General features: G+C 38.0%; 3 protein-coding genes across 12 annotated transcripts; 2 read left to right on the plus strand and 1 right to left on the minus strand.

Moving 5' to 3' along the window:
- Window positions 1–6,365: 6,365 nt before the first annotated feature.
- LOC129780515 (uncharacterized) lies at window positions 6,366–96,647 on the minus strand. 10 transcript variants are annotated; one of them, XM_055788839.1, is made up of 6 exons: window positions 96,589–96,647; window positions 76,145–76,462; window positions 54,441–54,553; window positions 31,945–32,237; window positions 7,358–7,555; window positions 6,366–7,131 (listed from the first exon to the last, which is right to left on the minus strand). In XM_055788839.1, the coding sequence occupies exons 2-6, from the start codon at window positions 76,237–76,239 to the stop codon at window positions 6,793–6,795; spliced, it is 1,038 nt and encodes a 345-aa protein (XP_055644814.1). In that variant the 5' UTR covers window positions 76,240–76,462; window positions 96,589–96,647; the 3' UTR covers window positions 6,366–6,792. The 10 variants fall into 10 exon arrangements, with proteins under 10 accessions (XP_055644814.1, XP_055644810.1, XP_055644809.1 ...); XM_055788835.1 differs by having other exon boundaries at window positions 96,453–96,647; XM_055788834.1 differs by having other exon boundaries at window positions 96,438–96,647.
- A 6,334-nt stretch (window positions 96,648–102,981) lies between these two features.
- LOC129773182 (uncharacterized) lies at window positions 102,982–106,993 on the plus strand. Its single transcript, XM_055776758.1, has 3 exons — window positions 102,982–103,090; window positions 103,674–105,006; window positions 105,206–106,993. Exons 1-3 carry the CDS (start codon window positions 103,044–103,046, stop codon window positions 106,991–106,993), a joined length of 3,168 nt encoding a protein of 1,055 aa, XP_055632733.1. The 5' UTR covers window positions 102,982–103,043.
- A 5-nt stretch (window positions 106,994–106,998) lies between these two features.
- On the plus strand, window positions 106,999–108,489 carry LOC129773183 (uncharacterized protein K02A2.6-like). The gene has a single exon (XM_055776760.1). It carries the CDS (start codon window positions 106,999–107,001, stop codon window positions 108,487–108,489), a length of 1,491 nt encoding a protein of 496 aa, XP_055632735.1.
- The last annotated feature ends 35,690 nt before the right edge of the window (window positions 108,490–144,179 follow it).

The raw sequence follows: 144,179 nt of genomic DNA on the forward strand, positions 1-144,179 counted from the left end.
TTTCAAGTGGTTTTAGAAATGCTGTAACTTCGCGGAAAACCAACGCATGAAAATGGAATATATGTCATTTTAAAGCTTCAAATTCTTGAGATGTAATACTTGATTGTTTCTATCTTGTCGTGTGTAGGTGTAGCGGATAACAATATTGAAAAGAATGCCACATCGATTTTATCTATTTTTTCAACTTTTTGTGGATTAACATAGTATTTTATTAACCAAGTCAATAGTAAATCCAATTAACCTTATCAATAAGCATTCATTTGATTCCAAGAACGCTTCTGTAGGTCATTCTATTACTGGAAAATGTTTTGATAGAATGAAAATTTTCCCTTTTCTAATGAATTCTCGTGTAACTTTTGAAAAGGTCCTATGTAACATTTAAGTTAACTCGAGGAAAACGAAGCTGAAGATCGGAACATTGGTCCGCGAATTGTTTTAAAAGTTTTTTTCTTTATCACTACTTTCACCACTAACAGTCAATAATAACTCTGAAAAACCAATAGCAACTGTTGTTTCGTGATTTAAGTTTAAAGCTGATGCCTCAGAGCAAAAAATGGTACATTGGTCGTTTTGAGTGACTGCGTTTGAACATTGGACAAATTACGTTGCATGATATGAACATGAAAATAACTACTGATCAAAGATTTAAATACCTGTACTTGCTAAAGGCTAAAGGCAGTGTATTATTGTTAACATTCGTTGAATTGCGCTAAAAGTGATAAGAACTCTCGAAAAAAAAACAAAAACTCTAAATGACCGAAGTACAATTTTGCCTTGTTTGGTACTTCGGACATTTCGAGCCACGGAGGAAAGTGGCGTCCGAACTAACAGTCGAATGTTCAATATCCGGTGGCAGTGAAAATGGTCATGTCAACTTTCAAAACCCGACCATGTACATTTTGTTTATTGGCCCAACAAAATGACCTGTGCAAAGTTTCAGCTCAATCGGACATGATTTAGGGGTGCCTCAAAGCGCTCAAAGTTTTGATTTTTTGATCCTCGAAAATCTTCGTAGGGAGGGAAATTTGGAAAATCGAAATTTTGTTTTCGATGCCAAATGTCTTAAAAATGCATAAAACGTCGAGATCTGGTGTTATCTCGAAAAAAATTTTTTGACCGAAAATCGACTTTTTGGGACTTAGCCTGAGACTGAGCCTGAGTACAATCAACTTCTTCGCAGGTTCTGCGTCTTTATTCAACATATCCCAGGACTCGCTTGTGGCCACTGCAGGAGTAACGTGAAGCTTACTTTTACCGTGAGTTGATGAGTTGCAAGAACACACGTCAATAAAGGGAGGAATCAACGTTTCCTCTGTTAAAAGTTCATCTAGTTGCACATTGTCTACTAATTTTCCAGAGTCCCTCATGTCTATCTGCTGGTCTGTAGATGAAAAACATGTGCATTATTTATGCAAGATTTCTAAATATTAATAATAATAAGCCTGGAAACTAACATTGTAGTATCACCAATTTCAAGTGTCCGAAATATGAACCGTAGGGAAAAAGTTCGATTCAAATTTCGGACATTTTATTTTGTATTTTTTTGAAGAAAAACTTCACTCTGCTTGATTATTTTTAATAGTCAACTGCTCAACTCTTACCAAGCAATAATAGTAAACTGACGACGATGATGAGAACTGATGAAACACGAGAGAAATTTAAATATTAATGAACAGTTAAATTATACATGCTCACGCTGAGCGAACGTCAAACACAAACGATATTGAGTAGTGCTATTAGATTTTTACCTACTATGTTATAATTCAAATGTAATTCTCATATAAAATAATAATGAAACCAAGGGGTTGCTCTAAATAATCAAGTGGAATATGAATTCTATATTTATAGGAGGAGTGTGTAATACGCACCCCCTAAGCGAGAATGGATATATCTTGACCGTGCTCTTCAAATTTAAGATAACAACTACGTCAGTACGTAGATTAGTTAACCCTCAGTCATCTGTAATCGTTCTGTATGTTAGAAACTAAATAACAAAAGTGCTACGAATTTTATTTTGCAAGGCGCCCAAATTCTAAATTTCCAATCTTACGGTGTTAAATGGCCCAGCAGAAGTATAATATATTTTCACAAAATTAAATGTCTTCAAAACTTTATAGTCGCTGAGAGAAACAACTCAAACAACAACTATATTTCAAAATATGTGAAAACAATTGTTTGTGTGATTTATCGAACATTATTTAGAAATATTGTGATGGTTTGCTCATTTTTATTCATTATGATTACATTTGAAGACGTTTATTCGTGCCATGCAAACATATTTGAAAAAATCATCAGGCATCCCTCACATACAAGTTATTTCTCTCGTGAGAACGTTATCTGGCCGAAAGCGAGCAAATTGCTCCGATCGAGGGTATGCCATACTGCCCGATGGTAAACTGATGCGGAAAATATTAAAATGAAAAAGAAATTAATCCTTCCTTACCATTTTCTTCATCTGAGATATTTACTGAGATATGTCCAATAGAATTGGACAACTCATGATCAGAATTGAGTTCATCAAAATGCGTTAATTTAATGGTTTAGCTATGTAAATCCGATACAAATGGTGAGCAAGCATGATGTTTACAATATTTATAAGTGTTGTAATCCAGAAAAGGTCTGAATACGTGCCAAATAATCATCTGGTGATCGATTAAAAGTTAGCTCGAATGAGGGGCGCATTGACACAAATAGAAGGTGTATTTTATAATCCTTTAAAACATGTGGTTTCGTAAAAATATACTATCAAACTACTATAAATCATGTAAAAGGCAATTTCATTTATATGTTTCGAAACATTCGAAGGCCTTAAATGACACAGGAGCGCTGAATTAGAGCATTCAAAAAAGTGGGCAAACCATGATCATATTTTCGACTGGACAAACCAAGATCATTTACCCTATATGCTTTTCAGACAATTTATAGTTAGTTGGAAAGTTGATCGAATATATTGGGTTGGGGAAACAGAAATGTCGTATATTGTCAATATATGGCAACACTGAAACATATCTTGTGTTGTACTTATCGCATCGGGTCATACTATACGGCTATTTAAAGACGACAATCTGTGCTACAAGTGTCGTTTTTACAGTGTTGTGAATGTTCTTTTCAGTCTCAAGTTATAGCGCGTCAAAGATGGAGTCCACCAAGCAAGAAATTCGCCATATTTTACGTTTTTACTATCTGCGAGGTAAAACCGCAACGAAGGCGACCGAAAAAATTCGTGTAGTTTATGGACCCGATACTGTAACGATTCGCACAGCACAGCGTTGGTTTGATCGATTTCGTTCTGGTGTAGTGGCTGTCGAAGATACATCCCGTACTGGTAGGCCAATCGTCGTGGAAACCTATAAAATCGTTGAAATCATCCAAGTAGACCGGCATGTGAGCACTCGCTCGATTGGCCAGGAACTGGGTATAGACCATAAAACCGTTTGGAACCATTTGCAGAAGATTGGATTCCAAAAAAAAAAAGCTGGATGTATGCCACACGAGTTAACGAAAAAGATCTTTTAGACCGAAGTTGCCTTCTAAATGGCAACAAGTTTGCGAACAAAACGGCGCATATTTGACTTAAATTGGATCATTTTAAGTATGTTAAATAAAGCGTCAAATTTCGATCAGAAATACGACATTTCCTTTTCCCCTATAAAGGGTGTGTCACATCAAATTGCATCACGGAAAAAACGCTGTAGAAATTTAATTTTTAGGAATTATATCTTCAGCTTTCGCTTATAATCAGATAAGAGTGTATAGATCACATTGGCCATGCTTCACTGTCAATTTTTCGTAAATTTTGAAAAATGTCGTCGAACGAAAAAGAGCGTCGTGAATTAATCCTGTGCACTCATTTCGAGAATCCGGAGTTGTCACATCGGAACATCGGTTAGTGCTGGGAATCGTCCAATCCACGGTCAGCAGAGTACTAAAACGATACTTCGAGAACCCAACCATCGACCGGAAGGTGAAGAACGGCAAAAATGGATGCTCCGTCAGTGAAAAAGATCACAAGCGCGTAGTTAAGCAGTTTAGACGTGATCCGAGAAGTTCGGTCCGGGATGTCGCCAATAAGCTGAATTTGTCAAGTTCATTCGTCCAGCGGACCAAGCAGCGGGAGGGCCTGCGTACATACAAGGTTCAGAAGGCTCCTCACCGCGACGAAAGGCAAAACATAGTGGGGAAGACGCGAGCCCGGAAGCTGTGCACCGAAATGCTGACGAAGCCGCATTGCCTGGTAATGGACGACGAAACCTACGTCAAAGCGGACTTTCGTCAGCTGCCGGGCCTGTTGTTCTTCTCCGCAGAGGACAAATTCAGCGTTCCGGAGGAGATTCGCAAGCAGAAACTATCCAAGTTTGCCAAAAAGTACATGGTGTGGCAGGCGATCTGCTCTTGCGGAAAGCGGAGCGCCCCCTTCGTGATGACCGGCACGGTAAACGGGCAAGTTTACCTTAAGGAGTGCCTACAGAAGCGCTTACTACCACTATTGAAGCAGCACGAGGGCCCGACCATCTTCTGGCCGGATCTCGCTTCGTGCCACTATGCAAAGGACGTGTTGGAGTGGTACGAAGCCAACGGGGTCACCTTCGTGCCAAAGGAAATGAACCCGCCCAACGCGCCGGAGCTTCGCCCAATAGAGAAATATTGGGCGATTATGAAGCAGGCCCTCCGGAAGAACCCAAAAGTTGTCAAATCGGAGGCGGACTTCAAGAGAAAATGGATTTCTGTTCAAAAAAAACTACAACCTGACGTTGTACAGAACCTTATGGACGGGGTAAAGAGGAAGGTGCGAGCATACGGGCTTGGGCTCGAAGTATGAATAAAAAGAAAATGCCAAAAGTTGTTTAATAGTTTTTATTTTACTGTCTAAAATTTTCAAAAGGATCGGTCTACTGGGCGAATTTCTACAGCGTTTTTTCCGTGATGCAATTTGATGTGACACACCCTTTATTATTATATCTTGTTCAGACAGAGTGGATCAAGTTTCAGAGAGTAAGAAATCGTAATTACTAAACTTTTCATGATCGATTCCTAATCTAACCGTGGTCTTTCATTGACTGCAAGTATTCTTCTTCAATATCACGCTAACACTTTGTCATTGAACCATATTACACACCATATTACACATTTTCAAGTACATACTAATCGATTATTTTCTGTAAGTAAAATACTGTTTCAAGAATGTTTTATACGAGGGTCACTATTTATATTTCGGGAATAGGAACAAAAACAAATAGTTAAGCTGCGAATATATTTTTATTGTTTTTCAAAGTACTCGCAACGATGATCGATTCACTTTTGCATGCGCTTAAACCAATTTTCAAAGCATTTATTCCAATCGACACGAGCCTTTTTTTTGAGCGATTGTCAAATTATGTGGGATCCAACGTGAACATAATTTTCGCACAACTAAGTGTTCATGTAAAATCGCATATATGCTGGTGGAACTAATGCTTAGGGATGCCTCAATATCACAATAGGTTACATGACGATCTTGCTTAATCATTTCGTGCACAGCATCGATGTTTTCTGGCACTACAGTCGATTTTGGACGACCTTCACGAAACTCGTCGGACAGCGAACTACGACCACGATTGAATTCACTATACCAGCGATACACAGTGGTTTTTGATGGAGCTTCATCGCCAAAAGTCAAATTAAGTTGATTGACGCACTCTTGTTGTGATAATCCACGTCGAAAGTCGCAAAAAATCATCGCACGAAAATGTTCACGATTCAGTTCCATTTTTTTGCCGAGACCAAACTTTCAACTAAATATAAAATAAACAAATAGCGTCCGTATGACAAAATGTTCTGAGTACGTATATCGTCAAAAATGTCAAACTTTACGATGGAACCGTCAGATGGACTCACATGACATCAGTGTTGCCAATTCCCGAAATATAAATAGTGACCCTCGTAGTATAATTTCATCATCAAATTGTTCAGTCAAGAGTGGACCAAATGCAAATGGTCAGTCGTAAAACCCTCTTGATTGACCTTAAACAGGTTTTTTTGTAATATTATAATTACACGGCCTTGTTAAAGAGTAACTAAGAACTGGAGAAAACCAATTGGGGAAAATGATTGAAAGCTACTAAAACTACACAGCTACACATGTGTCGTAAACAAGATAAAATAAACCGGTTTGTCTTGGACAATCTACATGGTAGCACTACCGAGACAGGTTTCAATAATTATTCAATATATTAAAAAATGAATAAATATTCTGACGTTGATATTGGGTAAACAAAACAATGATTAGCAAATAAACAACTTACCTGAGTTACTTCTGATGTACCAGATCACAATGTATTTATTTATTTTTTAATTAGATGTTTCGGATCAGTAAGTCTACAACAAACTTAAAAATACTATTTTTATTCGTATTATAAAAACATAATTTATACTGAGCAATTTCAGTCCATCGACAACCATTCTTTATTGTTGTAGCTTTGAGCTTATCTTACCAACATTTTCAATTCAAATTTATCTGTAGATTTTTTATCAAAAAAGCAAAAAAGCTATTAACTATATATCCCCTCCAGCTTCTTCACAATATCACTTCAAAAACAGTCTCGACCAAAATTTAAATTTCTCAGCTATGCTATTGTGCTGAGGAGTATCAAATACGTTTCATCTCCTCAAAATCATCTTACCTTTCTAATTTGATAATAATTTGCGATCACCTTCCGACGGACGCTTTGATGCCCGTTGCAGAATGCCTAAAACGGCAAGAATTCCCTCCACTGGCACTGGGAAGCGCACACTACAGCTCGCAATGACTGCTCCTCAAAAGCTCCTCGATGCCCGTTGATGGGCTTGAAGATGTGAGCTCACGATGACATCCACGGTTTTCCGCAGCATCCCAGCCAGGGCATCCGCTGTGGTGGCCAGCTTGGTACCAATCTGGTTGAACAGACCCACGATTGGGCTCTGGTTCGGGTTACCAACGGATCCGTTCTGTTGGCCGGGTGGAATAAAAAAGTGATCGATAACATTATTCGGTGTGGTGATCACACTGGTGCTCGGGGCTTGAGTTTGGGGCGGTTGTGCTACTACTTCAACTCTGTTGACCGGCACCGATTGGGGCTGAAGCGGTACAGCAGCTACGGGTGGTTCCGTTACCATCTGTAGGGAGTGCGGAGCGCGGTACGGAACAAGCGGGGTGGGTGAGAGGAAGAAAAAACGATTTGGTGTTGGTGTAAGCTCTGGTGAAGTGTGAAATGTGTTTGCGGAGTTATGTGTGAACTACTATACATGTGGTGTGTAATACATAATTCCATTACTGGATCAATATTATTATGATGCAGATGTAACTAAAAGCCATACAGTCTTTTTATGACCTCATACTCACCAATCTGGATGTCGTCGTCCTGGGTGTGATAATACGGGAAGTAGTCTGCCTGACCGCTGGCCTTGTGGTCGGTCGCACAGTTGGAGGCGGTGCAGTAGTTGGACGAGGGGTCGTCGTTGGGGGGCTCGTTGGTCTGCTTGTCGATTGCACATTGTCGACGTCTCCAAAACGGTTTGTTAGCACACCTACCGAGGGTAGCTAAAATTGACAGATTGTATTAATTTGAATCCATCGTGGAAGGCAATATCCTCTCTGATTTGAATCGAAAATCAGAATAAATGAGAAAGTCTAACAGAGGAAATCTATCGAAATAGAGACGGAAGGCGGTAAGCAACTTGGAGGGGTAAAATTTTGTATGTGCTTATGTTATTTTACAGCTATTTTCTACACAATTCAGGTATTCAAAAACATTTGCTAGCTAATTTTGCTGGTACATATACAACGTAGAATTAAGATTAGTGCATGCAGTTGTCTGATGTTTATCTCATCGGATTACGTGGGAGTTCTGAATGAACTCCGTCCACGAAAAATGCTATGCAATAGTAGCTACATTTCCCACACTTCTCAATTGCCAGTTTCTAATTAGACCATCCCTATGGGTCAACAATCGCACATGTTCCGAAAGCTTGCATATTTTAAATTCATAATTCTTGTTCGGTTCATTTTCCACTCGGTCGGTGAGCTTTATGTACACAGCAGACACTAGAAACCCCTGTGATGGACAGATGTAGGTTCTCAGCGCAAAAATAATTATTCGCCAACAAAGAGCAGCATCACCTCGTATTCGTATGTGCACAAAGGTAAACGAATATCTGGCACAATCCAGTTGTTATTGCGAATGCTGTCATCGAGGTGAATCACTCGTGTATACCCACTAATATCGCATTCTTTTATATGTTCAATTAACAGAAATAACAGAAAATCCCACTGCTAAATTATCTGACGCGCGTGCACCTTCATTGAGTTCAAAAACTCAATATGGAAGAGCAAAATCACCGGAATAATAGTGAGAAAAAAATTATAGGAGGTTGTGTCCAGGACACGACCACATTGTTGACGTAGAACTACGCTGTGATTTTATATATGTCGCTTGTTTATAACTTCGGATATTATTTCATAATGCTGTGAAATTTTGGAAATAACTGCTTAATAGAATGATTTGATTGCCCTGAAATGTTTTTTTTATTGTAGAATCAATTGTCGATATTTGACTGATGATTCATTCTCGCCCTCGCAGAACAATACACTAGCCTTATAGTATGTCGCAATTTGTTCCACGTCAATGCATTGAAAATTTACCTCGAACGCTATTTCGGTGGCCTTTCTCGCAATTGACATAGAATCGGCTACAGTCGATCATATACTTGTTGTACCAGTACCATTATTTCACAAAAATATATCTTTGGCACCGTATGGAAACAACAACAATGACAATATTTACAAGCATCAAATATTATGCTACCTGTTATTTAGTATTGCCTCAGTTAAAACCTCTAGACATCATTCGTACAACGTAAATCAAGCGCCAAACAAGCGTTTGCCATAGCATACATACAGAGCTATACATTGGTGGCTCAAAGCTACTAGAAATATAAACACTTCTCATCATTTTGCGCTATTTTCAAAAGAAACGCTTCTGTTAATATTACTGACCTCGAAAAAAGTTGCATTACTTTCTCATGTTCAAGAGCTGCTGTCATCCTTAGCGAAGAAAGTTTTGCTACTGGCGAGCGAACGTTCATGAACGCCCAGGTTGGTAGGGAAGCAATGTACAGACCGGTGATAGGCCCATGTAGTCTACACACCGACACGAACGACAACGGCCAGCGGTGCATCAACTTCGCAGCTTCCCGAGGCCTGGTGATCAGAAGCACGTTCTTCCCCCGCAAGGATATTCATAAGACCACTTGGAGACCACCTGACAAACATACAACAAACCAAATTGACCACGTCCTCATCGAAGGCCGATTTTTCTCAAACATCACTAATATACGCTCCCTGCGCGGTGCGGTATTGACTCGGACCACTACCTAGTAGGAGTACATGTGCAAAACTATCGAGAGCTTACAACTCACGGCAAAACCGTCCTCCTCGGTTTAACATTCGACAGTTAAAAGATCCGCAAGCTGCCGAGAATTAAGCGCGCCTGTTGGATGAGGCACTACCCTCCTCTGGGGAGCTAAATACTTCAAATCTCGAAGACGGCTGGAGAAAGATTAGCTCTGCCATCGAAGAGACTGCAACCGCGGCACTAGGTGAGGAAACTGCGAGCCCAAGAAACGACTGGTTCGACGGGGAGTGCCAGGAGGACAGGGATAGTGACGAATTAGAACAACTATTTCAGGCTAATGATACGCGCAAGTTCTATGAGAAGGTGAACCAATCTCGTAAGAGCTCCACACCGAATCCAGACATGTGTAGGGACGAACCTGATTACAAGCGAGCGCGAGGTGATCGATAGGTGTCAGCAGTTCCTCGATAAGCACCTCAATGGCGAGATAGCAGATGGAGGCGTAATGGAAACCTACCTGGGAGTGCCTTCAAACGATAATGATGGCCCAGCCCCCCACCTCCAGGAGATCCAGCGAGAAATCAGACTGCTGAAGGCAAATAGAGCCGCTGGAAAAGACCGACTTCCGGCTGAACTCTATAAACACGGTAAAAATATACTGACAACGGCACTTCGTTGGGTAATATCCAGGATTTGGGAGGAGGATAAATTGCCGGAAGAGGGTATTGTTTGCCCCATCTATAAAAAGGGCGATCGGTTCGAGTGCGGCAACTTCCGCGGCATAACGCTAACTAACGCCGCTTACAAGGTGCTCTCCCAGATTCTAACACGTCGTCTATCCCCGACAGCCAATGGCTTCGTAGGACAGTGCCAAGCGGGCTTCATGCAGAGGTTTAAGGCAAGGGGATGGACTATCCTGTATGCAATTTAATATAGCCCTTGAGGGTGTAATCCAACGTGCGGGCATCGAAACGAGGAGCACGATTTTCAACAAAAGTACCCAACTCCTGGGCTTCGCAGATGATATTGACTCAACAACAAGAAACTTTGCCACGGCTGAGACAAACTACGCCAGACTAAAAGCGGAGGCCAAGAGGGTGGGACTATTAAGTAATGCGTCAAAAATCAAGTACATGGTGGGAAGAGGCTCAAAGGAGAAAACAGTGTAGCTTCCCACGGACAGTGACAGTGGACGGCGATGAACTGGAACTGGTTGATGAATTCGTGTACTTGGGATCTCTAATCACCGCCGACAACAATACCACGAAAGAGATCCAACGACGCTGATTATGTATGTATGTATGAGCGAAACCAAATCACATACAAAATTCCAGAACCTCATTTAATTTCATGGTGACTAAAGAAACGAAATAATCTCTTTCTGTTAATCTCAACCACCTCGAAAAGAGTAGCATTGCTTCATTATGATCAAGATTAGTGCAGATGCTATCCTAGTTGAAGGCAGTCTGCGACTGGCACGCGAGCCCAAATAACTTTTAACATTCCAGCACGACATTTAAGATCCTTGGTATTCTCCAAATAATGTTTTGGCGCACAACCTTAACGCCTGCTTCGCCATAGCGTCCGTTCAATGCATTGAGGCAATGTCAAAGGCACCAACGAAGCCTTTATGATGACGGAAAACAAACAATGTTAACTGCTTGGAAAAGACTGAATTTTTGCCTCAGCAGAGATTCATTACAAATACCCTATCGCAAATGTTATCATTACGGCTGCATAGTTTCCACCACGAATGCACACGGGAGCAGATACAAATGGGGTTTCAGCGTAGCGAAGATGAACTATTTTTACGTACGGGTTATGAAGCACGCACGTACTTGGTGGAAAGAGTTTTGGTACCACCATGCGAAACCAAATCACATGCCAATTATTTTCTTGGTGAGCCGACGATAGCCTAGCTTGATGATTCCCCACACAATTGTGTAGCTCAAAACATTAATGCAATGGTGTCAGTTTGATGCAATGATTGCAATGCCAGAGATATCGGCGAGTGAGTAACTTGGTCGCGTCCACAGTCCAGAACGAAATAAATACATGTGATGGCGCAAAACAATGAAGAACAAGCAATGTTCATTGCTTCGTATCTAGAACGATACTGAACGTTTACCTTTTCTTTTCTTGTTGAATTAAAGAGACTTTAAACTTCTTTAGTTCATTCGTCTCTAGCCTTCAAAAAGGTCCTTGGAAAACTCTACTCTTTCCTCATGTTACTCCTCCACACCAATTGCCTTGAGAAAGGCACTCGATCCCTCGCCGTCCAGCACGCCCAGCAACGGTGTCGTCCAGTCGGTGTCCTCACGAAGAATGAACGTTTGCCTCAGCGAGCAAATATTCCCCTTCAAATCGCCAAATCGCCTTCAATGAGTTTTATTCTTTACCCCGTAAAAATACCTTCGCAAACTGGCAACGCAAATGGAATGAAGATGAATTGGACCGGTGGCTTCACTCAATTTCCCCTAAGGTTAGTCTCAAACCGTGGTTCAAAAGTCTGGACTTAAGTCGGGACTTCATTCTAACCTTCTCTCGACTCATGACCAATCACTGTTCGTTAGATGCACTACTCTTTCGTTTCAATCTTGCCAGCAGCAATCTCTGTGTTTGTGGCCAAAGTTACCACGACATCGAGCACGTTGTTTGGTCGTGCGAGGTGTATCTTGTTTTATAATAGTAATAATTACAATTCATTTTTAATAATTCATTAATCAGTGGGTTAACAGGAAACGGCCTTCGATTTCACCCTCAGTGAGATTACTCTCTATGAAGAGGGTGTTTGTTTACTTTATTGCGCTAGATCTTGGATTCAACATTTCTCGTTCGATTTTTATCAAATGTAGTTTTTTGAGTATGTTTCGCAAGAAGGACTTAAATAAAAAATAAGGGCCCTTGTGGCACTTCTACCCTAGTGTAACGAACGGAACTAATCGCACCGTTGACATCAGCGCATTGCGTTCTGCCTGTCAGATAACTTCTTATTATTATATTTCTCTTTCCGCAGAACAAGCTTTGCATTTGAATTTCGGGTCAGCGATCCACGCGCGTCCCATTCACAGTGGAATCGGGAATCGAATAAAAACCCCCACTGCCAGAAATTAGAAGGGTTGTATCAGAGATCTTAGCGCGTAGTTGACGTAGAATTACATTAAGCTGTCTGTCATGTCAATTGTGAATGTTTTTGAAAAAAAATTGTGCTGTCGCAGATGGCTGCTAGCAACAATGGCATGCGCTACTGACTTCTATTTACCCGTGGTGAGCTCTTTCATATTATCTCGCTCGGATACGAGACTTTTCTTTTTCCGCAACTTTTCTTCCCTCGTTTATATTAAAAAAGCTTTGAATTCATTTTTTTTAAATTTTAGATTGAATAACGATAAATTGAATATGAAATAATATTTATGAATTATATACGAAGAATTGGCAAATAAAAAAAACCCTTCATATTTCAAATTTAATGTTCTTGAATTTTTTTAAATGTTCGGTTTCTTTTAAAAATTTTATTAAGTTAGTTTCTGAGGTTCATCTTTACCGCATATGTTTGTTGGTTTCTGGTCAATGTTATTCTTAATTCTAGTATCCTTTGAATGTTGGCGATACGACAGAATATGTACTGTAGTACTAACAGAAATGGGAGCCTCATTGCACACCTTTTGGATTTTGGAGCCTCATTGGATATGTAAAAAAATCAACCTTCAAGAAAAAAATATAAAAAATATAGCGCCCTTGGTCACTAAACCATGTAAACTATAAAAAACAAATTCAATCAATAATTACGAAAACAAAATCCGTTTTGTATGTTTGTATGTTTGTATGTTTGTATGTTTGTATGTTTGTATGTTTGTATGTTTGTATGTTTGTATGTTTGTATGTTTGTATGTTTGTATGTTTGTATGTTTGTATGTTTGTATGTTTGTATGTTTGTATGTTTGTATGTTTGTATGTTTGTATGTTTGTATGTTTGTATGTTTGTATGTTTGTATGTTTGTATGTTTGTATGTTTGTATGTTTGTATGTTTGTATGTTTGTATGTTTGTATGTTTGTATGTTTGTATGTTTGTATGTTTGTATGTTTGTATGTTTGTATGTTTGTATGTTTGTATGTTTGTATGTTTGTATGTTTGTATGTTTGTATGTTTGTATGTTTGTATGTTTGTATGTTTGTATGGTTGTATGTTTGTATGTTTGTATGTTTGTATGTTTGTATGTTTGTATGTTTGTATGTTTGTATGTTTGTATGTTTGTATGTTTGTATGTTTGTATGTTTGTATGTTTGTATGTTTGTATGTTTGTATGTTTGTATGTTTGTATGTTTGTATGTTTGTATGTTTGTATGTTTGTATGTTTGTATGTTTGTATGTTTGTATGTTTGTATGTTTGTATGTTTGTATGTTTGTATGTTTGTATGTTTGTATGTTTGTATGTTTGTATGTTTGTATGTTTGTATGTTTGTATGTTTGTATGTTTGTATGTTTGTATGTTTGTATGTTTGTATGTTTGTATGTTTGTATGTTTGTATGTTTGTATGTTTGTATGTTTGTATGTTTGTATGTTTGTATGTTTGTATGTTTGTATGTTTGTATGTTTGTATGTTTGTATGTTTGTATGTTTGTATGTTTGTATGTTTGTATGTTTGTATGTTTGTATGTTTGTATGTTTGTATGTTTGTATGTTTGTATGTTTGTATGTTTGTATGTTTGTATGTTTGTATGTTTGTATGTTTGTATGTTTGTATGTTTGTATGTTTGTATGTTTGTATGTTTGTTGTTTTTTTTTTTTTTTTTTTTTTTTTGGCAAGGAGGTGGAGATCTTCATAGACTCTCCGTCGCCATGTTGACTGGGTAGTGTGAGATTTTTACTCACTAAAACCACCTCCTTGTACTTCATGCCTGGACCCCCCGGAACCACCATTTGGTATTACTTCGGGAGGGGGCTGTGCTCATGCACTCATCTCTCTAGATTTGCTATGCTGAATCTTTGCTCGTCCCTCCATCTTCGTTGGAGCGTCGTCAACATTTTTGTTATTGCACGATTCACTGCATTCCACGTACTTTCACTTTCGCACATCTTTTGGACGATGTTCTGAGCATTTAGGGTTGATCTGCTAGCGAGGAACATTTCTTCCCTTTCAATAGAAAAACGGGGGCAGTCGAAAACCACGTGTTCTGCTGTCTCCTCTATTGTGTTACACTCTGGGCAAAGCGGCGAACTTGCATGGCCGAATCTGTACAAGTACCATCTGAAACAACCATGACCGGATAGGAATTGCGTCAGGTGGAAGCTCACTTCTCCGTGTTTTCTTTCTACCCACGTAGTGATGTTCGGGATCAAGCTGTGGGTCCATCTACCGTTAGGCGTGTTGTTCCACTCCTGCTGCCACTTTCTCGTGGAGCCAGTCCTTGCTCTTACCCGCACTTTTCTGTTACTCTGCACGCTTTCTGTTCTCTGTTTGTAACACATGTCGTCTTCGGCCAGAGTGAGATCGATCGGGATCATTCCGGCTATGACACAAACCGCATCCGCAGATATAGTTCTATAAGCGCTCGCTACTCTCATCGCCATTATTCGGTATGTTCTAGTCAGCAGCTACTCTCATCGCCATTATTCGGTATGTTCTAGTCAGCAGCTTGCGATTTTGTTGGCATTCAAGCGCTGCTGTCCAAACTGGACCGCCATATCGGAGTATTGATGTTGCTACACTGGCCAGGAGGCGTCTCTTACAACTGCTAGGCCCCGCGTTATTCGGCATAACTCTAGCTAGCGCCGCGATGACTTTGGCCGCTTTCGTGCATGCGTATTTAACATGACTCTTGAAATTTAGTCGGTCGTCGATAATCACCCCAAGGTATTTCAGCTCACGTTTGGAGACGATAGTATGCGCCCCAACATTGATCTTCGCTTGCTTTACAACTCTGTGATTGCTGACCAACACCATTTCGGTTTTGTGATGTGCTATCTGCAACTTAGCCTCTTTCATCCAATTTTCCACTATCTTTATCGCCTCTGTAGCCAGCATCTCGATTTCCTCACGAGTCTCGCCTGTCACCGTCAGGGAAATATCATCGGCGAAGCCGGTAATCTTCACTCCTGTAGGAAGCTTCAACCTCAGCACACCATCGTACATCCCGTTCCACAGCGTTGGACCCAAGATGGAGCCCTGAGGGACACCCGCTGTTATATTCAATGCCTTCTGTCCCTTCTCTGTGTCGTAAGTCAGAACCCTGTTTTGAAAGTAGCTTTTGAGGATCTGGCACACATAATTCGGTACCTTCATTCGGTGCAGTGCTTCGGCAATAGCTTCCCAACTGGCGCTGTTGAAAGCATTTTTCACGTCAATCGTTATTATAGCGCAGTATCGATCGCCGCGTCTATTCTGTTTTAAGGCTTTTCTGGCTGCTTCGGCAACTAACAGGATGGCATCCACCGTGGATTTATATTTCCGGAACCCGAACTGCGTCTTCGAGAGTCCGTTGTCACTTTCTGTGTACTTCGTCAACCTGTTCAGAATTATCTTCTCCAGCAGTTTTCCGAGGGTATCCAGTAGACAGATGGGCCTATAGGAAGAGGGTTCCCCTGGCGGCTTTCCTGGTTTCGGCAACAGTACCAGTTTCTGCTTCTTCCAAATATCTGGAAAGCATCCTTCATCCAGACACTTTTGCATCGTTGCTCTGAAAAGATCTGGATACGCTTCAACCGCGGCTTTGAGGGCCACATTTGGGATTCCGTCGGGGCCAGGTGCTTTATTCACTTTCAGTTCTTTTGCCGCCGCCAGCAGCTCTTCTGTGGACACTCTCTCGACGTGTTCTTCATTTTCACTATATGGTGTTGCTGGCCAGCTCGTTGGATCATGCTGCGGGAAGAGCCCTTCTACAATATTCTTCAACCGCACCGGACAGCTTTCACTGGGTGTCGATGAACCTTTAATCTTTGCCATCACCACCCTATATGCATTGCCCCAAGGGTTCGCATCGGCATCGCGGCATAGTTCTCTGAAGCAGTTTATCTTACTACGTCTTATTTCATGCTTAAGGGCGGCTTTTGCTGTTTTGAGTTCTTCCCTGCGCTCTACTCTGTCGATAGCATTTCTGGCCCTTTGCATCCTCCTCCTGGCTCGGAGACAGTTCGACCGAAGGGAGTTAATCGTCTCGTTCCACCAATAAACTGGGCGACGTTCGCCTTTCGGTATTAGTTTTCGTGGCATGGTAACGTCGCATGCTCTCACTACCAAATTTGTTAGTTCGCCGGCACTAAGACTGGTGACTGTTCGCTCCTCTCGGAGTGCTTCAATGAATAAATTCTTGTCGAATTTCTTCGACTTCCACCTGCGACCTTTTGTTTTTATATTTCTTGTTTTAGATGAACTCTGACAGCGCACAGTGTAGCGGATTGCTTGATGGTCGCTGTGAGTGTAATCATCACATACTCTCCAATTTACTGCCAACATCGGACTGCAGAAGGTAACATCGATGATTGATTCTCGACCGTTTCTATGGAAAGTGCTGGTGTAGCCTTCGTTGACCAGTCTCACATTCAGCTTCGCCAGGGCTTCCAGTAGACTAAAACCCCTCGCGTTGGTAAATCTGCTCCCCCACTCCACTGCCCAGGCGTTGAAGTCTCCACCGATGACTATGGGACTCCGTCCGATGAGCTCTTCTGTTAGGTTATATAGCATCAGATCAAACTGTTCTATTGTCCATCTCGGGGGGGCATAGCAGCTACATACGAAGATTCCATTTATTTTGGCTATCACGAACCCTTCGTATGTATTGGATACCACTTCCTGGATGGGGTATCTTCCCATCGTCGATAGTGCAGCCATTCTAGCTTTATCGGTCAACCAGTTTCCGTTATCTGGAGGTACTTGATACGGCTCTGCTATGATCGCCACATCGCATTTGGTTTCTGATGCGGCTTGCGATAGCAATTGTTGCGCCGTGTCGCAGTGATTCAGGTTTATCTGGGTTACCTCCATTTGGTTATTGCTGCCATCGCCCTTTTATAGACCGGGCATCTCGATCCCCCTGTGGCGTGGTCTTTTTCTTCCTCCGTCGTGCAGAGCATGCACCTTGGGGGCTTAGTACAATTCTTTGCCAAATGCCCCTTGTCGCCGCATCTTATACAGAGCTCCGATCTGTCAGGTCCTTTACAGTACTTTGCTTGGTGGCCAAAGTCCATGCACTTGAAACACCTAGATACTTGCTGGATAGCTCTCAGGGAACACACCGTCCATCCGACTTTCATCTTACCAACCTCCAATAGCTTGCTAGCTGCGGTTCTTGGCAGTCTTAAGGTTGCTATTTGAGTATTTCCAAATGCTTTCCTCAGCCTGATTGATATGGCGACTTCTCCCAGCTCAAACTGTTCATTCAGGGCTACTCTCAATTCGGTATCTGTAGTGATCTCATCCAGGTTTCTACATTCTACAACTGTTTCTTGGGACAGAGCTCTCACTTTCGCTGTTTCGCCCAAAGATTTCTCGACAAGCTCTTTATAAGTTGAGCTTCTAATCGTTGGGTCCTTCTTCAATTCGAACAGCAATTGTCCATTTTGAGTTCGCCTTACTTTGGCCACGTTTTCTCCGAGATTTTTCAGGGACGGATCCTCTTTAACTTTTCGCAAAATCTCAGCATATGTTGCAGCGCCCGCTGTAGCCACAATCAGAGCGTCCGGCTTTGGCCTCTCCAGCCTAGGCTTTAATTTTTCTTTCTTCTTCTCTTCTTTTTTCTTTCTTTCAATCTTTTTCCACTCATTTATCTCTTCGTTGTTCTGTTTGCTTTCACCATTAGCCACTTCGCTACCATCTTTTTGTTTCTTTGCTGCCCTTTTCTCTTCAGGAGTTAGTCTTTTCCTTTTCGCGGTTAACGGGGTACTGTCACTCATTGGTGTCGAGATCGCTTCTATCGGCTTACTCTGCACATTCTCTTTCAGTGCGTTCTCCGCCTTTTCAGCTTTTGCTCTCCAGAATTGTTGCTCGCGTTCGGCTGCTGCAAGCGCCGATTTGATTTTAATCGTCAAGGTCCTTATGACGGCGTGAACGTTACTGCGAGGCTTAATGTACTCGTAGAGTTCATCAGATGCCCTTTTGGCCTCACCCAGCTTAGTTTTCTCGTGTTGCAGGTTTGGCTGCTCTCCGATGTATTTATCGCTTGTGGATTTTGGTGCTGGTGGTTGGCTCAGCGGCGGAGATCTCATCACCTGTCCCCTTCTGGCAAAGATGCCTACCTCTTCGATTTCGCTCTCGATTTCTGTTGAATTTGTTTGGAAACTCATTTTTGTTGTTGGGTCCCAACTCCGGGCCGCTATCTCCGCTCGTTGCACATAGTCGCTATCAGTGATCCCATGGTTATCTATGCAAGCAGTGAGGCCATGCAGGGGGTTGACACGGTCCTTCATGGGGACCGTGTTCAGAGCCAGATCAGCGCAAGTCAGGAATGTGACATCTGACGCCTAGTACCTAGTGCCTGAGCCTAGACGAGCATCGAACGTACCCGAAGACTTGCCAAGTTATTACCGGGACGGGGGCAACCGCGCTATTAGCCCACACGCCGTTTCAGGAAGGTGTCACCCTTCCTTACTCAGGGAACAGGATAGCACGATTGTCAGCCTTTAGCGTCGAAAGTAATTCTCATCCTTAACATGTCCGTTTTCCGTGTCGTACCAGTATATCGTAATCAGGATCTTACTGGCGTCAACCCTGATGTGCTCGGCACTCCCTACGTTGCTCCTGTACACTCCTGTTTGTATGTTTGTATGTTTGTATGTTTGTATGTTTGTATGTTTGTATGTTTGTATGTTTGTATGTTTGTATGTTTGTATGTTTGTATGTTTGTATGTTTGTATGTTTGTATGTTTGTATGTTTGTATGTTTGTATGTTTGTATGTTTGTATGTTTGTATGTTTGTATGTTTGTATGTTTGTATGTTTGTATGTTTGTATGTTTGTATGTTTGTATGTTTGTATGTTTGTATGTTTGTATGTTTGTATGTTTGTATGTTTGTATGTTTGTATGTTTGTATGTTTGTATGTTTGTATGTTTGTATGTTTGTATGTTTGTATGTTTGTATGTTTGTATGTTTGTATGTTTGTATGTTTGTATGTTTGTATGTTTGTATGTTTGTATGTTTGTATGTTTGTATGTTTGTATGTTTGTATGTTTGTATGTTTGTATGTTTGTATGTTTGTATGTTTGTATGTTTGTATGTTTGTATGTTTGTATGTTTGTATGTTTGTATGTTTGTATGTTTGTATGTTTGTATGTTTGTATGTTTGTATGTTTGTATGTTTGTATGTTTGTATGTTTGTATGTTTGTATGTTTGTATGTTTGTATGTTTGTATGTTTGTATGTTTGTATGTTTGTATGTTTGTATGTTTGTATGTTTGTATGTTTGTATGTTTGTATGTTTGTATGTTTGTATGTTTGTATGTTTGTATGTTTGTATGTTTGTATGTTTGTATGTTTGTATGTTTGTATGTTTGTATGTTTGTATGTTTGTATGTTTGTAACATGTTTGTTTGTAGCGCTGACCCACATTGATAGAAATTTGACCCCCTCTCAGTTGTCCGATCTGAAATTTGGAACACACCTTGATTTCTGTAGTCATTATAAAACTGCGTATTTCATGATCTTCAAAATCCAGAATGGCGGCCGCTAAAACAAGGCGGATCACATATTTTCTCAAAACCTCATCGATATGGGTTCTCCAAAACCAATATGGGTATCAAATGAAAGGGCTTGACTAGTAGAACACGGTAATTTATGAAAAATGCAAATCCAAGATGGCTGCAACTACAAAATGGCGGACTACATATTATGTTAAAACCCCGTTAATATGGGTACCAAACGAAAGGGCTTGACTAGTAGAACACAGTTATTCATGAAAAATGCAAGTCCAAGATGGCTGCCACCACAAAATGGCGACTACATATTTTCTCAAACCCTATTATTATGGGTATCAAATGAGAGGGCTTGAGCTTGAGCTTGTTTGAACTGTACAATTCGTAGTTGCTTTCCGTGATTGAGGCTATCAAATTGACAAGTAGAACACTAGTAGAACACAATAATTTATGAAAAATGCAAATGGCTTCCATTACAAAATCGCGGACTACATAATTTCCCAAAACCCCATTAATATGGGTATCAAATGAAAGGGCTTGACTAGTAGAACACAGTTATGCAAAAATGCAAATCCAAGATTGCGATTTTCTAAACGGCGATTTAAATCGGTACCAAAGAATCGACCTTTGCTGAATCGATCTTTGATAAATCGAATGCCAATGTGAACTTTTTTATTTACTTGTACTATATAAGTATTGTCTTTTTCTAAAACATGAAATAATCATTTCACATTTCTATTCTAACATCAAAGGCATTTCAGTTTGATTCTCAGAATATAAGTCACAAAAAACTTGAAAGCCTAGAAAAATGTATTTTCACAGCATTCAACTTGAACAGTTAAGGAATTATTTAATCAAATAAATTAATTGAAATTATCATCAGAAATTCAACAACTAATGTTCAACAACTGTTCTAGAAAAGAACGCTTCAGCTGGACCTGATGTCACCATCCCATCTCATAGCAATTTTCACTGTCAGCCTTGGGAATGTGATGCTGTAAATATAACTTGTGACCACTTGTTTTGTAATAACCAAACATACAAAACTGCTTCTCCTGAATTTACGACCACTGATTTGACAAACTTGCTAAGGATCCAATGTTTATGAAATTTGTGGATTTTGGTGAGAATCAATGTTCACAAAAAACAAATTTACAAAAAAAATTCTGCGGTCAAAAAGATTGGAAAAATAGCAAAGAAAGTAGGAAGTAGGAGTAGGAAGAATCAATCCGAAAAATCGTAAATCGGAGAAAAAAAGGCCGCCCAATCCTAGTTCCAACTGTCGTTTTTTCACTGAATCGGTTTCATTGAGCGCATATCTTCTGTTCCAACAGTTCATTATTTTGTCTTCTAAAGAGTGTCTATAAACAAACGATATTTGCAACGAATAGCTCGTTCAGCATTTTCCCAATTCCATTATCTGTAAATCATCTTCTCACGCCCTATTTTCAATTCGGGCGACGACATTGCAATGAATTCAAAATATACAATACCATCGCATCCAGGATGCAGCATCCAGTCAGTAGCAGCAATGCAGTGCACCGAGAGGATACTCCATACACGGATGCGAAACAAGAGAAGTGGGTTCGAGTTTATGCAACTCGGAAAACATGTCGCTTCCATACTTTCGCCGTCAAGTAGCGTACGGCGGTGGAATGCGTTTGTAGCGATTTTCTTCCGGTTGCGTTCACGATAGCGCGAACACAATGTAGTGATAGCGACAGTCGTGATTTCCCATTACGCTACTGCTGCTGCCCACGGTTCGGTTATGCGCGTTGTTTACCCGTTTAAATTGGTACGGTGCAAGCATCCACCCTGTTCAAATACGTTGTTTCTGAACCAACAATAGATAGTAGGAGTAGCTTGGCGGGGTGTGCTTTGCATTTCCGAAAGAAGATAGTTGCCAAAATCTGAACATAACCAAGTTGGGAGATTGTTCACAATGCTCTGGTTATCGGAGATGCAACTTTGTTTGGGCCTGTGGATAGCAGAAATGGAACGTTGCTAAATTTAAAATAACACCGATACAATTTGCTACTGTTTGGAATGAATTTTAAGGGTGCTTTTGATATAGAGCTATTCCACGCCAAAACGACTGAAAAACAGCGGAATTTGACCCGGCCCTTTCAATTTCTTTGAAACTTGGTAGGGGAGGTGGGGGTAAAACGGACATGTTAAGAAGAACTTCAATTATATCTTTGAAAACTCATGTTTCACAAAATTTAGATGCAGTTTCTTGCAATATAATATATTGTTTTTCCACCTGTTTGGCCAAATATTTTACAAAAAAGTGTTTTTCATTGTTTTTCACTGAAATTAAAACAGACCGGGAAGTACAACATTTTTTTCGATGCGGGTAATATGGACATATAGTGGGGGTAATACGGACTGGTTTGTAATATATGAAGCGTTTATCGATCACGAGAGGAATAATTTTATTCAACCAAGGTCTGAACTCATCACGAATGTCCATTAAATGATGAAAAAATCGAATTAATCTACCTAGATGTGATATCGTGCTTTTCAGCAGTATAAACGTACAGAGCCTCAACTATTTTGCTTTTGGTTCCAGTCAGCTTCTAAACAGTCCACATTTGGCGATTTGATTTCCATTTATACACGCAGGGCATTCCTTAGGAATATATTAAGCAGACTTTTCACAATCCATCTCATTCCCACTGGCAATTGTCCGTTTTACCCCACCAGTACAAATATTTCAAGAATTTAAAATTTACCACTCAAACATGAATTTACTTTTCCGTACATACCTCATATCGCTTCTTTGTTCTTTCACAAAACGAAATATAACCATCAGCTAATTGAATTTGATATTAAACCACTCAAAATGCTTAATATCGAAGCAGCTAAAATTACATCCACACGCGGAATCATGATTTTCGGTTTTTGTTCTCCTTTTCCATTTTTGATCAGTATTCATTGCCATAGGGTGGCTTAAATATTATAGAATAACATGTAGAAGTTATTTTCATTTACAGAAACCTGAAATTTAAAATGTAACTATACAAATCAACCACCTGTTCATATTACCCCCACTGTCCGTATTACCAGTGGTTCCCTTACTGATGATGGACACTACCCGAATCACAATTTTCGTTGTCATATGACCAATATTAATTACGGCTGATTTTTGAAAAGGGCGCATTCAAACTCGTTGATCTTTCTTCAAAAAATCGTAACTCAAAATTCAGATGTCTGATTGAAATATGATGTTCGACAAAGTTCTTGCAAAATCAATTAAATATTTAGGAAAAATAACACTTAAAATACATTGCTAAAAATCTTACTCAAAAATTGATTGCCATTGGCGATTTGACATGAAATTGCTCTATATTCCAATTATCAAATTCCACCCCAAATCAACCGAAAAAAGAGAGCAAATTTTGACGCTTCGATTCTATTGGAACTAGGTACAAATGATGAAGCTACCCAAAACTACAATTTTCATTATCATATCTGCCGTTCTACGCATAGATGTCCCATGTCCCAAAATCAGCAACTGAGAAAAACGCAATCACAGTTTTCTGCCTTATTGGTCTACCAGATGCTTTAAGCATTTCTGTTTAGCAATACACCGGTATAATTATAGGCTGTAAACTATTGTTTAACCCTCCTGTACTCGCGTGCAAAATCATAACACGTATACTCGCACACGGTGTCACAGACCGAAAATTGTACTTCTCTGTAATGTTTCCATTGTGTATTTTTCAGGCTTTATTGGCACTTATTTGAAGAATGTGATTGTGTGATTGTGATTGAATGAAAAAACTCCAAAGAATATGTTCATTACGTCTTCATTATGTTTTAATAGTCATCTAATTCAACCTCCTCAAAATAGAGTAATTTTAGATACTCGAACACAAATAACGAAATTCGAATTTTTCACTGTTATTAAATAAAAGCAAGCAACTGAATATAATTCATGGAAGTATAAAGAGCTATGAAATAACATAAAAACATATTAATCGATTGTGGTTTCATTGGAATAATAATCAGAACATAGCATAACTGCATGCTCGAAACAAACATGTTTTTTTACATTTCATGCAGTTGTTGCGTGTTTTTCGGGTCTTTTATCGAAGAGAAGGATGTACGACCTTCTAGATGATTACCAGACGATAAAGGTTCTGGAATATAAAGTTTGCATATTCTAATATTTTTTGTCTCTGTTTTCTTAGTAAACTTAGGATTACTGCCTTTTTTTAGATGGGTCATAAAAAAATGATAGAAAAGGATTTCTAGGAACTTCCTTTTCTTTTTCTTCTGGAAGAAATTGGATGGACAATTATAAAAAAAATATGCCCGAAACTGTAACTGTTAAAAATTACCATAAGCTACCGATTAGTTTATAGTTTACTGTTTACAATTCTTCCACAAGTGAAAATCTTTCTCAAGTGTGTATATGTATGACCATTATATTTAGCGAATAACTATACGAAAGTCAAACATTTATATTTTGCTTTTGAACGTAAGAATCTAACGACGAATATATCGATGAATAGTTAATATATGGATCCGTTCAATCCAGCTACAAAAGAGACTGAAATCAAATAAGAATAGTCCGGTATTGATCTCATGCATTATATTCAATAAATACTCCACGCCACTAACATTAATTTATACATTTCATTCAACAATATTCTAGAATATGAGAAAAGGCACTTGTCCAAAACAGTTACTCCTATACTCGCGTCGGTGTGTCAGACCGAAAGTGTTAAAAAAGTGGCATGCGTCCCCTTTGTACAAACAGATGCGACACGCTAAACGATGACGAACGACGAATAACGAAGCTAGAGTGAATCGCAAAGTCATAGTGTTGATATTTTCTGAGAAATGAACGAATTATTGATTTATCGGTCTGACAGACCAATGCGCGAGTATAGGAGTGTTAATGAAATGAGAAAATTCTCTTCACTTGAATCAATCTAGCTTGATAACGGGTTTAAAACTTCATGGTGGGACAGTTATGCATAGAGTATCAACAAGGGAAAATTGAACTTGATGTTGTTTTTTACAATACTGGGAACAAACAATATTTGTTTGCAATATTTGTTCACGTATCGTTTTATGACGAAAAATGAAATTTTCCAAAATGAAACATGTGAAAATTATGTGCAAAAACGGCAGTTTAACCCTTTGCAGTCGTCTGTCTGCTCTCAGCCACTACAACAAGGAATCATGATAAATACTTTATTTAAAGATGTAATAGTTTACATTTTTTCTGAACGAATTGCAATGTCTAGTGAACTTTTTCACGGATGTATACGGAATTTCGATGAACAATTGGTAACGGTACTCGATACAAACAAAATATTATGAGCGTGTAAAGATAAGAGGATCTATTTCAAGAGCAATTAATTCCAACCGCAAAGGGTTAAGAGCATTCGGTAACAAGTTGTACACGTGCTATGATAAACTTTTCATAAATAGTTCAATAAATTCGGACTCTTCAAAAATGAAATTTTAATAATTTATAAAATTGCAATACATCGTGAGATTGTATCTATTTGAGAAAAGTGTTATGAATAATGAAATATACATGTATTTTACATGAAATACAAAACATTTTACCCTAAGACTAAACATTCTCGAGATATAACCAATTTCGTATAACGTATTTAATGTTTGTGAAGTTTCTATAGTGTCGGAATCTTAGTCGAGATGTCCAGCAGCGGTACAGAATCTCTATTATTTCACGAACATAAACATGATGAACAAGAAAGTTGTTATTAGGAAAAATCTTTCCCTGTAGCAGTGACCTTCTTCCGATGGGTGGACAAAAACAATGGGTGTTTTACTATACTATACATCGTGACGTAACTTTTAATACAAATTGGCTATTGATTTACGATTTTCTGTGAATGAAAATAGTAAGTCTGTACTGATATACTAATATTTTATATGTTGGCTTTAATATTTTGCTTTTTGTTTACAGACAATGGGTCGTGGTAAACATTGCAGTTCCGATGAAAGACGGTTGATTAAAAAGCTGCGATATGAAGGTAAATCTTTTGAAGAAATAGTAGAAACCATCGGCTGCTCACAGAATATGCTTGCAAAAGCCTTGAAATACCGGATGAAATCAGAAACACATAGAACACGAACTAGTTCTATGGGGAGACCACCGAATACTGAAATTGGCGAAAAAAGATCCTTTCTTTACATCTTTGTATCGGAGAGAAATCGTAAAAAAGAATGGTATTCGTTAAATATCATCTAGAGAATCTCAAACAACATGGAGCCAGCTCTTCAGAAATGTGCTATGAAGGGACGGAACAAACGTAAATTTATTCGGTGCAGGTAGCCGATATTATTTCAGACATCCCAGAAATGACTGGATTCCTCGAGTCGAGAAAGACGCACCACGCTAGATATGGGGTACAGACTAGGGGGCGTTGCTGATTAATGGTCAGCTGCATCCCAATAGGAAGTATCCCGTGTCGGGCACACGTACAGAGCATCGAAGACTGCAACATACCAATTACGAGAACACTTGTAATACTAACCTCGCGCCAACCGCGAGTAATCGGTTACATATTACTAATATAGTTGTAAGACAAAAATTGTCAAAATATTGGACTCCCGGCCCCGTAAGGCTAACGCCACATGTGCCTTAATAAAATATATATTTTGGAAGAAAAAAATCTCAGAAAGGCGAGTTCTCTCCACAATACACGAAGAAGACCATCAAGCATAGCGGGGATTGCATTATGGTATGGGGATACTTTTCATGGACCTCTTTTTTTTTTGAATAAAATCTATTACAACACGGAATGAATATCTTGGCATCTTGAATGAAGTAATTCTACCTTATGCTGAGGAAGAAATGTCATTAAAATGGAGATTCCAATAGGATAACGACACTAAACACACCCCGAAAAGGGTAAAACAATGATTCGTTGAAAAAAAGATTTGACGTTTTGGACTGGCCAGCGCAGTTTCCGGACCTCAACCCAATAGAAAATCTTTGGAACGAGGTCAAAAGAAATATCGCGAATATAAAACACAAAAACAGGAAGTGGGTTATATATGTGATATAACCGCAAGGGTGACGTAGGACTATCGTTGATTTAGTGATCATTTGTTTTTAGTTGCATCTGAATCTATTCTGAATGAATGAATAAATGAATATTTGGGGGACTTCGAAAACGAGAGCATTACGTTGAAGGCACAATATTCAGCAAAAGAAGCAATCACACGAGAGTTGTATAATACATAATACATTTCTTGTATTGTGATATGATTTGTGATCCATTTCCAATAGAAAAAATATCTGTTGCATCATATCAGTTTACATAACTTTTGCGTTCGCTCATCTTTTTCACAACACCCATTTCTCGTTTGAGAAATTGTTGAGTAAACATCGTTTGCCAGTGCTCATAGAGCGGGAATTCCTTCTTAAGATTCATTGCACCTGTAATAAATTGCCGAAAGACGTGGTCTTACATTGATCGCACTTGATTGAAAAATCACAAAACCAAATGTATTTGGTCGCAGTATTATATAGATAGAAAACATAATAAACTCTTTCGCTTGACTGTTTTTTTCAATTCCCAGGAGAATTGGCAGATTATTTTCCAGCAACGAAAAAAAACATCTTTCCAGATTCTCCTCGATAATAGAAGCCCACCAGTGGTTAATGCTAACTCTTTGGCTCTCTTTGGATAAGTGGTTAATCTAAACTCTTTGGCATGAATGTATTTTTCAATTCCAAGGGGAACTGGTAGATTATTTTTCGGCAACGAAAACACGGGTTATTTCGTGATCCATCCGTAACAGACGGAACGCGAAACACAAGAAAACTCGTGAGCGGTCCGCAATGTGTTAATGTTATGATTTTTCAAAATCAACCGATGGTTCAAAAAATCATTGTTTGCCTTTCCTTCCAAAAATGCGTTTTTCAGAAATTCATTACTTTTGAAGTACTCAACCGATTCAGACAATCGACATATGAAATTGAGTCTTTTTTGGAAAAATATTACTCTTGCGAAAAAAATGGATTCTAGTCGCACAGATCTAGTCTATTTGCATAGGAATATTGAATGAAGACTAAAAACAAGTTAAATTTGAAAAATCATAGCTCAAAAACTAAAAAAAGACACATCTTTGATTTCGGGATATGTCATGTGCAAAAAAAAAACCTCAGCTTTCAAGAAAAAACATAAAAACATATAGCGCTCTCTATCCTCAACCGAGAAAACCATGAAAAACTAACACAATCAATAATTACTCAAACAAAGATCCAAATTTTTTGCAAATATGAGAAATAAAAAACACGGATCTAATATTTTGCGATAAATAACAAATCTACCACTTTTCACGAAAATCTGAGAACCACTATATCGATTTAACATGGAATGGCTGTATTGAAAAGTAATGAATTTCCAACTAAATACTAAAAGTTCTCTCAGTAGAACATATCTACTATTCATTAGAAACAATGAATATGTTTTCTTTCAAATTTATGATTCGCACTTTTTTTTAATATTCCTCCGAAAAATGTGAATATTGCGAAATATGTTAGTGTCTTTCTTTATTAATCTAATAATTTTGTAACCAATTGTGAAGTAACGTTTAAACAATGAAATTGATATGTTGAACTATAAAGTAAGCCGTTTATTTACCATTTATTATCAAATTTACGGAAAAGCATCCTTCGCACCTATTATTTTCTCCACCTCTGTAATCACCAATAAGTCACCCATCCATCGAAAGAAGGACCTGGCTAAAGAGAAAAAGGTTTTCTAACCACAACTCTTTCATGTTACTTGAAAAAATACTAGGGGTAGTGGGGGCAAAGTGGTCACCTGCTTGTTTGGTAGTATAACTATTTACTACAGATGCCGTATTGATAGTCTCCTTATGTTTGAAGAATTTAATGTCTTTTGAGGCACCCTGTACTTCAGTAGAGCTGTCGCATGTCAACATATAAATAAAAACAGAAATTGTTCTTTCGATAGCCATTAGGCCGTAGTTCTGTGCGCATGATATCTAAGGAATTTCTCGTGAAATTTAGTTTTTTTTAATTTGATATGCTGGACAAATCATCAGTTTGGACGACTGTTCACATATTCTAGGTGAGGTGAATAGATATTTTGTTTAATCTCAGCGATTAATTAGCTTATAAATTATTTTGATGTTTGAGGGCAAAGTGGTCATAGGTGAATAACAACTTACAATGTTCTGTTCACTAAAGTTTTTTGTCATTGGGGTACAATGTTACCTGTTGACCAAATAAACAAATAAACAATAAATAAACAATAAACAATAAAGCTGATATACCTCATCACATTCTGCTCTTGAAGAGGATCCTTTTGTGGTTTTGACCCTGGATAAATATGCCACTCCAACTAAATCAAGCCCCATTATGCAGAACGTTATGTGTTTCTTACTACGTTTTTGTTTGCATAAGAAAATTTAAATTGAGACTCTATGTGAATAGGCCAAGCTTATTTCATACATGTGCATACTATATCAAACATGATATGAACAAATTTGGGCGAATAAAATGCATGAATCTATCCAATTCAGCATGATCTGTGCGAATGACCACTTTGCCCTCACTAGGTGACTTTACCTCCAAGCAAAAATAATGTTCGATTTTTCACCTTTTTTTCTAATGATGAAAAATGTACTATTTTGATTTTTTATAATAAAAGCCGTTTGCTATCTAGAACAACAATGAGTTGAACTATAATATTCTTCGAGAAACGGGATATGAAGCGATATGTGGACGCCGGAAATGGGCATGTTCCTTATGGTAACCACTATGCCCCCACTTCCCCTATTAATGTTTAACTCGTAACATTTTTGTGTGTAAATTCTTGCGTGTGACATGTTCTTGACGTGTTGCTAAATAGGAAAAAGTTTGCAGAATATGTCAATCGCAAGAATTTATACACTAAAATATTACGTGTTAAACAATAATTTTTCATAGAAAACATGAAAAAGTTGTTGTTAGGAAAACTCTTTTTCCTGTAGCAATAACCTTTTCCGATGTATGACTTGTAGATAATTGTATGAGCTTTGTATATGTATATTTTATTCAAAATTTAAAAAAAAATATTTTTAAGAGAAATGGATTATACTTCTCAATACACAATGAAACTCAAATTTCTGCAAAACTCGAGAACTAATAAAAAAAAATTGGCATGTGGAGGTTCTATGGGGCAATAAATGTTTCTATGATGATTCAACACTCCTCCCTCCTCTGTAAGGGGGAGCTGTCATATAAATGAAACACAAATTTCTGCAATCGAGAACCAATTAAGCAAATGGAACCTATTTGGCATGTGGAAGTTTTTAGGAACGAAAAATGTTTCTATGATGGCTTGAAATACCTTCTTCCTCTAAAAGGGAAGTTCACATACAAATGAAACACAAATTTCAACGCCATGCCACACAAATGTTGAGTGTTCTACCATCACTTCTCTTCCAGTTAACCGAATCAGCTGTGAAGTTTTCTTATTTTACTCTAGAAATATTGATAAAAAAAAAACTAATCAAGTCGGGTAAGACAGACACTTCACCGAAGGGTAAAACAAACATTTTGTTTTGAAAATAATTTGGTTATCTCCTCCTTCTTTTTTAATAGATGCCCACTAACTACGTCTACAAGATGCCGGACACATTTAAAATTTTGCCTCAAAGACAAATTGTATTGTAAAAAGAGACCTAGACTATCAATTTGTGGTGAGATTGCTATATTTTTTTTTTGGTGAAATTCACGAAAAAAAATTAACGTTCACTTAAGGTGTCCGTCTTTACCACCCTCTCCCTATCAAACGTGTATTCCATGTAACGGAGGAAAATGTTATTTGCAATTGATTGAAGAATCTTGAACGAGAATTGTGAATATTATAATGACGAGTTTTGGTAGAAGTACTAGGAAATTTATAGTAGAAGGAAATTGTAAAGGATCAATTAGAACGTTGAAAGTTCGCTTATTAAGAAAACGTGAATGATTGAAAGTATTCATAACAAAAAATACATTCTAGGAAGGACGAAATTTGCCGGGTCAGCTAGTTAGTCATATAAAAATTGAAATCGTGATTTTTGGTTGTTACCATCATATGCAAAAGGTTTAAAAAAAATGGAGAGGGTCGCGTCAAAATCTACTATTTTTCGGGTGATTTGGCGATTTGTACAAAGTATATTTACAAACACGGATATTGAAGAAGGAACTTTTTTGATTTGATTTCGATTGATTACGAGCAAACAAGAAAACTTTTGCCGGATATACACAACAGAATATTATGAGCAAAACCAAAAAATAACCAGCATATAAAATCTAGTAAATTTTAACAATATTCTTTAAACATTATTGTGCGTTGTTTGCTTTTTTATGTTAAGCTATCAGACCGTGTAATAAAGCCATCCATATGTATACGTATAGATGCATTAAAAAAATGGGAACAGATAAAAATTTCAATGACCAATTTGTATACATGCAAAACTGAAAATTAATCCCTATAAATTACTATACAAATATATCGCTTCGTTAGTAATGCTGGTAGTTGGATAGGTTACCGTTTCCGTTGTTGGAGAAACCGCTGGTGTTGAGGGCGCTGAACTAGTAACATTAATCGGGACGCTAGCGGTCGCTGTTGCTGTTGCAGTATCAGGTGCTGTTGAGGTGCTACTGCTACCGCTGCTAGTGGTACCAAACCCAGGTATGCTAGTAGTGGGAATTATAGTAGCGGGAGTAGTAGTAGTAGTAGTTGTGGTAGTAGGGATAGTAGTAATAGCAACGTTAGCGGGAGTAGTACTAGTCATACTAGTGGTAGTGGCTGTGGTAGTAGAACTAATCAAAACGGGTGCTACCGGTTGGGTTAGCTGTGCTGCTGTAGCCAATTGGGGGCGCTGCTCGGAACCGCTGGGAGAAACATTGGGGGCAACCGGTGTCGCCGGTGTTGTTGTCGATAATATTACCGTCTGCAGCTGTATCTGGGACTGATCCCGGTCGATATCGTTTCTTACCGGACGATCGTTAGAGGCACCACTAGCACTATTGCCATTGTTGCTACTAATCTGATTGAACTGCAATCCCCGGAGGTACTCTTCAAAGCGGCGATGATACTCGCCCGATGGGTCCCAGCGCTCACGAAGCGCTTGATATTGAGCCGGGTAGTTGTTATACAGTGTTGTTATGATTTTCAATGCGTTTTCTTTCTGCGTCGCAGAACAGCGGCCGCACTTGGTTCGCAACGCTTCCGGGAGGATTCCTGAAAAAAAATAGAAATGATAAATAACATACCATTCGTACACACATCAAACGATTCATTCATGATGGCAAACGCTCATCATCGAACAGAGCGAATTTTGAATGTTTCGGTCGAAAATGATGTATTACAACTTCAGTCTTTCCTCACATTCCCACGGAAACAAAGAATCGGATTATTCATTTCTTATTATCCGCTGCTTTGGCGCGAACATGAAAGATGCCGAACGTATAATGAATCCACACAGACTGGCTTTTCACAAAATCCCAACGAAACAAGTGGTTTAATGGCTGAAACTCCAAGAAAAGCGAAATTCAAGTCATCGTGATTTAATTTCCGGGCCAAGAGCTCAACCAATTCAATATGTTTATTTTAGTCCGTCCTAAATAATCTAGTTGATTCCGAATCCAACGCAAAAAAAAACAAGAGAAGAAATGAAAGTCGTTATCGTTTTTAATTTGCTGTAATTGTTGCCATCGTGAGCGGTTTGGGTCCGCGTGGCTCAATAATTGCGAAAACCTAAACCCAAACCTAATTTTACTTTTGATAATTAAACTTCCACCTCGCCGTTTCTCGTCGCCATGCAATCAACATCTGATCAGGTTCACTTTATTTTCATTGCGAAGAATGGGAAGGTTATTTAATTCCCGGTCACGTCTCGTGAAACGCACAGCTGCGCTTTGCACGAACACGTTGTGGTAAAATGCACGTCTGTGGAATGCAGTATTAGTTCCTCGGCTAATTAAATCTACCACACACTGGAGATGCACCTTGCATTCGACATTGTGCTGATTTCTGACGTTAGAGCGCCGTTGATTTAGGATTGTGTACGGTTCGAGATGAAGCTTTTTGTTATTTTTCAATCCAACAGGGTGTGACGACTATTTTTATTATTACTATGGGATTCATCTCCTTCTAATCCTCAACGATTTGTTTTATTGAGGAGGATATGTGGAATAGTTTTACCCAATTTGTAATTTATTTAACGTTGGTGACTATAAAAACTAATATGTTGTCTTATTTTTCTCGAGCGACTATGAATGAATAATGAGAATGTAATTGCTTACGATGCAACTTTGGACTTGAATGATTTGATGTTTGTTATCACTGAATCTATCAAAACTACTTTTTAACCCACTCTCTGCCAAGCCTAAATTATATGAAATCATTCCCATTGCCATTTATATTTTGAGTGTTATTGTTTACCAAAACGCTGTTATTTATTGGTAAGAGTACATATATTATCATACATAATCATTTTCCGTGATGCAATTTGATTGACACACCCTTTATATGGCTAATTATTTTTTTCGATTTCTATCTCCCTTTTTTTTCTGAAAATCACATGTACACATTGTGTCTACCATATATGCCAATCGATTTGACTCGACTCGATTATATGTGATTTGATTATATACAATATTGGACTCGATTATATACAGTTTGGAAATTTCAAATATGGCTTATTTCAAGAATAAATGTAACCTTTCAAGGTAAAGGAATTGTTTATATTTTTTTTTTGACTCGATTATATACAGTGAAAAGAAATCAAAAACTGTATATATTCGAGTCCACACTGTATATAAATATTTGTAATGTTATTTGCTTTGAAAGACTGAGATTGCTACTAATTTTAATGTTTCACAACAAAAATACTATCCGATTGTTCTTCGGTACACTCTATATGCAGTTTGTTTTATACAGGATAGGGAGCATCGACCACTGGTCGCAAGTATTTTTTTTTTTCCAAAAAGACTTAGATGCATTTTTTAATGCACCTGGTGTATATAGAACAACAAATTAAACCGTTCCATATCCATGGAATAAGAAATGGGGTCCTGCATCTTCTGTCGGATAAATAAAAGAAATCGTTATGCGATTCATTCGTTTTGATACGAGCGAATCCATCGTTTGCGGACTGACAAATTCGCTCTAATATCGAAGATGTGGCATACGAAATAACCAAAAATTGCTAAAAACCAGTTGAAAATGTTATTGTTTATGATCAGCTATTTTCGTCAAAAGCAAGATGCAGGTCTACTCAATATAAGCAACGCAATTTGTATAAAAAATAACTTCATTAGTAGTTATTTTTTATACAAATTTGATTGAATGTAATTTCCCAAACCCGCAAAACAAAAGACAGACAAAATGTCACGATTTTCAATGCTGTTTTATACCGTTCTGAATCATATTTCGGACACTTTGTTCTAATATCTTGAAATGCTTAATGCACTGATGATATAACTATAAAATTAATATCACACTTGCTTCTTTAGAGTAATTTCTTGGTTTCACTATCACTTCATTAGAAAATTACATTTGAATTATTACATAGTAGGAAAGAAAATCATCCAAAATCCAAAATCCACTCATTATCGTTTGTGTTTGACGATTTTTTAGCGTGAGCACGTAGAATTTACCCCTTCATCAATATTTAAATTTCTCTCGTGTTTCATCAGTTCTCATCATCGTTACCAGGTTACTGTGATTGCTTGGTAAGTAAAGGGTGTGTCACATCAAATTGCATCACGGAAAAAACGCTGTAGAAATTCGCCCAGTAGACCGATCCTTTTGAAAATTTTAGACAGTAAAATAAAAACTATTAAACAACTTTTGGCATTTTCTTTTTATTCATACTTCGAGCCCAAGCCCGTATGCTCGCACCTTCCTCTTTACCCCGTCCATAAGGTTCTGTACAACGTCAGGTTGTAGTTTTTTTTTTTGAACAGAAATCCATTTTCTCTTGAAGTCCGCCTCCGATTTGACAACTTTTCGGTTCTTCCGGAGGGCCTGCTTCATAATCGCCCAATATTTCTCTATTGGGCGAAGCTCCGGCGCGTTGGGCGGGTTCATTTCTTTTGGCACGAAGGTGACCCCGTTGGCTTGACAGTGAAGCATGGCCACCGTGATCTATACACTCTTATATGATTATAAGCGAAAGCTGAAGATATAATTCCTAATAATTAAATTTCTACAGCGTTTTTTCCGTGATGCAATTTGATGTGACACACCCTTTATTTCGCAGTTGATTATAAAATATAATCGAGTGTAATATAATTTTCGTTCAAAAAATTACAAAATAAAGTGTCCGAAATTTGATTTCAATCTGTCCGAAATTTGCTTATCTTATAAATGGTGTCCGAAGTTTGATTTTTATTCGCTTGATTTGAAAAGCATTTTATTCGATGATTTTTTTATATTTTCAATCAAATAGGTACCAAAGTAAAAAGCTTAAAAGCATATTGAACTAATTTATCAAAAATATCAACCATTTAATACCTGTGCATAAAGTTGAGATCTGTTTTCTGCATCATATTCCTTAAGCGTCCGAAATATGATTCAGAACGGTATATCAGATAATTGTAGTTTCACATTTACCAAAAGCCGAAAAAGAAAAATCTCTTAGTGAGTTGGAAGCATGAATTTGTAAAAATAAAACCTATAACATGGTTGGACGGGTAGAAAGGACCAAATAACTAGAAAGTATAACACAAAATAAAACTCTCGTAGACAAGTCTTCTAACCTTTTGGAAATTAATTACTATAAATGATCGGATTTTATATGGTTACACTACCAAAAAAAGAATATCGCGACCAGAATTTTTATTTCAGTTGGCAGATGAATTAAATACCAACATTTACAAGAACGAGAAATGAAGAGTATAAAAAACTTCAGCAGATGCAATTACAATTTCTGAAAAACTGAAGTTAGAAGGTGAAGGTGGAAGCAAGCCATTGTAGTAGTATGGGTAAAACCACTTGTATTTATGGGGTAATAGTGTTTGTGAGAGAAGAGCAAAACACACGTAAATAGATCGATTCACTTATCACACTGTGTGACGCTTCACTGACACGAGTCTTAGAATACATTTGAAAAAAATAACAATTCAATAAAAAAGAAAAATGTATGAACGATGTGTTCCGATGAACAATTGCAAATATAAATATACATAGAATGTATATTTGCATATGAAGTACAATTCTGATTATACGCGAGCGTAACATGAGCAAATTTATAACACATGCGAATTGTGGCTCTTTTGGTATTAACAAGTTCTTCTGCACAGTAACTCGATGGTGATAATTCCTCAATATTTTTCTTCGGTGATCGTATTGTTTTCACATATTCACGTTGGAGAGCCTCAACCCTTCTCTTCGTTGGCCGAGGCATTTTGATTGAATGTGATACTTTTCCGTTTACTATTTTTGACACCGGAGGCAGCCGTGGCAGTGTTCCGAGCTCTGCAATACAATTTTCTTAACCAATGTTTAGGTTGCTAAAACTTACATTATATACCCATTAAACGTAAAAATAATAATTTTATTGATATCAACACAATTTTATTTTATTGATTTTCATAACATGAAACGCTCCGACTCAGGAATAACATTTTATTGAGTGGTTTTTATATCTGTTTCGATGATGTTGTCTGGCATCAGTTTCGAAAAAATATCTATGCTTTCACCAATACAAACAAAACCATTACGGATAATTGAAAAATGAAAATTTAACTTTCAGAGCACTAGCTCGAGTTTTCCGACGTTTTCACTATACAGTGCGACGGTAGATGAAAATTGAATATCTTGTGAGTAATCGATTAGAGTTTGGTTGATATTACTTGATGGGAAGTGTTCACACTGTTTCGAAAAATTATTGATTTGCGGGCGTAGGTGAGGGAGGGAGATGAAAGAAATGAAGCATATTAAAGAAAGTTTTAAATTTCACCCAAAAATAATGGATTGCTTTTTCCCCAATTTATAAATGGAAAATCAAATAAATTCTTTTGCTTCAATTTCAAAGATCTGAGAAGAACTGGATTTGATTTGTTGAGAACAAAATCCCTCGTGCTGCTTCCTGTGGCATCGGTGTCTTCGGCTTCTTGGCAACGTTTTTCGATGGTTTAGATGGTTTCTTTGCTACTGCTGTACCGCCAGTAGCAGGAGCTTCCTTCTTGTTGATTCGTTACAATTACAAATTTTGTGTTTTTAGGCCGCGGTAGCTGTTTCCTCCTACCCGGTAGCAACGATGACATCGTTTCATTTTCTTTTTGGGCGCTGTCTTCTCCCTCGAAGCTCGATGCCCGCCGGCAATCGATGCCAACTTGATGACCACCAAACGAAAATAGTTGTGTGCGTGTGTGTGGCGCCTGTCTTCAATGTCCAGTTTTTAACTCCTAAAGCGGAAACCTTTATGGATGCTGGATTGGATTCCCTTTTTGGCCTTAGAGGGAATCTTTAAAGAACCTAACTTACCAATACCGTTTGTTTGTTTTGTGACGAGACAACATTTTGACTCACTACAAACACTTCTGTTTACGTTTTCATGTATAATTCACACAAAATTAAACGATATTATATTAAAATTGTGGAAATATCCTACAAGAATCATCAGTGGGAGAATATTTTATAAATATATTGTTTTGTTGTCAGTCAAATACTTTGTGACGTGACTTTTTGCTGATTTGGATTGCTGAGCAATAATGATTAGTTTAATTGATTACAGTTCCGTTTCGTTTGTTTTGAAATGGAACTGGAAATACAACATTTTTGTTTAAAAGTCGTGAACAGCAAAAAGTCTGGTGTTGTCACGTCCCCAAAGTCTTTGACAGGCAACATACGAATTCAACTATAACATATTCTCTAAAACGATGATTCTTGTAGGAAATCATCGTTTACTTTTTTGAAATTGTGAGATTTAAATATGACAACGAGGAAAATTTTGTTTATAGTGATTCAAAACGTTGTCATGTCACGCTGGAATGGGTAGAATCCGCATTGCTTCGGAACATGTGAAATGTTGTACACATTATACTATTGTTGTACAAAGTCAACAAAAAAATATTATCTTAAATGCCAGCAAGAGATTTTTCGAAGCTTATTCAACAATTTCAATTGAAATACGACGGACGCTAATGGGGTTAAAACCTTTAAGAGAATAATTCTGATGAAATAAACAAGCAACAAACATTCTGTTTCCCTTCTTTACTTTAGTAGAATACGCCTACGTGTTCAACTTCAAAATCTCGATTGACAATCAATTAGCCTATCGTTCGATATGTGTCAGGAACAATAACGAGGTGCCATAATAAAGTCGAAAACTATCGACTTTCACACCTCTCACTCATTCTATGGAAGACATGACTCTTAGTTGATAAGTAAACGTTAAGCGAGAAAGTTTGGTAGATTGCTGAGCGCAAGTAAGTTTCATAATCCATTTCCCATCTTCCGGTTAGTTCTTCCAGACCTCCAACTTATATTCAACAAACAATAACATTTGGTTCAAATTTATACATATTTGATATAGTACCATTGAAGGACCGGTAAATTCTCATTTGAAAAAATATATATAGGAGGTTGTGTCCAAGCCACGACCAGATTGTTGACGTAGAACTACGTTGTTATTTTGCTAAAGTCGCTTGTTAATAATTTCGGATATTATTTTAGAATGCAACGAAATTTTAAAAATAACTGTTTAGTAGAATGGTTTGGTCGCCCTGAAATGATTCTTATTGTAGAATCTGTTGACGATAATTGATTGATGAATCATTCTTGCCCTCGCGGAACAATACACAAGCTGATTGCATGTCGCATTTTGTTTCATGTCAATGCATTGAAAATTTACCTCGAACGCTATTCCGGTGGTCATTTGATAACTAATAACTACAACAATAGCAATACTTGCATGTATCAAATATAGGGAGAAACAGAAGCGCTCTTTAAAGGAACGCTCGAAACGCACATTTGCGGAAATTTTAAAGGGCGCTTCTCCACTGGCCCAGCAACAACAACAACCAATCTCCACACACAATGTTTTCTCTACATTGCCAGTTGATGAAATGGAAGCGGACACAGCTAGCGGGGGCACACCGCTTATTTTCAAAGGGAATCCCCGGCGCAAAAATGTGACCACTCCCAAAATTCAAGAACAAGTCCCCCCGGTGATACCCCCTGTTAGCTTGCCTAAAAAATCGAGTGCAGCGGACAAGCAAAATCAGGTTCCTCCTGGCTTCCGTGGGAATAGTTCATCTTTGAACAACCCAGCACTCGAGGGGACATCAAAAACCCCAACTGTCCCTGTTTTTCCGTCCAGTTCAACTTCCCAATCGGGATTTATAAAGTTGACTAACCTTGTGGATCAAATCTTCACGTGTTTTAATGTTTCCGACTCCATCAGAACCATTGTTATCTCAATGCTTCCAGTATTAAAGACAATTTTGCAACAATTGATGCAAACATGGCCCCTCCTTGCAATGATTATCTCTCTTGATGTCTAATTCAAAAAGAGAGGTCGGAGATATCACTGTTTTACAGTGGAATTGTCGTAGTCTTATCCCTAAATTGGATACATTCAAATTTTTAATTCATAACTCCAATTGTGATGTTTTCGCTCTGTCCGAAACTTGGCTTTCTTCGCGAGATGATCTCTCTTTCCACGATTTTAATATTTTACGCTTGGACCGTGATGACAGATACGGAGGGGTGCTATTGGGGATCAATAAGTACCACTCATTTTTTCGAATTGACCTTCCACCTATTGGAGGGATCGAAGCTGTTGCTTGTCATGCAAACATCAGAGGCAAAGACCTCTGTATTGTCAGCTTGTATTGGCCTCCGAGAGCTGCGGTTAGCCGCAAGCAACTTGTTGACATGTGCTCACTCCTTCCTGAGCCACGATTGATCTTGGGAGACTTCAACTCTCACGGAACTGCCTGGGAGGAACAGTACGACGACAATCGTTCATCGTTGATCTATGACCTTTGTAACAGCTTCAATATGACCGTTTTGAATACTGGGGAAACAACACGTGTACCTAAACCTCCTGCTAACCCAAGTGCTCTTGACCTTCCGCTTTGCTCGAATTCACTATCGTTAGATTGCAAGTGGAATGTAATCCAGGACCCCAACGGTAGTGATCACTTGCCAATCAAAATTTCCATCACCATGGGTCGAATTCTTCTGAATCTATAAACATGGCATATGACCTCACAAGACACATTGACTGGAAAAAATATGCGGACGCGATTGCTCTAGCCATCAATTTCAGAGATGGCTTACCTCCTTTGGAGGAGTATGACTTCCTTTCTCGTTTGATCTATGACAGCGCAGTTCGCGCTCAAACGAAACCATCCCAGGTTCCACTATTCGCCGAAGGCCTCCCAATCTATGGCGGGATAGCCAGTGTTCCAAGCTTTATGTAGAAAAATCGAATGCATTTAAAGCTTTTCGGAAACGTGGAACCCCTGAAAATTTTCAAACGTATTTAGCTCTTGAAGATCAATTTGAAAACTTAATCAAAGGGAAAAAAACTTGCTTATTGGCGAAATTTCGTGAGAGGTTTGTCACGAGAAACGTCAATGAAAAAATTATGGAAAGTGGCTCGAAACATGAGAAATCGCTCTTCAACGAATGAAAGCGAAGAATATTCACATCGATGGATTTTTAATTTTGCACGGAAGGTTTGTCCTGATTCCGCTCCTGTACAAAAAATTGTTCGAGATACACAAGATAGGTGCGATTTTGATTCCGAGTTTTCGATGGTAGAATTCTCTCTTGCTCTGCTTTCATGTAACAATTCTGCTCCGGGATCGGATCGAATTAAGTTCAACTTGCTGAAAAACCTCCCTGATGTGGCGAAACATCGCTTGTTGAATTTATTCAATCGGTTTCTGGAGAATAATATTGTTCCAGATGATACGACAAGACAAGTACGAGTTATAGCTATTCAAAAACCCGGAAAACCCGCGTCCGACTTCAATTCGTACCGCCCAATAGCAATGCTGTCTTGTATACGGAAATTGTTGGAGAAAATGATCTTGTTTCGCCTTGATCGATGGGTTGAAACGAATGGCCTACTCTCAGATCAGTTCCGCAGGGGCAAGGGGACGAATGATTGTCTTGCGTTGCTTTCTTCAGAAATTCAAATGGCTTACGCCGAAAAAAAACAAATGGCTTCAGTATTCTTGGACATAAAGGGGGCTTTCGATTCTGTTTCAATAGAGGTTTTGTCGGACAAATTACACTCTCGGGGTCTGCCGCCTCTATTGAATAATATGTTATACAACTTGCTTTGTGAGAAACATTTGAACTTTTCTCACGGAGATTCGGCAGTAAGTCGGGTCTCTTACATGGGCCTCCCCCAGGGCTCATGTTTAAGCCCCCTTTTGTACAACTTCTATGTAAGCGACATCGACAATTGCCTTACACAAAATTGCAGCCTAAGACAACTTGCAGATGATGGAGTGGTGTCTGTCGTAGGATCAAACGAATCCGACCTGCAAGGACCCTTACAAGATACTTTGAACAATTTTTCAACCTGGGCCATTGGGCTAGGGATCGAATTCTCCACGGAGAAAACAGAGATGGTGGTTTTTTTCTAGGAAGCATAAACCAGCAAAACCAAAGCTTAAACTTTTGGGTAAACCGATCACTCATGCTATGTCATTCAAGTATCTTGGGGTCTGGTTCGACTCCAAATGTACTTGGGGGGCCCATATTAGGTATCTGAGTAAAAAATGTCAACAAAGAATAAACTATCTCCGTACAATTACCGGCACCTGGTGGGGAGCCCATCCCGAAGAACTTATAATGTTGTATCGAACAACTATTCTCTCAGTGATGGAGTATGGCAGTTTCTGTTTTCAATCAGCTGCCAAAACACACCTCATTAAACTCGAGCGAATTCAGTATCTTTGTCTCCGTATCGCGTTGGGATGTATGCCCTCAACGCATACCATGAGTCTCGAGGTTTTGGCAGGCCTACTCCCACTAAAAGATCGCTTCAATTTATTATCTCTTCGGTTCTTCATCCGGTGTAAGGTCATGAACCCATTGGTGATCGGGAATTTTGAGCAGCTGATCGAGCTAAATTTTCACTCCGGATTCATGAGTTCATATCATGAATTCATCTCCATGCAGGTTGATCCTTCTTCGTATATTCCCAACCGTGTTTGTTTCCCTGACTACATCAATTCCTCTGTGCATTTTGATCTGTCCATGAAGCAAGATATCCATGGATATTCAGATTACCAACGATCGAGGATCGCTCCAACGATCTTCGATGAAAAGTATGGGGGTATCAATTGTGATAATATGTACTTTACTGATGGGTCCACTATAAACGAGTCCACAGGATTTGGAGTGTTCAACGAATTTTTTAGCACCTCACACAGTCTTCAGAATCCTTGCTCAGTGTATATTGCTGAATTGGCAGCAATTCATTGGGCGCTGGACAGCGTCGCCTCACGACCTGTTGAACACTATTACATTGTAACGGATAGTCTTAGCTCTGTCGAAGCTATCCGTTCAGTGAGGCCGGAAAAGCACTCGCCGTACTTCCTTGAGAGAATACGAGAAATTTTGAGTGCTTTATCCAGACGCTGTTATGTCATTACCTTTATCTGGGTCCCTTCACATTGCTCCATTCCGGGTAATGAGAGGGCTGACTCATTAGCAAAGGTAGGTGCAATTGAAGGCGATATTTATCAGCGTCAAATCGCCTTCAATGAATTTTATTCTTTAGTCCGCAAAAATACCATCGCTAACTGGCAACGCAAGTGGAATAAAGATGAATTGGGCCGGTGGTTTCACTCGATTATCCCTAAGGTTAGCCTCAAACAGTGGTTTAAAAGTCTAGACTTGAGTCGGGACTTTATTCGCACCTTCTCCCGACTCATGTCCAATCACTGTTCGTTAGACGCGTTACTCTTTCGTTTCAATCTGGCCGGTAGCAATCTCTGCATTTGTGGCCGAGGTTACCACGACATCGAACACGTTGTTTGGGCGTGTGAGGTGCATCTTGTTGCCAGATCGAATTTAGAAAACTCCCTTCGGGCTAGAGGAAGGCAGCCCAATGTGCCGGTGAGAGATGTGTTGGCTCGGTTAGACCTTGATTACATGTCCCAAATATATGTTTTCCTTAAAGCTATAGATCTTCGTGTGTGATTGTCCCTACAGCCTTATACCCTCCTTTCCTTCCTTTGCGGGTAATTCGTCCCCTTGCTATAAATAGTAGAATAAGTTGAAATGTAAATACACTATAGATATACGAATAGATTTAAGAAATGAGTGTTCATCAACATTGTTACGATTTCCTTATATCCCATCCTTCTCCTAAAAATATGTCACCCTCCTAAACTCGAGTACACCGCGAGTAATCGGTTTTCCACCTTACTAACCATAGATCTAAGAAAATTGTTTATATATATAGTTTTAAAATTATATTTAAAAATTCGGCTCCTTTAAACTTAAGTAACTGAGCCTGTAAAAATAAACGAATTAATAAAAAAAAATGTATCGGGTCTCTTACATGGGCCAAATATCATGCTTCATGTTATTTAGTATTGTTTCAGTGAGATCGCACCTCTAGACATCGTTCGTACAACGTACACAAGGCGCCAAACAAGTGTTCGTCATAGCATGCATACAGAGCCATACATTGGTGGCTTGAAACTACTAGAAATATAAACACTTCTCATCGTCTTGCGCTATTCTCAAAAGAAACGCTTCTATTAATATTGCTGGCCACGAAAAAAGGTAACATTACTTTCTCATACTCGAGACAAGCGCAGCAATCATCCTTAGTGAAGAAAGTTTTGCTACTGACAAGCGGAATCAAATCACAGGCGAAATTCCACAACATTTATTTTCTTGGTGAGCCGACAATAACCTAGTTTGATGATTCTCCACATAATTGTGTAGTTCAGAACATTAATGCAATGAAGTGCGTATGATGCAATGATTGCAATGCCAGAGGCATTAGCGAGTGAGTAATTTGGTCGAGTCCACAGCTCAATCCGAAATCAGCCCATGTGATGGCGTACAACAAGGAAGCAAAAGTGATGTTCATTGCTTCGTATCTAGAACGGCACTGAAAGTTTGCCTCAGCGAGATCCACTGTTTATACTATAGGCAAATATCCTCCTTCATTCTTCTTCTTTTCCTTTGTTCACGGAGACTTTAAATCTTACAATTTACCCTCCTTTGCTCGTCGATAAGTTGCTCGTTATTGACGGCACGGATAGAAAAGCTCCCTAATCAACACAACAAATGTATGGGAAAATGGAAACGCTTATAGTTCTCAGGAATTTTAACCATGTACACTCTAGAGGATTGTATTGTATAGCACATTGTATAGCACATCAAACAAATCTTAGGAACTTTCCGATTCGTTTGGTATGTAAATCGTCAAGATCCGTTCGCGGCAAAAATAGTTATTGACGTTAACTTTATTTCATAAAAACGTTTTCTGATTCGGCACCCTTAATGATAGACGTAGTTCTACGTCAAAAGTATTTTGTATTAGTCATTTGATACAATAATTTGAGTATCATAAAATGATCGATTTCTTGAGTGCTTTCTTTCTAATTTACAATCAATTAACATTTCTTTCAGATTGTATCAAAGGCAATGACAAAACAACAGCACGATAATGACATTGATTGTATTTTACATCTCTCCATTATTGGGTGAATGTCACTGGATAACTCTTAGCTGGCTCTTCATTGTCTACTATTGGCATTCAATCAAAGTACGAAAAACCGATGGATTATGCTGTTCCACTCAGTTACGAGCCTATGAGCCTTCGAATACTATTATCGGATTAGACATATCGGAAATTGAACGGCAAATACACGACGACCGGAGCGGCACAATGCAGCATAAATTATGCATTAGATAAATCCATCAAATCGATCCACTCGCAGCAATGCTAGTTAGTAGGTAATCCTCTACCATTCGATTTGATTAACTCCGAAGCGCATATGAGCGTAAAGTGCCGCTCCGGTCTATCAACCAATCAGGCCACCGTTTGAATCAAATTTATGCTTGATGCTGCACAGCATCTGTTATCCATTTCCGGGTGGATTCGACGGTAGTCGGTGAATTATTAACGAGTATCCTTTCCGTAAGGCGAATTCAGCTCATAGGTTTAAGAGCACGTTTGGAATTTCAGGGGATTGGGAGATTTGCTGACGAGGATCACTTTGGAAGTTCAGATCGATTCGGAATTGTATTTTTGAGAATCAAAAATACAAAATGATATTTCTTAAAATCAATATCCAACCGAATTCATGTGTAAACTGTATTTAGAGAACGAAAGGTAAAGCTAATTTATACGCTTAGCCAATCCAGGGGTTTCCAAATCACTTTCTCTTTTTATAGCAGAAATATTTGGCGGAGCACCAATATTTTTTTTAATAAAAAAACAACCTACTCTCTAAAATATTGGATTGACTTCGAGTGTATGACTTTTTAGAAGCTTTCGAATATATCGCAAACTATGGTAGAACCAGAACTAGACTAGGAACCCGTTTGAATCACATGGAACAAATTTTACGTATAATGGTAGCTAGCAAAAATATAAATTATTATTATCAGATGTCTAATTACAATATCATCATATATATATATATATATATATATATATATATATATATATATATATATATATATATATATATATATATATATATATATATATATATATATATATATATATATATATATATATATATATATGCATATATATATATATATATATATATATATATATATATATATATATATATATATATATATATATATATATATATATATATATATATATGCATATATATATATATATATATATATATATATATATATATATATATATATATATATATATATATGCAAAAAATATTTCTATGGTGGCTAGACACTCCACCCCCTCTCTAAGGGGGGGCTGCCATACAAATGAAACACAAATTTCTGCATAACTCGAAAACTAATCAAACAAATGGACCCAAATTTGGCATGTCAAGGTTTTACGGGGCACGAAACGTTTCTATGGTTAATACACTCCTCCCCCCTCTCCAAAGGGGGCTGACATACAAACGAAACACGAACTTCTGCATAACTCGAGAAATAATCAAGCACATTTTGGGATGTGAGGGCTTTTGAGTATGAGAAATGTTTCCATAATGGTATGATACCCCTCCCTCCTCTGGAATGGAGAGGTGGTCCCATAAAATTATTACACATATTTAAACCAAACATGACAATTGAAAATTTTCGGAAAACTCTGAAGGAAAAAGGGAAAATTCGGAAAATTAAATTCCCATATGTTCTACAATTACATAGTGACAAGTGCTGTAAGTCCATTTGATGTTTACGCTAACGAAATTGATCTTTGTTCGAAACTGGAAATGGATTTTAATGTGATAAAACGCACTCCTATATCTTCTTCTATCTATACCAAAAAAAAAAGGATCGCCGGATGTGTTGATAAAATCAGAACTCGAGGAAGGAATTGTCCGATTTAGGGCTGTCTTTATTCTATCATATTTTCTGTATGAAATATTCATTCCATGTAACGGAGAAACATGTTATTTGCAAGTGGTTGAAAAAACTTAAACGAAAATTGTGTCTGAAAATTATCTGATATTATAATGATGAGTTTTGTTAGAAATACTAGGAATTATAGTAAAAGGTAAATTCAACGGGATCGAATAGAAGATCAATTAATGAACAGTTCTGCGATTGGACCCATGAACATGCTCATAGTAAGAAAACGTGAATGTTTGGAGGTATTGATAACAAAAAACAATTTTTTGGCGGGACGAAGTTTGCCGGGTCAGCTAGTTATAATATGAGAAAACTGCTGGTAAATCAATGAACTATTTATGAAAAATATGATAAAAATCTTTTCCTTTAAAATTTAAAAAATTCAATACTTTGCGAAATTGTAACCAATGGAATGGAATTACTCCATATTCCTTCATTTTTCAATGTATTTTGTAAAGAAGATGTCGGACCAATAAATTGAGTAGCAGATCAATTCAATTATTTTCCGTGACTTGGTAATTCAACAGCATCCCTCATCGATATAATTTATTTTCCAACAAACCTGATCATGTTCAACTCATTTTTCGACGGGATGCACTTCCTGAATCGAAAACAATAAATGAATAGAAATCGTTGTACGCCCACCCAGTCATCTAATTCACATCATGCAGTATATCATGACGCCGAGACAATGGACTGCATTCAGCGGGATGGCTAATCTTCTATGGAAGGTAGCAGATCAGTACTTGACGTGTGCTGCAACGTAATGCGACAATTAGACTCGGCTCTCGTTTGTTTTGACGCGAGCTGAGACACGTTCATATCTAAACAACTACGAAGTTCGATTACTAGCGCGAATAATTTCTCGGTATGCATTGATAGACAATAACGAGAATTGTGTAATTAACAGCAAACATGTGATCGTATTTGTATTCATTTGTGAGACACACTGCGAGTTCCAAGGTGAAAAACAATTCCATATTCTACAATGAAGATTCAGTCTGAAACCTTTAGTTATACTTGCAATTCAAAACTATTCTACCATGATCTGAAGATCCACACTTATAGGTATTTTAGCTAAAACAGTTAGCTATTTTCGGAAATCTATATAAAATATAATTTAAAAATGGATTTCTGTCTGTCTGTCTGATTTTTATGGACTCGGAAACTACTGAACCGATCAACATAAAAATTGGTATGTAGGGGTTTTTGGGGCCGGGGAAGGTTTTCGTGATAGTTTGAGACCCCTACACCCTCTCTAAGGGGGGGGCTGCCGTACAAATTAAACACAAGTTTCTACATTACTCGGGAATTAATCAAGCAAATGAAACGAAATTAGGCATATGGAGGTTTTAAAGTGCAATAAATGATTCTATGGTGGTTAGACTCTCCACCCCCCTCTTTAAGAGGGCCGTGCCATACAAATGAAACACAAATTTCTGAATAACACGAGAATTAATCAAGCAAATGGAACCAAATTTTGCATGTGGAGATTTTAGGGTGCAATAAATGTTTTTAGGGTGATTAGACACTCCACCCCCAAATTTGCCAAATTTGTCATGCAATAGGGGACACAAAACGTTTCCATGGTGAATAGATACTCTTCCCCTCTCTCTGAAGGGGGGGGGGGGGGATTGCCATTCAAATGAAGCATACATTTCTGCATAATTCAAGAACTAATCAAGCAAACTGAACCAAATTTGGCATGTGGAGGTTTAAGGGGGCAAGAAACATTTATAAAATGGTTCAACACTCCTCCCACCTTTCTGAGAGGGGGGGGGCTGTCATAGAAATGAAACACAAATTTCTGCATAACTCGAGAACTAATCAAGCAAATGGAACCAAATTTAGCACATGGAGGTTTTAGGGTACAATAAGTGTTTCTATGGTGGTTAAACTATCCACACCCTCTCTAAGGGTGGCTGCCATACAAATGAAACACAAATGACAGGAGGCACACAAACACAAACTTTTGCATAACTCGAGAACTAATCAAGCACAATTTGGGATGTGAGGGTTTTTGTGTATGAGAAATGTTTCTATGATGGTATGACACCTTTCCCTCCTCTGGAATGTAGAGGGGGTCCCTTAAAAATATTACACATATTTCAACCAAAAATATTCCAACCAAACATGACAATTGAAAATTTTTGAAAAACTCTGAAAAATTTCGGAAAACTCTGGAAATTCAGAAACATTAAATTCCCATATGTTCTACAATTACATAGTGACAAGTGCTGTTAGATCTATTTGATATTTTTCGCTAGCGCAAAATTGATCTTTGTTCGAAACTGGAAATGGATTTTAATGTGATGAAACGCACTCCTATATATTCTTCTATCTATACCAATAAATAAGTATCGCCGAATGTGTTGATTAGAGCAGAACTCGAGGAAGGAATTGTCCGCTTTAGTGCTGAAACATGTTATTTGCAAGTGGTTGAAAAATCTTGAACGAGAATTGTGTCTGAAAATTATGATGAGTTTTGAAAGAAATACTAGGAATTTTATAGTAAAAGGTAAATTCAACAGGGTCGATTAGAATATCAATCAATGAACAGTTCTGCGATTGGACCCATGAACTTGCTCATAGTAAGAAAACGTGAATGTTTGAAGGTATTGATAACAAAAAACAAAATTTGGGCGGGACGAAGTTTGCCGGGTCAGCTAGTGTTGTGATAAAAACATAACTGTCTTCGAAAGGCTTTTAGAGTTTACTAATACAAACATTTTGCGATCCAGAACTTGTCAATACTTCTACTCCACTCAAAGTTATTGATGTTTCTTCCCAAAAAATACGCTCTCTTCATTTGTTTGTCATTCTTTCTGGTGCAAACATAAAACATATTTGTTAGCGGAATTTGAAAGAAATTTCACTCTATATAACATATGATTTTGAAAATTATGTTATTTTTTGTGTTTGAGTAAATTGAAATTGAAATCATGAGTTTTTGGGTGGAAACACTTCAATAACTTTGAGCAGGATTAAGATATTTACAAGTTCTGCATCGTAAAATGTTGGTAATGATAAGCTCTAAAAGTCGGTCGAAGACAATTTTGATGTAGAACTTTAAATATAAAAATTAGAGTAAAAAACCCTTTTATAATGGTTACCCTAATGCGGTCAAGATTGGAAGCACTAAAATCAACTTTGTTGAAGATATCTATTCTCCAGACAAAGTTGTTACATATGATAGAACACTCATTTTTATGTCATCATAAATGGGGTAACCAAAACTGTCGATGAAATAAAAAAAAAATGGGTGGGTTATAGCTATGATATAACCGCAAAGTTGACGTGGGACTCAGCTTTGCAATCATTTGTTTGTATTGATTAAATTTATGATTGAATCAAACAATTTCCAAATTCAATCGATTGAGATGAGATTGAATAAATGTCATGTAAGGTCAATTCATGCATTGTGATAGATTATGTTCTTCGTTACAAGTAAAGTTAATGACAGTCCTTTCACGTTTGGTATGATGCCTAGGACAAAATATGTGAACGGAAGAATTGTCAAACATTTATTTTATTTTACATTCTCCTCTGAAGTTTGCGTCTCTCATGTGCATGTACTTCTCGAACCACGAATTTGCTTGATTTGACGAACTTCAGACACCCAGTGCCAGAAATTCAGTGAGCAGAAGATATGAAGGCATATCCTTCAATGCAATCTTGAATAACCGAGCCAAAGCGTCGTGTTCGTACCCGTTTTTGTAATCCGTGTTAGGAAAACATATTTCGGAGTGCGAAAAACATGCGGGTGAGGAAAGTACCCCCTGCTTGCATGAATCCACAACTTCAACTTATACCTTTGATATTATAGAGCCTTTAAACTTTAAAGTTCATTGGCCTCTAATGTCTGCTGACTGACTGATGGCTGATGATGAATTAGAGAGGTTTTAAACATTTGAGTTTATTCGCCTCTAATGTCTGCTAGATTTTCCCAGGTTCCTAAGTTCAGAAGACCGTGTTAAGGGAACATATTCTAGTCCGCACAAAGGCAAGCGAGTACAAAAGTACTCGCAGTTTGCATTAATTTGCAAAACCGATTTCCTCACGCTTCTTGGATTTAAAGTCTGTGTTAGGGAAACACATTTCAGTTGGAACAAAAATACCCCCGACCTGCATGAATTTGCAATGCCAATTTCCCCATACACCTTGGTTCTGAAATATGTGTTGGGGAAACACATTTCGGTCGGAACAAAAAATACCCTCGACTTGCATTAACTTGCAATACCAATTTCCTCACGCTCCATGGATTTGAAGTCTGTGTTAGGGAAACACATTCAGTCGGAACAAAACTACCCCCGACTTTCATGTGTTTGCAATGCCGATTCGGTGAGAACAAAAATCTCCATACCTTCATGTATTTGCAATGCCGATTTCCCCAAGGCTGCTTGGTTATGATGGCTGTGTTGGGGAAACCGTAAATCGGGCCAATCAAAACGAGGTAGTTAGGGCGTTTGGATAACGCTTAACATTTTACAGTTATTCAATTTTGTCTAATGAAAAATAGCATTTGTTTGTCTAATGAAAAATAGCATTCTATTAATTGCGATAGATGCGTAGAAATATTCCCTATCAATTGATGAAAACATCTTTCCGATACAGTAAGAAATGTTCGAATTATAAGTATTCGGAATCTTTCATTTTTTCTTGCATGTTCTGTGTTTATGTTTTCATTTTACCCCCCATATACTGCGGTTAGACGTAGTCCCACGTAAAAAATATTACTTTTTTATCTTTATTGATAGAGATAAACATAGTTCGACAATATTATAGCCCCAGTTAATTAGCTATGTAGAAGTAATCTTTTTTATATCTTAATCGATTTAGCGTTTTGACGTAGGATTACGTCTTTCGGGAACATATTGAGGTACAAATTTAAAATCGAAAATCGAGTACATCGTGAAAATTGAGAAGTAAAAAGTGATTTCCCATATGCTCTACATATACTATCATGTGTTGTTAGTCCAATTAAAATTCGCCTTGGGTTGAATAAACACTCAGAAAGTAAAAATTATAGAAGAAAATTACCTTTTCCATTTCAAATATGTTTTCTCTATATTAAAATAACATGTTTTTACTGATGAGAAAAATTGATTATTGTGCAAATTTTCTGACGTAGGATTACGTCTTTCGGGAACATATTGGGGTACAAATTGAAAATCGAAAAACGAGCACATCGTGAAAATTGTCCAATTTCAAACGCTTATCGCTCAGTCATTTCAGTAATTTCATGATGGATCGATGAAATTTTTGCGTCAATCGATTTCTGCACTCCATAACATTTTTGCATATTGAAGAAAATAATATATGTCATGAAACTAATTATCGAACATTTCCTACCGAAATGTATTCCCTAGCTGAGACATCTAAACCAAGCTGTCTGGGGGAAATCGGCATTGAAAATACATGAAATAGGGGGAACTTTTGTTCCTACCGAAATGTATTCCCTAACTGAGACATCAAAACCAAGCTGCCCGGGGGAAATCGGCGTTGCAAATATATGAAAGTCGGGGGCATTTTTATATTGTAAGTAAGGTGAGTGATGCGATTGATTCAGATAAAATTTAAATTTGGAACTTTAATGTTGGTTGCTTTGTGAAATTTCATATCAAAAACCGAGCGTGTATTGTAAAAAATTAGCACAAGTGTAAGTGTAAAATTGTATATGGTAGCAGTTGTGTTAAAAAATTCAAATTCAATTTATTTCAATTTTCATAAATAAAATGTGTGTTCCCGCTCGAGAACGGGTCGTTTGGTTTAAGCTGTCTGTTTTGTTGTGTTCATTTTCACCCAAGGAAAGTTTATACGGCGAGAAAAATTGTAAACGTAAAGAAATATTACAAAAAGTGATGACTCTACATATAGTATTAGGTATTGTTAGTCCAATTAAAATTCGCATTGGGTTGAATAAATACTCAGAAAGTAAAAATTATAAAACTAAATTACCGATTCCATTTCAAATATGTTTTCTCTATATTAATGTAACATGTTTTTACTGATGAGAAAACTTGATAATTGTGTTCGGTATTGGTAATTATCTTATATTACATTAGTGAGTTTTTTTCTTTATTTCATCCATATATAACACAGGAGGCATCTCGTCTAGGAGCACAGAGGGCGGTTTTCATCATATCTCGTTCTGCTTCGATCTTTTTTATCTGATACGCACCATCCAACGACTGTTTATCATCCTTCTGTCATCATCACTCGGTAAACACTGGTGGAGTGAACAAACAATACCCAAGAACCAAACAAAACGGTCCTTTTCCGGAGGCCACCAAATCATTATCAAAGATTTTAACGATGTAATTCTTCAAACATATCCAAAATCAACAGATATCCTAACGGAATCCTACGTCAACTATGCGGTCATGACTCGGACCCTCCTCCAACCCTCCTGTGACTTTTTATTTCTTAGTTGCATTAGGGTGACCATGAAAAACGGGTTTTTCTGTTTTAACTTTTATATTTCAAATAATACAAATTTCTTTGACAAAAAATTCCCCCGGCCAGAACGGGAATCGAACCCGAGCCCCCGGCATGTTAGGTTTGACGCTAACCACTCGGCCACGGGAGCACCCTCCTCATACCTTAACAACCGTTGATGTTCATCTGGAAAAATAAATTGGACAAACCCAAGATCGAGTAATGACCTTGGAGTATGCTCGAAATGGATATTTATGACATACCATTGAGGTAATTGTCCGGTTATCTAAAGCGTTTTCACATTATCTCTGCGTGAATTATCGCATTTCGAAGTGAACTGATAACCATGGTGGAGGTAGGGAACTTTGGTACAGGATTACATAATTGTTAATTATTATTGTTCTAGAGACAAAGACAGCACTGATCCCAGCGATTAACCACGCATGCCAATTCTACAATGGGTTAATGGTTAACCGAACTATTATTTGATTATCCACAGTTTAACCCATCGTTTAGCGAAGCCCGCGAATCGTATAAAGGTGGGAATTAATCTCGTGTGAAATATCCACGTACCATTTAGCAAAACAAAGAGACAACCGACGGATGGATGAGCTGTTCCTCCAAACAGGCCCATAAACACACCCAATCGGACTTTATTGTGCTTTTTTTTACGCTAATGCACAACAGGTTCCAGTTTCGTATCGGAATTTCCCTTTATTGCATTTTATCGTTTTATTGACACCAAAACGGAAACTGGCGGATTCAGATACTCAAGGGGATAAATTTAAATAGTTTGAATCCGTATTGCGCGCCCAATCCGTCGTCAAACGTTCATTCTCGGCTGCTGAAGGTAATAAGGTCAAATCTGATAACACAAAGATAGAGTTGTGTTTGATTGTTTATGCATTACGGTCAGCATGTTTCCCGTAATATGTGCTTACGAGCAAAAATAAGGGCTCGCTAAAACGCCATCACGGTTATTGTAATGTATGATTATGCTGGTTTGTGCCATAAATCGTTGATGTTTGTTTCTTGTTCGTCTGGAAGCTTTTTTGTATGTTGTGAACCGGCAAACCATTCAACCGGTAACTGTGTACGCGATGTTGAACATGTGAGGATTGGTGAGTTTCTGTTCGGCAAGTGTGGGAGTTAAGCTCAAGTGGAAACGCGAAACAAAATACGCTGTTGAGCCGCGATTCAACCACCAATATAGAAGTCGAGTCAAAAGGTTTGACTTTCGATCGCCTTATAGCGGAAGTGAACGCGAAATCCATACGCTTGGATAACGTTATTCAATCAAGGCGAAACCCTTCGAGCCGATGTGACTGTTCAGTTTTTGACAAAGAACTTCCAATGTCTACAAACAGAAGTATTTTTGTTTTCAATGAATGAATTTTGCAAACATGTTCAGTACAAATATGGATATAATAAAAAAGATCTTACGTTTCAAATCCTTTCCCTCTGGCGGGCAGGGCTTTCGGCTGAGCAGACAATCTACATAGTTGTTCACGAGTCGATTACTCGAAAGTATCGTATCGATGTCCAGGTTGTCATATCTGCAAATAGGCAAAATTAAGAATAGAATGTTGAACGTGTTGAAGCAAAAAAGTTTGCTGAAACGAAATGTATATTAAAAAACTTAACGACATTGCTTTTAAAAATGTCCCAGTCCCAATGAAAGTCAACTCAGTCAAAGTCAAATTCAGAACGCACGTGTACTGTAATTAATCGTCTTGATGAGACATCCGAACGTATTTATTTTGGGCTGGATAATCAAAACATCATCAACCTTATAATACACACAGTATATTAAAACGCGGAAGTTTCAAAACGTAACACCAATCAGCAACAGCAGCAGTAGCAGTCATCTTCAGTCATTATCTTCCGGTGACCTTTTATTCGTTTGGGCACCATACCAAGAAGTTGACTTCTGATGGTACTGTGAACGAAAGGCAATATATATATATATATATATATATATATATATATCGTTGACGCAAAGCCAAAACTGCAAAATTATATTACCCAAGCGTTACAAACCAAGACGAGTGATTGACGCTGAACTTGTTCAAGGTAGTGCATTCGAAGCGCAATTTTGAAACAAGATGAGTATCTGATGGAGCTGAAAGCAGCAGAGGCAAATACGTGATTTTTTCCTTTGTTTTTGTACACTTTGTTCGGACTGAAATTGTGCTAAAATTATCGACGGAGTGCACCCGAAAATTGTTGCTGTATTTGTATTAATTAATGGTCTTTCTCTGAGCTTCTAGAAAGTTCTTCTAGGTTTGAAGTACTAACCATGAGGACCTGTCATATCCAAAACATTTTCAAAACAAAATACTAGGACAAAATTTAACACCTTCATGTTTTTGCAGCGGTCAACGACATTTTGAAAACAAACAGTTCGCAATCGAGGTTCTCATGAGAAGGAGAAACTCACTTAAATTTAGTTCACATCGTTTCGCAGTTTCACCTTCCCATGAGTTCAACTGGCGGTCATTCCGTTAGGTTTAGGTGAAACTGTTATGTGCAGTTTGCCATTGCAAAAGGCTTCAACATTTATCGGTCGAACTTTATTGGAATCTAATTCGTGTTTACTCGACCGAAAAGGTCACCAGCAAAAGGACAAATTATTAATTCAGTTCCACTAATTATTGGTTGAACCATTCCGATGTGCGTTTCCGTTGGGTAATATTACTGAATATGAGTGTTCTTCACTCATTTCATTCAAATTGAAGTCACTCGGATTTGGTCTACACGTAATTTGGCGAAAAAAAAGCTCATATGACTTCCTATTTCAATCAATATTGTAACATAGAACCGTGGGAAAATGTGGAAATCCCATTATTGTTGTCTAGATATTGTTCTCCAGTCTACATGTTGAATCATCGTTACCATTACCAACATACGCCGTGATAATCACCCAGATCATAACAACCGGTGTCTGAGAAAACATCGGTGGAATTCCCTCCTCACAATGCCCAACCAACAAATTGAACTAATTTGTTAACGAGTCTACTCACTCGCGGAACAATCGCCTGCCAACAATCATTGCTACACTCTATATGATGAAATGATTTCTATTACGAATTAAGACACAAATTAATGCTATCACCGATCTGGTCTCTGGATGCGTGAGTGAATCCTATTTGCCCGGATTGAGGGAGGGTTTTCCCCGAGAAAACCATAACACAGAACGTTGATTTGCCACCGCTGAGAACATTATTTATTTCCATGAAATTGATTCCAATGGTTCCACGATGGTGATTGCCGTAATTGATGAGAAGTGGAAAGTATGCACTCTCCATACGATGTTTATTTATCCCTGATTAAATGATGATTCGATGGTGAATGTATTCGCCGGAAAACAAAAATACACCAAGAGTGCTTCGCAGAGATATCGATGTGAATGGCACTCAGAGAGTGATATATTTGGAAAATTACGTGCCAGTTGCATTGTGGTCGGGCGTTGCCATGATATGAAAAAAAAAACAATTCAATACAGTAGCGTCAATAAGTAATGTTGTGGTGTATGAAAGCTATTCGCTATTCCCGTATAAAATCTGAGTTTTAAATGCCACCGAACTATTATTAACTGAAAGAATAATACACTTGATGGGAAAAAGAAATAAATATTATTTTGATAGGCAAAACACATTGATAAAGGAAAGTACCGTTTTGAATCATATTTCTGACGCTAAAGGCATTTGATGCAGAAAACAGGTCTAAACTTTATGCATTGGTATTATTTATTTGATATTTTTAATAAATTAGTTCAATATGCTTTTAAACTTTCCACTTTGGTACCTATTTGATTGAAAACATACGTCAAACACAAACGATAGTGAGTAGTGTTGATAGATTTTTGCCGATTCTGTTATAATTCAAATGTAGTTCTCACATGAAAAGATAGTGAAACCAAGGGATTGCTCTAAAGAAGCAATTGTGATATTAATTTTATAGTTATACCGTTTTGAATCATATTTCGGACACCATCATATTTCGGACACTTTGTTATAATATCTTGAAAAACTTAATGCCCTGATGATATAACTGTGGAATTAATATCACAATTGATTATTTAGATCATCCCCTTGGTTTCACTATCATTTTATATTAGATTTACTTTTAAATTATAACATAGCAGGCAAAAATCTAACAGCACTACTCATTGTTGTTTGTTTTTGACGTTCGCTTAGCGTGAGCAGGTAGAATATAACCGTTTATTATTAGTTCAATTTCTCTCGTGTTTCATCCCTGATCATCATCGTTATCAGTTAACTGTTATTGCGTGGTAAGTGTTTCACAGTTGATTATAAAACATAATGAAGTATATTGTAATTATTCTTCAAAAAATTATAAAATCAAATGTCCGAAATTTGATTCGAATTTTGTTCCTACGATTCATATTTCGGACAATTAAAATTGTTGATACTACAATGTGTGTTTTCAGGTTTATCGTGGATGCGAAGTGTAAATACAACAAGGACACAGTTGAAGACGCTTTGGGTGCCATTCGAGCAGGATCATCTATCCGTACTGCTGCAACCCAAAATCCAAAACCCAAAGGAAATTCTCAGAATCAGTGTTGGCCAACATGCAAAGCGGGTGTGGGCGGATGGGAGCGGATGGATGAGAGCGCATTTGAGATATATAAATATATACATACATACTTGTAATATTGTAACTAATATCAATAAACATCATAGTAATAGAATAAATTTTTTGAGGGACGAACGAAACAGATGAAAATCAAAACAGGCTCAGCTGCGGGACCCCGGTCAGGAAGGTCGAAAAAATCGAATTATTTTTTTTTGTTGCATTTTTGGGAAGCTTTGTTAATGCCCTCAGATATTTTGTCCTAAAACGATTTTTCGATATTCGATTTCGTTGGAATGTTACAGTCAAAAGTATGAGATCACCTTAAGGGATATAGTATTGTTATACGAATTTTTGAACACGTTTTTCTCAAAACCATGTTTTTTCAGCTGGTGGTAGCGATATCTCAGGAATTAATCGACCGATTTGGCCATTTTGGAATTTTTTTTGACTTTTCAAAAACCCCTATGTAACGCTTTAGGTGTTGTCCTGAAGTTTCAAAATATTCTTAGTTATTCGTTCTGCGACACGCCGATTATTCGTTCACTCAAAAAATGGAAAAATATCTTCAAATATACCTTAAACAATAACCAAAATACCCGAACACTTCGTTTCTCTCATGTTTGATCATTTTATTGCATTAGTAATTGTACAGAAATACAAGTTCAGCTCAAAAACACAAGAAACCGTTATGCAAACAGAGTGTCCGAAATTTGATTATTATTCGCTTCAATTGAAAAACATTTTTATTCAATAATTGTTGATGTTTTTAATCAAATTGGCACCAAAGTAGAAAGTTTAAAAGCTTTCAAAGCTAATTTAGTAAAAATATCAATCAAATAGTACTTGTGCATAAAGTTTAGATCTGTTTTCTGCATCAAATGCCTTAAGCGTCCGAAATATGATTCAGAACGGTATGGGAAAAAAGTTATTTCGCTAGATAACGAGGTAACTGTTGTATCCCTAGTTTCACAACTGGCTTGAAATCCGCAATTGTGTATATAGTTTTCTTGTATATTATAAATGCTATAGCAAATATTTTTATATATAAAAGAGAGTTTTCCCACGTACGTATATCTCATCATCACGGGGGAACGGCTGATCAGATCTACGTCGTCCATATATTTTGTGAGTTTGTCTTCACCCAAAGTAGAATGATAGAGTACTTTGGAAAATGATTGAGATGATTAGAAAAATTCGAAAAAGTTGACTATGCATATCTTTATATATAGGGTTAGGGAAAAAGACCGCCTTCGTTGCAGTTTTACCTCGCAGGTAGTAAAAACGTAAAATATGGCGAATTTCTTGCTTGGTGGACTCCATCTTTGATGCGCTATAAATTGAGACTGAAAAGGACAATCACAATACTGTCGACACTTGTAGTACAGATTGTCGTCTTTAAATAGCCGTATAGTATGACCCGATGCGATAAGTACAACACAATATATTTTTCAGTGTTGCCATATATTGACAATATACGACATTCCTTTTTCCCCAACCCAATATAAGAAGGATATTTGAAATAGAAAGGGAAAATTCGAAAATAAGAGGTTAGCATGTATGTATGTTTCGCTGTGAAAATCATCATTTAGATAAATTTTAGAGATCTGAACGATAACATACAAACTCCCTTGAAGTATATTCGTTATTTTTGCCAACCAAAATATTGGCTAGAAATACATTATATGGCAGAACAACGTTTGCCGGGTCAGCTAGTTTATTATAAAAACCATGTACCAAACACGAATTATCTCTTTTTCACCGACACAGCATCGTTGTAAATAGAAGAAACCTAATTTGTTACTTACATATTACTCATTCCATGAGGTTAGGCACCAGAGAACTAAATTTTAAATCTAGTTTTAGGAGAAAATTGAAAACGTTATTTGAATGAGCAATAGTTATATCATAATTTTTTTTTTTTTTTTTGGTAACAAATTTAATTTTTATGCACCAACCTTTGAGAGAGGCGAGTTTAAAAAACTACATAATTGTATTTAAAATATTTTAGGTTTTCACTTCATGAGATATCTCTGCACATGCTTAACCTAACTTTAATGTCTATATACCATTGAATGGGTGATTAAACACTTGCTTGAAGAGCCGTGGGTAGACCTAGGTTTCATTTTGTAATTTATGAGAAACAAGCATATGAAAAACGGGTATTTTGAAGCATTGTCACGTCACAAAAAAAGCATTTTTTTTAGTTTATCAGATGAACATAAGTTCAAACATTTTTATACTTGGTTTTCTCGGAGCAAACAATGAGAGTCAACAACCCACACAATTTGGATGGGATCGGTCCACAAATAGAGGAGTAAATGTGTTGCATCTAAAGGGTCTGACTAGGTAAAGAAGTAGAAAGAACCCCCAAACCAAATCACCAGCTCTTTAGAAAATATTGTATAGGGTAATAATTAAGAAATTGTGACCATTTCTTTAATCCCTATGTGGTTCACCATACAATCTATGGTGAAAAACTTTTTTTTCAATTTTTGCAAGCCATTTTCAATAGCTTCGAGATAAAAATTTGAAAAAAGTTGATGGATCTGAATCTAGGGGTACGGACGGGATCTTGATATAGGACTGTAATTGTGTCTAGTAATCGCATTGCAATTACAATAATCTCTACAGTCAACAAATGGACCGTTTAATGCTAGCGGTTGACCAGAAACGTCCAGAATTGATCAACAGAGGAGGTGTTGTGTTCCATCAGGACAACGCGAGGCCACACAACTCCGGTAGCTTGATTAGGATGTTTTAATGCATCCACCGTATAGTCCGGACCTGGCACCAAGCGATTATCACATTTTTCTCGCATTGTAAAACTTCCTGAGTAATAATAAATTGGGATCAAGAGATTGTAAAAAATCTATTGCTAGGGTTTTTCTCCAATAAGGACCAAGACTTCTGTGAGAGTATTATGAAGGTACCTTTTGAATGGCGAATTCCCAACAAAACGGTGCATATTTGACCAAATCGGACAATACGAAGCATATCAAAAAAGATTTTCAATTTCGTGGAGGCGATCTGGCGTAGAGGTAACATCCATGCCTCTCACGATAAAGATCACGAGTGCAATTCTCACTCCCGACATTCTTCCAAAAATGGAAGTAAGAGTGACGAACCAGCCAAAATGAGTTTGAAAGTCACTATAATACAGATAAAAAAAAAGTTCAATTTCGTCCAAAAATAATGGATTACTTTTTTCCCAACCTCATATGTCACAATAACGATTTTGAGTAATGTGCATTTGAAATATCTTAATGATTTTTCGTAAAGTGCATGATAGTATACAACGAATATTTCCGATGGTACAGATTTTTGGAAGAAAAGGTACAGATGAGAAAGATTTTTAGCCCTTAAAGTACAGATGAAAATATGGCAACACTAGTCATATGTCAAAAAATACTAAAAGTGTATCTGACTATGGTGTAAAAATATTATCAAGATTTTTATTCATCAAAAATTTAAGCGCTAAAAAACTTGAAATATTTCATTCGTTTCTAGGAGATTTAGAGATTCAGTACCACTCTAATTCGTATTGAAAAGTTTTTCTAGGCATTTTCTAATTATGAGTGATTTTTTTCAAAATTTTAACAGTGTTGCTCGGTACAAAAAAAAAATATATATATATATATACATATATATATATATATATGTGCTCCTGTGGCCGAGTGGTTAGCGTCATAACTAACATGCCGGGTGTTCGGGTTCGATTCCCGTTCTGGTCGGGGGAATTTTTCGTCAAAGAAATTTCCTCCGACTTGCACTGTGATCACGCGTATTCTAGAGCTTGCCACTCAGAATGCATTGCAAGGCGTGTTATTTGGCATAGAAATCTCAACTAAGTACTAATAAAAATGACGCAAGTAATACTACGTTGAGACGGTGAAGTTCCTCTAGGAACGTTAGTGCCATTGAAGAAGAAGAAGAAGAAGAAGAATCTATACTGTTCGGTATCATTTGATATGGAGACGAATTCAAGAATGAAAATAGTAATCAATTAAAACCAAATCATTTGAAATATTTATTTTTTTTTGCTAATGTGCATTGAGATTCATTAATAATATACACTCAATAACAAAAATAGAGGAAAAGAGTGCGAAGTCGAAATTTTAGGTGATTTTTGAAATGCTGTAACATTGTGAAAAATCAACGCATGAAGATTGGATGCACATTATTTTGAAACTTCAACTTTCAACTTGAAACAACAAGCTTCCGGGACCATTTACTGAAACATTTTTATCTTTATGTGTAGATATGGTGGACGAACATATCGAGAAGAAATGAAAAATCGATTTCTTCCTGCCGACTTTTTGTAGACACATTTTTTTTTGCTAACCACTCAATACCAAATCCAATCAACCCTATAAAACAGCTTTAATTTGATTGCCAAAACATTACTGTAGAACCTTTCTATACAGTGATATTTTTCTTTGAATGAAAAATTGCCCCTTCATGTTTAATGATGAATTATTCAATAAACAACCATCGCACCGCAAATCGAAAGGCAGTTTTGAAAACTCCAATAAATTCTGCCCAAGGAAAATTTGTTACTTTGACGAAAAAATTTTTAAATTATTTGCATGGATTTCAAAAAAGTGCCAAAAACAGGATTTTTACAGTGCTTTACTAAAACCACTGTAACTCTGCAATTAATATTTTTAGCCTAGTGTATTCCCTAAACATCTGTGAACGTTTCATGTCGATACGTTCAGCCGTTTTTTCTAGCCGATTTTTTCAAAATTTGGAGTAAATTAGAGGAGCATCTAATCGCAAATCGCATCAGAAATACAAAATCCTACGCGACTCTCAGAATAAATGATTCGTAACTTTCGTCTTCATGAGTTTATGGGTGAAGAGTGCGTGTATGTGTGGAAATGCGTAATGTACGTTATATCGAAGATTCCCTGTATTAATAATTCAGGTTTCTTTCTACCGCTACAACGCTTCTAACCCGTTCAGTTCAGTTCAGTTCAAATACCAAACGGTTTTCCTATGCTCAGAACCATTTCTGTTTGAAGTATTGAATCAGTTGACTGTACGGATTTCTGAACAGCTACAAAAATTCATTTAAAAAATAATTGCCCTCAAAGTCCTACGTCAACATTCCGTCGGTGCATCTAGGCTCAGACCTTTCTACTTAAAAAAAAACCCCGATTTCATGTACTCTTGGATGTCCATGAGCGATTTTGCGGTTTTCAAAAAACTCAAACTTTCAAGTCTATGCGAAACTAGTAAATAAAGTCCGATTGAGCTAAAATTTTGCATGTGGCATTTTTTCATTAAAAAAAAATTCAGGAAGTCATGTTCGAAAATTCGAAGGCCACCTTTTTCCACATAATCATTGGCACTCTAATGTATACATAATGTATACACAATTTTAGTTGCAAACCAATTCAATGCCAAATCAGCCGGCCGCTGACTCGACCCTCTCCGACTTTTTTGGTACTTATGATGGAAACTACATAAAATCACAATTTTTATTATAGTATAACCAATTTAAATAACGACTGATTAAAAAAAACGTATAAAAAATCATTTGTCTATCTTTTAAAAAAATCAAAATCCAGATGTCTGATCAAAATATAAAAAAGTTGTTGGAAATTAAAGAACTATTTAGAAAAAATAACATTTCAGATTCACTGTTCAAAATCTTACTCGAAAAATGAATTTATTATTGAAAACCTTTACATCTTTACATTTACGACATTGAGCCTTTACATCTCAAAACAATTCCTCTTCGATATTTTTTGTATATTGACGTAGGACTACGTCTAACCGGAGTATATGGGGGATAAAATGAAAACATAAACACAGAACATGCAGGAAAAAATTAAAAATTCCGAACGCTTATAACTCGAACATTTCTTACTGGATCTGAAAGATGTTTTCATCAATTCAAATTCATCAAATTCATCAAAAGGGAATATTTCTACGCTTCTATTTCAATTATTAAAATGTTGTTTTTCATTAGACAAACAATCGAATAACTGTAAAATGTTAAGCGTTATCTAAACGCCCTAACTGCCTCGTTTTGATTGGCCCGATTTACGGATTCCCCAACACAGCCATCAAAACCAAGCAGCATTGGGGAAATCTGCATTCCAAATGTAGGGTCGGGGAAAAAGAAATGTCGTATTTCTGATCTAAATTTGACGCTTTATTTAACATACTTAAAATTATCCAATTGAGAGCAAATATGCGCCGTTTTGTTCTCAAACTTGTTGCCATTTAGAAGACAACTTCATTATCCCCCCCTTATGAAGCCCCCCTCCTTATTTGCAAAAAACTCAGACAGCCAGTTTTCGCAAGCCTCTTTTGAGGCCAACTTAGTATCACCAAGAGCGTTTTGCATGGACCGGAAGAGATGATAACCACTTGGAGCCAGGTCCAGACTATACGGTGGGTGCAATAGGACATCCAATCCGAGCTCCCGTAGCTTCTGGCGGGTCATCAAAGATGTGTGAGGCCGAGCGTTGTCCTGGTGGAAAACAACACCATTCCTATTGATCATTTTTGGCCGCTTCTGGTCAATCGCCTGTTTCAAACGGTCAAGCTGCTCACAGTAGAGAACCGAGTTGAGGGTCTGGCCATAGTTGAGCAGCTCATAGTGGAAGATTCTCTTTCAATCCCACCAAACACACAGCAAAACCTTCCTGGCCGTCAATCCGGGCTTGGCGATGGTTTGGGCCGGCTCACCGCGCTTCGACCACGACTTTTTTCGATTTAGGTTGTCGTACGGTATCCACTTTTTATCACCAGTCACCATCTTCTACAAAAATGGGTCGAGTTCGTTCCGTTTCAGCAGTGCATCGCAGGCGTTGGTTCGGTCTAAAAGATTTTTTTTGCGTCAACTCGTGTGGCACCCATACATCCAGCTTTTTTTGGAATCCAATCTACTGCAAATGGTTCCAAACGATTTTATGGTCTATATCCAGTTCCTGGCCAATCGAGCGAGTGCTCACATGCCGGTCTACTTGGGTGATTTCAACGATTTTATCGGTTTCCACAACGATTGGCCTATCAGTACGGGGTGTATCTTCGACAGCCACTACACCAGAACGAAATCGATCAAATCAACGCTGTCCTGTGCGAATCGTTACAGTATCGGGTCCATAAACCACGCGATTTTTTTCGGCCGCCTTCGTTGCAGTTTTATTTCGCAGGTACTAAAAACGTAAAATATGGCGAATTTCTTGCTTGGTGGACTCCATCTTTGACGCGCTATAAATTGAGACTGAAAAGGACAATCACAACACTGTCAAAACGACACTTGTAGCACAGATTGTCGTCTTTAAATAGCCGTATATTATGATCCGATGCGATAAGTACAACACAAGATATGTTTAAGTGTTGCCATATATTGACAATATACCGCATTTCTTTTTCCCCAACCCAATACATGAAAGTATGGGAGCTTTTGTTCCCATGTTGTTTCCTAACACAAACTTCAAAACCAAGCAGCGGTGGAGAAACCGTATTGCAAATACATGTAAAGCGGGGGCATTTTTGTTCCGACTAAAATGTGTTTCCCTAACACAGACTTCTAATCCATGGAGCGTGGGGAAATTGGCATTGCAAATACATGCAAGTCGGGGGTATTTTTGTTTCGACTGAAATGTGTTTTCCTAACACAGACTTCAAATCCATGGAGCGTAGGGAAATTGGCATTGCAAATACATGTAGGTCGGAGACATTTTTGTTCCGACTGGAATTTGTTTCCCCAACACAGACTTCAGAACCAAGGTGTTTGAGGCAATCGGCATTGCAAATACATGCAAGTCGGGGGCATGTTTGTTCTGACTGAAATGTGTTTGCCTAACACAGACTTCAAACCCAAGATGTCTGGGGAAATCGGCTTTGCAAGTAAATGACTAGAATATGTTTCCTTAACACGGTCTCCTAAACTTAGGAACCCGGTTATTCAAGATTGCATTGAAGGATATGCTTTCATATCTTCTGTTCACTGAATTTCTGCGCATACAATTTGATGATTGAGCAAAATGTTGATAACCACTGAGTGCTAACTGAGTGCTTGAAGTTCATCAAATCGTACATTACGTACATTTAAGAGATGCAAACTTCAGAGGGAAATGTAAAATAAAATAATCGTTTGATAATTTTTCCGTTCACATATTTTGCCCTAGGCATCATACCAAACGTAGAAGGACTGTCATTAAATTTACTTGTAACGAAGAGTATAATCTATCACAATGCATGAATTGATCTTACATAGCATTATACAATCTTTTTACTCAATACAAACAAATGATTGCTAAGTTAGTCCCACGTCAACTATGCGGTTATATCATAGATATAACCCACCCATTTTTTGTACTGGAAAACTCTTCCAATTTAACAAATTTTGACACACATTGGTGCCATGTTAAACTCACCAAATTGGAGATGTGAGTTTTTGAAAGTTTATTCAATTTCGATACATTGTGCAATCGCTACTATTTAAGAAGAGTAACATAAAAAAAGAATATGTATGCGGTTCTACATAACAACCATATATAACGTTGTATCCTAGAACTAGCCGTTCTCGAAATAATATTTTCTATCCAATAAATAATGCAAAGCGCAGCAAATAAAGGGTGTGTCACATCAAATTGCATCACGGAAAAAACGCTGTAGAAATTCGCCCAGTAGTCCGATCCTTTTGAAAATTTTAGACAGTAAAATAAAGACTATTAAACAACTTTTGGCATTTTCTTTTTATTCATACTTCGAGCCCAAGCCCGTATGCTCGCACCTTCCTCTTTACCCCGTCCATAAGGTTCTGTACAACGTCAGGTTGTAGTTTATTTTGAACAGAAATTCATTTTCTCTTGAAGTCCTCCTCCGATTTGACAACTTTTGGGTTCTTCTGGAGGGCCTGCTTCATAATCGCCCAATATTTCTCTATTGGGCGAAGCTCCGGCGCGTTGGGCGGGTTCATTTCCTTTGGCACGAAGGTGACCCCGTTGGCTTCGTACAACTCCAACACGTCCTTTGAATAGTGGCACGAAGCGAGATCCGGCCAGAAGATGGTCGGGCCCTCGTGCTGCTTCAATAGTGGTTGTTTACGCGTTCCATATTTTATGGACAGACTGCTGCTATAAATTCTTGCTCATCTAGCTCTAGCATCTAGCTTTAGCATCTAGCTCTATTCGTTTACCACAATACGCGCATCAGCCGATCTGTTACTGCTCTTCCGGTTCATTGCCACTTAAATCTCGATCACAGCAGCCTATATAAAGCTTGAGCAGATAGCAGCAGGTCTCTTATTTCCCAATAAAGTGTCGACAAGTAACACCGGTCATTCGTTCGCATTCTAAATAAATTTGTCGGCGTCAAGAACAATTTTCCGTATTATCGTGAACATTAAAAGCACATTAAAAAACCGGATACTTCGAACTCTGGCGGAAAATTGTTCTTGCGCATTCGCGATTCGGTGTCAAAGTGATAGGAAAATTAGTGATATTCTGACGGGAAATAATTCTCGTGCCCAAAAACGGGCAAAAGTGATTGAACTCTGTGAAACGTTGTGCAAAGAAATTTTGTGACATTAACTGGACAACGGCCAATAGCCAATATTCTGAACAGAATAAAGAAGACAAAAGTGATCCAAAATCCGTGTGATAAAAAAAATCTGTTAAGTGGCGCCAAGTCGCATTTCTCAAGTGGTATTGCTGATTGCTATTGTCCGATGGATGCTGTATTGTTCGAGAGATCCATTGTACCTGGTGGCGTTATCTGGTTTGAGTAGCGTGGCTTGGGCATACCGAGTGGCGTGGCTTGGATTAGTCATCGAAGATTGTAAGTACAATTTGCATGCTGCATGTGAGCTGAGCTTCTAGAAAGGCCAAATCGAGCGTTATTCCTGAGTCGCAGATATTTTCGTATTTTTGCTTGATCGATTGAAAAAAAAAATATCGGAATTTTGATAAGCACGTGTGGATCGCGAGGTTCGATTAACTATTCTGCGGCTACCGTCGAGCACAATGGCTACGGAGCTTAAGAAGCTGGAAAAACGTGAACGTTTTCTGCGAGACTCGCTAAATAATTTGGAACATCTAGTGCAAACTTATCAAGAAGATAGAGATATTTATATGCTTGAAGGTTGGAGAGAACGTTTAGAAGGCATTTTTTCAGAATTTATGGATGCCAGATTGCAATTGGAATGCTCTGATGAGTTTCAAGCCAGGTTGAAAGAAAGTTTTGACGCTTCCGCTTTAGATCAAATGCAGCAAGTAGAAGGAGAAATTGATCCGATGTGCATTGAACATGTGAACCAGGATTCACGTGCAGAATTTGAGCTGATTTACTTGAGAATAAAGGGTTTTATCACTAACAAATTGCGATCGCATGGTACTAACCCCTCACCTGCAGTGCAATCGATTCCTGCTCATACTTCCACAGCTAGAGTAAAACTGCCTGAAATCAAATTGCCTCTATTCGACGGATCGATCAAGGAGTGGCCATCGTTTCGTGATACATTTCTGTCCCTGATCGACTCAAACCCCATGCTTAGTCAGGTAGATAAATTCTCCTATTTGGTAGCATCTCTTTGTAAAGATGCGAAGCGTGTGATTGATGTGATAGAGATAACAGCAGACAATTATTCGGTTGCATGGGATCTGCTCGATAGGCGATATGAGAATAAATACCTTCTCGTTAAGTCATACGTCGAAGCACTCTTTGCTATTGATGGTATGAAAAGGGAATGTGTGGAATCCCTTAATCGGTTAATCGACGATTTTGAGCGTAATTTGAAAATGCTGCAAAAGGCGGGGGAAAATCCTGAAAACTGGAGCACGATGCTAGTGTTCATGATGAGTTCGCGCCTCGATCAAACAACCTTGCGTCTTTGGGAGACCCACCGTAAATCGACAAATGTTCCAACCAACACTGAACTTGTTGAATTCCTTCGCTCACACGGACTCGTCTTGCAGTCTTTAGCTGGATCTAGATCCCGATCGCAAGATTTTTCTCGCTCCTCCCCTTCACAGCGTATAAACTACCAAGCACCGAAGCTAACCACAAATCATTCAGCCATTGTTCCTAAAAGTTCGTGTCCATTTTGTAAAAAACCTGCACATTCACCATATCAGTGTGAACACTTTCGAAAGCTAACTCCAATACAACGATTCGATGAAGCGAAATCTAAAAAGCTTTGCATAAATTGTCTTGGATCGTCGTCGCATATCGCTAATAATTGCTCCGGTGGAACATGTCGTGTATGCCACCAAAAACACCATACGATGCTGCATCGTCCGTCCGCCCCGATGAATACTAATAAATCCATCCAATCTGAACCATCGTCGTCGTCCTCGTCATCATCCGCGGGTTCGCAGCATGAGTCGTCATCTGTTCCGAATAACCAATTGCAAAGCGTACAATCTACCCAACAGGGTCAGCCGATTGCTAATCCAAAGCCAACGGTCACTGCCCCTTCGACTAGCCACTTTTCGTCGCCTACCAATCAAATATGTCGCTTAGTTCCTGCCACTGTTTTGCTTTCTACTGCACTTGTTAAAGTTTATGATTCAACAACAAATTTCGTTTGGGCTCGAGCGCTCTTGGATTCCGGTTCTGAGCTGAATTTTGTTTCGGAACGTCTGGTGCAAACGCTGCAACTAAAACGTACCAGAGAATTCATACCTATTAGCGGAGTAGGGCTGTCATCTACTACTTCAAAATACTCTACCATTATTCGCGTTCAATCCCAACGTGCTGATTTTGAGAACAACTGGAAATTTCACGTGCTGTCCAAGATTACAATGCAGTTGCCTAATAAACTAGTTGATATCAACGACTTTACATTGCCTTCCGATGCTACGTTAGCCGATCCTTCGTTCAACAAACCGGGACATATCGACCTAATACTTGGCGTGCAAGTTTTCTATGAGCTTTTGCGTGATGGTCAGATTAAAATCGGTGCCGATGGACCCATTTTGCAAAACACCGCTTTGGGATGGGTGGTATCAGGAAAAGTGAAGGATGAGAAACAACGAACTGCTGTCGCCAATGTAGCTAATGTAGTACTAGAAGCCTCAATCGAAAATCTACTTACGCGATTCTGGGAAACTGAGTCGTGTCATATCAAGAGCACTCAATCATTGGAAGAAAAGGAGTGTGAGGATCATTTCGCTAAAACGGTTAAACGGGACTCATCCGGTCGTTTCGTTGTCGCACTTCCCAAGAAAGATGCATTGGTTTCGCAGCTTGGAAATTCCAGAGATATTGCTGATCGTCGATTCTGCTCATTAGAACGTCGTTTAAATTCGAACCCTCAGCTGAAGGAAGCATATTCTGCTTTCATTCACGAGTACGTTAACCTGGGCCATATGAAACTGGTCGATGATGATGCGTCTACTAACTCGCTTGTTCCAACCTATTACCTTCCACATCATTGTGTTGTGAGGCCCGACAGTATCACCACCAAACTTCGTGTTGTCTTCGACGCATCATGCACCACGGATTCTGGAATATCCCTTAATGATGCGCTACTAGTGGGACCGGTTGTTCAAGACGACCTTCTCTCAATCCTATTGAGATTCAGGATACCGCAGTTTGCCATTACTGCCGACATCGAAAAGATGTACAGGCAAATATTAGTTCAAGAGTCTGATCAACCCCTACAGAGAATTAGATGGAGAGACACACCTTCGGAACCCATTAAAAGCTATCAGCTTACAACCGTAACATACGGCACATCTGCAGCTCCATATCTCGCAACAAAATGCCTCCAGAAGCTTTCCGAAGATAACACCACAACCTATCCTCTCGCATCGGTCGCCGTTGGTCGCGATTTTTATATGGACGACTTGCTTACAGGAGCCGATACTGTCGAAGAAGGACGACAACTCTGCAGGGAATTGCTCGATCTCACTAATTCTGCCGGGTTTTCGCTTCGCAAGTGGACATCAAACAATCCAGAAAATCTCACTGACGTACCGGATCAACTGAAGGATGAGCGCACTTTGTTGAAAATCGATGCTTCTACTTCCCCTATAAAAACCCTTGGTCTTCAGTGGGATATTGTCGCTGACGAGTTCAGATTCGAAGCTCCAACGCATAGTGATCAGCTACCAATTACAAAACGAATTGTCTATTCGGACATCGCACGCTTATTTGACCCACTTGGGCTAGTAGGTCCAGTGGTAGTGCAGGCCAAGTTGTTACTGCAAAGGTTGTGGTATGAGAATTATGACTGGGATATAGGGTTACCGGAAGCTCTGCAGCACCAATGGATGAAGTTTAGAGAGAGTCTTCAAAATTTGACCAACCTGTCTGTTCCTAGATGGGCGAAAGCTATATCCAGACCTATCAATCTAGAAATTCACGGTTTCTCTGATGCATCGGAGAGAGCGTACGGAGCATGCATTTACGTTCGCGCTATGTCATCTGATGGTGAAATAAAAACCAACCTTCTGATTGCGAAATCAAAGATCGCGCCAAAAGGAAAAAACAAGAAAAACGGAACAGTCTGTCTCCCTCGACTAGAACTTTGTGCCACCTTGTTATTAAGCCATCTCTTCGAAAAGGTTGAAAAAAGTATAAAACTTCAAACCAAAAATTTTTTCTGGACAGATTCAGAAATTTGTCTACACTGGTTCGCATCGAACCCATCTCGATGGAAAACGTTCGTTGCCAACAGATGTTCAGAAATCCAACAGATAACGGCAGGTGGAATTTGGTCTCATGTGCCTGGATCGGAAAACCCAGCAGATGTAATTTCTAGAGGGATGACCTCTGCTCAACTACAGCAGTTTTCCACGTGGTGGAATGGTCCCACCTGGCTTTCGCAAACGTCTCGGTTTTGGCCATCACTTGGACGTCAAACCGAGAAGAAATTCGGTTCCGACGAGTTGGAAGAACGAACTGTTGTCCTTACTGCTCATATAACTCCCTCGAATGAGCTGTTCTCAAAATATTCGTCGTTTATGAAACTGGTACGTGTTGTTGCTTGGTTACTTCGATACTGCCACAATGCCAGCAGTACTAAAGAAAATAAAAAACGGAGAATTGGGTGCTTGTCAACTATGGAAATAAACACCGCGACCCAAGTAGTAGTGAAGCTAGCCCAAATGGAACGTTTCGCTAACGATATCGCAGAACTTCATCGGTGCAAACAAGTAAAATCCAATTCGCGCCTGAAAGCGTTATTCCCGATATTGGTAGATGGCATACTGCGCGTCGGTGGCCGGCTACGACATGCTCCAGTAAGCTACAATCAACGCCATCCGATTATTCTGCCGGATAAACATCCGCTGACGAACCTAATTATGATTCATTATCATCACAAATTGCTGCATGCTGGTCCACAGCTAATGATTGCTGTGGTGCGAGAAAGGTTTTGGCCTCTTCGAATCAGAAATATTGCTCGCAGGGTAGTCCATTCTTGCGTCAGCTGTTTCCGCTGTAAACCAAAGGTCTTGGAGCAACTAATGGGCGAATTACCTCAAGAACGTGTCACACCTACATTTCCGTTCCTGCGAACTGGTGTGGATTATTGTGGTCCCTTTTACTTTCGTCCTGCCAAACGAGCTGCAGCAGTCAAATGTTATGTTGCTGTGTTTGTATGTCTCGTGACAAAGGCACTGCATCTTGAATTTGTCACAGATCTCACTTCTGATGCCTTCATCGCCGCTCTTAAGCGATTTGTGTCGCGCAGAGGCATACCTGAGCTCATCGAATGCGATAATGGGCTAAATTTTCAAGGCGCACAAAGACAACTTGAAGAGCTTGCTCGTTTATTTCGCTCGCAGCATCATCAGAAATTGGTAGCTCGCCACTTTGAAGACGACAACATAACCTTCAAATTTATACCGCCACGGTCCCCGAATTTTGGCGGACTCTGGGAGGCAGCAGTCAAATCGCTCAAGAAGCATCTGCGCTGTACATTGGGAAATGTCATCCTGTATCACGACGAATTTGTGACTTTACTTACTCAAATTGAATCATGTCTCAATTCTCGCCCCCTGACACAGCTAAGCTCAGATCCAAATGACCTGGAAGTGCTCACTCCCGGGCACTTTCTGGTCCATCGTTCATTAAAGGCCATCCCGGAACCCAGTATGGATGGGGTTTCATTCAACCGGCTAAACCGCTGGCAGCAGACCCAAGAATACGTTCGAAAAATTTGGAAACAATGGCAATCCGAATATCTATCTGGGCTACAACCTCGCACACGTTGGACTGTTGAGCGTGACAACATCAAGATCGGCACAATGGTCCTTTTAAAGGAAGACAACCAACCCCCGCTGAAGTGGAAAGTAGGACGAATTACGGAGATCTTCAAGGGCAACGACAACCACATCCGCGTCGTGACCGTGAGGACATCCCAAGGAGAGTACCGCCGTTCAATCAGCAAGATCTGTGTACTACCGGTTCAACAGTCTGATCATCCTGACAGCACTGAAGCTGCTGGTCTACAAGGAGGGAACTGAAACCCTTCCACCAATCGCAGTATCACACTGCGCATCAATGGGAGGTCATGAGACCTCCCATCCATGTAAGCCATATTTTTTCATTGAATTTCAAAAAATCTCATTTATGTTTCATCCTCCAACGCTACGCGGCAATGACGTCTGCTCCAACCCACAACCACGAGCAATCCATCAACAAGGGAGATGGCATCATGCGACGAATCAATCCAGCCACAAATTGAAGGAAGTCGAATTATATTGATCATCCTCTCACCCTACGTTTAGCGCATTATCAGCTCATGCACAAGTACGCTCAGTACTTGATGCCAACGATCATCGCCCGCTAAGGGCCCGTGGAGGCCGGTTGCCTCCGCTCCGGTTAAGTCTATTCATTTTTTCTCATTTATTGTTTGAAAAAGCCGTTTAATTTGTATTCCAGAGAAAAGGACTCCCGTGGAGGCCGGTTGCTTCCGCTCCAGGAAACCCATTTGACGAGGACGTAGAATGAGAAGAGATCGATACGAGGGAAGGATGAATCCACAGCACCACCCATTCAGGATTGAGCAGCTAGCTAGAAGAAGTACTAATCCGTTTGACCATGGCAGCCGAGAGATCACATGGTCGGAGAAGACGAACTTACGCATCGCCCGAAGAAGCACGTGGTGTAGACGATCAAAGCCGAAGCAGAAGTAAACAACGTACCGAACCAAACGAGCGGAGAGACAGACGCAAATGCAAATATCCAATAGTTTTTAAGAGACCGTTTATAGCTGATCCCATTGAAATAAGCTGAATTCATAAGCCTTTGTTGAAGATCCATTCCAATAGTTACTAGTGATCAAGATTAGTAGGAGATAGTTTTGTTAAAAAGACACCTTTTTAACGGTGGCCGGCATGTTTACGCGTTCCATATTTTATGGACAGACTGCTGCTATAAATTCTTGCTCATCTAGCTCTAGCATCTAGCTTTAGCATCTAGCTCTATTCGTTTACCACAATACGCGCATCAGCCGATCTGTTACTGCTCTTCCGGTTCATTGCCACTTAAATCTCGATCACAGCAGCCTATATAAAGCTTGAGCAGATAGCAGCAGGTCTCTTATTTCCCAATAAAGTGTCGACAAGTAACACCGGTCATTCGTTCGCATTCTAAATAAATTTGTCGGCGTCAAGAACAATTTTCCGTATTATCGTGAACAGTGGTAGTAAGCGCTTCTGTAGGCACTCCTTAAGGTAAACCTGCTCGTTTGCCGTGCCGGTCATCACGAAGGGGGCGCTTCGCTTTCCGCAAGAGCAGATCGCTTGCCACACCATGTATTTTTTGGCAAACTTGGATAGTTTCTGCTTGCGAATCTCCTCCGGAACGCTGAATTTGTCCTCTGCGGAGAAGAACAACAGGCCCGGCAGCTGACGAAAGTCCGCTTTGACGTAGGTTTCGTCGTTCATTACCAGGCAATGCGGCTTCGTCAGCATTTCGGTGTACAGCTTCCGGGCTCGCGTCTTCCCCACCATGTTTTGCCTTTCGTCGCGGTTAGGAGCCTTCTGAACCTTGTATGTACGCAGGCCCTCCCGCTGCTTGGTCCGCTGGACGAATGAACTTGACAAATTCAGCTTATTGGCGACATCCCGGACCGAACTTCTCGGATCACGTCTAAACTGCTTAACTACGCGCTTGTGATCTTTTTCACTGACGGAGCATCCATTTTTGCCGTTCTTCACCTTCCGGTCGATGATTAGGTTCTCGAAGTATCGTTTTAGTACTCTGCTGACCGTGGATTGGACGATTCCCAGCATCTTACCGATGTCCCGATAGGACAACTCCGGATTCTCGAAATGAGTGCACAGGATTAATTCACGACGCTCTTTTACGTTCGACGACATTTTTCCAAATTTACGAAAAATTGAAAGTGAAGCATGGCCAACGTGATCTATACACTCTTATCTGATTATAAGCGACAGCTGAAGATATAATTCCTAAAAATTTAATTTCTACAGCGTTTTTTCCGTGATGCAATTTGATGTGACACACCCTTTATTAAATCGTATCACTAGTACATATACATCATCATATATACTAAATAGCAAATGGGATATGATGCGCCTAATTAGCATATACATGCAAAAGTGGATTCAAAATACATATATGGCGAATGCTTGGGAATTGGTTTGGATAAATGTACTATTCATACTTGCATCTTATACGACTATTGTCATACGAATATGCGATTTATTACAGACATAGAAAAAACTAATGTCGGAAAATATTTGTGAGGTTATAATTACATTTATAATCTCACGAGCTACCATTTCTATACATGAGAATTTTTATGTTTGTAGAAATGGAAACTTTTCAATTGTTGGGGAGTGGACTATGAATGTTTCAAATGAGTGGTGGTCGATGGTTAAGAAATCGCTCCGATGGGATTCGAACTCCGGTTGTGCATATCATTTAACCGACGTTTTTTTATACCCAATTACGACTTAATCTGTCCTAATAAACGAAATCAGATATACACCATACATCTCGAGCAACATTGACTTTTTTAATAAAAAGTTTTAAAAATTAAAATGGATGATTTACCACTTACATGATCTCGCTGATATAAAAACCCTAAACCATGAAATATATCAAATTGATAAAAATTATTCAAATTATAAAACACGAGGCTACAGCACCTCAAAGTTAATAGAAATTAAAAATATCTAGTACCTCGAAGAGGATACTTCCTTCTGTCTCACATCAAATTTTTCTAGACGGCCAGTTTCAATATTTGAATAACCGACTAGCTCATATTTATGCATCTGAGAATCAAAAATCTTTAGCTTTGTGCCATTTTAATTTATCACACATTTTGCGTTTATATATTCGACCACCTGTTCCCGTGCATATCTTTATATTGATCAATAGTTATAACAAGACAAAATGAGAGATTAATTTCCCCCAATCCACGTATCGCTTACGGAGCACCACTAAAGATCATATGTAATATATGTTATGCAAATTAAGTTACTTCACACCACCATTCTAAAGAACAGTCAGAAGCAAACTGTTCTACACAAACCTGCTCACCGCGCCCCGTTGAAACAAATATATTATCATAATTTGAGATGCCTCGTTCGACTCACCTGGAGCTGTACAGGTTTCTGGCCGTTTCCTGCGCCTTGACGAAATTGGCAAACGCTAGCAATGCACTTGCCGCCACGATCCACGCGTAACGCATTTTAGTCGCTGCTGTCTAATGCTTGCAATCCACTTCACTGGAATGGTATCGTTCCACAAACACTGCACTCCTTGAACGCACTTTTCTCCCGCCTAAAGCACACTTAATTTTCATTAAACCACTGTTTTGTTTATTTTGTTCTCACAAGGTGTTCTGGATTCCGGTAACAATGAGCGCAAGATCTAGACCTGGGACGGGATTTTCCAACTGGGAAATGCTTTGCCTATTGGGAAATTAAAACACCACACAGTTATAAGATCAGTTTCCACGCACGCATAATTTAGCATCCGTTGTTCGGTGTTATCTATTCAATTACTAAACTGCCACTGATAATCTCCTGATCTCGCTCATTGAACATCAATCACGAGCTTTGTTTCGATCAATGTTTATTTTTCCGATGGCTATCAGCTGGACTGTGGCATTGAATGGAAACAGTTAGGTGGAAACAGTGTTCGTTCATAAAATAAACCATCTCGATTTTGGCGATTTAAGACGTCGAACGGATTAATTGGAAAAGATTTGAAGATTTCAATGGCATCAGGCAACGAACCCTCAACCCAACGGCATCGAAGATTTGAGGTGAAAAACCCCAACCGACCGTTTGTTGGTGTTTAGATTCAGCAGCTCCTCTTCGAAGATCAACGGGATGCCGGTTACACATTGAAATTGTGTTTACCTTGCAGGTGTTAATGGCGCGTGAATTACCCCAAACCGCACGTTGGATCACCCTTTTATTAGCGATCTTCAACGATCATAAGATTAGTTTTGCCGGCCTTTGCTGTTGGACCGCTACACAACCCAATGAATGATGTGTCTGTTCTCATAGCACGAGATGCTTCGTATATGCATAGCAAGTGTAGCCAATGAAACCACTGCGCTAACAACAGACACGCATCATTGAATATTGCCTCCGACAAGGTAACAATATCTGTACTGTGTTCATTTATCGGAAAAGATTAATGAACTATGAAATAGTGAAAGATATACTTTCAATTACAGAACGTTTGTTTGTTCGAAATGGTGACTTAAGCGATCGAAATACATAAACACAGCCGAAAGAACGAAAGTAAAGGCTCACCATCTTTCCGACGAAGCATTAAATAAAAGAACGCATTCTCTCATGCATGAGATCGATGCAACGAGATTCTTTTTGTTTGGTTAGAAATGATAAATGGAATTTCATTTGTTATGTTGTAGAACGATGCCAAGAGCAACAAGTCTACCTCAGCACGAGCGTAGCTGGATAGAAACGTATAGCCAAGGCTTGCAAATAAGTTAAATTGCTGCTGATAATTTTCCTCTTGTGTTCACTAGCTTATTATGGTTAATTTAGACGGTTCGACTTATAACATGCATCAAAAACCGAAATCGACAAGCTTGAGTATGTCCTTGAGTTGAACACATAAAATTTGGCGTAATTATTCGTTGAAGGGCATCAGTGATTCGATTTTTTAAAATCACATTGCGTTCTTTGTCATTATAGAAAACAGGCACAAGCAACGGTCTGGAGGTCTGAAATTTTGACTCAGTTTCATTGAACGCTGTCCTAGCATTTTATTCCCTATCTCGGCTAGTCACAATGTTCACCGAAATCGAATAAACGGAGCCCCCTTGAATAGGGTTACCAACTGTCCTGATTTAGCAGGACATGTGCTGATTTTAAGATTTTTTTGGGGCGTACTAATTAATTTCTGACAATCTAGTCTATGTCCTGATTTTTTATGAGGAATTCAATTTTGTTGCAGAATCATAATTATTTTCAGTGTATTATGTTTTTGAGTAAAACCTTTTTTATAGAAGACCAAAGTTTTAGGAACATATAAAGAGTAGTAGTTGGATGCTCCACGAGATCTTTCAACTATTTTCATTTAGAGATTTTGTTTCACAGGCCACGGTGATGTTTTTGTGTTTTGTCTTGATATTTTATTCTTTCAAATGTCTAAACGAAATGGTCATTTTACGACGAATTGCGCCAGAAGTACCGCTTTATCACTAAAATACTTTATTTACTCACTAGCTAACCCGGCAAACTTCGTCCCGCCCATTTACTTGATTAATTCTCGAGTAATGCAGAAATTTGTGTTTTATTTGTATGGCAGCCACCCCTAAGAGAGGGGGGAGGGGTATCTAACCACCATAGAAACATTCATTGCACCCTAAAGTTTCCATATGCCTAATTTGGTTTAATTTGCTTGATTAATTCTCGGGTAATGCTAAAATTTGTGTTTCATTTGTACGGCAGCCCCCTCTATGAGAGGGGGAAGGAGTATCTTAACACCATAGAAACATTTATTGCATCCTAAAACCTCCACATGCCAAATTTGGTTTCATTTGCTTGATTAATTCTCGAGTAATGCAGAAATTTGTGTTTCATTTGTATGGCAGCCCCCCCCCCCTTTGAGTGGGGGAAGGACTGTCTAACCATCATAGAAACATTTATTGCACCCTAAAACTTTCACATGCCAACTTTGGTTTTGTTTGCTTGGTTAATTTCCGAGTAATGCAGAAATTTGTGTTTCATTTGTATGGCAGCCCCCTCTAAGAGAGGGGGAAGGAGTATCTTATCACCATAGAAACATTTATTGCATCCTAAAACCTCCACATGCCAAATTAGGTTTCATTTGTTTGATTAATTCTCGAGTAATGCAGAAATTTGTGTTTCATTTGTATGGCAGCCCCCCCTTTAAGTGGGGGAAGGACTGTCTAACCATCATAGAAACATTTATTGCACCCTAAAACTTTCACATGCCAACTTTGGTTTTGTTTGCTTGGTTAATTTCCGAGTAATGCAGAAATTTGTGTTTCATTTGTATGGCAGCCCCCCCTTAGAGAGGGGGGGAGGGGTCTCAAAATATCACGAAAACCTTCCCCGGCCCCAAAAACCCCTACATACCAATTTTCATGTCGATCGCTTCAGTAGTTTCCGAGTCTATAAGAATCAGACAGACAGACAGACATCACTCCATATATATATATATATATATATATATATATATATATATATATATATATATATATATATATATATCCATTCTGAGCTATGTGGTGCAGAAATCCAGCCGCTCAGAAAATTTGAGTTGTCGATGGAGTTTTTGCGTTTCATACCCTTGGCTTGTACTTCGGCACTATTGCACTTGATGTTTGAAGACTCTGGCTTTCACGAGCCATCATCCCCGGAGTATTTTCACCACATGGATCGGCCAAAAAATATGTTAAATGAACGAATTTCGAGTGTTTTTTTTTGTTTTCTTTATATCTCAAAGAATCACAATGATTTGGTCATAATCGTAACTGTGACAGGTGTCCTGATTTTCAACTCCTACCAAATGGTATTCCTACCCTTGAACCCTCAGACAAACCGCAAGTACGACAATCAGAGTACTATCCCCAACGGCGTTCACACACACACGTCTCCCGCTGAACTTTTTGATCACTTGCATTACTATTCGTATAGGAACTGTTCAAACTTCAATTTTTGAAAATACATATGTGAGAATCGATTATTAAGAGTAATGTCACGACTCCCTGAAAAATATTATGCATAAATTATGCTGAGATTCATCCATACTTTCCAAACGATTATTTTCCTCTTTAATACATAGTCTCATGCAACAGAGAGCAACAACTTCGTCAAAGCGACTGGCATACCTACATCCGATTTCGTAATATTGAGCTGCGATTGCGACATGCCATTTCCATATCATCCTAAACGATTAATTTGTTTCTTTCATTAGCCTTGATTTGAAGAAGAGTTAGTAATTCGCTCTTGCAGAGCTTGATAGAAACAAACGCGAAATAAGAACTTTCTATGTCCGCAAGGCGGCTTTATGATGTGACTTATGCATGACCCACCAAAACTGATTCCCCAGTAAATGACGAACCGAGAAATCATTTCTCATTTTCAACTTTTCTATTTTATTCTTATTTTAGGGAACAATGAACCAAAGGTCATTGGTCCCCCATCTTCAACAACTTATCCCGTATTTTATTGAGAATGTATTTATTATGTACTAGCTGACCCGGCAAACTTCGTCTCGCCCAAAAATTATTTTACGTTATCACATTCTCGTTTTTTTTCCTAAGCGCACGTTCGTGAGTCCAATCGCAAAACTGTTCATTGATTGGTCTTCTAGTCCACTCTTTAAAATTACCTTTTACTATGAAAATCGTAGTAATTCTACCAAGTACTACTACCAGCTTATTTTCAGACATAATTCTCGTTCAATATTTTTCAACCACTAGCAAATATCATGTTTCTCCGTTACATGGAATGTTCGATACAGAAATTATGATAGAATAAAGACAGCCCTAATTCGGGCAATTCCTTTCTCGAGTTTTGTTCTTTTCAACACATTCGACGATCCATTTTCATTTAAATAGATAGACGAAGATATGACAGTGTGTTTTATCACATTGAAATCCATTTCCACTTTCGAACAAAGATCAATATGCGAATTGAATTTTCTGAATTTTCACATTTTCCTTTAGATTTTTCCGAAAAATTTCAATTGTCATGTCGGAATATGTTTGGTTGAAATATGTGCATTATTTTTATGGGACATTCCAAATTTGATTCCATTTGCTTGACTAATTCTCGAGTTATGCAGGAATTTGTGTCTCATTTGTATGGCAGAACCATAAACACCCCCCCCCCCTCCACATCCTTAGAGAGGAGCAGGAGTGTCGATTCACCATTGGAACACTTCGTGCTCCCTAAGACCTCCACATGCCAAATTTGACTTGATTTGCTTGATTAGTTCTAAAGATACGCAGAAATTTGTGTTTCATTTGTATGCAGCCTCCCTTAAGAGAGGGGGAGGAGTGTCTAACCACACTAGAAACATTTTCACTCTAAAACCTCCACATGCCTAATATGAATTCATTTCCTTGATTAATTCTCGAGTAATATGGAAATTTGTGTTTTATTTGTATAGCATCCCCTCCTCAAAGAGGGGGAGGAGTGTCTAACCACCATAGAAACATTTATTGCACCCTAAAACCTCCACAGGCCAAATTTGGTTTCATTTTCTTGATTAATTCTCGAGTAATGCAAAAATGTGTGTTTGATTTGTATGACAGCCACCTCCTTAGAAAGGGGGGACATACCAACATACCAATTTTCATGTCGATCGGTTCAGTAATTTCCTAGTCCATAAGAATCAGACAGGCAGACAGACAGAAATCTATTTTTATAGATATAGATTTGCATGTATTTATTAAACATTTATATTTCGCAACTTAAGACTTCTGTCTTTTAATGTTACATTGTTAAATTGAAGTAGAATCACCGCTGCACAAAACAAAACAAAATCAAGCTTTTCGAACAACTACTAATAGCTCCTAATTTAAATGCTCTGTGTAACCTCTCTTGAATGCTGTGAACGAATCTTCATTAGATAGACTTGTGGATAAAGAATTACAATGAGCTACACCTCTCACGAAAAATTAATTCCCATACCTGGATGTACGATGCCTTGGCAAAATATATTTTATGATCCGATTACTTTGTGTGGTTTGCAATTTACTATACTGAAACTGGTTTTTTAGTTTTCGAGATTCATTTCATTTCATTTCATTTCATGTATTTATATTTCATAACTCAAGACTTCTGTCTTTTAACGTTACATTGATTAAATTGAAGTAGAACAAGCATCACGTAAAACAAAATTAGAAGATAATCGAACTACTCAAACAAAAATAGTACATAACTACAAATTGCTTCAATTAAAATGCTCTATACATCCTCTATTGAATGCTGCGAACGAATCTACATTAGATAGACTAGTGGGTAAAGAATTCCATTGAGCTACACCTCGCACGAAAAATGAGTTCCCATACTTAGACGTATGATGCCTTGGCAAAATATATTTTATGAACCGATTACTTTGTGTGGCTTGTAATTTAACATACAGATAATTAGGTTTTTTCGTCTTCGAGATTCTATGTAAGAATAAACAACAACGAAGCTTGCTAAAATTTACTAAAGGGCATCCTATGAGGAAATGTTGCAGGTGCGAAACATGGGACATTCTATTAAGGTTAAACACATATCGCACACAAGAATTTAGAGCAACCTTGAGCTTATTGAAAGTGAATACAGATGCATCATCAAGTATGAAATCACATACTAGAAAGTGGGGAAGAAGTCTTTTAAAAAGTTTCAATTTAGTTTCAGTTCCTAAAAATGATGATGTCATATAGAGGGATCGTAAGCAAACGTAAATTTTTCCACACTGTGATAGCACATACTTATCCCATCCAAGGTTCGATTGAATGCGAATACCAAGGCTGGTAGCATCATCGACAAATTCCACTGCACTGTTGCTTAAGAATAATGATGGTTTTAAAGAGCTATGAAATGATCTGTTGGAAATGAAAACCTTTTGAGAGACTTCAGTAATTGAATTACTGGAACAATCAAAATAAAGCTGTACATCATCTGCGAAAAGATGAATTTTACAATTTTTACTATATCAGATAGATCATTAATGTACAACGAAAATAAAAGTCGACCCAGAATAGAGCCCTGAGGAGCCCCAAGTGATACTGGAAGGAATTCAGATGAAATTCCATCGCTGAAACCAGCCTGTGTTCGCCCGTTCAAATAAAATTTTATCAAATTTGAAGCATGAATAGAGAATCTGAGCTTCTGGCATAAAATTTCATGTGACACTGCATCAAGCGCTTTTGAAAAATCTAACAAAATAAGAATGACAGGACAATCCATGTCGAGCACTATTTCGTTCTATATCGTCAACAATTTTAAGCATAGTTATTTATGCTTCATGCGATAACCAGATTGAAACTGGTGTAACATGTTTTTTTCATATAAACTCTTTTGATAAGGCGCAAAGGATGCTGATAGGTCCTAAATTTTCTATGGTATTCAAATTAGATTTTTACATAATGGACATAATTTTAAAATTCCTCCACGCATCCGGGACAACGCTTGTTGTTACAATTGCGTTGAATAAATGAGTTATAGGTACGACCAAAAGAGGGCATATAGCTTTTATATATTTCAATGGTAACAGGCAAGTCCGAGAGCTTATAGAGTATATAGCTTTGAATATGTCATATTGATGTATCCTGTCGGAATTCATCATGGTTCCATTCGTTTGATCTTAAGGAGTCATTAGTATGAACATGATTTTGAGGGAAACTGGTACATAATTTGCGGTTGATCTCGTCAGCAGGGAAATTATTTGAAGTTTGAAATGTTGATCGACCAATTCCTAGTGTTTTTAATTTTTCCACAGCTTCTTTGGCGCTATGTTCGCGGTAAGCCGAGAAGCAAAAGAATTTCGTTTAGCCAATTCACTCGATTGCGGATTCTTTTAAATTCAAGGTGATCATTAGAGTTTTCGATAGTTTTCCATTTCTTGTAATAGTAAATCCCGATTCACGATAACGCTACATGTGCTTGAATTAAACCAAGGATTATGTAACAAGAAACAGTACGAATTGGAACGAAAGCATCATGTAACAGTTCGGCTGAAAAGTTCATAAGGTTGACGTCTATATGGCACCTCTTCCAAAAATCTACTTGACTATCGCAAAGCACCATCTTTCAATGGATACGTATCAAAATTTGACAGCAATCGGTCGATTGTTTCATGAGTTACAGCATTGAGAGTGAAGCAACATTTGTTATTGTGAAAAAAATAGAAAAATCACAAATCAATGAAAACGATGGCAAAATTGCATGAATTGGGCTTCGAATTGTTTGCTTGGGTGTAGTCATATCCAACGTAAAAAAAATGAGTGGGTTATATCTATGATATAACGGTTGAGGTTGACTCAGGACTACCGTTGACTCAGTTATCATTTGTTTGTATTGATTAAAATATTGATTGAATGAGCGTTGTGTTCGTAGTTGAACTTCGGAAAACATATTCCGGGTATACAAAAATGCATGCGGATACAAAAGTACTTCCGGCTGGCATGATTCAATAACATCAACTTCTGTTCTATACTATAGAAGTTTCAAACTTGAAATTTCATTCATCTTAAATAACTGTAATGACGATTTTCCCAGGCTCCTCGGTTTCGCAGTCCGTGTTGAAAAAACACATCCTGATCTGCACGAATGCAAGCGATTACCAAAGTACCCGCAGCTTGCATGTATTTGCAATATCTCTAGGCTCTAGGAAGTCTGTGTTGGGGAAACCGTATTCACTGGTTACTCCTTTTGGTCGGTAAAATTCGAGGATATAATGGGATTGTGGGATTTTGAGGGTTTGGATAATGCTTGACGTTTCACAATTATTCAATTGAATTCAATTTGATTCATTGTGAAGATGCGTAGAAATATTTTCTATCAATTGATTCTATCAATTATAAGCATTCGAAATCTTCATTTTTTTTCCTACATGTTCAGTGTTTAGATTTTCATTTTAGCCCTCATATATTCCAGTTAGACGTACTCCTCCGTTAAAAAAATGATTTAAAAAAAAAAGAAAAAAATAAGGTGTTGTGAATTCAGAAAAAAAATTGGGCTTCTTGGTAGATTTTTTCCGATCATTCGCAATTTGTGCATTGTTTCCGAGTTATGAATGGCGTCAACACGCGGCGCATTTCAAGGATGCAAAGACGTTATTTTTTATCGATTAGAGCTGTGTTCTTCTCCTGTTAACTGAAGATGAAAATTCCGTTACGGTTGCTATCGCCTCCACCGCTACCACACTACCGATTCGGTTCTGATTATCTGTTGCCGCTCTGCGAAAGTTGCTACATAATATAATTTGTGGTTTATTCCTTTTGGGAATTATATTTCTGGGAGCGTTGGAGATTTAATTTTGCTAATAGATGCTGAATAATTCATTTTCTGAATAGATTACTTCACGCGCTAGACACATTCTCATATCATTTGACAGTCCTTTGTGTAGTCCAACGTCTCTACGGTTATATCTCCGGCATTACCCACCCGTATTTTTTTTCAAGTATGAAATCAACAATCATAAACCCGACATTGCCTCATGAAATGCAACTGTCATTTGTCTCGTTCTCGTGGCATTGACATAGTATTATTATACAATTAATCAATTACGTTCTGAAAAAAAAAGTAATGTAACACTTCAATACACTCTCCAATACGGCTAGTCTTTCCTGAGCTTCTTCTTCTTGAGTGGCACTAACGTTCCTAGAGGAACTTCGCCATCTCAAAGTAGTATTACTTACGTCATTTTTTATTAGTACTTGGTTAAGATTTCTATGCCAAATAACACGCCTTGAATGCATTCTGAGTGGCAAGCTCTAGAATACGCGTGACCACGTCTTTCCTGATCTGTTCATTTTAAATATTTATGTTTTTAATTATTGAAATGGATCGATGTGGATTACTCAAGTGATCAAACTTGTTCTTATGTCAACAATCATTATTTGTAACTGATATGAAATGAAATTGAGTATGAAGATACCAGCCTCATTCAACAAGGATGTCGCAACCAAGTTGACTTCAATTGAAGACAACTCTTCAACAAGATTCGTCAGAATGCCTCTCAACGAGACACTAATTTGTGTAATGCCAAGATCAGTACGAATATCATCGTTCTGGGATTCAATTAGTGTCAAGTGCTGCTGTTTAAATGTTCAGGTGAACGAGACCCGTTCATATTCGAAGCTTCACTCAAGTTGATTTTGCCTATTTTCGATTGCATCCCAAAGCAAAATCCAACTCGATGAAAAGTCGTAACCATCGCTACTCTGCTAGTGATGTTCACAACGTCGACCTATCGGTCGATCTCGCGCACACACATTGAATGACCCCACAAAATCGCGAATCATTCATCCACATCGCAATAACCATACTTTACTTAACAAAAGGAGCCGGTCTGCAGGCTGTTTTGTTTAAAGCCATGGCCACCACAACTGGAATGATGCGCTCCGTAGATCTACTTGAGGCGAAATAAAAGTAAAACACAGAAGCAACGAATGAATTTGCTTTTTTGTTTGGTTCCTTTACGCAAACTCGAGTACTCGAATACCATTCGAGCGAAGTGTTTCAGGTTGATTAAAATCACGAGGATTGCTGAGGAACACCCATACCACAAAAGGTTTGAGTATGCAATCTGGAATCTTTTCATTCGTTTCATTTGAATTTTACTAAATTTGACACTAATTCAACTACTTCTCCTCCACACAACAATCACGTGACAGACTAATGTTATCTCCGCAAATAATCTTCTACTGTTGCAAAACCAAATTGATTCACGCGACCAGCCTCGAACAGCCCCGAATGTAGGCGTTACAGCTAATGGCTTTATCTCCATCCGAAAGCATCTTAAGACCAACAAAGCTATTAACGCCCAAGCGAATTCGTGCTCATGAGAGGCAACAATCCACCGGCTGGGGATTCTCACGGTCACTCGAGGTTAAAACAAGACGGTCACCGTGTTATTAGCGCAAAAGAGCATAGAGTCGTCCAAACATAGCAAAGCATATGTTGACAGCGTAAACGTCTCAAGATCAAGTTCAATGCAAAACCAAATAGCATTCCGATATTCCGGAGCATTAGCGTAAATCGACGGGTGTGTATAATTTCCAATTTTGGTCGTCACATGCAACGCCCAGAGTTCCTAATTAGAACTGAATTATCTGACATGAAAAGCAGTGAACTTCAGCGAAGAAAAGACACACCGATGGCTAAATGCGCACTTTTTTCGTCGTGTCCCACGCCTCCCAGGAGAAGCAGACACGACTTTGACGAACCAGCTGATATGATAGACAGCCCAGAGGTAGTCATTAAAAGGCCATTAAAAGTGGCATGTCCACGAGATGGCAGTAGCGACCAAACTGTAAACTTTTATGAGCAGCTTCCGATCGTGGTGGAGAACTAACTATTATCCCCTATGGGTAGCCAAATATATGTGGGATATAAATATATTCGCTAGTGATTGTAAACTAAAAAAAAATGTTCTGAAAGGTATTGAACATTGTGCTACGTGTGTGAGCTTTCACAACCCAGATCGGGAAGGACAGTGTCTATACGCTATCTATCCACAGATGACGTTTTCTAAAACCGCAGGCGAATGTATTTCATTCTCTAGTCGGACCGGTTTCGATAAACTTCGATAAAGCGACGCGGAAAAGGGGTGCTTGTCAGGCCGGTTAGGTAAAATGGTAGTAACAACATTACCTTTTCTGCGACAAAACAACTTCTCATCTGAATAACTGATATATGTACCTGCATACAACGGGAAGAGGAAATGTTTGGTTGGGCGTCACCCCTAATCATCCCAGGCCGCAGTGACCGCTGCACCTGCCCCTAAGCCTAGTGGATGGCGTACAGTAGGAAAGGCAATCGGAAAAGATAAGTTTATCTTGAATTTATGTTAATTGTCTCCTCTCGTATGAATTCAAAGTGCCCTTTATAAAATTCTATTCATTAGTTACCCGACTGCACGAGCCGAATGGACAAAGTGAGGATACCGTGGAACGTGTGATTAATAGACGTGCTGATAACATAGAGCTGGCGATGGAGCGTAGTGTTCCCTATATTCACAATTCTCGTGATTTAGCGTAATAAATTTGACCAGACTCTTTTTCAGATCCTGAAAAAAAATATGTTTAACAGGATTTGTGTGGTAGTAGGATTTTGGATTGAACCACAATAATTAAAAATTTCTCCAAGAAGAACTTCACCGTCTCACCGGAGTATTGTTTGCGTCATTTTTTAGTACTCAGACAAGATTTATCCATGCCGAATAACACGCCTTGGAATTATTCTGAGCGGCATGCTCTAGAACACAGTTCGGTTATCAATCCAAATGTTGATGCTTTTTTTATGAAGATGTGAAAATAGTCCCGACTCATGACTTTTGAACCACGGTTTGAGGCTAACCTTAGGGATGATCGAGTGAAACAACCGGCCTAATTCATCTTCGTTCCATTCGTGTTGCCAGTTAAGACGCGTCCACATTACACCAATCGGCATCGTTCGGCCTTAGCCGCCTGGTAAACCCGAATAAGTGTGGATGTGCCGTCCGGGTTTGCCGATGTGCCGAAAACTGACTCGAATCTTGCCAAACCAAACCCGAAACAGGTCGGTACGGATCAAAGAAAATCGAACCGAATCAAACCGCGTTGACGGCATTGTGGTTCATGTGTTTAATTTGTGAAGCGGAAATGATAACGGATTGTCAGGTGGATAGAACGGTTGTGTAACATTTACCCGAATACCATTCACCCGAAACACGTGTACCCGAAGCACATTCACCCGAAAGTAACAAATACCCGAATGCAACATTTTCCCGAATTCGCATTCACCCGAATGCGAAAAATACCCGAATACGACAGATATCCGAATGCAATATTTTCCCGAATGCAACATTCACCCAAATGGAACGTTTACCCGAATGAAAAAAGCAAAAAAATTCGACAAATCAGGTTAAGAGTTCGAAACATAGAAGACGATCCTTTGGTTAGGTTTGTCTTAGGTCCACGTTTGTCTGTCATTCATCTCCACGTGTCAAATATGTCATTCATATTCCAATGCAAAAATAACAAAGAAGCTTCTCTGTCGGGTTGTGTTCAATTGATTTTTATTCATTATCAGAAAATTTGAATCCTTTTTTAAATATTTTTTTCCTTTCTAACTCGGGATTATTTTCCATTTGGATAATCTTCCTATCCTGATAAAAGATATTCTAATGACATTGTTTCTTGTAAATGCTTCAGAATCTCAATGTGTTATAATGCATTTATCTCCTCCCAATGCATTATTTTTCATTTTTTTTTTTTTGCTTCTTTAATATATTTCAATACCTTATTCTATGAATTTTATGGCGACTGCTTAAAATTGACAGCTTTCATCTACGTGTATGGTCTACGTGATCTAAATGACTGGATGATGTTCAAAATCCTCCAAAGTCCATTATTTATACAAAATTAATAATTTATTTAATGAAAAAAGTGAAACTATATATTTTTGAAAAATATAGTACACAACGCCTTTTTCTCTCGTTTTTACTTTTCCGCTAAACAGTCGATTTTTTGAATATCAGTTAATGTATAAATGTGATTATATTTAAAATACCTTCTAATTAAATATAGGTGTAAATAGTACATTCGGGTAAATGTTGCATTCGGGTGATCGGAATTCCATGGATATCCTTTTTGTAATGGACAAATCAAAATGCACAGGCGAATTGATGTAGTCAAAAAAACAAATACGGTTAGGAATATACACCCAGGTTTTTTACGCGGTTTTTTATTAGGTTTTTTACGAGGTTTTTTACGAGGTTTTTTACGAGGTTTTTTTACGCGGATTTTCCAATAAACGCGGTTTTTATCACGCGGGTATCGCCAAACTCCATCACTGAGAGAATAGTTGTTCGATACAACATTACAAAATCATCTGGATGGGCACTCCACCAGGTGCCGGTAATTTTACGGAGAAAGTTTATTCTATATTGGCATTTTTCAATCGGATACCTAATATTGTGTTTTTAAAGTGTTTTTATGCTGAGAACGAAGTTTGATGGTGTTTGAATGCATTCATTTTTACCTACAGGTTTGTTCTGCGTGCATCCTTTTGATCCCCAAACAATCTAACCTAACGACGAAAAAAGGGAGAAAGATTAGAAGAAGAGAAATATTTGCAACTAAAACTACGCCCTTGCACAACTATCACACTTTTGCTAAGGTATAAATATAACATCGTCTGTAGGGAAAACTGTCGAGGTAACATACACTCAACAGAAAATATAGAGGAACAAAATGATAGGTCGAGAAAATTAGGTGATTTTTGAAATGCTGTAGAACTTCGTAAAAAAATCAACGCATAAAGAAAGGATGTACATCATTCAAAAGCTTTAACTTAAAAGTTTTTGAACATTCTATGAACTCATTTTCATCTTGGTGTGTGTAGATGTAGTGGAAAATAATTAAAAAAATCGTGAATCGAAATGCAGTTTTGAAAACTTCAATGAATTCTGTGTAAGGCCTATTTTTTGCTTTCACGAAGAAGAACTTATTTAATTCCTTTTCATTGATTCAAAAAAATAGTGTTTTACAAAGTTTTCTGTGATTCTGAAAATATTTCAGTAAGCTCTTATGCTAGCAGACAAATGTTTAGCCTAGTGTAATCCTTGTGAACGTTTCATATGACACGTTTAACCATTTTTTTGGCCGATTAAAATAACTAAATTTTAAGAGAACTGCTCTCGGAGCTGCATTTGATAATTGATATTGGTAAAATAGCGTAAAGTAGAATATAAAACGATTTTTCAACATGGATGTGAAACAAAATTAATTTAGGATAATTTATGTATACTGTAAATATTAATGAATTAAATGAAAAAATGGGCCATCGTTATTTTTTTCAATGCTTCCATGCAGATCAATCGCAATTACAATTACGATGTAACAAACCATTAACTTGAATGGTGCAGATCCTTTTCTATCTTTTTTTCTATAGTACAGTCGTTCTTATGATGTTTCATCTTTTTGGCGAAAACTACGTCTTTCAGGAATATATTGCCACCAAGTTTAATGAAATTTTTAAAAGAAACGCATAACCAACCTGCGACGAATAACCTAACGTAATCCAACGTCAACTTTATGGTCGCGTTTCATTTACGTTCTGTTATAAGTGATTTAAACCTGAAAGTCCTAACTTTTGGCTTTGGCTTCCCATGTGTCCCAAGCAACCTCGCAAATCTACGGTCCATTTCAAGGGCACCAACAATTTCTACTAAAAATAAATTCTCAAATTCATTTCATTTTAAAATAATATCAGAATAAACAAACAAAAGAATCGAATGGAAGAAAATCGTAGTCCTACTTTAAAATTGCCGACATATCTTGTACACAATCTTTTATAATTCACATTCAAACGCATAATTGATTTGATGTAAGTAACTTCTTCTTATTATATCTTTTCCTTCTTAAATGACACTAACGTTGCTAGAGGAACTTTGCCGTTTCAACGTAATATTAATTGCGTCTTATATTAGCACTTAGATGGGATTTTTATGCCAAAAACACGCCTTGAATGCATTCTGAGTGGCAAACTCTAGAATACGTGTGACCACAGTGCAAGTCGGAGGAAATTTCTTTGACGAAAAATTCCCCCGACCAGAACGGGAATCGAACCCGAATCCCCGGCATGTTAGGTGTGACACTAACCACTTGCATTTACACTCTGCCCAACTTCTACAAGACCAGGTGATGATCTTGCTGCTTTGTGCCATTGTAAACAAACAATGCTTCAATTTATATTCTAGTGTGTAGGTATTGGTGACTACCATACACTGCATGATTTTCATATGTGTGTGTGCAAGCGCTGAGCGTAAATCAAAGGTCTTGTATTTTTCAAGTGTCAAGTTTCTGTAAGACCAGTTACATTTTCCGTTGTTTCAGTTGGTTTAATCAATTGACTCTGGAAAATACCGAAGAGAAAAGTGCTCACGGTTTCGTCAAGTTTTAATAAAAAGTTCTCACATAAAGAGGTGTATAGGTTTTCTTCACTAACGAAAAAAAAGTTCCATTTGGATGGTCCTAATGATTCCAACGGGCACTGTCGTGATTTACGGAAGAAAGAACAGTATTTTTCAACCAGGAATTTCGGCAAAGGCTAGTGCATGGTTTGGGCGGGATTCTGTGCAACCGGAAAGCTCAAGATAACTTTCACATCGTTCAAAGATTACATACATATTCTGGAATCCTCTCTCCTACCATTTTTGTGTGTAAAAAAATCACAATCCAGCAAAACAATGCTACTATTCATATCAGCAATGAATTAAGGACCAAAAACTTAATTTTTTGGACTAGATGACTCTCCAGACTTGAATCCTGTTGAAAATCTTAGGGGTATTCTGGTACACAGAATCTACACTGAGGGAAAGCGGTACACCACAAGGTCGCAATTTTGGAAACATGGAAAAATATCGAGAAATCCGTTCAGCAGAATTAGGTAAATAGTATTCCAACACTAATTTTCAAGGTTATTAGCCGAAATGGCAAGGTTACCAATTATTGACATTTAAATCAGCCGATCGTTTTTATTTTTTCACTGATAATACCTATGAATTCTGAAATGGTCTTATAGAAACTGGACAACTGCAATTATCATATTTATGCACAATAAATAAACAAACAACTCTTTTGAACGAAATTGACGTTAAATATACTTTATTCTAAGCATTCAACAATGTATGAATTTATCTTGTTGAAATTCTAACTGTTAGTGTTGCAACGAAATAGAATCATGGTGGTCTTATAGAAGTTGGACAGAGTGTATATTAAGCACATTTATATTAAAGACCTTCAGGTTTATTCATTATTTCCATACAATGGAAAGTTCTAAATTTTAGACATGATCGTACGATTCGTAAGCGGACTCGCAACACATTAGGGCATGAAGACCCCCAATATGTGACGCATAGAAAAACATCGCCAGTGATGGTACTGAAGGTATCAGCTACTCGTAGCAACTAATCGTTTTTTTGTATTGGATAATTCGGGTAAAATTCACCTTTTGACAAATAGTTCGAAGTAATTTTTTTTTTCAAATTACTAGCTTTTTGAAGCATTCTCATTACATGACGATATTTTGCAGCAGTTAATCGATCTGGGTCCAATGTAACTACTAATTCTTATTGGGTATGACTCATGTTTTTTCCAAATCGATTCAGTGCAGATATAATGTAAGAAAACTATACGATTAATGAACTTTTTCATATAAACTCAACATAAATATGTACTGTTGATTGCTCGCTGTCAACAGGGACACTGAAATACAAAAATTATTGAATATTTAATTGATTTTTCAGTATCTCTTAGCGAAATTACATCTCCAATGCTTCCAAAAACAAAATTCCCATAAGAATATCCCACAAACTATACTATGTAACACCTTTCACAGAACGGAAAAAAGAAACCCAATTCGATTGTGTTGTGATGGCGGCGGCTATAGGAACGAATTTTCACCTTCAGTTTTCATCCGAAGAATACAGCTCTCACTGCGAAAGAACAACTTCTTCCCATCCGGTTTGCGAAGAGTTGCACTCTAACGCCACTTTTCACCCGGAAACAATGCATGAATTTGCATTAATTGCATGATCGATCGGAAAGTCATACAAGCTCTCCCCTGGTTTAAAAAAACGATTTGCTTTTTATTATTTCGTTACATTGAGTTGCAATGAAAGGAAAGAGATTAAAAAGATGTCAATGTTCATTTGCGTTTGATTTTGAATATTGATTATTGAAGGCACCGAAAAAATTAAAGATAGTTCAATGAGATTTCTATTTTTTTCTAAAATAGATTATACTTGAAGATTTCGCTCAAAACTCTGCTCTAGTGTTTCGAAGCTGTTTTCAAATAAAATGTGTTTGTAGAACTTCATGTTGCTACAATTAAGCGAACAATTGACGGACGGTATATCTAAATAAATTATAATCCGTGCGATAAACTCATTCAAAAATCGTCTGACCATCAAACGGAAGGATGATACCGACAAAAAATGTGACTCAGGAATTCAGAGAATGTCAAAAATTCAATAAACCAATTCCACATCGACGCAGGAAACAGTTAACCGCCTAAATTTGTTCTGTTAGAAAAACGATAGATTCTCCTGAATTGAAAGCATAGAAGGTGCGCAATGCACTGAACCGGAACGAAAAGCAAAATACCGTGACCAAAACTCATGCAAGGAAGCTTCTCAAATAAATGGTAATCAAATCCGGTTAAATGTTATGACCGTTGGAACCTACACCAAGGCGAGCTTGGGTGTATGAATATCATTCCGGTCCTTTCAATAGGTTCTGTAGTATCATGCGTATTCATTGAACTGTCAATAATTGTAGTCGATTCAACTATCAACTAGGCAGTTACGCAGTGTACGATGTTTGACATACGGCAAATTATTAAATGACGATCGAACAACTCTTACGAAATGTCTTCAAAAATAGTTCTCAGTTTTAAATGAAGTAAAGGACGCCGATTTACGAAACACGATCCGAGAAATTTCGTTTGCATCGAATAATTAATGGAGATCAAAACTATCAATATTCGAAATGCAAAAAAATGATGGGTGAAGCGGGCTCATTGATGCCAAATATTGATTTTACCAAGGTTATACTCTGTATTTGATGATATCAGAAAGTTGCTCTGGACTATGACTAAAACGTCTGATACAATCATTGGCAAAGCTACGGGAAAAACCTCCGTGATTTCTAAATAAGCATGACAATTTGATTATTCAATATTTTAACACCCAATTGTATACTACAAATGTCGTGAAATCATATTTGAACACTCGGTATATTCACCACAATACCACATTATCATCGGGAAAATTTGAATTAGAGAATGTCTCTAGAAGCAGCTTCTGCCCTTCTGTCTATATTTTTATCTAATAAGGTATCAATACTCAAGACGTCTTAGAAGGGTATGAAGTCAATAATGTCCGAATATTCCAAACTCTTCGGAGCATTAAACCCAACTGAGAAATGTTTGATCATCATAGAAGAAGTCCATCACTAGTGTTCAGAAATTTATTTATCTTCACATAAATAAAGAGAAGCACGGTTAAAAATGTTCAGCTAGGTAAAAATTAAAATTGTAGTATTTAAAGAATCCTTGCTATGCCATTTATACATGACCAACGTTGTGCGTTTCATTTTAATCGAATACAGTCCTAATATCCTAATATAACTAGCTCTTGATAAGAACAAAATTCTGAAAGCTAGGCATAGACACTAGGCGATTTAAGCAAAAACTGGCATCCAAATATTCACCTAAAAGCCACTTATAGAAACTCCAGCAACAAATATGAATCTGTTCAATATGCTTGCAATCACATTCTGACGGTTTCATTCAAAGAGCTATTCATCGCTACTTTCTAACAAGCAACTTTCAAGCATGCGAGGTTTTTTTGCAAGAGCTCCAATTTCCAAAACTTGATACCTACTTTCAGGTGCAATTAATCGCTATTGTAGCATCGAAACAAAACATTCAATTAAACACAACATGGAACGTTAGTTGAACGTATATTGTTGAAATGATTCTTCTATTTACTGAAAGTAATGAAATCACGACTCGCATAAATCGGTTAACCGTCACACCAAACTTTGCGTTGCTCAAGATCAACCGGCTTTGCTGACTTGCAGTGTATAAAATCGTCATCTCGAGAGTGCATTCCAAACGAATACAATCTTATCATATTATTTCGTATCAGGATAAATTTATTTGTATGCAAAAAGTTGAAGCGCCGAAACGCTCTGTTTACTGTCGTGCAATCGCTATTTTGGGAGACCCCCAAAACAAACAAGCACCTTCTCCCTAAAGCTCCAGCACAGTTAACACTAATGTGTTAAAACCATTGGCTCGCCAACAAATTATTGTGAGCAACGATGACTTATCAGTGGACACCATTCTTTCCTCTTGACCCATTCTGAACGCACTTTCACTGGCACTCCGTACCGCTAACGGTGGTTTGTTTTGATTGGAAGAGTCTTTCGCACCACACGTTCACACGATCATGCGCATACCTTCACGACACTTTATCGCTGATCCTTTCTTGAATACCCAAAAACTGGCGCAAATGCGCTAATCATGTCCCAAATAAATCGACCTGCCACATTCAAGTCACGTCTTCGAGCCACAACCAGCCTCAACAAGCTTAATTCAGTACTGGTTGTAGGTGTACCTTGGAATTGATAGTGTGACCCCGATCAAAACAAATAGAACGTGAAGTTAAAAGAAATATTCGATTGCAAAACACAAACACCAAATCTTCTCGATCGAAACAACGCTCCGCGAAAGCTAAAAAAGACCACACTTCCAAAGCTGACGTGCGCGCGAAGCTCGAAAGTGCAACTGAAGGCTGAAATCGTGCCAATCGCTAGCTTAACCCCCTATCCTCCATGAGCATAAGCGCATTTCAAGAGTCGGAGCACATGTGATCGAGGGATTCATCGAGTGAACGGTGGTACCGAGAACCAACGATCAAGTGGCTTAAAGTTGGAGATTCGCCGATGTTCCCCAAGAACATTTGAGAGTACAAAGAGGAAATAGCGGAAAACCATTAACAGTTAATCATAAATTATAGATGACCGTTTTTGGATGGTGTTATAAACCGACTCCCTTTGCGACACCCCTTGGAAACTCATTCCGTCCTCCGCTATCACTACTAAGCCGGAATGCATTGACCGGTTTCACACCTGTTGGTCTATTCAATTTGTGTCTTACTTACAGGTGGGAGCACTACCTGTTCAGAATTCACAACAAAGCACGCAGCCAGTCTCAAACATCATCACAAGCGGGGGAGGCATAAGCATACCGCGCGTACGCAATGATTTCGCACAACTACCAACCACCACTTCAGCCGCGATGGGTGATTTTACCGACGGAACGTAGAACCCAATTCGGTGACCTTCTTCCACTCAATTCGCAAGGTTTACTGAGCCGCACTATCCGCTCTGCGCAAAGTTTTATTACCATCCGCATTAGTTGCTTCTTCCACTGGGGCGCCATCATCCTGACAGTGATGTCAGAATTTGTGGTACAAATCTCACACTAAAAGCGATTGTTATACATCATAAACCTTTTTTTTTTAAATCTTAAAATTAACAAAAAATCTCAAAAATGCTCGTTATTTTAGATAACAAATGCAAAAATGACGAAATGCATCGAAACCATCATCATTATTCCAATGTTTCAATATCCTTAAAGGAAAATATATAACTTCGAAAATAAGATGTGAAGCTTAACCTCTTATGCGATTTGTGTTATTGTTTTGACTGTTTTGAGGATTTTTGAAATAAATATAATAAGTAAGAAATATATATTGAGTAGACATTCGGAAAGCGTCGACAATATGAAGCTAATACCAATATTATTTCGTCTTAAAATTCATTGCGTTTAAATATTGGAGAACTTCTTCTTCTTCTTCTTCAATGGCACTAACGTTCCTAGAGGAACTTCGCCGTCTCAACGTAGTATTACTTGCGTCATTTTTTATTAGTACTTAGTTGAGATTTCTATGCCAAATAACACGCCATGAATGCATTCTGAGTGGCAACCTCTAGAATACGCGTGATCACAGTGCAAGTCGGAGGAAATTTCTTTGACGAAAAATTCCCCCGACCAGAACGGGAATCGAACCCGAACACCCGGCATGTTAGTTATGACGCTAACCACTCGGCCACGGGAGCACATATTGGAGAACTGCGAAAGGTAAAGATCTGCGTTTGGTATCCAAATATATTTAATGACCGTTGGTGGGCTTGGTTAATGTAATGATATGAAATCATTGAGAAACTATAGTGTCGATCGCCAGCCCGAATAAAGAACGATAATTAGAATGACCGGGCTCCCACAAAACAATTGGGTGTGCAACTTAATTCATTTAGTTTCCACAAGATGGCTGAAAGTGCCATCTTTTTTTTTTGGTAAATTGTGAAGTGTCGACATCTGTCAACCATACATTTTTTTACAATTCTATAAGTTTTGCACAACAAGTTCAATTTTTACTGCGATAAAAATGCGGAGTTTCGTTGCAAATGAGCACCATTTGCGGGAAGTTTCGATTTTCTGTTTCAATTGGAAGAAAAGTGAAGCTGAAACCCATCGAATACTTGGAGAAGTGTATGGTGATAGATGAAGATAGATTTTGCAGGGAATGATTTTGACGGCTCAAAAGTGGTAATTCAAGTGTAGAAGACAAAAAGCGTCCGGGTCATTAGAAAAAAATTGAAGATGACAAATTAGAGACATTACTCGATCAAAATAAGCGTCGAACGCAAACAGAGCTTGTAAAATCTTTAGGAGTAACTCGACAAGCTATTTCTAAATTACTCATAGCCGCAGAATACATTCAAAGGAAATTTAAATCCATATGAATTGAAAGCATGAGAACGGCGATTTTGCATGTCCCGAATGTTGCTTGGACGTCACAAAAGCAAATCTTTTTAGCATCGAATCGTAGCCAGAGACGAAAAACGGATTCAATACGACAATCTAAAACGCAAAAGATCGTATGTAAAGCCCGACCAACAAAGAACATCAACGCCGAAGACGAATAAATGGTGTCCCACATCAAATTGCATCAGGAAAAAAAGCCGTAGAAAATTACCTAGTTGACCGATCCTTTCCGAACTTACAGACAATAAAGTATAACTCATAAGTGAGCTTCTGGTGTATTTATTTCATTCAACTTTAATAGCATAACCACATACTCGCACCTCACGCCTAACTCCTTTTATAAGATTCTGTACAACATCCGGCTGCAGCTTCTTCTGTACGGAAACCCACTTTTTTTTTCATGTCTTCCTCAGATTTGACCTCCTTGGGATGCTTCCGTAGTGCCTATCTCAAAATATCCCAGTATTTTTCGATGTAAACACTCCTTGAGATAGTTCTGCCTATTTACAGTCCCGGTAGTCACGAACGGAGTTGCCAAATCATGTAATTCTTGGCAAAATTTCTGCTTCCTTACTTCCTCCGAAATATCAAACTTCTGCTGGGCGGTGAAGAACCTCCTTAAGCTGCTGGAAGTACGCCTTGACAATCATCCATGATGAGACAATAAGACTTCGACAGCTTCTGGGTTATTCGATGGATAAACATTAGGGTGGCAATGGATGTATGGAAAAAAATCATCATCGAATTGAAAGAACCGATCATGTATATTATGTTTATTGGCCCAAAAATATGACCTGTGCAAAATTTCAGCTCAATCGGACATGATTTAGGGGTGCCTCAAAGCACTCGAAGTTTTGATTTTTTTGCTACTCAGGCTAAGTTCTAAAAGATTGATTTTCGACCAAAAAATTTTTGTCGAGATGATACCAGATCTCGACGCATTATGCATTTTTAAGTCATTTGGCATCGAAAAAAAAATTTCGATTTTCCTAATTTCCTTTACTCCCCCCTTGTAAGATTTTCGAGGATCGGTTTGTGTAATTAGACATGACCATTTTCGCTGCCACCCTAATGAACATATATAATCGGTGTAAGCAGTAGTTCCACCAGTTGATACATTTTTTGTTGTTTCCGATTTAAATTTCCTAGATCCGAAGTTTCGTATCAGTTCTGAAAAATTTATGTTCGCTGATCGAGAACATTCGCCAGTGATACGAAATGTGAAGCCTTACTGGACGGTTAGAGATCCAACTTGCTTCAGAAAATCAACCATGTTAGTATTTGTTTCATTAATATTGACCATATAAAAAGTAATTTACACTGAAATAAAATCATATTCGTTACTCGTGAATATTTGTTGATATTCTAAGACACTGATCTTGCCACAGAGGATCAAGTGATGTGCTTTGCATAGCTAAAAATATACTATTTAGCACGATTTTGAGAGTAGTAGAGGTGAGCCGGAAAAGACGTTCAGGGCGGGGTAAGATGAACACTTGTGTATGATTGATTAATTACATTTTTATTGAAAATACACAGACTTGCAATACAGTGTGTCGATACTTTGGACACTTACTGTGTACACCAAGATGGCCTTTTGTCAAAATTGTAAATAAAAAAGACGGGTGGGTAATGTCGGGGACATAACCGGAGTGACGTAGGACTATACAAAGGGGACAACTTTTGTTAAATATATATTTTAAATATATTGTTTTATTTTCTTCTCCTACGTGAATACCTACCTATCTACCTGAAAAATGGATTAGTTTACTGTTTACTCTTTATGAATATGTTGAGGGTTGAAAAGAACCTTTGGTGTTGTGTTTTTGTTATCACTCGATATTACCATCTTGTTCGGTTAAACCTTCCTGTTTAGCTATTGCGTTTGCCACTCGCCACAGCTTTCACAGTTGGAAAATTTCTTCCTATCCAGCTTGTGACATATTGTTCAGTAAATTACATTTAATGCGACGTGCCGGAGAAGCTCTTTGCCACTCACTGAAACTAATTGTTGCCTTGATGAGCGCCGAACCGAAGCTGCTATGTTCTTGATGCGGGTTTTCTGATTGTCGTTAGCAGCTTTGCAAGCCAACTCGAGCACTCCGACGGCCGAAACTCTATAATCGCTGTTAGGTATACTGGTGCTCCGGCACCAATCCGTTCGGCCTAGTTACCCTTGCGGAGCAATCAGTGAATGCGACCAACAGAGAACTGGAGACCTGCACGGTTCGAGTGAGACTTTGCCTTTCCCTTAACTTGTCCTCCTTTGTTACGTCCACGATGCCGATGCCGTACAACCACACGGGTTTACGGTTTGAAAGAAAATAAGATATTTTTTTGGGGTCCGCGTGTTTTATACTCTAGCGGTACACACTCACAGGATAGAGACAAATCGGCAGACTCAGCCAGAGGGGCGAGTCCAACGAGACGAACGAATGAGCGTTAAAAGGGAGCGATGGCAAAAAAATAAATTCATTACGATTTGTTCGCTCGTTGGATTCACATGCAGGCTAAAAAGGGTCCTTTTCAGGATCACAAAATTATCTTCAATCTAAAGAGTTTATTGTTTTGTTGTCACTCGATATCCCCATCTTGTTCGGCTAAACCTTTCTGTTTAGCGATTGCATTTGCCACTCGCCTCAGCTTTCACAGTTGGAAAATTTCTTCCCATCCAGCTTGTGACATATTTTACAGTAAATTACATTCAATGCAACGTACCGAAGCGCCACTCAGTGTCGCATTGGAGGCAATTTGAACCTGTAATTGAACATTTGCGATGACAGTGGTACAGTGTCGACTTTCAATGTGGGGTCATAATTTGGATCTCTATGTTTACAAAAATGTCCAACTAAATAAGTCGCATTACATGTCCGTCTAATTAGCTAAATGTCGAACTAATTGTAAATTACTGTACTTTCAATCTGGAAACAATTTAAGAGTTGGTGAAAATTGAATAATCTTGAAAGTCCCCAACTATCAATAAGCTCAGAACTCAGAGCCAAATTCACATACTCATCAGATCCTGGCAAACAAATTATGAAAACATCAATTTGTGTTTTATTATTATTTTGGATAATGTTTTAGAACGCATTGAACTTTATTTCCTAAACTCTTTTTTGGAAGGTTTAATGGCCCTGAAAAGCGCCTTGTTTTATGGAATGGTTCCAATTAAGAAAACTTAGTACTCGTGGTTTTGAAAAAAAAACCATTTCGAACGCCCTCGATGCCGCCTTGTTCTGGATTTGCCACCAAAGCAGATTGTAAAAAGAACAAACTTTTTTCTTCTGCTACCTGCTGCCGTTTTGCGATTGCGTTTGCCACTCGCCACTCGCTGCAACTGCCTGTTGTTGTCTTGATGTGTTCTGTTCTGAATGCGGTTTTTCTTATCGTCGCGAGCAGCTTTACCAGCCAACTCGATCACTTCGGCGGCCGAAACTATATAACGGCGGCTAGGCGGACTGGTGCACTGGTACTAACGCGCTCGGCCTAGCTACCCTTGCGGGGAACTCCATATCAACACGGTTCGAGCGGGATTTTGCCTTTCCCTTCACTTTTCCTCCTTTACCATGTCCAGACATGGGTGCTTGGGTTGGTTTGTTGATGTGTTGTGATGCGAACCGATGTGGTGTACGGTTTGAATGAGAATGATCGTTACGGCAGCGGAGCGGGGATTTTTAAGCTGACTGGCTGGATCGAGAATTACGCATGTGTGAGACTGCGACCAATGTTTCGTTCATTTTTTTCTTTTTCCTTTCCAATCGTGCTTCATTCTATTTCGCTGCTGCTCTGGTTGCCCGTTTTGGTCGGTACGATTTGAGGAGCACAAAATGGACCAATCAAAAATGGGCACATAGTGAATTTTGAGAATGCTTGATATTTCACAATTATTCAATTATTTATCTCAAGAAAAATGAAATGTTATTCGTTATGATAGATGCGTAGATATATTTCCTATCAATTGATGCAAAAACCTTTGCGATCTATTGAGAAATGCTCGAGTTATAAGCGTTCCAAATCTTGCATTTTTTCCTACTTGTTCAGTGCCTAGATTTCCATTTCACCCCCTATATCTTCCGGTTAGACGTAGTCCTACGTCAAAAACAAAAAAGGTGATCTGTAAAGAATAGTTCGATGTCAATTTTCGTCTGCAGAAAACAAGGTTCTTATCGTTAACAAGCATTTTTTGTTACGTGAGTGTTTTAGCATCATTCATCTTCCTGTTTATCGAATTAGCGGTAAGTTTCTTTCATTGTACTCCAGAATTATTGAGGTTGAAAAAAATACTAATCAAGTCGGGACGGACGGACACTCCACCGAAGGGAAAGACGTACATTTTGTTTTGAAAACAATTCGATTATCTCTGTAGTAGATAGATGTCTCATATTAATAAATAAATTAACAATTACAAAGTATTCAATTATCTCAGTGTAATTAAGGTGAGGGCAAAGTAAATACACAAAGGTAAGTAGCGCTCGTTTAAGAAAATACGAAGCCGATAGAGAAATACGATTTCATAGCTGAGCGAAACTTGCTACCCGGAAGCGATGTATGGAGAAAAAAAATATAGCAGCTATGTATAGGCTCGAGAATATGACAGAAAGAAAACGTTCATATGGAAGGAGAGAAACGTCGACAACACCTAGGCTACTGAGAGCGAGGTAGTCTCTCACATTCGGTGGAGGGCTCTCTGCAAGAGTGAAAAGGAAAGACAATGATAGTTTGCATAGGATTCCCACACGGACGCGAGAAAATCGTCTTGCTTCATTTCAGAAAAAAATACGAAGCCGAGAGAAATGAACCTGCAGAGAGAATCGGGAGAAAGATGAGGAAGGGTTTTTGATCGGGAGACTCGAACTCCACAGACATTCTGTTGGTTAAGTTTGGCGTAATAGCACGCAGTTTCTGCTATTCCGGTAATTTATTTTAGAAAGCCGCGATGGCGTCAAAAGGTCACGACAATGGCGCAGTGAACGCTTCCGACCGGTAAGTAGAATTGTGGCCACCAACGATCGGAAACACAGCATGGCTTAGGGAATAGTGAATAGTGAGAATAGGAAAACAGTGTAAATTAGATAAATTTCGTGTCAATTTGGTACATTATATCTACTGCGCAGAGTGCAGCTTCCATAATGATAACTTGTGAAAATTGAATAGCTGTGTGGAGTCTTTGGGCCTTGAATTAGTTTGGAAAATGGAGCAATTGGACTCCAGGTTTAAGAAAAAGAGCGAATGGAAAATGGCGGAGCAGTAGGACTCCCAGAAAAAAAAAAAAAAAAAAGGGAGCAACTGGACTCTAAGTAAATATAGCGGAGCAATTGGACTCCGTCGGTAGAAACGGAAAAAAAAAGGAGCGATCGGACTCCAAGGAAAGATAAAGGAGCATTTGGACTCTTGGTTTGAAAGAAGAGCAATTGAAAAAAAAAATGAAGCAATTGAATTTCCTGTATTGAAGATAATTGAGAGTGTGTCCAACAATTAGGGAATTTAATTGCCTGATAAAGATTATGGTTGATTTTGTATTCAGCGTCTCTAATGAAGCTCTATTATTTGTATTTGACCTTTACAGAAAAACGAAGAAGAAGAAACTCGACGTTATCTTGCAGGAACTGGCTAACGAAAAAGCTTCCAGGATCAAAATGAGTAAGCAATTAGAAGTTGCCAACGAGACAATCAGAGCTTTGCAAACAAGTCTAACAGCACCTCGTAGCGAAAGTTTACATAGCAGTGATTTCGTAAGAGATAACGGTCCTACCAGTACTCCGCAGCATTGTAACGATGTAGAAGCGGAAACAAACAGGGTTGGATTTCCCGTTAACCTTGACCCCGTAAGTACTCCGCTTCAGGGAAATTCGATGGGAATGGAAATGTCTCGGTTCATGTCTTCGATGAACCAAATGTCCGTTACTTCCATCAACGTTCCAGAGTGTAAGCCTGCCTTCGCTGGTGAGCAAATTGGGCGCCGTGATTATGAATCGTGGATTGATCTTCTATCCGACACTCTGAAACTAGCGGGGGTACAGGACGAGCGTACAAGGTTCATCGTTTTCAAGGTTAAGGCGGGACCGGTTCTCTTGGAAATCTTCAAGAATACAAAGTCGAGTGCCGAAGCCCCAAATGAAGTGACTCTTCCGTTTTCGAATGCCCTGTTCAGGATGAAGACGTATTTCGGGTCAGCTTCCGACGCTATGCTCCAACGCCGCAAACTCGCACTCATTATACAGCGTTCGGAAGAAACGGATTTGGCGTTTGTTATGAGAGTTGGTTCCACAGCCCGCCTGTGTGACTTTCAGGAAGGAAAAGAGTTCGACGAGATCGTGAATGCTGTTGCCGGCCATGCAAGCAACAAGGACGTAAGGGCAGCGGCCCTCAAGATGGTCAATCGACCGGGGACGTTCACTGATTTGGTGAACGTGGTTCGTGAAATCGAGGCGGTAGCTATGAATGAAGAATACTACCGGTTGAAGCATGGTAAGCCTGAACCAGCTAAAGTGGCGGCTGTTGGTAATCCATATCCAAAAGCAGGCCCATCAAGACGTGGAGTTTATCGGCATCCAGCGTCAACTCGGGGAAGGTTAGGACATCCGTACGCTGGACCCTTCAGAACCGGATCTCGATTGCCACCAGATCAGAGGAGATTTGGAAACTCTCAAGGAAATGAGTCATACAGCTGTTACAGATGCAATGGTACCGACCACCACGCAGATGGCTGTTTCGCAATTGATACGACATGTTTCAAATGCGGACGTAAAGGTCACCTTAAGAGAGCATGCCGTCCACCAATCAAGAAGGAAAATCATCGCAGATCCGAAGGTGTTAATCCGGATAACACTGTTGGTAAGATTGCTTCGATCGACTTGAATCCGGTGGCCGAGGCTGATGAGAATGCTGCTGAGGATGGGGTAGGTGATCCGGATATGTAACGTATCGTAGTACACATTTGATCTACATTGAATTTAAATATGCTATTTATCATTTGATATGAACTCGATTACTTATTGAAATAAAACGAATATAACGAAATTTCTTTTCATTGTACATCAATGTTACTGATTCAGCATCTCATTCGTTCCCTCAGTACAATGTTTTTTTTTTTTGCAGTTGCATATTGCAACACTTTTGATGCCAAAAACTTCGACGGATGATGGGATAATTACGGCAAAGGTTGCAGGATTAGAGTGTGAGTTCCTTATTGACTCTGGAGCCCAAGTCAACACTCTAACACATGATCGCTTTGATTTATTGCGCAACGATCGTAGATACAGAAAGGAATTGTTCAATATACAGTATAGTACTGACCGACCGTTGAAAGCATATGCGACGGAAGATGAAATACCAGTTACGTTCACTTTTGAGGCTTTTCTGCATATATCAGACGACCGTCCAAGTTTACTAGAAAAATTCTACGTTGTCAAGGAATGTAGATCGTTGCTGGGAAGATCAACTGCTACCCGATATAGCGTTCTGTTGCTAGGTCTACAAGTACCTGTTAACTCAGTAAAGTCTTCGACACACTCGTGGTACGATCCACGTGAGATTGCATCGGTTACGATGGACGAAGTTTTTCCAAAATTTAATATCCCGCCGATACAGTTGAGCTATGACCAGACCAGGCCGCCTTGTCGCAACGTTTTCATGAATATCCCGATAGCCGTTAAACCTATGGTTGAGAAACGGTTGCATCAACTCCTCGCAGCGAACATCATTGAACGGGTAACACACGAAATGGAGGATACATTTTGCTCGTCGATGCTGGCTATACCTAAGGGCAAGGACGATATCAGATTAGTGATAGACCTCAGAGGCCCGAATAGCTACATCCAAAGATCTCCATTTGCCATGCCATGTCTAGAGAAGATTCTGGCGGAACTAGATGGTGCGCAGTGGTTCTCGACTATTGATATGTCCAATGCGTTCTTTCACATTGAACTTCACGAGAACAGTCGCCACCTTACAAACTTCTGCACGGAGTTTGGAATGTACCGGTGCGTAAGGCTTCCTTTTGGATTATGCAACGCACCAGACATTTTCCAGGAGGTACTTCAGAGGAAAATTCTGGCGGGTTGTAAGGGAGTAAAGAACTATTTAGACGATATCCTCATTTTCGGAAAAACACAAGAAGAGCACGACGAAAACCTTAATACGGTAATGGCGTGTCTGCAAGAACACAACGTAAAAATAAACGCTTCGAAGTGTGTTTTCAAGAGCCAATCGGTCAGGTTCCTGGGTTTTAGGCTCACTGCAAACGGATGGCAGATCGAAGAGGAGAAGATGAGCGCCATAAGAGATTTCCGTAGGCCAGAAACGGTAGCGGAAGTAAAGAGCTTTCTGGGCCTTGTAACATTCGTCGATAAGTTTGTGCCACATCGAGCAACCAAAACTGAAAAGTTACGAATGTTGGCCAACTCCATTAAATTTTACTGGTCCGAAGAAGAAGAACGGGAGTTTCAAACGTTCAAGTGCGAAGCATTGGAGGCAATTAAAACTCTCGGATACTTCAATACCGCTGACAAAACAGAACTTTTCGTTGATGCGTCGGCTATCGGCCTGGGAGCAGTCTTAGTGCAGTTTAACGACAATGGAATACCGAGAATCATCGCATGTGCTTCGAAAGCATTAACAGCAACTGAGCAGAGATATCCGCAGACCCACCGAGAAGCTCTGGCTGTAGTATGGGGCGTGAATCGCTTCGCGTACTATTTGTCCGGAAGGACTTTCATTATACGGACGGATGCCGAAGCTAACCAATTTATTTTGGAGGGGAACATCGGATTGGGAAACGAGCAGTTTCGCGAGCAGAGGCGTGGGCGTTACGCCTACAACCTTTCGACTTCACGATTGAGCGAGTTCCTGGCAAAGATAACGTTGCGGATGTATTATCAAGGCTGATGAAGATGTCTCAAGACGCAGAACCTTTTGAAGATAATGCCGACGAACACGTGCTGTTTGCATTAGACACAGGAAATATGGACATCTCTCTAGGAGAAATCGAAGTGGCTGCGGAACTGGATGAAGAGTTGATACAACTATGCAAAGCATTGAAGAACGATGAATGGCCTCGCGAACTAAGGCGATACGAAGCACAGAAGAAGCATCTACACTATCTAGGCACCTTGGTATGCAAAGATGACAAAATTGTCTTACCCAACTCACTTCGATCAAAGGCTATGGAATCTGCTCATGGAGGACACGTGGGAGAGGTTGCCATGAAAAGGATAATGCGCGAGTTCTTTTGGTGGCCTAGAATGGCTGCAGAAACAGAACGGTTTGTGAAAGATTGTCAAACCTGTTGCATGTTGTCCAAGAAAAATCGTCCATTACCCATTTCATCACGTAATCTTCCTGAAGGACCTTGGGAAATAATACAAACGGATTTCCTCTCTATTCCGGGATATGGAACAGGGGATTTCCTAACGGTGGTCGATACTTACTCTCGTTACCTCTCCGTAGTCGAAATGAGGGGCAAAACAGCAGAAGCTACAAACGCTGCACTGTGCGATATTTTTAAGCTTTGGGGTTGTCCTTACATCCTGCAGAGCGACAACGGACCACCTTTTAATAGCTCTACGTATTGTTCGTTCTGGGAAAATAAGGGCGTTCATATCCGGAAATCGATACCACTGTGTCCCCAAACAAATGGGCTTGTGGAACGCCAAAATCAGTCCATCATAAAGGCTGTATCAGCATCGACACTTGATGGTACCAATTGGCGTATGAGCTTGGATAAATTCGTGCACAATCACAACACGCTAATTCCACATGCGAGACTGATGGTTACACCATTCGAGTTAATGGTCGGGTACAAATATCGTGGCACTTTTCCAACTCTCTGGACCGAGTCTCGTTCGAAGGGATTAGACAGGGACAATATTAAGGAATTGGATGCTGAAGCAAAGCTTTACAGCAAACATTACGCAGATCAGTCACGAGGTGCGAAAGAAAGTTATATCAAGGTTGGCGATGTCGTACTGATGAGCCAGCAAAGAAAACACAAAAGTGATCCAACATTTTCTTCCGAACGCTTCACTGTAATCACTAGAACTGGTGCAAAAGTTGTAATCATGAGTAGCAATGGCGTGCAGTATGCAAGAAATGTACAAGATGTGAAACTGGCCCCACCGGCAAAGGAGCTTAATTTTTCGGAAGATTCAGGGGAAGACAGCGTTCATCAACACGCAGATCGCAGCGGACTGGCAATAATTCTGGATGAGGACTCGGAGAAACAATTGACAGATGATTATCTGGAGCAGCACCAGGTACAGTCTTCAAAAAATACACTGCAACCCAACCAACATATTCCAAACAAAACCACACTTCGTCACCATTCTAATGTGAGAAGACCAGCACGATTCAACGATTATTTTATTTACCATATCTATCAATGAACAACTGATTATTCAAAATTATTAGAGTAGAGGTACGGAATATTGTAGTAGATAGATGTCTCATATTAATAAATAAATTAACAATTACAAAGTATTCAATTATCTCAGTGTAATTAAGGTGAGGGCAAAGTAAATACACAAAAGTAAGTAGCGCTCGTTTAAGAAAATACGAAGCCGATAGAGAAATACGATTTCATAGCTGAGCGAAACTTGCTACCCGGAAGCGATGTATGGAGAAAAAAAATATAGCAGCTATGTATAGGCTCGAGAATATGACAGAAAGAAAACGTTCATATGGAAGGAGAGAAACGTCGACAACACCTAGGCTACTGAGAGCGAGGTAGTCTCTCACATTCGGTGGAGGGCTCTCTGCAAGAGTGAAAAGGAAAGACAATGATAGTTTGCATAGGATTCCCACACGGACGCGAGAAAATCGTCTTGCTTCATTTCAGAAAAAAATACGAAGCCGAGAGAAATGAACCTGCAGAGAGAATCGGGAGAAAGATGAGGAAGGGTTTTTGATCGGGAGACTCGAACTCCACAGACATTCTGTTGGTTAAGTTTGGCGTGATAGCACGCAGTTTCTGCTATTCCGGTAATTTATTTTAGAAAGCCGCGATGGCGTCAAAAGGTCACGACAATCTCCTCCTTCTTTTTCCTCACAAATGTCCACTGATAACGTTCGTAAGAACAACCGAAAGTTATTGACGAAGCAGCAGATGGAAGAGACTGCAAAAGCTGTGAAATGAGGATCCCCGCAATCACAGCTGCGTTTAAGTACAACATTTCAAAAACAACACTCATACGGCTCCTCAAAAATCCCAATCTTTGACCACAGGTACGACAAAGTCCGACAGATCTCAAGAGCAAGAGCTAGCGTGAAATCTCCTCGACTTAGAAAGGAGATTCTCTGGGAATACCACGACGGAAGTCAGAAAATTGGCTTTCGAACTGGCGGAAAAAACGAATTGAAGCACCCGTACAATAAATCAACTCAGATTGTTGGAAAACCTGGCTCATTTTTTAAAACGTTTAAAACGTAATCTTAATCTCTCATTCCAAACAGGCCTGGGCAATGTCATATTCAACTGAAAATCGCCAAGGGACTGTGAAAACATCAATCTTCCCATTCAATTGGAAATGTGTTTTTACTTCTTCGGGCAGCTTCTTTGTCAACATAATCAAAAAATTATTCGGAAGCTTTCTGTTTTTACTTCGTCCGTGTCCATTTCATTTATCACCGAAAAATAAACTTCACGGCATATTGAAACGACCCCCCTCTCAGACTGAATTCGCATTCCGCTCTTATTCATAAATTGTAGATGAGTTCACGGTAGGTAAACAATGGAGCCATCCATTAAAGGTTCAACTACTTTTTTGTTTCATAAATCAAGTTTTCGAAACGAAGCGACTAAGAGGAAAGTTAATTTTCATGTTACATGTTCCGAAAATGTTAGACCCTGATTCCAGATGCCATAAGCACCTCTGCGGCATGTGCTAGAGGGTTTGACAAAGACTCTGTCGCAGCCTTTTATGTCTTATTGGAAGATGCACTGAAAAATCCGAAAATCAAGACAGATCGGATTTTCAATATTTTTTACTCAATCATGTTTCAAATTTAATTTCAAAATAAAACTTTCCAGTAAGTTCTTTCCCTCCAAGTTTCCATCTTTCCCAACTCTTTCTTATTTTTTTCAAAGATATCCGCAAGCAGTGACAGTCAAGGCGGCGTGACGCAAACGCCGCATTCTGATCCTATCTTAACTTTGCTGAAATCCCCAGCGTTGTTCGCGCATGTGCCAAAATGACAGCTTAAGCTTGTTTTTCAATCCTTCACAATGAAGACAAATTCATGCGAATGTTTGCGAACTTTTTTCGCCAACCAATCAGAACGAAGCGCGGGATCACTTTTGCTGCGAAAAATTACGAATTCACGGTACACTGACAGATGCCTCTGCCCACATCAGAAAGTTGTAACAAGTCAATCAAGATGGGTGCAACAACATATGAACAATTTTGCTCAGCTTCACATCGATGGAACGATCTAAGCAATATTTGAGCTTGCGGCAGGATAGTAAATAATTTTCCGAATTTCTATTTATACTTAACTGAATTTTCTAACATTGAATTGTATGAAGTTCAAGATATACTTGAACTCACATTTGTGAGTAATATGAATTTGATTCACCAATCTCGTACAACTTGTTTTCGTTTTAAGGAGGATAGATTGATAGATTCGCATGATTTCGTAATTCAATGTGAATGACTAGCGAAAACATTTCGCAAGGACGAATTTCTCATTTGAAAAATTCGCTCATTCTGAAGCAAGCTTTATTCCAGTAGAAATCATTATATATTCTATCTTTTGTTGTCCTCATGAACATTTTAGTGGAATATACGGACGGAACGAAAATGGCGCTTTCTAGTGAATTATACAAAAATTGATTTTGACGTGGGACTACGTCTAACCGGAATATATGGAGGGTAAAATGAAAACCTAAACACAGAACATGCAGGAAAAAATAAAAGATTTCGAATGCTTATAGCTCGAACATTTCGTACTGGATAGGAGAGATGTTTGCATCACTTGATAGGGAATATTTCTACGCATCTATCGCAACTAACAAAATGTTGTTTTTCATTAGATAAACAATTGAATAACTGTAAAATATTAGGCGTTATCTAAACGCCCTAACTGCATCGTTTTGATTGGCCCGATTTACGGTTTCCCTAACACAGCCATCAAAACCAAGCAGCCTTGGGGAAATCGGCATTGCAAATACATGAAAGTAGGGGAACTCTCATCGAAAAATGTTCCCTAACACAGACTTTAAAACCAAGCAGCGAAATCGGCATTGCAAACACACGAAAGAGCCTAGAGGCGAGTGAACTGAAAAGTTTAAACCCTCTTAAAGCCAAAAAGAAGAAAAAGAACACACGAAAGTAGGGGGAGCTTTTGTTCCCACCGAAATGTGTTCCCTAATAGAGATTTCTAAACCAAGGTGCCTGGAGAAATCGGTATTTCAAATTCATGCAAGTCGGGGGTATTTTTGTTCCGACTGGAATGTGTTTCCCTAACACAGACTTCAAATCCATGAAGCGTGGGGAAATCGGCATTGCGAATTCATACAAATCGGAGGTATTTTTGTTCCGATTGAAATGTGTTTCCCTAACACAGACTTCAAAACCGAGGTTTCTGGGGAAATCGGCTCTGCAAATAAATGCAAACTGCGAGTACTTTTGTCCTCGCTTGCCTTTGTGCAGAGTGGAATATGTCTGTCCTAACATGATCTTCTAAACTTAGGAACCTGGGAAAATCGTGCAGCCACTAGAAGCGAATGAACTTCCCAGTTTCAAGCAAATTCGAGATTCGAGAAGTATGTACACTTTTGGGATGTAAACTTCAGAGGGAAATGTAAAATAAAATAATCATTTGATATTTTTTTTTGTCTTTATTGGAAAGATTTTCAGCCTTAGGCTGGTTCATCAAACGTTTGATAATTCTTCCGTACATATATTTTGTTCTAGTCATCATACCAAACGTAAAAGGTCCGTCATTAAATTTACTTGTAACGAAGAACAATCAATCACAATAAATGAATTGACTTTACACGGCATTTGTTCATTTTTTTTCACTCACAGAGCAAATATATTGAACTCAATTGAATTTGGAAACTGTTTCATTCAATCAAGAATTTAATCAATAGAAACGAATGATTGCTAAGCTAAGGTAGTTCCACGTGAACCTTGCGGTTATATCATAGATATAACCCACTCATTTTTTTCAGATTCAAAAATACTACAGGGTCTTTCAGATTAAACGTTCACGCAACAAATTGTTATAACTTCTACAAAAGTGAACCGATTTTTATTTTTGAAAAACCAAAACAAAACTTATTTTAGGACTTTTTCGATGTAACCACCCCTTTTTCGATAACGCGTTTTAATCGGTGAACAAAATTCTTCATGCACAACTCAAACATTACGACTCCGATGCTGTTGAAAATCCGAGTTATTTCTGCTTTAAGTTCTCCAAATTTTGTGGCCTATTAACATAGCAACGGTCCTTCACGTACCCCCAGAGGAAATAATCGATGACGAGAAATGTTGAAATTCTAACCATAAGAGGACAAAGTTTCATTAAGGCTTCGGTTTCTCGACAAATACGATTTCACTAAAAATACATGTTCTTGTAATTTGTACATCTTGACACTAAAAGCCATCCGATCAGACTGAACGAGTAGCCGAATATTATCGTCCTGAAGTGGTGAATGTAGTATCACCACCGACGGAGCGAAAAAAAAATTATAAGGAGTTATTCGATTTTTTTTGCGTGAGCGTTTAATCTGAAAGACCCTGAATTCAATAGTAAAATAAACTCATACCATATCCGCACCTTTGGCAGCACTGCCCCTTTGCGAGTAGTCGCGAAAATCACATTTTTCTGTTTTTGTTTTGTTCGCTCTCTTCGGCGCTTCGGCTAGCACCCGCACTCTTATACACACACACACCTGACCCCTGTGTACCTGTAGCTCGCGGACGACGTAGTTTTTTTTTGTTTCGCTGCCTTTTGATTTGATCTTTTATTACACAGTAGAGAATTTGTTGTTGTGTTTCGAAAAATAGAAATCGGAAGTAGTCGCCGGTCTTCACTGTGGGCGCTGGTGACCTACATTAGCGGTCAGTATTATTATCATCACGGATATACACGGAAATGGAAACGGAATGGAAAGTTTTGAGCAGTTTAAAGCTTCCTCAATCCGGTGTATTACGAATATCCGCACTAAGATTCCCATATTTATCGGGTGAACACTCTGTTCATGAGCAATTTTTCTATCAGTATTAAGTTCATTTTGATTTGTTTTAATGTTAAATGCATCCTGTTAGCTAGTATTCGTTTTTTACATCTGGTAGCGTTAACACGTGCCAACAGGTGTACATAAAGAACGTCAAAAAAGACGAAAAAGCAAACATTTCCAAAGGAAAAAAACAAGGAGACAAGAAATGACAGTGGGCATAACTACGATGTAGATTAACCATGGAAAATGATATGAAGTCAGAAAAATACCAAAAGCGAGTACTCACTAAAAGCATTTTTTTCTACAACAATTCAAATAATCGATAAATCAGTGTGAAACATCACTGCTTACTATCCTTCAACAACTGCAACACCTTTTGAATTTTCTCCCGGAGTGGTTGTTCCTTCTGCTGCTTGCTGTGAACGACCTGTGAAGCCAACAGCTTTGGATTTCTTACAGTACCCGATTCCTCACCATCCTGTTCATCAATCTCCCCGATAGGCGCAACTGGTCCAGGAACCGGTAAGGTCGGTGAATCAACGTTCAAATCCTCAATGTACGTCAGTATTGCCACCAGAGCGCTGATGATGTTCGTATCGATGTTTGTCTCGATGTTGGCATTCAAGCTGACTCCCACGGCGACAACGTCCCCAATGTTGTTATCGTTGATGGAAACCGTGTCGCACAAGGCTCCTCCTCCGAGTAAGGTCACAACGGCGAGGGCAACGATGAGCTTCATTTTGGCGAGATCGGTAGGTTGTAAAATAAATAACACTGTTATGCTTACTGTTGGCTTCGTTATGATTCAACGTGAATGATCTTGAGGTTTATAAACGAAGAAAAAATTCTCTGATAACGGACTATTGCTTATCGCATCGCGTGGAGAAAAGAACAATTGTCTTCCGTTCGCGAGCATATTTCGATATCTGCTGATAAGCTCATCTTCGCGAATGAATCAGCGGTTTCTATCTGTAGAAAAAACCCAATGTTCTGATTCGATGAATCACAAACAATTCAATCAATTAGACATTTTGAAGACGTGTAACACAAATATCGTGTCTATAAGGGAAGAGATTACGAAGTGTTTTGACAGAAAAAAAAAACCATAATTGATTGATCCGTACGACGCGAGTTGTGGCGTATAGTTTTGCTTCCGCTGTGGAAATAACGTGTTACTCTGAATATATATATTACAGTCATTCAATACATTTTGTGACACTAGTCAACGTAAACATTAATCTATAAATAATTTATTAGGTTCATAAAAAGGCATAATTTTCCACAGAAAATGTCTGTTCACCAGTTGACGAACTTCGCAGCTGAAACTCATCAAATCTCTATAATGATACCGATCACTGAATTAGCGAAAAAAAATAATTATCTCTTAGAATTCATGATCATAAAATCAGCTCTATTACGAGCTACACACTCTCTTACTGTTAGTTTTGCACTGCATTTGAGTTTTCGAATCGCGAAAAAATAAAAAAAGCAGAATCGTACACCAATTTTTTTGTCATTTGAACTTTAAAATATCGCAACAAATAAACAATAACCATTCAATTTCATTCACTTTTTCGAAAAAAAGCGTTCAAGAACTGTTGTTCGAGATTGGATATAGTCCAATGGAATATTGAACACACTCGCAACATAGCCAAGAACAAAATTCTGATAAGTAGCCTTCTAACTTTATAAAAATAAATAGAAAAACTATTGTGGAAATGTATCAACAAAAATAATTAAAAATTAAATGTAACATTTTTATCATAGAATATTGCATATCTTTTTTATAATAATATTGCATTCTTTATTGAAGACTAGCTGACCCTGCAAACTTCGTCTCGCTCAAAAGGGTTTTTTGCTATAGATACTTTCAAACATTCACGTTTTCTTACTAAGCGAACGTCCATGGATTCAATCGCAGAACTGTTCATTGATTAATTTTGACCCTTTAAAAATTCGTTTTACTATGAATTTCCTAGTACTTCTACCAGAACTCGTCATTATAATATCAAATTGTTTTCAGACCCAATTCTCGTTCAAGAATTATCAATCTTTGCAAATAACATGTTTCTCCCTTACATTGAATGTATGTTTGATACAGAAAATATAATAAAATGATGGCATCTTAAATCGGACGATTCCTTCTCGAGTTTTACGCAAAAATTTGTGTTTCATTTGTATGGCAGTCCTCCTTAGAGAGGGCGTGGAGAGTCTAACCACTATAGAAACATTTATAGCACCCTAAAACCTCAATATGCCTAATTTGGTTCCATTTGCTTGAATAATTCTCGACTAATGGAAAAATTTGTGTTTCATTTGTATGGCAGCCCCCCCCCCCCCTTAGAGAGGGGGGTGGAGAGTCTAACCACCATAGAAACATTTATTGCATCCTTAAACTTTCAGATACCAAATTTGTAAAAACGTAAAAACATTTATTGCACCCTAAAACCTCAATATGCCGAATTTGGTTTCATTTGCTTGAATAATTCTCGAGTAATGCAGGAATTTGTGTTTCATTTGTATGGCAGCCCCCTTTAGAGAGGGGGAGTGGAGAGTCTAACCACCATAGAAATATTTATTGCACTCTCAAACTTTCAGATACCAAATTTGGTTACATTTGCTCGAATAATTCTCGTGTAATGCAGAAAATTGTGTTTCATTTGTATGGCAGACCCCCCTAGGAGAGGGGGGGAGGATTATCTTACCACCGTAAAAACATTTATTGCAGCCTAAAACATACACATGCCAAATTTGGTTCCATTTGCTTGATTAATTCTCGAGAAATGCAGAAATTTGTGTTTCATTTGTATGGCATTTTGGCACACTTACAGTGTCGGACAAAACATTAAGACCACCACTCAAGCAAAAAAAAGAAAGTGACAAAACTTTGGGAAAAAATAATCCAACCCAATGCTTCAATCCATATATAATAATTTATTTGCATTATTCGGAGAAATTTATAACATCTGTAGTTAAAACAATAGTCATTTATTGAAAAATACGTTTTAAGCATTATTAACAACTAAAATAACCGAGTAACCGATTTTTGAAGAAAATTTATTGTTTCTAGCTGGTATTTTGTGTTTTTCGAATCCTGGTATTGTACAAGTTTACAAGTGTTTACTTGTTTGCAAGTATTGATCATGTAAACAAAAAGTATGGAGGCGATCTGGCGTAGTGGTAGCATCCATACCTCTCACGCTGAAGGTCACGAGTTCAATTCTCACTCCCGACATTCTTCCAAAAATGGAAGTTAAAAAGTGACGAACCAGCCAAAAGTGTTGAATGTCACTGTAATACAGATAAAAAAACAAGAAGTATGTAAGGTTTTGATTTTCGAATTCTAGTTGAGAGCAGAGGCTAGGCGTTAAAGCCCACGGAAGGTCCCGATGCTGACGCCGAAGAATCTGAAGGCGCGGCTGAAGTTCGCGAAAGACCACTTCAATTGGATCGGTCCGGAGAAGGAAAAGCAGTGGCGAAATATACTGTGGTCGAATGACACGAAGGTAAACCTCATCGGCTCGGACGGAAAAACTTGGATCTATCTACCAACAAACTTACATGCCACAGTATACCACGAAGACATTAAAGCATAGAGGAGGAAACTTTATGGTGTGGGAACTTTTAACTACAGATGTTATAAACTTCTTCGAACAATGCAAATAATTTTTTTTAAATGGATTGAAGCACTAAATTGGACTTTTTTTTCAAAGTTTTGTCACTTGCTTTTTTTTCTTTTTTTTTTAAATAACCCCATGCTGCCGAGCACGCCTCTAGTTTCCGAAGGATTAAACAATAATTTGCGATATGAGTCCAGGACACGATCGCAATATTAATGACGGAATACGAAACTAATAATCAGAACCTCCTGTAAATTGTGCTTATCTCGATATTTTTTTCAAATGCAGTAAAAATTGAACTTATGGTACAAAACTCAAAGACTTGTAAACAATATTTGGTTGACAGATGTCAACAGTTTACGATTCAGCAAAAATCATTGCACCTTGAATATCGTGGAAACGGAACGAATCAAGTTAGAATATCTAATTTCTACACTTTTTTCAAATGAGGTATTGAAAAAATATAACTTTTTATGTCCAAAATAATGAGTGGAAAAATCTCGTAAGTTCACCAAAAAATGACTGAGCAATACACATTGAGAAGGAAAACATGATTTGGTATCGTAATTTCTCACTATGAAAAAGTCGATTATATTCCAACACAATCAATATCGATCGATGTTAGTTGGAAATAAATTATTTGGTGAATTGATAGTTGCTTGCCGTACTTGGCTAAGATTACAAAGTCAGAATTTCCATACCACATCGAAAGACAGTTGGAACTACCATCCACCATGATTTTTCGTGTGTTTATCTCTGACCACTTTCTCATTCTACTAGCTGCCAGTCACTCGACCACGGCAATGCCACTGAACCAAAAATTCAAAGCAGCGAATACCGTTGCGATTTTTTTTCACCGCATTGGCAGATTAGCAATCAATATTGCACAACCTGAAATCTTATCTTCCAAACGAACGTCTTTTAAATTAATCATTGCCGTACAGTCATCAAAACAGATGGGCTACAGGTAAGTCAATTGTTCTAACACCCACGTTTTGATAAGCCATCGTTCGTTATCAGTGCAATTGCTACCTTATATACAGGCGGATCACTATTTCAAAAACAAACAGTTTCGTTCCTCCAATCGAAACACCAGAGTTCAGTAGGACCTCCGCAGCGTATCAAAATGAAGCATATTATCGTGTTGGCCATTGTCGGTGTGCTCGTTGGAGTACATTCTGCGCCCGTATCGGTTAACGACAACAACATCGGAGACATCGTTGTTGTGGGTGTTAACGTGAACGCCGACATCCAAACCGCTCTCGAAACTAACATTGTGAACGTTCTGGTGGGCATCCTGACGAAACTCGGAGATGTTAACGTTGGTCTACCAGGGCCGGGCGGCCCTCCCCCTCCACCGCCTCCACCACCAACTACTGGTAGACCGGAAATCATGCCACCCGTGACCACCGAAGAACCCTCGATCGCCGAGGCTTTCCAAAAGCTAGATGGACTGAATGCAATTCAAGACATCGTGGGATTAATTAGCCAGCCGGATCAAAGTAGGGAACAAAAAGAGCAAGCGATTAAGGACAAAATTCAGGAATGGATTAAGCTGTTGAAGCAGTAGAATGGTAAAAAAATATGTTATACTGTGAGCAGTGTAGATATGTTGAGATGAATTATAAGAACAACTGCAACAAAAATAAGCATTTAATGTCTTCATTGAGAAAACTCGACTGAACTTTCTATCAAGCATAAATAATTCATTGATAGTAAATATCTCTCTCACAACACCACCGAACACAAACCCGACGGACATGAAACAACTTTCAGCTTTCTCTTATTTCCTTTTTTGCCATTTTTATATGCCGTAATGTTACGTAATGAAATTTGCACCTAGAGAGTGGTAATGCATGCAGATTCAATTTCCTGCCACAAAACCTCTATGAGTGCTCTTTAATTTTGCGTTCTTCCATTTTCATACCATATAAAAAGTCTTACGGGAAACTCTGGCGGCGCAAAGTGTTTCCACCCTCCAGCCACAGAAACAAAAGATGAATCAAAATCCCCATCACGATCTGCTTCTTCGTTCTTTATCAACGCAGGATCTCACCAAACGTAAACAAGTGCTAAACTTACAATGACTGATGGATGCGTACGTGAGTCAGATAGCAATAATGAATGAGTAAAAAACAGCTGCTGGTACTTTAATTACACCAACTGTGGAAGTCGAACTTTTTTTTCTTCGAATGTACGCGAGATTGCGTGTCTTGAGATGTGTCGTTTGAGTTGGGGAGAAGCAATGACGAAGGATGAATATTAAATCACATGGCACGCTCGTGGCTATCATCCTTGCTCCCTTTGAAATAGAGGAAGACATACGCATGATGTGGCTATAAAAGGAAAGGAATGAATGCATTATTTGCAATCTAACATTGCTTCGTTTGTTTGACAGACATGATAGAAATCTTCCAGAAAATAGTTTCTTCAAAAAGAAAGAATTCGCATTTACGTATCTCCCGTTGTAACGCCCTTTGGCAATCAAGCCCTTCCATCAACAACACCCGAGACTTGAACAAACAAATGTCAGCAGAAAACCATCCAGCAAACGCATAGTTTATTGCGCTGCTTTTTGACGTAGAACTACGTCTATCCGGAAGATGTAGGGGATAAAATGAAAATAGGCCTGAACAAGTAGGAAAAAATGGAAAATTCCGAACGCTTCTAACTCTAGCATCCATATCGCAAAGATGTTGCATCAATTAATACAAAATATTTCCACGCATCTATACCAATGAATAACATTTTATTTTTCTTTCGATTATTCAATTAAATAATCGTGAAATGTTAAGCATTGCCCAAATGAACTTTGTGCTACGTTTTGATTGGTCCAATTGTGCTCCTCGAATGGTTCCAACCAAAAGGAGCAACCAACAACGGAATATAATCTCGATACAAACGAAGAATTATATCGTAAGCCACTACCCATGTGATTCTACCGGCAGTCGAATAGATTCATGATGTTTTCGCACAAATCGATTTGAACACTCTCTGGTATTCTTCTGCAATACAATTATAAAAGTTAATATGTTGAAACAGCGTTAATTCTTTGGAGTCGCGTGTCTGCTCTCAGCCACCATACCTTTTTTACCGTTCTGGGCGTTTGTCTGCTCTCAGCAACCACAGCAAAGTACTATATTAATTTTATACTTTACGCGATAATCTATCATTTCACACTTTTTGTAAACTTTTTTTAATGTCTAGTGAACTTGTTCACGAATCAAAACGGTGCTTCTGTGAATAATAAATAGCAGTACTCAGTATAAACAAAGTTGTTACCCATGCTTGAGGAAATGCTTAATGCAAAATTTCATGCATTGCGGCAATGTGTAAACGCAAGAAGCATTGTTCTGTATGTTCAAACAGAAGTATAAATGGCGGAAGACATCAAACTAATTATTTTTGGTATATATGCGAAAACCAGGGCTGCATTTTAGGGACTGTTTTGGAAGATATCACACGAAGAAAAATTCTGACACATATTCTTTATATGAAAGTAACACATTGAAACACATGTTTAGTAAATACTTATCTGAAGTTTACAAAAAAAATAGTCGTGTCCATCTTTCATAATCTCACAATTTATGAATATACTTCATATAATCTCACAAAGTTATGCATTACTGCTTTTTGAAGTAAAAATAATGACGACCAGTATGATACCCATGCTCAAATTTAATACGACCGCAAAGGGTTAAAAGAAGATCTTCTAATTTCCCATACATTTCCCTAACACGGACTAGAAAATCAGTATATATTAATTAGGAATCCCTTTAAATAGAACAAATTTTGAAATATGGTGATGTGTTGTCGGACTCTTCAAAATAATATGATTTAGAAAAAATTATGATATTTCAGTACTTTGCGAAATCGTATCTAGCTAAGAAAAGTAATATAAAAACTAGAAATTATTCACGATCTATATGATTCTACATGAAAATAATGTTTTATCTTAGGACTAACCGTTCTCGAGATATGATAATTTTTATATAATGAAAATCATGGTATGTAAACAGGCATGCCCTGATAACTGAATAAACTTCCATTACACCTCAATAAAGCATTGTATTTTTACGACAGTGTATATGCTTTCTGACTTTTCGAGTATATCATCAACATCGTCTAATCAATAATAACTGTGATACTAAAGCTAAGATTATGCTTTCAAATTAGACCTATAAATTTAATACAGATATCAATACGGATTTTTTGAAAAAAAAATTGAGATAAAAAGATTTTTTCTGATCAAAAGCAGAGATTTTTTTATGTCAACCCTGATGCTAAGGCCTTCGTTTCTAGCATGTAGCAACGGCGACAGCGGGCAACGACTGCAAACTTCGATATCGTGAGAACAAAAATGAATCCACTGGCGCTTTTCTGAGCCACCAAATCATTCACAGATGAGTTATTAAATGTTATTTACAATGCAATACCATGTATTTGAAATTCATATCCGAATCATAAAATACATAAACTCATTTTTGTTTGCTTGGTAAGGTATTTAAATTGACAACCCTTGGTATAGTCCTACGTCTCTTCGGTTATGTCCCCGACATTATCCACCGGTCTTTTCATTCTTATTTTAATAAAGTATAGGTTCTGTTCAAGCACACTGAATGTTTGCACTGATGAGCGCGAACTACTGGCACGGAAGCAAAATTACCAAAATTCACATATGATGTTGTGAGTCTGCTATCTAGACGTCACAGGAATATAAAATATAATACAATATCTGTTCTGCTTTGGTCCCGGGTTAATAGTGCCTCGACGCTTCGTTAATCGCTTGGTACTTGCACAGCTGGGGGAACACAGAGTGGTCATGCCAATGGACCAATCAGAACGTGGAATTTTCGTTTGGACAATGTTTGACATTTTCCAACTGTTCATCAGTTTGATTGGAAAATATTTCATTTTTACTTTTTGTAATAGAAAAATTTCCAATCGATTGATACAAGCAAAAACTCAGGTTTTTTTATCAATCCGTTTATTAATCAAACTCAATTGCTTATTATCTGACGTTTACAGAGCCAAATTTCACTTGAAATATATTATTTTCTATATAATTAAGACTAACAATTGAATAATAACTACATCTAACACTAGATTGATTGGACAGGATTAGGATTTAGGACTAGGATGGATCGAGTGGGGTAGTTTGGTTTCATGAGGAGGGAAGGAATCAAACGAAGATATCATCTCATTTGAGAAATTGGTAAAGAGAAAGCATTAGGTTGAGGTCGCGACTAACTAAGATGTCTCTAACCGGTAAGTCAGGTTGCCTTCCTAGTGCCCTGAGTGAATCCGATAGATGAGTCCTGGCAGAATGAAAGTTTATAAAACGCAAATATTATTATCAACGATCCCAATGCAATACAGATGTGCATCTAACAAGTAATGATTAGACATGAGGCGGGACATCACGCGAATGAAGTCCCGACCTACATTCAATCCCTTGAACCATGCATTTGTCGATACCTTGGAAATAATTGTATGTAACCAGCGACCCATATTATCTTCACTCCCATATTTATCTTTCAAAAAAAACTCGGGTTAGAAGCATTCAAAATCATTCATTTTCTTCGTTGCAGGCTCACTTTTGAGTTTTTTTTTACAGTTGATAAAGGGTAAAATGGACATGGAATGTGATACAAGGTCCATTTGAAAAGTATGAGTATCGCAACTTTGGAAGTTCCGTAGGTTACGATTTGATTTTTGACTATTTTTTGTGACGTTATGTTGGTACTCATGGTTCTCACTTGAGCTGACAAGTTCGACCATTTTGAGTGTTTCCGTGATACTTCGAATTTTGATTTGCCTACCGAAATAAAACCACGATAATTGCAGGTTGTAAATGTCATGAGGCGGTTAACATCATTAACTATTGAAATCAACTATCAACACGTTCATCGTATCCAACCTACACGTCTTACCGCATAGTTCCACAAAATACCATTAGCCTGCCGATGAAATTCTAAGTATCTCAAAACCTATGTTATGTATTATGTATGTATGAGTATGTACCCGACAATCAAGAGAAACGATGTAAGTGGCACAAAATGCTATTTGCAAAATTTAAAGAATGTCCCAGAAAGCATGCGTTAATGCTTCAGAAGCCGTTAGAATCCGCTGCCATTTCGCAATCATTTACATTTAGTCCATTTTTGTGGCTACATCATGTTGTTTACTTCTATTCCCCAGCACCTGTGCAGCGGTTTATTTTTTCTAGCCGTGTTTTTCGACATAGAACTACGTCTTTCAGGAAGGGTGCCAAGTCAGAAAACATTTCTTAACAGATCGGAAAGATGTTTACATCAATTGATAGGAAACATTTCTACGTGTCTATAACAATTAATAAAATGTTATTTTTCATGAGATAAACAATTGAATAATTATAAAATGTCAAGCGTTGTGTCCCCGTTTCATATCCCTCCTATCCGATCGATAAACTTTTACTTAGTCGCGGCAATACATACACACACTCTTTACAGACACACGGGCAAAAGGTTGTGCAGTCCACTGATCATTCAACAAGAGCCAAAGGTTGTACCGATCATGACAACTCTACACGAACTGATGATTGCGCCGGCTAGTGACCATTCTATCCTGGATTCCTCGAGTCGAGAAAGACGCACCACGCTAGATATGAGGTACAAACTAGGGGGGCGTTGCTGATTAATGGTCAGCTGCATCCCAATAGGAAGTATCCCGTGTCGGGCACACGTACAGAGCATTGGAGACAGCAACATCCCAATTACGAAAACACTTGTAATACTAACCTCGAGCCAACCGCGAGTAATCGGTTACATATTACTAACATAGATAATAAGAAAAATTGTATTGAACTCCCGGCCCCGTGAGGCTAACGCCATATGAGCCTTTATAAAAATATATATTTTGGAAAAAAAAAAAGCGTTATCTAAACGCCCTAACTGCCAAGTTTTCATTGGCCCGATTTACGGTTTCCCCAACACAGACTTCAAAATCCGTGTACCTGTGGAAATCTGCTTTGCAAATATATATGCAAGTCGAGGGTATTTTTGTTCCCACCGAGTTGTGTTTCCCAAACACGGACTTCAAAATCAATGTTCCTGAATCCGCTTCGTCAGAACATGCAAGTCGGAGGCATTTTTTCCCACTGAGAAGTGTTTCCCTAACACGGACTTCAAAATTAATTTGTCTGAGGGAATCCGCTTTGCAAACACATGCAAGTCAGGGGTAATATTTGGTGTTGAGTACTTTGAGTACTATCTATCACAAAACAGTCTATGCATTCTAAAATAATATTCGAAGTGGTAAACAAGTGGATTGCATAATATAATTGTGTTGTTCTACGTTGAAAATATGCGGTCGTGTCCTAGATACAACCCCTTAAAAATTTTTTTGTATTTGAGTAAATTAAAATTGAAATCATGAGATTTTGGGTAAAAAATATCAATAACTTTAGGTAGGATTGAGATATTGACAAGCTCTGTATCGCAAAATGTTGGTATTGATAAGTTCTAAAAGTCGTACAGAGACAGTTTTGATGTAGAATTTGAAATATAAAAGATAATGCAAAAAAACGGTTTTTTCGTGGTCCTATTTTCGATAACATAAAAATGAACGCTCTATCGTATGCAACAACTTTGTCGAAAACAGTTTTTATCTAGAGAATAACTGTCGAGCTCTAAATGCTAATTTCTACTTGAATGCATCTTCTGGGCCATTGGGGATTGGTATGCAAATAGTTAAAATCCGTTCGCAGCAAAAATAGTTATTAACGTTTATTTCATAAAAAACGTGACCTGTTTTCTGATTTGGCACCCTTAATGTAAAACGTAGTCCTACGTCAAAAAAAGTGAAAGATTTGTCACGTCAAGGACGGCTGTCCATCTCTTCAACTATGAAATCATTGACAAAATAAAAGGAAAGGTGCTCTGAAATCGTCACTTTAGTTTGAGAGCGCTAGCCCGTGAATTAAACATCTCTCACAAGACCTATCGTCATATTTTGATTGAAGTTTTGGGTAGGAGAACAATCGCAATACGACTAGTGCTGAAAAGCACAATTTTCTTAAAAAAATTAATCGCAATCAAGTGGCGAAAGACATGCTTAAATTATCAAATTCTTATCCCTCGTTCATTCTGGCGACGAGACGTGAGTGTGACTTTTTCCTGTTTTCGAAACTCAAATGACCATTTCGTGAGACTTGTTTTGACTGCATAGAACACATAAAAACGAATTCGTTAAGTAATTGTGATAATTATGGATAATGTAACCATGTTGCAGTCGCTAAAAATCAATGTAAGCGCATGTTATACTATTTGCATAGGATTAGACTAACTAAACAAACTAAACAAACTAAACAAACTAAACAAACTAAACAAACTAAACAAACTAAACTAACTAAACTAACTAAACTAACTAAACTAACTAAACTAACTAAACTAACTAAACTAACTAAACTAACTAAACTAACTAAACTAACTAAACTAACTAAACTAACTAAACTAACTAAACTAACTAAACTAACTAAACTAACTAAACTAACTAAACTAACTAAACTAACTAAACTAACTAAACTAACTAAACTAACTAAACTAACTAAACTAACTAAACTAACTAAACTAACTAAACTAACTAAACTAACTAAACTAACTAAACTAACTAAACTAACTAAACTAACTAAACTAACTAAACTTCATTTTCGGAAAAAAGGAGAAAAAAATAATTTTCGGAACACCCTAAAATGGAAATGAGCACTCTAATGAAAAAAAAAATAAAAATATGGCTCGATAAAAGGTAAATACATGCTGCGATAATGAACAAAACTATGCTTTTATTTGTGCATTTGACGCTTTAACCCTTTACGGTCGTATTAAATTTGGGCATGGGTGTCGTACTGTCGGAATTATTTTTCCTTGAAAAAGCATGTATCACTGCTTTATGAAAGATTATTAAAAATGAATATATATATATATATATATATATATATATATATATATATATATATATATATATATATATATATATATATATATATATATATATATATATATATATATATATATATATATACAGCCAACTCTCCCTAACTCGATATCCAAAGGGACCATCGAGTTAGGGAGGTATCGAGATACAGAACATTTTTTCCTAATTTTTTTTATGAAATGATGTAGCCTTTATAAAAATATATATTTTGGAAAAAAAAAAAGCGTTATCTAAACGCCCTAACTGCCAAGTTTTCATTGGCCCGATTTACGGTTTCCCCAATTACGGTTTCGGAATTATTTTTCCTTGAAAAAGCATGTATCACTGCTTTATGAAAGATTATTAAAAATGAACATATATATATATATATATATATATATATATATATATATATATATATATATATATATATATATATATATATATATATACAGCCAACTCTCCCTAACTCGATATCCAAAGGGACCATCGAGTTAGGGAGGTATCGAGATACAGAACATTTTTTCCTAATTTTTTTTATGTCTCAAATTGTCATATATTAGGGTAAGTGTCCTAATTATGGTATGAATTTGAATTTTTGATTCATTCCCTTAAAGTGAAAAAACACCTTTCTCATATAAAAAAAATATTTTTTCCAGAATCTTTCAGGAGGTGATAGACGGTTATATTTCACGAAAAAAATCCTTCTACGCATATGTTAGAATTTCAACGATGACAGACTTATAGAACTTTTTCTTTGTTTCGGATTCTGTTGGCTCAAACTGACTCTACATTGAAAAGTATGCTACGTAAACCGATTTTGTTGCTTTCATTTGAAAGATGAGAAAATTTAGTTTAGGATATAGTAGTGGAACATCTAAATTAGTGGATTAAACATTTTTGAAGTGGAAAATTTAAAAGTTTTTTTTAAATTGGTAATTATTAATTTTATCCTAAAAATTCATACTAAACTTGATTGTTTCTATCAATTAAATTAAAGCTCTCTAACCTCTCTACAATTTGTTCTTTGACGCCCAACTTCTATCTCTCTTAATTTCGCTGCAATATCGATATAAACAATTCCTGATGAAGATTCAATCAAAATCTTCAAAAATCGCGATTTTTAACCCACTGTACTTATAAAAGCCACTTAAATTTCACCTTAATGCTGAAAGGTTAATTTTTTTTCTTGAAATTATTCATATTTGAATTATAAAAAAAACTTTTTTTTTCGAACTGTATACAATCGAGTCCTAAATTTTACATAATCGAATCATATATAATCGAGTCCGACTTGCATGAGTATGATTAAGTATGTAACTCAAACTGAATTGTAACGATCACGCAGGAACTGTTCAATCACAAAGGAATGTTCGAATAGTTTCACAGGAACATTTTCAGTTGATTTCAATATTCCGGACATATTCTTCAGGTTTGATTAAACGTTCGAATTAATATCTCAATAGAACTACTATCTTCAGCGTTTTTCTCAGGTTTTTCAACACTTTCCAGTATATCGGTATCTGGCATCAGATCACAGCAAATCACGTTTTGGTCCTTTTTGCACTAATTATTAAAAGACATTGAGCAATCGAACAGTATTGTACCGTCGACATCAGCAAGCTCACGACGCATTAATTATGCCAGCGGAATATCACTCCCGTCCATGTTGGTTGTGCTTTGAAGTTAGGAATTCCCAGTTTCTGGACAAATTCTCAAGCTTTATCCCGAAGAATAGAAGAGGGGTAATTTATTTTGTCTAGCTTGACAAGACAAAAATTCATTGACCAACCTTATATGCTTTTGGTCTAGATACAATTTTCCATTCCGATTCCATTTTTACTTTAGTTTGAGTAGTGTTGATACCGCACTTTGTGCAATACTGAAATTATTTGCAGCTTCAGACCCCTTCCGTCCATATTTTTCGACCTGCTCGATGATGCTCAAACCTTGCGCAATGGTTAGCGTTTTGATTGTTCGCTTGAAAGGTTTCTCGTGGTTTTCCTTACTTGAAAAGAAATTGTTTGATGACACGAACACTCCGTCTTCACTTTCAAGGGCAATTGAAATCTAAGGTAATAACGCACAAAAACATGTACGCGAAAATCAATCGAGTTAGGGAGTCCATGGAAAAATGAATCAAAACACATCGAGTAAGAGAGGCATCGAGTTAGGGAGGTATCGTGTTATGGAGAGAAGAATGCTTGTAAAATCGAAGGTGCCATGAAACCCATCGAGTTAGGGAAAATATCGAGATACAGAACATCGAGTTAGGGAGAGTTGACTGTATATATATATATAGTTCACAAAAAAAACTTAATAATATAAATAATAAACTTAACAATGTGTTTCAATGTGATGTTTTCAAATAAAAGTTATATTTTATAATTTGTCTTTGTGTGAAATCTTTCGAAACAGTCTCCAAGAGTTAGTCAAATGAAGTATAATCAATACATAATTTTATTTTTATTATCCGTTGAATATGAGACACTTTTGCCATTGATGCAATAAATGTGTAATTAATGCCAGGGATGTGTATCCGAAAAGATCAGCACTTAACAATTTTAACAAACAAAGATTTTTATACATTAAATTATTCAGATGACATAATACACTTATGCAAATAATTATTCTGCTCTTTAAAAACAACTACTTCAACATAATTTAAACCAGTAGTTAAACAAATAATGATTTCTACGTATCCGAAATGATCAGGACTTTTCACTTTAGATATACAAAGATTTTGTCGCTTGAGACACCTATGAGATTATTCAAATAACATGAGACATTTATGCAAACAGTAGTTCTGATACTTATGAACAATCTTTTCCATCACACTAAAGTGTTACAATGGCTAAATTCTGCTGTTATGATTTATGTCCCACATTCCTATGTATTCAACGCACTGTGCGTTGTCTTGTGTGTGTATGTGTGTGTGTGTGTCTACTTTGTTTGATATTGAGTACCGTTATCTATTACTCATAGGATCACCGTATTAAATCGTGAACAGGTTCACTAAACATCAAGTTTCGTTTAGGAAAAGCATAAACTGATACTTGGTTGAGTAAAATATAAGATTAGCATGGTTTCATGCTGTGGTGGCTGAGAGCAGACAAACGACCACAAAGAGTTAACACAATAAAATAATGTCAAAACGTCAGTACATCCATCCATCCAGGCTCGTCTCTTTCAATTCTGAAGATTCGTCAACAAAACCGCTTACCATTTCTTATTGTGATGTTATTTATCCAAACACATTACACCCAGTTTTTTTTACGCGAGGGATGCGTACCTCGTATAAAACCGCATCAATTTTAAAATCCGCGTAAAATAGCCAAGTCACCTGAAAATGCACGTGAGAATCGTGATAGGGTGCGGCACAAAATTCCGAAACAATATGTCCCGTCAAAGGCACTTATTTCCGTAATATTCTCTGAGGAAGCATGAGGCTGAGATGAAAGCTGAGGAAGAGGTTAATGAGATTAACAGAAAAAACACGTAAAAACCCGCGTAAAGAAACCTGGGTGCTTATGCACTTATGCTCACTAAAGCTAATCGAACAAAAATATAAAAATATTATTATTTTTATGCAAATATCAATTTCTTCTACATCCTTTAAAATAATGTCATCACGAAAACGTTATTTTTTTGACAACAAACACAATAACGGGCACCGCCAACCATTCCATCACGAAGACCACGAATACGGATATTTTAACTATGAAAAATCTACGTGAAGAAAACGAAATGTATTTTATAGAGGTTTCTATTTATTCATTCATTTTCATATTTACATCTGTACAAATCTTTCGATTTACAAACACTTCATGGTATAAACTATTCGGAAGACTCATTTGATTGTTGACCTTTAAGCTTTTCAATCCATGCTTCAATCTTTTCTCTGAGAATCTGTTCCAACTCTTCATTTCTGTTATCTGGATTCTTCACCAGTTCCTTGAAGTATTCAATAATCTTCCCAAAATCCAACTGTCGCAAAGATTTTCCCGCAACAGACAATGGCACTGGTTCTTCCGGGCCGGGGCCCTCGATTTCAGGGATATCGGGCAACCCTGGCAGACCAACATTGATGTCATTCAGGTGCGTCAATATAGCCACCAGCACGTTGATAATGTTGGTTTCAATGTTCGTCTTGATGTCCGCATCGACGTTGACTCCTACCACAACAATGTCCCCGACGTTGTTATCGCTGACCGAGATCGGACCACAGAGGGCACCTCCTGCCAGGAGGCACAACGCGGAAAGCGCAACGATTGTGAACTTCATCCTGATTGTATGCACACCTCGGTTTGACTGCAACCCCGTGAACCACTGGTATATAAAGTAAGAAAATAAAACTGATAACGGCCAATAGCTTATCATAACATGAAAGTTTGTGGGCAACGATTTACACCTGTATCGAATCGCATGTTAAAATGAATCATTTACAATGTATTATACTGGGAGATAAGATTTTTGATTGTGCAAATTATGTCACATCCAGGATGATTCACGAGTGTGATGAAATTCATGCATCATTGTAGATGTCGTAAATACGAAAACAATTCGAAAACAAACAATTTACAATGACACGTTGACCGAGACCGACCGAGAAAATGGAATTTCCGTCTCACCTATGTCGGTCTCTGCGGGTCAATAGTGGGCCATTCAAAAAACTATTTGGTACTTTTTTACTTCGGTTCCTGACGCTCTTCAATCGGAAAGTCTTAGTCTATGGATACCAAACAGTAGCACTTTTCGTTATTCGTTCGTCATTGAAAACGTTCAACGGACTGTTTCCAATACAGCCTACATCATTGATGACAGCGGAAGTGAAATTTAAATTCTAATTAATATTTTGTGCATATTTTTCGTGTTCGTTTGCTTCGCATTCGGGAAATTTTAATTAGCGTCGGCTCGTATCAATCCAGGAAGATATATTGGTATAAATATGTATAGAACCATGATAATGTATATATCCTGATAAAATACGTTCAATCCAAATCATTATTAGAAATTCTGCACATTCCTGCGAAAGATCACGAGACTAAATCAAATCATTTCAGAAACCAAAACAAACCGAATCCAGGTCGTTGGCTTCCCACAAACCGGTCTCATCGGATTAGTCTCCGAAAAATCATAAAACGCTTGCAATCCACAGCTTGTTTTCGGGACTCAGGCGAGTTATTCAAACTATAAATAGACACTCGATGTGGCAATTCGGGGGGGGAGGAAACCACCAAAACTCGATTTAAGTTTCGACTTGTTCCGAAAACCACGGCCAGTGCATATTTCTGAGAAAGCCATTAAGAGTGGCACACCCCGAACTGGTTCAGCATCAAAGTTCTTTCGACGTGAGGCTCGGCTGAATCTTCCACCCACTAGAGTTGGTGTTTATGGGATGAGTAACGTCAAATTCCCGGGATGTTATTTGCCCTAAAATCGAATCGACAAGATTATACTTTTGGTGAGGCTAGTAGCTATTTTCGTTTCTAATAATTTTCTCGCAAAAAGGTTGTTTTGCTATTGAGAGTAAAAATTTACTCTTCCGATACCACAACAAATATATTTTTTAAATCAATTACTGATCCAATATTCGTTCTCCAAGAAATGATACAACAGAACTTTTAATTGAATGTGAATTTATGTGAATTTATGACAGTAATTTGTAAGGTTAACGTAATACGTAGTACTATCACGAACAGATTGCATCCTTTTTCACTAAAAATTCCTCAACTCTAAGTCGACAGACCAGATGTGAATGTATATTTTTTCATATTGTTTCCAAAACCTCCAAACATGAAAAGTACATAAGGCTTGCATGGTAGCACTCGACAGTCTCCTTTCTATGTCAAAGAGCTTTTTCATTAATTCAGGTTTTAATTATACACTGCGTTTCACAACTATAGAACCACTCATTTTTTCTGAGTTCTCAGAGATATGTAAGAAGTTGGTTGAATTGAAGTATATAGTATATGATGCAACAACTATCTTCATTAAAAAGACTGGCCATTTGAACTTTATTGTTGTGTGCAGGCGCGAAACATTCAAAAAACAAAAATTCCAGTGTTTCATAACTATAGAACCAAATGGGAAAACTCTCACTCCTTTGCAAAATTAATGTCAATTTCACATGAATTACAATAAGTTTCTAATTCATGGGTCATCTTTAGTTCTCAATCAGTTCAAATAACCCATTCGGGGTGGTTTTTACCAAGCTGCACCATGTTGTAGTGTGTATCTCGTTCTACGCAGAGGATATTGCTCGTTTAAGCTCTTCGAATCACTCATACTGCTTGTAAGCTGCATCTACTATTCGTAAGACCACTCCTCATATGTTTTTGACAGGGTTTTGATCTGGTAAACAAACTGACCAGTCCAGAATCTGAAGTCCCTATCCAATAAACCATGCCATCACTTTCCGGATTTTATGAATTGATGCCAAATTATCCAATTATCACATTGTTTTTGATGCCTCATCAGTGTGACGTCAATGAACTTTCAAATTCATTTAATGTGGATGTCAAAAAATGTCTTGTTTATTTATTTAGGGTATATGGATTCGGATTCTGAATGAAAGTTGCAGCATACGTCATCCATAAACGAAATTAGAAATCGATCATTTCGATGACGGATAGCAACTTAGATTCCAGATATGTTGCTAATGTTAATTTTAATGTTTTAAATTTCGATTCTAGATTCAAAACTCCGCCTGCGAAAAATGTATAGAATGTGTAGAAATGTATAGAATGTGTAGAAATGTGGATTGAAGTCAGTTGAATGAAGAGGAAGATTTGTACTCATTAGTGGCGTCAGTTAGAATAACGACTGACTGGACTAGTTCTTCAGTTATCCTCGCTAGTCAACGCTAGTCAATTCATTTTTTTGTTGACGGCGACTGCCGAAACAGTTCTAGTCGATGCGAAGCTACTGAGAGTAGAGTCGGTCTTCATTTTTCACCTTCGAAGATTTCGGGCCCTGGTAGTATGTCTGAAAAAGAACTTGAAACTATTTAGAACCAGAACAGATTCTATATAATCTCATCACATACCTCAGTGAATTCTGATTCTTAGCTATCCTTCTGGTGACCTTCAATTCGGAATCATAATTTTGTATCAATCTCGAAAGCGTAATCTCTATCAGATTAGAGGGCAAGTTTACTTAAACTCTTCATTATAATATAGACAATTTTATACATAATAATATGAACAATTTCAGACATAATTTTCGTAAAAGATTTTGTTTTTATTGCTGCATCATAGACATTTAGATTTTCACCGAGTCAACGCGAATACCATTTCTATTTAACGTTCTACTACGACAGCCTGTAGTGGTCTCTGACACATTTTCAATTGTACCGAGCTTCCAACACATTACGGTAAATAACATAAAGCACATAAAGCATTTGATCGCATTTTTTATCATTTAATTGTGAAATGTTGCTATTATATATACTGCCATTCAAGAGCCAAACCGATATAGTGGCTGTCAGATTTTCGTCAAAACTGGTAATGTTGTTCTTTATTTCAAAACATGAGACCCGTATTTTTATTTTTTTATTAGGGTGCCCTTTTTCATTTGAGGGTGGTTCGAATTTTTTTTTCACTTTTTCCCAACAATGACTTTTTTCAAAAATTCATAACTTTTGAACCACTGATCTGATTTAGATGATCGACATATTGAAGCCAATGAGCTAGTCTTTTATTAAAAATATTGAACTCACAAAAAATGGTTTTTATTCTCGTAATTATTGATTGTAGTCGTTTTTTATTGTTTTCATGGATTTAGACTAGAGGGCTATATTTTTTATGTTTTTCTTGAGAAAAAGCGGACTATCCTAAAATGGAAATGGGCACCATATAAAAAAAAATACGGGTCGAATGTTTTGCGATGAAGAACAAAATTACCACTTTTGACGAAAAATCTGAGAACCAGTATATCGGTGTGGCATGGAATGCCAACTGAAACATGGCAGAGAGCGAATAGTTTCCGGATATGGAGATCTATTACACTATTTTCCCCAAGTTGTTGAAAAATAAACAGCTAACATACTCATATGCGTTCCTCATCGGAAGACATTTCATCCGGAGACGAGTCAGCTAACTCTACAAAGTCATTCCCTCCCAACCTTTAGAAAAATCGCAAACCACTCCTCTCCCATAAGGATCTCACCTTATCTTTAATCTCATCTTCACTCTCTATTGTCTTCGCAACCACTCAACCAACGTCTTTGAGTAATTCCAAATGAAATCGTCCTGAAAATGCAGATTTTAAAAACATGTATTTTCGATTCGAATGAAAGTTTGTACTCCGTTTGGGTTGGAGGAAATATGAGTTTTCCACAGCAAATGGGAATTTGTTTACTCGAGTGTAACTTTTGAAAAGGGCGTATCGATTTTAGTAAGATAAATCGTTGATAATTTATATCCCAAAAAGTCGTACCGATTGAAACTTGAAAGGTTAAACCAAACTAATTGCAAGTTGTCGTGCGCACGCAAACCAAATTTACCAGCATTTTATAATAGCATCTACATTCCCTCTCAAGTATTTTAAATTTGGGGTGTATTAACCGAAGCAGGTCTGACGAGCGCATATCTTACGAGTAAAGGTTTCTTCTTGGATGGCACTAACGAGCAGCGAGCATTCTCTTCAGGTCTGCGAACAGGAAATAATCGCTGGGGGCCAGTTCTGGAGAATACGGTGAATGCGGAAGCAATTCGAAGCCCAATTCATGCAATTTTTCCATAGTTTTCATTGATTTGTGATTTTTTCTTTTTTTTACAATCACAATAGTTGCTTCACTCTCAATGCTGTAACTTAGGAACCAATCGACCGATTGCTATCAATTTTTGACACGTATCCATTAAAATATGGTGCTTTGACAGTCAAGTAGATTTTTTCAAGAGACGCCATCTAGACGTCAACCTTATGAACTTTTCAGCCGAACTGTTAGTACTTGGTTGAGATTTCTATACCGAATAACACGCCTTGAATGTACTCTGGAGTGGCAAGCTCCTGAAAACGCGTGACCACAGTGCAAGTCGGAATTTTCTTTGACGAAAAATCCCCCGGCCTGAACGGGAATCGAACCCGAACCCCCGGCATGATAGTGTGGGACGATAACTACTCGGCCACGGGAGCACTAAACTGTTAGCCCTGTTGGTCTACTAAAAAAACTTTCGAAGACTGTCAAGATCTTGAACTGAAGCTGAAGCTTGAAGGAGAAAAAAACGAACTTACACCGTCAGACAGGCCGTTTCACGTCACTTGTGCTGGTTACGTCATCTCCGACAACGTGGCAGTAACGAAGTTTAGGGTACTTGTGCGCCTGTTTATCCGCAAGCTCATGACAAATGTGATTTAAATTAATTAATTAAATTAAAAATCCTGATAAACAAGTTAGTGAACCATTGCTGCTTTTCGCGCTAACAAAAAGTGCTGTTCCACTTGCGGAGAGCAAATGTGAGCGAACCTTGCAAAAGATAAAATACTTTAGTGTCCGTATTGCGGGGAAACACCACACAACCTCTCTGTATGTAAAACTTATAAAAATAGTACGGATAAATTGAAGCGCTTTTCGCCACTGGCCCAAGTGAGTCGGAGCATTATTCGCATTTTCTCCTGGCTCATGTCCGAAACGCGCTACTCTTTCGTATTAATCTTGCCGGCAGCAATATCTGCGTTAATGGCCAAGGTTACCACGACATTAAGCCTGTTGTTTTCTCCAAATCTCATTATTTTCCTCCTCTTTCTGATAAAAATATATGACACCCTATTAACTTTGAGCCGTCCGCGAGTAATCAGTTACCTATTAACTATAGAATATGTGAAAATGTAAATACATAGTAGAATTTAAAAGTCACAGGAAGGTTGTGTCAGAATCACGACCGCATAGTTGACGTAGGATTCCGTTTGGCTATCTCTTGATTTTGAATATGTTTGAACATCGTTAAACTCATTGATGACGATTCGGTGGCTCTGAAAAGGGCAATTTTGTTTGGTTGTTGGGTATTGTTTGATCACCAGTGTTTACAGAGTGATGATAACAGAAGTATGGTAAACAGTCGTAGGATGGTGCGTATAAGATAGAATATGCCGAAATGGAATGAGATATGTTGAAAACCGCCGTCTGCGACCCTAGACGAGATGCCTCCTGTGTTATGTATGGATGAAATAAAAAAAAACACCAATATAAAATAGGATAATTATCAATACCGAACACAATTATCAATATTTCTCATCGGTAAAACCATGTTACTTTAATATAGAGAAAACATATTTGAAATGGAAAAGGTAATATTGTTTTAAAATGTTTACTTTCTGAATATTTATTAAACCCAATGCAAATTTCAATTGCACTAACAACACCTAATACAATATGTAGAGCATATGGGAAATCACTTTTTCGAATATTTCTTCACTTTCCCAATTTTTTCTCGTCGCATGAACTTTCCTTGGGTGAAACTGAGCACAACAAAACAGACAGCTTAACCAAACGTACCGTTTTCGAGCGGAAACAAACCTTGGTTTTCATTTATGAAAATTGAAATAAATCGTTTCATATATCGAGTCATTTTTAACACAACTGCTACCATATACAATTTTACAACCAAACAAGCAAACAACATTAGTTCCAAATTTAAATTTTTGCACATATTTGCAATGCCGATTTCTCTCGGACACCTTGGTTTTGATGTCTCTGTTAGGGAGCACATTTCGTGGGAATAAAAGCTCCCCCTACTTTCATGTATTGCAATGACGATTTCCCCCAAGCAGCTTGGTTTAGATGTCTCTGTTAGGGAACCGCCGCATGTATCGTCAATTTCGGCCACTTAGAAGCGGAGATTTCCGTTAGGATAGGGGTTGAGATTTTTCAATTGTTCGATTTTATTTTTCGTGTCCCCTAAAACATTCGCATGAGAAATTTGGCTCCATTTGCTTGATTAGTTTTCGAATTATGCAAAAGTTTGTGTTTCATTTGTATGGCAGCTCCCCGTTAGAGAGAAGGTGGAGTGTCTAACTATTGTAAAAACATTTATTGTACCCTAAAACCTTCACATGCCCAATTTGGTTTCATTTTCTTGATTAATTCTTGAGTAATGCTGAAATTTGAGTTTCATTTGTATGGCAGCCCCCCCTTAGAGAGGGGGTGGAGAGTCTAACCATCATAGAAACATTTATTGTATCCTAAAACCTCAATATGCCTAATTTTGTTCCATTTGCTTGATTAATTCTCGAGTAATGCAGAAATTTGTGTTTCATTTGTATGGCAGCCCCCCCTTAGAGAGGGGGGAGGAGTATCTAGCCACCGTAAAAACATTTATTGTACCCTAAAACCTCCAGATGCCAAATTTGGTTTTATTTGCTTGATTAGTTCTCGAGTAATGCAGAACTTTGTGTTTCATTTGTAGTTATATCATCAGGGCATTAAGCATTTCAAGTTATTTTCAAAGAGTGACCGAAATATGAAGCTGTTCGAGATATGATTCAGAACGGAACCACATGAATTTCACTTAAATTATTATGATGTCATCTGTTATAAAAATCGCATTAAATAAATCGTAAGTAAGAAAAAGGTTCATCCTTCTATCCTTCTCTGTAACTCACTGTTCTTATGAATCACTTTATTCTCGTCTGTGTGATCCACTCCTCTGAATAATGTTTTGTGCTTAGTTACGTTTTTCGCTTAACTTCAAAACTATTGAAAACAAATTGTGCTCGAAGTAAACGGGATGCGAATCAACGCTCGCAAACATTAACGAGAAAAATATGATCACGTGCGTTCAAGGCGAAATTAATCAAAAATGCATTTAGCCACAATGAAACCGTATTTTTTTCTTCAGCGGCGGTTCCTTTAGAAATGAACGGATATAAAACTTTTAATTTCTCGCATTTATCGGCATTTCTAAAGTTCTAAAGTGCTTCCAGGCAATGATATCTCATTAGTTTGAACATTTCAGTCCATTCGCTGATTCGTTCGTTAGAAGCTTACACAGCATCTCCCGATTTTGGGTTTCTTTAAATCGTTAATTAGCATGGATCTTCAAATAACAATTTGATGCTGGATTATTCGATAGATATATCTATTTTTTTCGTTACTGAATAGGAAATCCAACAAAAGAGTGTATCAATTACGCGCAGTGACTTGATATATTCTGTAAATGAATGGTTGATTTCCATAGTCGGATAAAAGGCGTATATCAATGGTATGGTGATTGAACATAACCAGGAAACTAGAGATAATTGTTTTGCTTTTTTCGCAGATAAGCGTAAACCATGATCAGCCATAATCGAGCTGCTGAAAGGATCTCCTTCAGAGAATCGGATCGAGTTTGGCACCTCGTCGAAATCCGATCTACCTTCAATTCACCTTCTGACCTACTTGCGATCAAGCCTGAAACGTGATTACTCTTGACCGAGAAAATATACCATGTAAAACGCGAATGCCACCGCATTGTAACCCCAAAGTAATCTTACTTTTTCGGTTGATTTGTTTGTTTTTAATTCCAGCAGCTACAGGTCACGAAACATCATCAGTCCATTTCTCATTATCGGTCACCACAATAGCTCCAGCTCTCGGTGGCATTGAACATCGGTTACTGTAGTTGATTTACACTTCTCACGTGTTGCCATGTTCACCAAATCCAACGCTTGGTGGTTTGCGATAATTTCGGATATGGCCATCGAACGCAGTTTGAGCTTTTTTTTCCTTCCCTCCAATCTGTTGTCCAACTGGGCGGTTTCTGTTGTGTCATGGCATATGGCATGAACTTTAATTCAATATAACGTGCTGATCAATACTATCAATTCTTTGTTGTTTATACCCCACTTTCTTCAACGATTTTTTTTTGTTTAGTCTTTAGCCATACAATTAGCGACAATGTAATTATTCAATATAATCAAAAATACAACTAAGAATATGGCTCCTTAAAAAATATGTAACTGTGCCCGTAAAAATAAACGACTATAAAAAAGGGGAGTTGATGCGTAACCGCGAGGACAAATGTACACTGTCAACGTTTGGTGAGAACATTTTTACTTAGGAACCAAATTACTCTCTATCAGTTTAGCAGACCCGAACGCCGTAACAAATTGTAAAAATTTGATGATTTTTTTATTTATTTCATTTATTCACTCGAAACACGTACTACTGTCTCCACATAAATAAAAATGGATCTCCTAATATGTTGGTGAGCGCAAAACCCGCTAAAGGAATTGTCAAATTTGAGCCAGTTTTATTTTGTTGTATTCGTGTCTGACCGTGAATCAATGTTACGGAGAAAAAATAGGAATGAAAAATGGAGATTTTTCGGAAAACTCTGGAGGAACGTCAGAAAATTCGGAAAATTTAATTCCCATATGTTCTGCAACTACATCGTGATAAGCGTTGTTAGTCCATCGCAAACATTGGATAGCAAAATTGATCTTTGTTCGAAAGTGAAAATGGATTTTCAGGTGAAATAACGCCATCCTATATTTTCTATGTAGGTATATAAACCAAAATGGATCGCCGAGTGTGTTGGTAAGCACAAAACCCGAGAAAGAAATCGTTCAATTTCAGCCACCTTTATTTTGTTGTATTCGTATCTGCTTGTAGATCAATGTTATAGTAAAAAAATCACTGATCGTCATAATACATTAGGGTGGGAAAAAGTTATCCATTATTTTCTCGATAGCTGGCTTTAGTGATCGTGTAATATCGATCATACAATTTCAAGTATAGGCTCGTTGTAAAGATGACATTTCACACAAAAAAAATGTTTTGCTGTTTATTGTTTGCTCCATTCAGTTGTGGGTTACAGAGTGTTAACAATGAAGGTCAACAATGAGAAAATTATGTACATTTTACACTTTTTCTTTTGTAAATGCGAAAATGCAAGCTAGATCGCTGAAACCGTGAATGATGTTTATGTTGCCGATTCTACAAAGATACGTGCAACTTAATTAATTTTCCAAAAAATATTATTTTAAAAAAAAATTAAAAAAAAATATTTTTTTTTATTTTTTTTCTAATTTTTATCTTAGTGCACTAAATTAACATCTCTACTGTTAACAAATGGATCGTTTGAAGCTTGTAATTGAACAGAAACGTTCAAGATTGGCCAACAGAAGTTTTTTGTTCCATCAGAACAACGCAAGGCCAATATCCCAATCAAGCTTTTCCGAGAGCTTGATTGGGATATTTTAATACATCCACCATATAGTCCGAACCTTGCACCAAGCGATTACCACCTTTTCCTCGCATTACAAAAATTCCTGAGTGATAAGAAATTGGGATGAAAAGAAGTTTGTAAAAATTTATTGCTAAAGTTTTTGCCAATAAAGAACAAGACCTCTGTGATAGAGACATTATGAATCTATCTTTAGAATGGCAACAAATTCTACAAAAATATAAATTTCATAACAATAGTTTTGAATTTCACCCAAAAAATAATGGATTACTTTTTCCCCAACCTAATATAATCATTATAAGACACAATTTTCGTATATTTTTGACGTAGGACTACGTCTTACATTAAGAGTGCCAAATCAGAAAACATGTCACGTTTTTATGAATTAAAATAACGTTGATAACTATTTTCGCTGCGAACGGATTTTCACGATTTGCGTACCAATCGAATATGAAATTTTCTAAGATTTGTTCGATATGATATACATTACAATCCCATACTCTGTATATGGTTTAAATTTATGAAAATCGGAAGCATTCCAATTACCCACACAGATAAAAAAAAAAAGATGAATGCAAGCCGGGGATACAGAAAAAAAAAAAGATCAGGGGCTCTCCATGGTTATAACTAGAGATGGGCAAACGGTTCACGAACGGTACGAACGAACTAGTTCGCCAAAAAGAGTGTACGAACGGTCGTTCTTTTTCAAAGAACGGTAGTTCTCCCCACGAGCTGATTGCGAGCGAACGGTTTATGAACGAACTGATTCCGAAAGAACGGTTTGCGAGTGAACTGTTTGAGAGTGAACTGATGGAGATTGAACTGCTTGTGAACGAACTGTTTGTGAGTGAACTGTATGGGAAAGAACTGATTGAGAGTGAACTGTTTGGGAACGAACTGTTTGAGAACCGAGTGTTTGAGGGCGAACTGTTTGCGTACGAACTAGTGCAGCTGAACTGATTTGCGCTGGACGAAATGGATAAATATAACGAGAACGCTTGTAAGGAAAATAAAACGATATTGTCCTGATGAGCAAAATGCATCTAACGCAGGGTTTATTTTGTTAATGTATACTCAATTTTGTATTAAAAATTAAATTAGATTTTCGTAGTTTTAAAAGCAAAACTATATATTTTCAATTTCATGCATTCTATCAATTCCGCGTAACATTCATCTATTTCCTGATTATCAGAAAAAAAAATCTGGGGGAGGCTGGGGCGATTCATGGATTAGGTAAACATAAAATCTCATAGTGAGGGCAAAGTTTTTTTGTTGCTTTCAATTCATTGTTTGGCCTATTGCGTGTATGTGTTATCGTGATTGTTTGTATGATTGATTGTTAGTGAAAATCGCTGCTGATTTTTTCCCCTGAATGAACATTATGAAATATGATCTTACATGGAACCTGTGTATTGTCCAAAAAGAGAATATGAAAAATTGCACATATTTTGTGCACATCAAATTATTACATAAACTTTTGTCGACCGATAAACATGTTTTCACATACAGTTTGCGACTTTTAAAGAAGAAGCAGCTTATCTTTCCCCACTAAATTTCAAAAATATAAATCCCATACGTACACTATCCAATCCAACGATATCAATTAATAGCTAACATTCTATGTTGTTCTTAATACCGCTGAACGAAAGAGCGATAGAACGTTTCAAAAGAACTGATTCACTTAGATGAACGGTTAATGAGTGAACCGTTCATCAAAGAGAACTGTTTTGCCCATCTCTAGTTATAACGGTTGTGCGTCCTTTTGTTTAGCGATGCATTCTCAGAACCCTACATTGATTGATCTTTGAATAGATCTTTCTGAAGGCTAGAGAATAATAAACTTTGTAGTTTTAAACGTCTATAATAGGAACAATCAATCATAACTGACGATCAGCACGAATTCGGCGGTCATTCGGTTAGCAACCAGGCGGCGGCAGCGGGGGAATCCAAAATCGCTTTTCAAGGCTAGGAGTTTACTTAGAACAAACGGCGCATAACTCAAAAACATCGGCGCATCGTTAAAAAACATAAAAATTTGAATAATTTCAACACCTTATGGTAGTATTAGCAACTAGAGACTTGGGGCTTTTCAACAAACCCAAACGTATCGATTATGTGTGATTTTCATGAAGAAAAATCGATTTGCATTTACTAGTTGCGTAAAAACACCCCAATTTGGACAAACCAAGATCATTTACCCTATAATAAGTGTGACAATAATTTTCATTCGAATTTCAAACCACAGTATATGTAGACACCATACCTTCTTTATCACGAATTTAGTATTGTGATTGGTGCTTCTTCACATTAATTTGTTGATTTGTCGTTAAAACTGCATTGACATTGATTGGATGAGATTTGATTTTTTCATTATGTTTGTGTGGAAAACTTTATTCAAATTATTTGTATTTGGGAATGTGAAAGTTTACCGAAAATCAAGACTGACGATTCGGCGTGCAAATTAAAATAAGGACAGAAGCGAAAAAACAGTTTCTAGAAAACTTGTTGAGAAAGAATGATTGCAGACGGAACAAGAGCACATGCAGCTGTTAAACAATTGAGTAGGCAGTGTAATCACGATCTCCAGAGTAAAACTGTATCGAACTCCAGTCGTCGAGTAAGAAGAATTATCGTGAATGTTTAATTATTTCGCGCCGCCTTCCGACTTGACTGTTCAATCCAATGCAATACCTCCATGGGTGTAATATTCCCATATTGAGCTGAGCTAAAGTTTCATAAAGAGACACCAATATGGTGTTGTGCAGGTGGCAAAGTCGAATTACCGGTTGCTTTCAAATGACGTCATTTTTTTATATTATTTATTTGCAATGTCTCGAATGTTAATAAACAATTCCACATACTGAACTTAAATCGATAAAACCTTAATCCTATTTTTAAAAATATGTTTGGACATATCAAATTCGAACACTGCACAAACACTATTAAACGAACGAAAAAACACATCCAACGGGTTATTGAGGCCATAAGAGGTTCTATGTCGTTGAACTCTCTCCATTCGGACTGTTTGGGTAACGTGAAATGGAGCCCACACACTTACGGCATATTCCAGGATACTACGAACCAATGAGCAGTATAGTGTCTTCATGGCGTAAACATCCTGGAAGTTGCTGGTGCTACGTCGAACAAACCCTAGGGCTGCGAACGCTTTGGCGGTGGTTACGTTGATGTGTTCGTTGAAGCGCAGTTTGTTGTCGATGATCACACCGAGATCGCAGATGGAAACAACACACTCCAGAGGTACGGACCCGATTTGGTATAGGAATTCGATTCGAGATTGTCGGTGAGAGAATGCGATCGACTTACATTTTTTTACATTCAGTTCCATACCGTTCTCAAGGCACCATTTTTGCAGTTCGATAATATCCGCCTGAAGTGCACAGCAGTCGAGGTGGGAAGCGACAAATCGGTACATCTTCAGACGCTGCTTTGTCGGCGTAAAGCAGTTTTCGTGCCTTCAATCGAAAGCACAAATCGTTCACGAACAGCGCGAAAATGAGTGACGAAATTTGAATTCGAATATTGTTAAAAAAGTGGATTAATTTCGAAATTGAAATGTGTTTTCTCCTCGAATAAGTCTATTCATAGATTGATTCACCATTTTTAAAACTAAAAACAACTACAGGGCGGACTCGATCATATACAGTCTCCAACTGTAACGAGTGAATCATAAATGGTGGGACTAAATGAAAAAAACTTTTGACAAAAAAAATTGTTTCTTTCAATTCTTTATTGTATCTTCACAAGTCCATACAATGTGCGTTTGTGGTTTGAAACAATTAGACAGATAGTGACCCTTCATCTTCAATCTGCCGCAAGAATCCCATAATCCTCGCCATTATGGTCTGGACTAGGGTTACCATATCTACAGAATAATCTGTATTTATACAGATTTTTCAGACTTTCTGAAACCAACAATTTTGGTTTGGAAACAGATTCACATATTTTACAAAATAACGATCCAATGTTAGTTATGACTTGATCTCAATAATATTTCTCAGTATTTACGAAACAATATTTTTATGTTTATGTTTAAAAAAATATTTGCTATAATTCTTCTTCGCATGTTTCACAAAAATTATTAGTTTGACGTCTTTTATCTTTTTGTTTGAACATACAGAACAATGCTCTTT

This window comes from Toxorhynchites rutilus, chromosome 3, assembly GCF_029784135.1.
Source record: "Toxorhynchites rutilus septentrionalis strain SRP chromosome 3, ASM2978413v1, whole genome shotgun sequence".
Classification (NCBI taxonomy): domain Eukaryota; kingdom Metazoa; phylum Arthropoda; class Insecta; order Diptera; family Culicidae; genus Toxorhynchites; species Toxorhynchites rutilus.

Coding starts and splice junctions, on each gene's coding strand:
- LOC129780515 (XM_055788839.1), bottom strand. CDS start 76,239: ATGCGTTACGCGTGGATCGTGGCGGCAAGTGCATTGCTAGCGTTTGCC. Junction 54,554..76,144: donor AGAAACCTGTACAGCTCCAG/GTGAGTCGAACG, acceptor GCCTATTTGCAG/ATATGACAACCTGGACATCG. Junction 32,238..54,440: donor AGAGGGAAAGGATTTGAAAC/GTAAGATCTTTT, acceptor ATTTTTTTTCAG/GAATCCTCCCGGAAGCGTTG.
- LOC129773183 (XM_055776760.1), top strand. CDS start 106,999: ATGTCTCAAGACGCAGAACCTTTTGAAGATAATGCCGACGAACACGTG.
- LOC129773182 (XM_055776758.1), top strand. CDS start 103,044: ATGGCGTCAAAAGGTCACGACAATGGCGCAGTGAACGCTTCCGACCG. Junction 103,091..103,673: donor GCAGTGAACGCTTCCGACCG/GTAAGTAGAATT, acceptor TGACCTTTACAG/AAAAACGAAGAAGAAGAAAC. Junction 105,007..105,205: donor AGAATGCTGCTGAGGATGGG/GTAGGTGATCCG, acceptor TTTTTTTTGCAG/TTGCATATTGCAACACTTTT.